Source organism: Fringilla coelebs (assembly GCF_963513975.1).
Source record: "Fringilla coelebs genome assembly, chromosome: 3".
NCBI classification, from domain to species: Eukaryota; Metazoa; Chordata; class Aves; order Passeriformes; family Fringillidae; genus Fringilla; species Fringilla coelebs.
This window is the reverse complement of record NC_140030.1, coordinates 101,243,646-101,387,824: the sequence shown is the minus strand read 5'-3', so window position 1 is coordinate 101,387,824 and position 144,179 is coordinate 101,243,646. Positions and strand designations below refer to the sequence as shown.

The following is a 144,179-nucleotide window of genomic DNA, read 5'->3' as shown; positions in this document are numbered from 1 at the left end:
GGAAGGAAGTACTGTGAGTAAACAAGGAAGAGGTTGCACAGAGAGGTGGTGAATGCCCCATCCCTGGAAACATTCAAGGCCAGGTTGGAGAAGGCTCTGAGCAGCCTGATCAGGTTGAAAATGTCCCTGCTCATTGCAGGAGGGTCGGAGTAGATGATCTCTAAAAGGTCCCTTCCAACCCACACTATTCTATGAATATGTGGTATGGATGACCACAGACTCAGGGCCTTGGAGAGAGGTACAGAGCTAAATCTGTCAGTGTAGACACACTTATTTACATTTTAAGCCAGAAGCGTATTGGTGGCATACAAACAAAAGGGAGAAAATTGGATTAGTCCTCTGGATTCAGTGGCTGCATTAGAAAAATTCAGAAAGAGGAAAGGAGGAGGAAGTGACTTATTCCTCCCGAAAAGGTAGTGTGGTAAAATGCAGCGTGAAGTTCAGCAGTGGTAAATATAGCTAAATCAATTGAGTTTAGTTCATATCCTGAGAGCCATAAATGTACACAGGTGAAATTTTATGAGCTTTTAAAAGGAACTTTATGAGCTTAGAGGGAGAAGCAGTATAATTTGAAACTAGCAATGGAAAAATAATGTAATATGGATTGTGGCATACCTAGAAAAACCTGTTAACTTACCCTACAGAAGGACCATAAAGGATAAGCAAGGAGAAGAGATCTAGGGATCTTTTTCATCCATCACCAGGAGCTTGATCTAACCTTCCTTCCAAACATTTAAATGACTCTCTGGGCAGTCCAGGAGTCTAAAGGACTCCCAGGGTAAAAGTCTCAAAGGGGAAAAAGTGAAGAGGAGCGGAGGGAAATGTGCAAGTCCTTGGTAGGCTCTGATAGTTCTCCATCACCCTGTGGTGCACCCTCTGGTTCTCCTCTGGGGGATTAGAGGTTGCCCTACTGCGCGCTTGATAAGAAGCCACTTTCTGAGACATGTAAAGATGCCTGGTCTTGTCTGCTTGGTATAAGATGGGTGGCCTGTAGCCTCACCTGAGGCATCTGAAAACCAAACTATGCTGTCTCCAGATGCTCTTCTTTTGTGAGTGGCCTTATGAGGACTGACAGCAGCAGCAGAAGGCTCAGAGTTGTGCAGGTGTTCTCATTGAAGAGACAGGACATGTGTCCCCCTCACGCCTCCTGGTTTCCTGCTGAGTTCTGCCAGTACCTGGAGCTCTCAGTGCTATCTCCTCCTCTGTGCTGTGCTTCAGCAGAAGGTATCAGTTCCTCAGGACTGCAAAGCAAATCCAAAGTTTTTGGGAGGGGAGGCCACTTGCAGCTTAGCTTAGTGACAGACGGGTCAGCAGTACCAATCAGCTTCTGTGCAGCCATGGTGAGATAGGGCTGAGAGCCAACCCGATAACTGCCAAGCCAGCTGATCAATTTTAAATATCAGCATTTCCCCAAGTTCATATAACATAATAATGTTATTTGATGCTATGTGAGTGGGTTATTTTGATTTGGTGAGGTCTTGCTTGCTCCTGACAGTGCTTCCCTAGACCTCTTAGTCTTTTGAGTGTGGTGAGACAGGCTGTGCCCTAGAGAGTTGCACATCAAAGCAGAAGCCTTTGTGACTAACCAACCCAGTCTGGCTCAAAATCAGATGTCTAGGAGAGAATTTTCAGCAGACAGCTAGATGTTGAGTAGTAATTAGGTCAAGAGCCTATTATTGACCTTTTCTCACAGGCAAGAATCTGTGCAAGAAGAGGGGTAGCCATCCAGCACTGCATTTGAGACATGGTCTTCTGAAACAAAGACTTTATTCCAAATAAAACATTTTCCCCACGTCAGTAATCAGATCTGGCTTTGATAGAAAAGTCATCAACAAGATCCTCGTATGGTGCTAATATCTTAGCTTTTCCTTCTGCAGTTGTGTTGGGTTATATATAAATATATATGTGTATATGTTGGTATTTAAAGCTCCTCTTGTTAATGCACCAAATATGTGTAGGCAATTAACAGAAGATTGTGTTTGATTATGGCTTACAAGAAAGTCTCCAGAGAAGTTACTGTTCATTAGTCAGTGAACAGCCCTTTCAGCCATGAATGGTGACCTTGGCAGAAGGTCCTGGAGACCACAGAATTAATTGAGAAAGTTTTAATAAAGGCTGGTGCATGGAAAAAAAAAATCCATATGACTAGTGCATTGTTGGCTTGTGAGGATACGTTTGGCAGATACCTATCCTGTTACAAAGTCAGATACTGAGTTCATTGCCTCACTGTGCTTTCAGGGTAGATTTGATGACAAGCTAGAGAAAGGCAGCTTTAAAAAATGTTCTTTGTTACATTCTGAAAGACGTCTTGCAGTTTGACAAAAGTGTAGGCTCAATTAATAGGAGTCTGTTGTATTTAGCCAGATGCTTTTTTGGAATAGCATTTTTCCATGGCATCATAGTTACAGAAGTGGTTGTGAACGCATTCACTAGCTCATGTGGCCTAAATGAGTTTTCTTAATGAAAAAAATAGCCTTGTGTGTTGATTCCACTTGCTGTTGTTCCCTCAGTCACAGTTTGTTGGTTGTGAAAGCTCTGAAACTCTCTGTGTCTTTGAATTCAGCGAGCCTACATACGGGGGCCAATAGCAGCGTGGATGTAACTTCTTAAGCAGGCATGGCTAAACTTCAGGAGGGGCTTCTGAGCTAACACTAGGGAAGCAAAAAGGTCTGGCATACACTAAGAGGGTAGTTGGGGTGTCTTTAGGCACCACAGATTCATGTCCCAGCAAACGAAGCGACGTTGTCAGGTGCTAATTTCCCCCAAAGTGACAGTGCACTCACTGGAAATAAAGACCAAAGGGAGGTTTTGTGCCATAGCTTTCTCTGAATCAGGGTATGTTGGAAGGACTGCACTATTCTCTCTCCTGGTGGAGCCACAATTAAGCAGTTACATCAATATTTGTTCTGAGATCGTGGCCTCTGAAATCACAGGACTGTGTCATCTTGAAACACGTGGACCATGACTGTGGGGAGCGCCGAGCAGTCCTAGAGGATGTGAGGTTTTAATCAAAGCACTCTGAAGTATTTGGGACTCTTTATACTGGCTTGGATGGGTTTTAGATTGAGCTTTTGAAATCCAGCAAGTTTAGGCAAATAGGCGTGAGTAACAAAATGTTTTTCCAAAGTTCATTTTGTCATCAACAGAAAAAACTGCAGATGCTCAAGATGCACAATTCAAGAAATAAAAGTAGTTGTTGGGTTTTTTTCTTTTAAACAGTGAACTTTTTCTCAGGAATACTGAAACTTTGAGGGTTTTATAAACTCCAAGGAAAGCTGTCCCCATTTCCCCATCCCTCTTCTGACTGAAAACTATTTTTTGGTTACTATTTAAGGTGAAATGAGATAGGCTGTTAGCACAGTTCATGAAGATTTACTCCAAAGGGGATAAAAACCTGAATGTTAGACTGGAAGCCAGCATGTAACTGGCAAGCAAGCAGCCTGCTCCTATAGTGTGGGCTCAAAGTTATCCTGTGTGGTTGGACTTATATGCCTTTATTTTTTTTTTTTTAACATTCTCCTCAAACAACACCGACGGGCTCGAGAGGAGCCAAAATATCCTGCCTGAACACCTGTGAACTTTGGATCTGGAAGCGAGCAGGGGGGTTGGTGCCAGCTCTCTGCTGGCGTGATGGATGGGTTTCCAGGGGCTCAGGGCTGGGCCTGGCGCTGAACTTTGCCTTTTAGGAAAGGTCAGCTCCTTCCTGCCGTCCCAACACGTGCCAAGTGCTGGGATGAGCCAGGCGACGGGGACAAAGCGTCACACAGCACAATGAAGAGTGTTAATATGAGTAATTATTGCAGTATGTCACTGCACTATTTTAAGGCTGCTCGCTGCATGCCAAAGAGTGCTCTGGGCAGGGTTTTCATTACAAAATCCTGCCAAAACACTTCCTGAGGGGATTGTGATAAATATAGATAGCAGAGAGCCAGTCTGAATCCACTGCAGCGAATAGCAAGAGTGCACATGCCTTAGGGTCCTCAAGGCTCATAAAGCAGAAGATACTTGAGTTGGCTGAGGTCCCTGAATAATTCAGCTGACTCCAGTGAGGGATTTTCAGGTAGCATTTTGATATGGTATATTAGACATGCTCAGGAATCGGCTCCCAGCTCCCCCTACCACTGCAGTGGGGGTCACTTTTATTTCTGGCCCTTGATTAATCGTGATGGATCCCAGTCAGATGTTTTAGGACAACCGCTTTTCTCTTTTGTTACACAGCTTCATTGCTGACCATCTGCAGAGCAATGCTCTTTGCCTCGTGTCATGGCAGAAACAAATAAAGAACAGAGGGAAAATGTCTGGCTGTTTTTAAACTCTCCCTTTATAGCACAACCATTCCCAATGGCACACGCATGTGAGCAGCACTACCGCTGGTTTTGCAGGCAGCTTCATGTTCTCCTCGCTGTCCCCAGGGCTGCCAGAGGTGCCTAACCCAGGTGTTGTATCTGTAGTGTTGTCTGAGCACGACCCTGATTTCTACGTCCCAAGGCTGCCAGACCTTGAATTTCTACTCAGGCAGTGCAGAGCAAGGACTTTATTAAAGCACCTCTATGGCAGGGGTGTGAGCAGGGTCACCTCACCTGCACCAGCTGGCCCAGGAGCCCCAGTGCTGCTGCAGTAGGGACCACTGCAAACCCCATGCACACAGCATAGATTGTGATGGCTTTGGCTCCTCTGAGAGTAGTGGTGGCATTCAGAAGCAAAACCTAATGGGATGGCCATGCATTTCCTAAAGGCTGATTTCCACTAGCCCTGCTGTACAACAGCCAAAGCTGCCAGGCCAGGAGGTGTTTTGTGTGTCAGTGGGTAGCAGAGTTGGGGCACAGAGTGTCCCCACAGTGGTGTGGGTTGAAGACATGATGGACTGACTGTACTGATTCTGCTTGGAAGCCTGTAATCCTTCCTGCACTTCCACTCTTGGGGGCTGGTGTAACTTGTTTCCCGTGTCCTTGTCAGCTGGGGGCTGTTGCCAGAGTGTGAGATTGATGTTCTGGGTGCTTGTCCTGGACTTCTGCTGTGTTTGGCAGCAGTGTAGCCTCTGCTGGCCCCTGTCCTGTTCTAGACTCACTGACCGAGGCTGTCATGGAGTTTAACTTCTGGAGGTCTTCTGTACTTTGTGTGTTGCATATTGATTTGCTTTGAAACTTTCTCATCTCTATGTCTGACAGACTCCTCCATGGAATGTCACTCCAAGAGACACCTATAAGCCTTTTCCCAGCCTGGCCTCATAAGTTCCTGCAGCTCTTCTCCTAGCAGAAACCAAGGAGCTTGCTTAACTGATGAAATCATGAGGAGCAGTGGAAAGCTAACAAAGGGGCCCAATTCCTCCCACAAGCCAAAAGCCCTGTTGATTCAGGAACAGCAAAAAGCCCTTTCTCTAACAATTCCCTGCTGTATTTTCCCTTCTCACTTAATTTCCTCCCATGTCCTGACTCCTGGAGCCACCAGAGAGACCCCCAGGGCAGGCCATGTGGGCTCCTTTCTGCCATTCACCTTCTCCTGTTCCCCTGTTTTGACCAGGCATGTGCACAGAACCCTTCTGGAGCACACACAGGGAACGGCAAGGTCACAGCAAGTTATTCCCACAGCTTCCAGTGAGTGTGGCCTGTTCCATATGTTTTTACTCTTTGTGCTTTGAAACTAATTCTGCCATGATGGCTCTAAATGCTTGAGGAGAATTCCAGGCAGCTCACTGAGAGGAGTGATGGTGCATAAGCAGCAAATGAACTTTGGTGTCTGTGTCTAACATGCCCCATAGCTCTGAGGGCTTCAGGAAGGCAGAAACCTTTTTTTTTTTTTTCTTTTAAGGTATAAGACTATCATAAATTCAGAATTGTCCATACTAGATAAAGGGTGTATGTGTGTTACGTGGTTATTGATGTTTATTTTTTGTTATTCATGACAAGCAACCTGGATCAAAGTCAAAGCCCATTCTCTTATCTCCTGTATAATTACATGGGTAAAACAAACCCCAGACTGTTTTTTAAAAGTATGAGAGATGCTGATTTGCTCCTCAGTTTGTTTGTTAGAGGGCAATGCAGACAAAGTATCTAGCAATAACTCTGAAGATGCAGGAAAGGGTGTTCTAGTGAGGTGATGTCTCTTTGCAGCATCTGCATTGCTTTGCTTGTAAAGCATAACAAGTGACTATGCAATAGGGAAAATGTCTACTCCAGCAGTTTTGTTCCTCACAAAGAACTCCCTGTACCTGCTGGGACGGCTGGATCAGTTGACTGCTACCTGCTCTATTTAATAGTCTGTTTTTGTGAGTGCCAACAGCTGAAAAACAGGAATAACAACATGTTTAGAGGTCTGATCCTTTCTCACGACCCACAAGGACTGTTTCCACCGCTCATTCCAGAGGGAGAGTTGCAGGTAGTGGAAGTGGAAAAAGTTATGAGGAAAGATAGCTGTGAAGGTTTGATTTGGACATGTTGATGTGAGCTAAAAACAATGATTATTTCCACTTCCCACCCTCCCTGTCCCACTCTCATTGTTCCCACCCTCAGCAGACTGACCTGTGGCTGCCTGTGAAGACACGCTTTTGACATACTTCTCTGTAATGTGCATAAGACAAGTCATGTGAGAAGGGAAGATTTGGGATTCCCACTTTTTCTCCACTCCAACCCTCTTCTCTGGGCTCTCTTCTCCTCTGCTCTGTGCTTCAAAGGAGCTGTTTACAAAATAGTGAGTTATTCCAACCCCCAGAAGGTACCACCTCTTAGCCACAACTATGGCACCAAATAAAGTGCTGTCAGAGCAGCTCTGAGCACCTGTCATTCCTATTCCATTTCCATTTTACCCCTTGGTTTCACACAACCAGATTAATGTAGAGGTGGACAAGGTCTCAGGCACAGAGAAATGATTTTAGTAAGAAATACTGACTGTTGCCACAGGAGGCTGGTGACCTTCAGACTTGCGTAGCTGCTCAGCCTGTGGCCATCTGAGACTGAGAAGAAATGTTTCTTGAATAGAAGATTCCAATCATTGACCTCATCAGTACAAAATTCATATTTTGTGGGGGGAAAAAAGCTCGACAGTAAAGAGCTGCAGTTGGAAAGCACAACCTTGAAATGTGACCAAATGGGAATTGGAAAAACCTGGAAGTTACAAATGAATGTCACATTTTTCCCTTATACGAAATTTAGTGCTGTCCCTAGAGACTAGTGATTTGTCTTTACTTCACAAAGCTTACAGCAGCAGACCTCAGCGCTGCATTCTTGAGAATTTTCATTTGTGGGGCCTACAGATTTGTGAGCAACACTGCTCTCATAGTTAATCCAGTCCTCCTGCCAGCACACCCAGTTTTCTGTGTCTTGTGCTGGACCCCAAGACCCTTGGGGACCTACAAATGACAGGCTGAATGGCTCTATCCTCCAGCTCTGAAGCAGCATCCCAGTTTGAGGGTTCTTTTGTAACCTGCACTGACTGAATGAAACTTAGGAATATATTAGAGAAGGTGGTGCTCTGCCTCTATCATCACCTGCCTAGGAGAGAAATATATTGCTTAAGAGCAGCAAGTAGGGAAGCAGCAACTGCTGTCATGGCTCAGCATCCTGAAAACTCCCCAGGGGCAGAGAGCTCCTCCCCAAGCAGAGTAAAAACTAGGCTTGAAATATTATTATTATTATTATTATTATTATTATTATTATTATTATTATTATTATTATTATTATTATTATTATTATTATTACTAATTTAAAATTGCTGTTCTGATCTGTCTTTGCCACAGCTCATGTTCCCCACAGGCTGAGCAGATTCTATCCAACTGAAACACATGTTCAACAACAAGAATATCCCCTGCCAGTTATTTAAGCAAAATACCTCGTGACTCTGTCTGTGTGGGAGCTGATTTGGAGCAGACAAGCCTGGTGCTTGTCTGAGAGCTCAGGGTCCATTTGTGGAGTCACTGTGACACTGCCTTGGTCACAGCCACTCATTTCTCTGCACCATCCTGACACAGAGTCAAGCACAGCACAGGAGAGTTTCCCCAAAGCCAGGTAGCTCCTGCCGCTGGGAGCAACTAGTTTGAAACCCCACACATGTCCAGTTTAACCAAGACCCTTCTTGTCTGGGAGTGCTGGTGACTGAGAATTAGGCTGAGCTCCCATGGAAATAAAGCCAGTGATCTGCTGCAGTTCTTGGCTGAGTGATGTAACTTCTCTGCAATTTGGTTTCCTCAACTGTAAAACTTAAACCAAAACTTTGAGGTGTTGTCTGACAAAGAGCTGTAAAAGTTGAGGGAACTTTGACTCCCTCTGCTCCAACACAGAATAACCCACTTCAGTTAACTATACTGCATTTTAAGGTTTAGTCAATATTTGTATACCTGCAGGAACATATTAAACACTGTGTGCATGCTATGAAGTTTTACCAGCATTTTTTTTTTGTACTCGTGATTCTTTAGATTTTTTTTCCTCATTCTTCTCTTTTCTCCTCTCCCCTTTTGTACAGTAGTAAGCACAGAGAAGGTATAAGAAGGGCAGAAGAGTAGCAGCAAAGCCTGTGAATAATTTTAGCTCTTCATGTACTGGGGTGATCTGTGTGAAATTCACATGCGAGCGTGAGTTCCTTAAACCTTGGAGAAATTGAGAGTGCAGAATCACCTAATAAGGAGACTGATTCTGGAATTGCTGGTCTCAGAAATATCCTCTTTGCAATTAACTTTCAGACCAAAGTCTGCTACTGGTGGGTAACTTTTATCCCTTCCTCATCTCACTTCAGTAAATTGTTGTCAACAGTCATTACCACCAACCAAACCCCAGATGAATCTACAGCTCCTGCCCTGTTCTGTTTGGAGGTTTCACTTCTTTTGATCTCTCTGGGGAAGCAGGCTGGCTACAGTCCATGTGTTTTTCTCTACAGCAACAGAAACTGGTGAGCACTTTGTTCAGCATAGTGATGGTAAAGGGCAAAGTCGAAGCAAATCTGGCTTTGCCTATTGTGGAAACGCCAGCCAAGGGTGAGGTTCTTCACAGGGGTGGGTGGAAAGGGCTGCACAAAACAGTGCCAGATCCTGGATAGCTCTGCAGTTCAGCCAGCACAGCGATCAGCACTGTGGGTACCACTGCTGCAGAAACTGCAAAGGCCATGCTTCCAGGCAGATGGGGGTCTGCCCAATCATTAAGTACCTAACCTTGTTGGTGTCCTTTAAAGACTGGGAGAGGGACATGGCCCCAAACACATACCCCAAGATACACAGCATTTGACAGGGCAGAGATGCTGCTAGGAATTTCCTCAGCAATACCAAGTTGCATGCCCAAAGCTAAGTGTCTGCACCTGTATTGAAGGACTCTGTTATCAACCAGCATCCTGTTCATCAGAAACACTGAGTGCCTATTATTTTCTCTTCATAAAATCTAAATTTTCCTAAAATGACGCAAAGGAAGTCAGCAAAAGGGAATGATGTAACACACACATGCATAGAATCACAGAAGATTTGGGGTTGGAAGAGATCTTTAAAGGTCACTTCCGACCTCCCTGCAATAAACAGGAATATCTTCAACTAGACCAGATTCCTCAGAGCTCCATGCAACCTGTGCTTGAATGTTCTCAGGGATGGGGCCCTTACCATCCCTCTGGACAACCTGTTACCATGGTTCACCACTCTAATTGTAAAATTCTTCTTCCTTATATCTAAACTGAATGACCCTCTTTTAGTTAAAAACCATTACCCTCCATTCTTTTGAAACAGGCCTTGCTAAAAAGCCTGTCCCCATCTTTCTTGTAAGCCCTCATTAGGTACTGGAAGTTGCTAGAAGGTCTCCCCAGAGCCTTCTCTTCTCCAGGCTGAACAACCCCATCTCTCTCAGCCTGTCTTCATAGGAGAGGTGCTCCAACCCTCTGATCACCTTTGTGGCATCCTCTGGACTGACTCCAGCACATCCGTGTCCTTGTTATGTTGGGCCCCAGGAGCTGGATGCAGCACTCCAGGTGGGGTTTCACCAGAGTGGAGAAAATGGGAAGGATCACCGCCCTTGAGCTGCTGGCCATGCTGCTTTGGATGCAGCCCAGGATGCAGTTGGTTTTCAGGGCTGGGACTGCACATTGCTGGTTGAAGTCCAATTTTTCATCCATCAGAACCCACAAGTGCTTCTTGACAGGGCTGCTTTCAACACCTTCAATCCCTTCATCCTCCAGCCTGTACTGATACCAGGCACAGCCCTGAGCCAGGTGCAGGAGCTTGCACTCACTTCAGTGGCCAGCATGCAGGGATGCCATTCCCCCTGCTCAGCCCTGAGTGCCCCCACAGCTGGTGCAGAGGCAGGCCAGAGCTCACTGCCTGTGGATGCACATGGTTGGGATCTTGGTCCAGCGTGCTGTCACTTCACCCTGGCAGCCTGCTCCAGCTGCAGACAGGTTGGGGTGGCCAAAGGGGTGGCCAAAGGCTCTGCCTTTCCTCAAGGGGTTTTGGTTGAAAAGTCTGTGATGTTTTTGTCCAGTCACAATGGGCTTTCCTGGTACACCAAACCTCTTCCACTGCCACCTTGCATAGTTACATTCATTAGTTTGAGCATGGCCTTGGGTGCATTTCAGATTTCTCTTCTATAGCTGTGCTTTCCCCTTCCATTGGTAGCTATCACAACCCTTCACCCTCTGCCATGAGCTCTGCCTTCTGCAGTCTGGCCCTTGCATAATCAAGGGAGACAGCCTTCCTGTTGTTACTGTTGAAGCTGCAATAAATAGCATATCCATTTCTCCATTTATCTGCTTTTTGAAATCCAGCCCGTAATGCCAGAAATAATTACTCTGTTTCTATATTTAGAGATCATCAGCACCTCATGAATATCAAATTGTACTGTTATTATCTCTGTACAATATGGGCCAGTCTCCTATCAGTGTAAACATTTATAACAGTGATTATCAGTAGGACTGCTAGAGATCCCAAAATAGACAAGGCTGAACAGGAGTCTGCCATTATTTGTTTACTGGGGGAGGCAGGGAGAGAGGCAGAAGAGCCAGCTGAAGGTCTGACAGCACAGAGCCCATCTAGCACCACTGTGGGAAGGCTGGGAAGGTGGGGAGATGCATCTGGTGGGACCATTAGGAGCCAGTGTGGAGAGTCTGCTAGCCCAAGCACCATCTTAAATCTTGGAATTAGGTTGCCATCTGCACAAACATCCTGCCCTACAGGAAAATTCCTCAGAACACATCCTTTGGGTATATTTTTAGTATCTTCATTTGTCCAAGAAGGTGTTTTTTAGAGCTGTAGTCTGACTGGATTGGTAAATCATAGAAACAATTTCCAAATTACGGATTCAACTAATTTTGCTGTCAGTATTTCATCAAGGGGAAATGGTGGGTGTCTCATCTTCTGTGGCACTGAACGGCTGCATCTGAAGGTGTCTGGCCTCCCCAGACAGTGCTCGCTGTTGGCTTGAAATAAAACTGTGCTCTGAGCTCAGGCAAATGGCAGGGTGCACAGAGAGGAGGGTGGTGAGAGGCTGCTGGTGAATGTTGAGGGCATGGGTGAATGCCAATGGGTTTTTGCATTTGCTAACTTGTTTGGTTTTTTTGTTTTGATGGACGTGCCGCTTTGCATTGAGAAGGGCTGATCTAAACCTCTGTCAAACAGCTGAAGCTCACTGGATCTGGCTGCCTCCTAAGAGACCTTTCCCCTGCTCTCCAGGAGGCTTCCAAGGAACAGTCACTCACCATCATCTTTCAGAGCTGTCAAGATGCTTCAGCAGCTCAGCTCTTGGCATGGTTTTCCAGCCCTTGCATGCTCTGCTGTGGCCCTGGCCATGTGTACAGTTTTCCATGCAGATCCATACCCCCCCACCTCAAAGGCTTTACTACCATCAATGACTGCAGTGCTTAATGGAATTGCCTTTTCCTTTCCCTCACTTTTCCCTTCCCTCTCTTTTCCCAGGAGTTATTGCTCCGGAGTGTTTACTTTGCAGCTCTATGGGCCACCTGGGCATGGCTAGGCAGAGCCACCTCCTGGCAGGACAGTAAGGAAAACTCCCGATTGCTAGCCCAACACTTGCCACTGCACAAATATTTGGCGACTATCAATGGCATGTTCCCAGCCTGTGGCCTCAGAGGGCAGGGTTGCAGCCCAGTACCCAGCTCTTCCCACCCATAAATGGTACATCTGTGCTTCATAGCACCTGTTTTGTATTTAAAGTGGGGGTGCTAAAGTGCAGGTGAGAGGAAATTACTGGCATTTGAAAGGAGTTGGGCAGCAAAGTGACTGTGTGACTCAAGTCGGGGCAGGTGTTGTCCTTGTAGATGTGGCTGGTGGCACTGAGGGACACCAGGAAAGTGGTAAAACCTTGTGAACACAGTGGATGCTGTGCAACTGCAGGTCCTGCTGTCCCATACTATTTTGCCCCATGACAGCAGTATATCCACACCTAAGCACATCCTTTAGATTCTAGCTGAAAACGTTTTAGTAACACTAAAACCGAGCCCTAGAATCATATTTTCTATTCTGAATAGAAAAAGTTAGTAAATAAAGCTGGCTTCTTATCAATTCCTCATCCCTGAAAGTTCTGTAATACACCACTCGACAGTTTCTGTCCTAGCTAATTTCTAGAATCAGCTCTCTTTTCAGAGAAACCGCTGCCAGAAGAGGACATGACTAAGCAAGAGAGGAAACTCAACTGTAGCAAAATGTGAGTGAAACAGAAAATAATCACTGAGTAAACTAGTACTTGTCAGTTCAGCAGGGGAAACAAATCTAGATCATTCTCTGCAGCTTTGGAGAGACCTCACTGGCTCTTGTACAGCTGGCTTGGAGAGGCAAACAGAATTCAAAACAGGAGTTAAGGGCTCCAGGGCTGTGCACGGCACCTCGCACTTTCATCTCTTGCACAAGGGGACGTGTCCTTCCGACAAGAGAGCTCTTGTGCACATGTTTGTGCTGTGAGAATGCTGTCTATGTTTGGTTTGGAAAAGCTATGCTTGCTTAACAAAACCTGAATTTATCCCTGTAATCCTTCCCTGCATCTCCATGGCCAGATTGGAGCAGCCTGTGGAAAAAATTCCTGTCTATTTTCAGAAATAGATAAAAGCATTCAGATTACAGAGTGCAAATCTCATCTCAAAACGGCTGGAAAAATCCATTCAGCGCCACTGTCACTGACCCTTGCGACCTCTCCAAGTAATGAATTTCAGTTGCCTGTGCCTCTCCCCCATGCTGCCTCCTTCTCCTCCTGCTGCCACTGCCAGAACTGCCCATGCTCCCAGCATCTGCAAAATGTCAGCCTTGAGTCCCACTGTTTATCCCATGGGGAGCAGGGAGGGAAGCATTATATAAAAGAGCCGAGTGTGGAAATTATTATTGATGCCACTGCTTGAAACCACTAGTGGGATCTTTTCAGTCCAGTGTCCACGCGCACAAATTTTGGCAGAGCACTTGTGTGCCAAGGAAGAACTGCTCTTTACCACAAAGGTAAAAGTACCAGGAATCTGCCTCATTGCCAGCATTTGTTCCAGGGCTGTGCTCTCTGCTGTGCCTGGAGCTAGGTACGGCGTCATCCCCTCCACTACCAGGAGATCCCAGAGCAAATGAGCTTTTAGCACCACTTATTAGTTCATGAGATGGAAGATTCCATGGAGGAGATTACTGCTCATTTAGAGGGATTGTGTGATTTAGGCAGTCCCTGAGGTTTGATGAATTCCTGCTCATGGTGGATTAGATGCCGTGTTAGCAAGCAAAATATTAAAGACAACGGCAGCGAGCTTACATCTCGCTCATATTTTGCTTATGGATTACAGTCTTCATAATTAATACCAAGGAAGAACGCACTCAGATGGACTGTGGCTTTTGAAAGATTAACCTTGATGGAATTTCTTTTTTTAATTTAAAACTTTATTAGTCTTTCTGTGATGTTCAGAGCAGACCTGGGATGCTGATAGCTTTGTGTCTGACTCATCAAGTGTCTAAGAGGAATCCTGTGGTCCTCCCTTGGGATTCACACAGCTGACAATCACCATGCTTGTGTTCCCTCTGACAAAATCAGGCTGAATCCTGGGAGGTTCTGAACAAACCATTTTCAGAGCTGAGGATACTTCAGATGTCTCTCCTTCTGTTTCAGGATGCTGAGCAGGATATGAAAATCTAAAAGAGATGTATGTGGCAAAAAAGAGATGTTAGAGAGATCACAGCTCTGATGGCAGCTCTGATGATGAGTACATGGTTTAGAGTTGTGAAAAACGCCAATCACTCATTTTTAAAATTTTAAAGGTTTAATAGTAATAAAATGGTTATAAAGAAAATGATACAATTAGAGTAATAATAATTTGTACAATTTGAATTAGGACAATATGAGGCAAAAACCAAAGAGTTACGGACGTTTTTCACAATGTGATAATGTGGGTGTTGCTCCTAGCACTGCTAACCTTCCAGGACCTGGGGCAATCAGCTCACTTCACCAGGAAATGTATAAATATATTCACTTTGCAATAGTGATGAGAAGCTTAGTTTTTACCTCTCTAGTGTGGACAGAGAGAAGCACAGAACTGAGTGAAATGTGTGAAGAAAGGACAAGGTATTTAAATGACTTCCAAATACTTTGAGATCTTGGATACAAGGCAGCAGCCACGATATAAGCACAAATTCTACATTTAATGTATGTACATGTTCAGAGCTGGATTTATCTCATGCAGGCACATGAATGTGTATTTGCATGCACATCCTTTGAAGGCCAAACATGGCTCAGCTGAACGTGCAAGTGAAGAAAACTGGGCAGCCTGTGTGTATCTATGGATACATGCATTGCACATGGAGTACATGTGCCAAAACACACTGGAAAGCACAGCACACCTATTGCAGTCTGTCTGAAAGTCTAATGCTAAGATCAGAATTTGTTTTATCCCACTGCTTTATGTTTTAAAGCCTAGAGAAATACGCACACTAGCCAAAACCATCTGATTCCTGAGCTTGCTTTGGTATTTTCCACAATTTTCAACCAGCTGTCAGGTGAAATTTTCAGCAACTGTAAATGGCTGTTGAAATTTTTAGAAATGAAATAAATGCACCATTTTAAAGAAATGCTAAATAGTTCTTTTAAGATATTATGAACATTTTTTATAATTTCTAACAAAGCCAATAGTCTTTTTGAAAATCATATATCTGAAACAATGGGTGTAACTTCATTATTTCAGTAATGGTGCAAAACAAGGATACCACAGGAAAGGTCATTATTGCCTATAAAGGTTAATGAATTTAATACCTCTTAAAGTAGTCATGAAAGGATACATATTGATTCAAGGTTACTGGATTTATACATAGGGAGTACATAAACCTGAACTATATTTATATATATATATATGAAGGTGTTCATTAGAATGTAGAGCCAAATTGCAGGTTATAAAAATTTTGTTTTCATTATCTTCAGTAGATCTGGAGGTGTTTCTGTTGTGATCATCAGCCTGACAACTATAACAATGCCTTCTCCAAGTGAAAATCTAACCTGTTAAGAGAAAATAAATGTGGAAATCCAATAAAAGATTCAACTCTGACCCATTTGGAAGACAAAATAAGCCTGTGATATCCTGTTCGTTCACCAGGGAGTCATACTTATCATTGAATTGTTACAGCTAGACAGAACACAGGTATTTATATATTCTGTATGATCCAAGTGCTTAAAATTGCTTTCAACTGTTGACTTCACTGGAGATGAATGAAAGACATTAATAGGACCGCTGCGATCCAGCCTCTTCCAGCACTGTGTAATGGCCCCAGGAATATCTCTTGTGTACATCATTCCCATCCGTTCCAGGAGTTCCCATGGCATTGTGTAAGCCCCAGCAGAGAGGTCACCACAGCTCCTGCTGCCAAGCTCCCCCACCAGCTGCTGCCAGCTGATGGCTGCTCTGTAGGAAAGCAGCTCTACAACACAGGCTGCTCATGGGGCCACTTGGATGGGTGCCTTCTGGAACAAAAAAGAGGAGGGGAGAGGAGGGGAGGGAATGGAAAAAAGAAGAGAGAAAAGCAGAGAACTAAAATGAAACACATGAATATGGGTGGGAAAATGAGTTCTGTTCCTTGCTGAAGCTGCCCAGGCAGATTCTCTTACCTGTGTCCATGTCACACAATGTGTTTGGCCAGCCAGGAGAACACGTTATCCAAACACCAAATAATGCTCTTTGCTGCTCCATTAGGACACTGACCAGTCAACGGGGCTTCCCCTGGGCACAATCCCTGTTTGATGGAGGCAGAAATGAGCAAATCTTCTTGGATAAATGCCCATGGACAATTCATGTTGCCCCTTTGTTTCTGCTTGGACTATATCTTTTCCATGTAAGTCTCCTCCTTTACTCCTGACTCCTGCTGTTTCTTGCTCTGCATTCAAAGCTGTGTATTCTTGCAATGAAGGATTTTATGAAAGGAGAAAACACCTTCCTTTTCTTCCAGGAAAGGTAGGTTTAAAGGGTCTCAGAAGAATTATTTTAGGTCTTCTGATTATGTTTCTAGGTTTAGAATGGATGTAATGTATAAATTAATCAGACAAAAGGTTGAAATATGCAAAACCCAGAAAATGTCCAAATCCCCCACACGCAGGACTTTCCACATACACCTTCCCAATAATTTCTAACTCCACAGCTCCAGCTCTGAAAGTAATGCTTAGCTTTGAACTCAGCTTTAGCTAAACATGGTGAACAATCCATCTTAGACCTCTCTGAATTGGTAGCCAGCCCATGGGTATTTCAGTAAACCCCAAACAGACTCAGTAAAACAAAGTGGAAGGCGAGAGTAATAGACTCTGTAATTAGAAAGCTGTCAGTCTCCTAACATAGACTAAACATGTTAAATCCTCCAGGACTTTCAGACTGAAGATCAGCATTTACAACTTCAACCTCACATCATTCATAAGCAGTTGTAAATGATGGCACCCACATAGAAATCCCTCTCGTGGTAAATACTTCCCTGGGCACAACATAGTTAGCATGAAGCAGCAGCCTCCAAACAGTCTGAAATTATAAGTTCTGGGCAAAGCAGGTTACAGCAACCCAATAGGCAGGAGAGATGAGGTTCCTACCTCCAAATTGGCATGATGCAACCTCCCAGTAAAGCACAACTGAGAAGATAAAACAGTTCTGGAGACCCCAGTGATTCCTTTCCAGCCATCTGAGGCCCAGAAGCGTTAAGGACCCTTGTGCTTAGGACGCGCTGAAAGGAAAACCTGACTTTTATGATAATGCCTTGGAGGAAGCAGCATCACTTGCATGGGAAAGTGGTCTATCCTTTGCATACCTGGATTGCTTTCATGACATGCCAAAAAAAGGGCTGGAATAGTGTTTCTTCTTCCACCTCTGCCTGTAGGCTCCACAAGGAGGTAGAAGTGTGGGTACACTGCACTCCATCAGCAGGTTGTTGACAACTGGAGGACATGAGTTGATGGCACTCTGCTGCCTGAACCCCTGCCTTGCAACACTGTGCCACTCTGTGGCCTGATTCACCTTGAGCTGTATCAGTGTGTGCTCTCACCAGGTCCTTGGGTGGTTGTGCAGGCAGCTGACAAATCTTCTGTCCATAGCACCGGCAGCTGCGGTCCTTCTTTGCTCCTTGGGTAGGCCTGCTCCCTGCTCCTGACCCTGGCTGAGTGCTGGAGCCATGGAGCTCTCTTTGGGGCACCTTTTCACTAGACAGGGGGAGGGGAGGTGGACCTCTGCCAAGAGATTTGAAAAAGTGGGTTCTTTTGCTCATTATCTGGATATATATTGCCATTGCTGGCTTTGCCTGGCTTTATGACTGTGCTCCCTCTTGCCTAATAAAGATCTGGGAATGCAAGTGAGTGGTGGAAATCCATCTCTTTAAGAGCTCCTGGGGAGGGTATGTTTAGTTTTCTCAGGTTTCTAAGTGGAGATTGGAATTTAGTCCTTTATCAAGAGGGGCCATGGGTATATTAAATCCAAACATTTTTCTCTGCTGTTAACCACCTGGCAGAAAGGTTACACTAATTACATCAGATGTATTTTCTCAAATTTTCCTGCTTCTATTATAAGTGTGAGGCTTATGACAGGGGAACCAGTCTGAGCACTGGGAAATGCAACCTGTCTGATTCACAACTCAGTCCCCAGATTAACCATGAGACAGTGACCCTCAAGGGAGGTAAGGTATGGGGACAGAAACAGGCAGGTCATGGGAGAAGGGCATGGCAGAAATGATCCAATTCTGTCACCACAGAGTGCCAGGTCCACAGTCTTGGGCCAGGAGTGGACAGGCACTGTGCCAGTAAAAAGTGCACAAGACTATGGTGCTTGGAACTTGGAGCAATGAAAGCAATTTCTGTGCTGTGCAAACGGCTCTTTACCTTTCTCCTAACAATCAGCAGGCATCTTTTTGGGGTTGCCATTGTGAGAGAGGTGGGAATGGCAATGCAGATGTTGGCTTGGTGCAGGGAGGGAGGAATAGAAAGGAACAAGAGGTGGGAGAGAGGCCATGCTTATGACACTAAAGATGAGCCTTCATACTCTCCAACAAATCTGTGTCCCTCTGGCAAATGCCACAGCATGGCCAGCCATCATCTCAAGCCCTGCAGTACCACTCACATAAACTGGAATGTTTGGCCTTTTATCACATTTCCCTGTGTAGTATTTTTGCTAAGGGTGTCTCAAAACTTGGATACAAGGGCCAGGTTTTGGTGGAAACTTAAGGTTCTAGGATTTTCCTGGAAAGCAACAGTGTTAATTTTTATCTCCATCCAAAACAAATTGCTCAGAAGTGACAGTGATGAAAAGAGCATTTAGTAGAAAAACACTGTCCTACTCAAAAGAGAGCATAAAGAAAAAAAAAAAGTCACAGTTAAAAAAGTAAAGGAGTAAAATATGATTTGACCATGTTCTTTTAAGTGAGACTCAGGCATTAAAGTGCACTGGGGGCTGAACTTCTTACATTTAGTGACAGATCTTCTGACATGCTCCCACCAGATGCTTCTGTAGATTAGAAATGAGCAACAGGGAAGAAATATGGTAGGTTTTTTTCAAGATGCAACAAGATGTTGTACTTCCTGGCCACATGTAAAATGAATTTACAGCGGAAACATGCCAGAAATGCCTGAGGGTAACACTAGCCATAGCAGAATGCTGAGTCTTTCTTTTTTCTTCTTTTCCTCCAGCATTGAATAATGGTCCTGAATGCCATTTTTCCTAAAAAAAACCCAGCATGGGTGACTGGTAAGTGAGATCAAGGTTCCATGTTTCATAGGGCACATCAGGAAAAAGTTATTGTGCAATCTGATCTCAACTGCACATACATCCTCTGTCACACACACTGAGATAACTCTCAAGGTTATTTATTGCAACAGGCCCCTAAAGTGATGACATTGTGAAATTAATATTATTACTATGAATAATTGCTTAATTTTCTCTGACTCTAGTTATTCTTGTTTTCTGCTAATACATGTATGTCAATGCTGCTCACTGCTGGAGTGACTGGAAACATTTAACATGGTTTGCAGAGAACAATTTTAACATTTTCCAAGCTAAGGGGAAAAATGCTCTTTGACTCTTTTTGGCCAGGTTTGCAAAATATTTAGGCACAGGGCTAGCAGGTCTCTGTCAAGGTCACTGTAACCTTAAAAACACTCCCCCTGATTAATTAGGTTTTCGATTATACTGAAGTGAGGGGAGCTGCCTCTTAATTCAAAGAGGAGAAAAGAGGGACAGCCAATTTCGTAATGCAGGTAGAACAGTAAATTACCCTGCACCAAGCCCTGTGTGCCTCGGAGGGCTGATGGCAGTGCTGAGCTCTGGGTGATGAAGAGCCAGGGCCCTGCAGCCAGAGGGGCAGATTCAGGTGCTGGTTACAGCACTGCAAATCTCCCTTTCAAGCACAAGCAGCGCTTTATGCTTTGCCCAGGGAATAGGAGAAAATACCAGTGGGCAGTAAACTGAGAGACCTGGAAGATTTTTATGTCTTAGTTAGGGCTCTTTGCGTTAGTGTCAGCTCTTCCACACTGATGCACATATGCTTTCCTAACCACAATGCTATCCAAAGCCTCCATCTTGGTTAACATTTCATCATTCACACTCCAGGAATTATCATTTCCTCTAGACATGCTGACAAAGCTCATTGTTTATTGCTCACAGCATGTCAGAACTGCTGGTTTTGCTTTGGACTGCAAGATGTTTGGAAAGCCACATGCTTTTTCTGAAGCCGGCTCAGTCCCCTCTGTGCCAGCTTCAGCTGCTGCGTTCGCTTTCGCCCAGAATGTCAGATCCTGTCCAGATGAGCCAGAGCAGAGAGAGCGTCAGCTTCAGACTGACCAAACAGCACTGGATTTCATGGATCCATGGCCAAAGTCTTCCTGGCAGCCACAGGTACAGACTCTCCAGCAGAGAGGGCTGGCACTTTGCTACCTTGCTCCCCTCCAGACCCACAGATAAACCTGCTGCATGAGTGAGCCAGTGAGTGTGACCGGGACACGTGCCTGTTGTGCCATTTCCCAACCCAGGGGAGATTACAGGCTCTTCCTGGCAGCAGAATTGCCCATGGAGAGACTATAGCAGGGAAGGAGGCCATGCACCACCCCTTCTGGAAAAGTAAATGATCTTCAGCCATCGTTCTGTGCTCCAGATCTCCCCAGCCAGAAATGGGGGCAACACCTGTCTGCTCACTGACCTGTTACAACACTGCAGTCATGAGCAGTTGCTAAATGGTGCAGAAATGCAGATCATTATTTATTAGTTACTGCATTTCATATGACAGGACACATATTTTTCCCTAAGTCCTGGAAGCTGAATGAACACAGAAAGCACAGGACTGTTCCTACAGATCTGTACAGCGTTACCTCTGGCTGCATGGCTGAGCCCTCCTCTCAGTCCAGGAGGGGTGAGAGCTGAGTATTTTGGTGAAAGCTTCATTTCTGTCTTGCAGGAAAAGTCCTGAGCCACATAATCTGACCTCCCCAGCTAAAATCTCTCCTAGAAGATCTGTCTTGCCCACAGCAGTACCACAGGCAGGAGAGGGGACACACAGCACAGGAGCTGCCTGTCCTGGGAGAAAGAGTGCAGCTGCACCCATGAGTAGAGGCAGAGCAGCAGGAATGGACTGAGAGCTGCAAGACCAACAAAGCAGCAGGCAGGGAATGTCCTCAGCACACAGCAATTAATAGCCAGGGATGAGCAGGGTGACCTCCCACTCCTTACTGCATGGGACAGACTTGCTTAAAGGCACAGAACACATTCTCTGCAGGATGGAGGTCCCTCTGCATCCAGTGATTGCTCCCCCACAGTTACCCCAAAGGGACTAGTCCAGCCCAGGGAGGTAGTAAGGAGGGATGGAGAGTATGTTGTCAGTGGGAAATCAGTAAGTGATTTGAGTAAGTTTTTGGGAAAGCAGGCAACTCCTAAGGGTCACTGATGACAAAGAGAAGCTTTACCACAAAGAGCCCAAGCAGATCGGTGTTCCTGGGAGCACTGCCCTTCCTCACCCTTCACCTCTACCTCACTCTGTCTCACTCTGCTGCTTTGGCCTGAGAAGCCCTGTAGCTGTGACCTGTCTCTTGGAGCCTGTTATTCCACATCTTATTTACATCATGCAGGATCAGTTCAGGCGGTTAAACAAAAGACATCTTTTCCTTATTGTTGTTGTTTTTACTGTGCCATTGCTATGTCCTTTATAAAAGCTTTGCTTTTCCTGTGAGGAATAATCTCTGGAAACTTGGATAGAATCCTTTGGCTCACACTAGAAAAGGTAATAAAATCCTGGGAAACCAAAATGTTTCTCTGCTTTTTTTTCACCAGACATCTTTTTCCAGCTTGAAAAATGCATTTCTTGTTTATGATTTGTTTCCTGATTTAGGGAAAATTTCTTCCTAACCTGCCAGTTTTCCTCCTGTCCAGCACACCTGGGCATTTGGAAGACTGTGCCCAAGTGCTCAGAGGGCTCCAGAGACCTTTCTCTTTCTCCCCACCACAACTCTGCCTCTCCCCACAGTAACAAGGAAGCCATTAATTTCCTCATTGCTCTGGTTTCTCCATCTGCCACCTTGTGATATAATATTTACTTATCTTTTCAAAGCATTTTAAATCTCTGTAGGAATGCATTATAGAAGTGCATTAGCGTTATTACTTTACTCCGTTGTGTAACTTGGAGAAATGGCTTACGTAAGGCTTGCTCCTCTATCCCCTCTCTGACCCCCATCCATTGTCCTGCTGCTCTTGCTGCCTCCTCCCATGACAGCAATAATTAAGCTCTGGTTTCCCAGTACCCTCCTTGGTTCCTGCCCAGAGTTTGGGGAGTTGGCAGCCAGTTCTCTCTACATCAGTCCAGAGGTTGGCAGCTTTGGATTCAAAGGTTCTGCTGCTTCCCTCTCCACACCTCTGTTGCCTGCATTAGGGTCACATTCTGGAGCTCAGAGGCTCCAGAATTAGTTGTATGAACTCAAAGCACCCTTTTCTGGCATCTAGAAGTACACTATCAACAATCTTTGACACTTCCTTATAACTGTAACATGAGTTTTATTTGGAGGGCATTTGTAACCTCTTAGCCCCATACTCTCTCAGGTTCAGCCTTCACAAACCAAGACAGCAGGACCAGAGGGGCCGTCCAGCAATAACCTAAAGCAGAATGTATTCAGATGGTGTGGTGAGAGGAATGGAACTCTTAATGAGAATGACATAGCTGACTCCTGATGTGCCACTGTGACCTGCTTTTTTTTCCCACAGCATTTTTCCTTTTAGTAGGTAAGTGAAATTTTTTTGTTCCTTGTATTTTCTGTCATGCCAAAACACCTATTTTCAGAGAGATAAAAGGTTGTCAAAAAAGCAGGTACTTGAATTAACAACACTGTGTAGAACAGCTTTCACTAAAGGGGCAGATGACAGGAATATGAAGGGTGCAAACTACTCAGACTCCTCCAAGATCTTCTTCCTCTTTCTCTTCCTCCTTTCCTGAAGGATACTGGTCCACATCCTGACCATTTTATGTGAAACAGCTGCCAGGTTTCATGCCAGAGGTGACTGCATTTCAGAGACAAGCAAATGTGCTGCTGTACTACTGCCAGATACTGACCTCATGTGCATTAGCCTTGGCTTCTCAAAGTGCTTCATTGGACTTTGGTGGTGCAGCTCCAGCCTGACCCCAGCATAAAAGAGATCTGAGCCCATTCCACTAATTTTTGGCATTCAAAAACATAAAGTGTGTGTCCTATAACAATGTGTTCATACACTCTGCTACCCTGCTAACGCCCATCTCACACAGGCTGTCTCTCTCTCATAGTCAATTATTTGGACAAGAACTGGTGACTAATAGAAGCAATTTGTAGGAAACACGCTGTTCCCAAGTGACCAGCAGCAAATTGCTAATGACTGACATTAGAATGACCATTCTCCAAAGAGGAATAGTTGAAAGCTCACTGTGCACAGCACTGATCACATTTAGCAGCAAAACAACCCCTCCTGATTCTGGCATCTGCCATTTATGCTGGCTACTGCTTGCTTCCTTTCCCTGGTACGTCCATAAGACTAATTACACTGAAATTAAGCAACCCTATACTATTTGTTGACATATACATGAAATGTAATGAAAGGTACACTTCACTAATGTGACCTTATAAACTTGATGGACAAAACATTAAAAATACAAATGCACTATAGGGAGAAACCCTGCATTTTTTAGGAGATGGATCATAGGGCTTAATAGATCATTTCCATCTCTAAAATTTCTGAGTTGTGATGAATGGAATTTCTTAGTATTTGAGGCAAGAGAGGGGCATGTTTAAACAGACTGGAGAGGGCTGCAGTGTAAAATCTTTGCACTATAAAAAAGGCAGCCTTGGTTTTTATTGCCCCTGTGGGGAGTCTCCTGTGAACCAAACAGCAACTAAATCAAATAAACATTTCTGAATCAACTCCATCTTCTCTTCAGCTTTGGAGAGTTTAAAAAATCCTGTAATTTATTGAATCGTCTTTTATGGTTGTACCTACAGATGTCTTTTGAATTTGATAGTAAAAACATTTAAAGTCATAATGTTTCCCAAATCAGCTAAATCCATTATATCACCTGTGCCAGTTACTATATTTGTAGGGCAGTAAACAGCGGCCTTTATTGTTTGCTGTTCATGGAGCTGTGCAGAAGAATGAGCTTAGTCTGTCTCCAGAGATATACACCTACCTTGCAGGCACCAGAAATATTATACCAGCCTAAATCAGTGCAAGCTTTCCATGCTGTCACTGCCTCCCCTGTTTTGATTTGGTGACAGTAATCTCTATTCACTGCTGTGCTGATACCCTTTGAGTCAAGGCCCCTTCTCTACTTCTGCTGTTTCTGGAAGAAAAATTAACAAGTGCAGCTTAGGCATGTTATGAACAGTTAGCAAATTTCCACACCTAGGAGGGTATGTGGGCTCAGATATCTGATTTTCTTTGCAAGCAGATGGAGAGATGAAAATCCTTATGCAGGCTTGTCATATCCTTATCTCAAACCCTCCAGGAAAGTAGGCAAATGGAGGTGAGATGGTGAATTATCCAGACATCAAGTAACTTACCTCTTCTCACAGGCAGTGAAATTTGCTTAGAAAACCCAGGAGAGAAGAAAAACCCAGGTGGATGTGGAGCATAGCAGTTTCAGAAAATGAGCTACACGAGGGCTGTTAGGGGAGAGCATGGGCATGAGGGCAGAGCCATCCCAAGGTGTCCTTGGAGCAAAGCCAGTATGGGCCCCGAGGGTCACATCTGCACTGCTCTCTGGGGCACAGGGCTTTGGGGAACGCACCTCATGAGCTCCCACCTCGGGCATTTAATGGCCCCTTCTCATCTTTCACTTTCTCTCATGCAATCCCTCTTCCTCTTCTTCCATTCCTTGAATTTATAATTTAATACCATCTCTGGGGCTAATTTTGCAACTGTTTACATGGTATAGGACCATTAAGAAAGCAATTAACACATTCTGATGAGATTTAGGAAGTGGAAATAGCCATGTAAACAGCAGATCCATAAGTAGCTTGTGAGTCTTAGTTTGAAAACCATTTGATGCAAGCACAGCCCAGGCCATTTCTCATCAAGAGCTCCTAGAAAGTCTCTTTATTCAAGTGACTGAGGCTTTTCCAAGGAACAGGAGAACATGAGTTATCTTTCTGCTGTTCTTTGGCAGTTATAGAGAGGCGTGACTGGCTGCCTAATGATATTTTCCATACTGTTTATCTTTTCTTCCCTTTGAGTGCCACATGGTCTATCATTCCCTCAGCTCAGATATAGGCCCCAAGGGGACTCAGTCCGCAAATAAAACACGGAGCTAAGCAATAGTGATTAAAACCCCAAATGTTTTAGGCATACTGCTCTTGTTAGTAACACTGGTTTCAAATGATTTCCCTCCTCTCTGTGTCCCCTCTTGGAGACTTGTTATGAGCTCCACGATGCCACTTGTCATCCAGCTGAGCTAACACAAGATGAATGGAGGGGTCCCGCTACAAATCATATAGCCAAAAAATGTTTTGTAAAGCTAACCCCAGCTATAATAATAAAGAAAATTCCTTTCTCTTGTGTTCCTATGAAGACCTTAAATTCTTCATTCCATATGTTTCCAGGTCCTGTCGGTGGATGGATAGTAGCTTGTATCATTTTCTGTTTTCCCTTTCTATTTCTCAGGTGCTAATACAACTTGAAGGACTCAATCATTTTCAATTGCACCTCCTTGCAGAAGGATTTTAATTGTTGTGAGTTTTTTTCCCCCCACTGTGGGCAACTTTCTAGTTTTTCAATGTTTTCTCACACAAACTTTCCTTATGCGGCCATGCTGCTTTTCAGTCTGGCTGCAAGCCCCTTTCCAAGAGCTTTTGAACCTTCTTGATGAATTTTGCTCAAATTTGATGGAAGGGCAGAAAGGCAGAATTCTCAGAAACAATCGTGCTCTTACAAGATCTGTTAATACAGACATTATGATAGAGGAGTGAGAACTAAACTCATGCCCTGACTGAACAAACATTATTGTTTCTCTTGGCAGCTGGTACTCGCTGGCCCACTTGCACCTACGGCTTCTTGCTTTGCAAGGATGCTGTACACGGAGTGGGAGGGAGACAAAATTAATGCAGTGGGGATGGAGATGGGCTGAGGGGCACAGGGAAGCATGTCTGTTGGGAATCAGGCCTTGCTGCTTCCAGCTCTCCCCACAGGAATTGTTTTGTGGCTAAATTAAATCTACATTGTTTTATTTCAAACACGTGGAAAGCTTGACTTCGGCATCAAATGGCATTATTTTTGTGGACGTAAAGCCAGTACCTTAATATTATTTTAACAAAGCCTTCTGAAATGCACATACATTTCCAGTCAGCCAGATTCTTCCTTTTTGCTGAATACTGAACATTCTTTTCTTCCCCTCACTGTTGTCTTTGGCCGTAGAAATTGTACTTTCCACTTTCACAAAAACTGTAGGGGCATTATGAATGCCTATATTTTTCTTGAGCAGACTTTTTGCTTTCTAACAAAATGCCTACACTAACTCACTTCACACAAGTTCAGCTTTCAGTGACTGTGTGTGAAGCACAAGGTGCTTATCTACTTTGCTTGTGTAGTTGGAACTGAAAATTAAATTTGCTTTTGTATTTTATGCTAGAGTGCTATGGTGAATGCTTGAAAAGATGTCATGTCCTTCTTCAGCTGCCTGCATGTCAATGTGATAGACAAAGAGATTTATCTCCAAATGGTACAAAATTGCTCTGGGGTTCTTAAGGAAAACAGGAACACCATTACTCATTATTGTTTGTCTTACCAATTTGTTTTCTCCACAGTTTTAAGTAAAAAACCTTAACCGAAAGTTTATATAGCGAGGTGTTGGCATTGAAAGGAGTTCTGTATAATATTTCACATTTTCTAATCAAATTACAAACTTTGATTATCATCTCCTGACAGCACTCTCAGCAAGAAGAAAATGTCATTATTCTCACTATGCTGATAGGAAAGTGAGATGATTTATCCAGGGTCACCCTGGAAGTGGCAGAGAGTGGGCTGCAGTAAGATTCTGGTCTACATTTTGGTGCATGGAGTGCCAAAGCTCCTTACTTAGCTACTTAGAAAATCTTTCTCAGTATTTTATTAACCCATTTTAGCATGTATTTTTTCCATGCAGAGACCTTCAACCCAAAAGGCAATTAGCCATATGCATTTTTGCCCAGTTTATCAAAAGAGCCATGACTGTCCTTTGGTACAAATACCAAAAGCCACATGTAGCTACGACTGCAGTTTCACCTCTCTCACCTTCCTAGACTACAGCAGTATAAAAATTTGGGGACAGCTTTCCATTTAGCATCACAGGGTTGCACCAGGAATTTTTGCAGATATTGCAGATGCCATCACTGCCCTGTTTCTGTTTGAAGTTTTGAAGCTGCACAGGAGCCTGGCCACAAGTCTGTGGCTGACAGCCCACGGCACATGTTACCCTTGGGGACATTCTGCTGATGCTATGTCTTTCATGCTAAGTTATTGCTATTTAAAATTCAGCAGTTTGCCTTGCTCTTGTCCTTATTTTCAGTAGGCACCAGCGAGGATTCATTTCACCTGGCTTTAAACGTGTCATCAGCCACAGAGACCTCAAAGTGAGCCATTTCAGCTCCCCATGTGCTGGGCTGTTTTAGACAGCTTGGGACAGAAGGGGTCACTTTTTGGAGCTGCCTAGAGGAGGGAATCTTGGTGACTAAGTCTGACTAAATGCCTGTTTCCTGGTTAGCACAAGTCAGCTGAGGTGAATCACACAACAAAGAGCCTCCCGCCCCGACACAAGAAGCAGAGTGCTCCAACAGAGAGTTGCCTTTATCTTTTCAGCTAAAGCATTTAGAAGGATTTGGGATGCTATTGTTAATTTTGCATAAAACCCGGTCCACTCTGGGTTTGAGATTGCACAAGGTCTTTGGGAAGCCTGTTCTAGTGCTTGGCTGCTCTAATTTTTAAGAATTCCTTCCTATTAACTAATTAGGATTTCTCCTGCTGCGTCGTGGGACCAGTGCCTCTCATCTGCTTGCTGCGCACCTCGGAGAAGAGTCTGGTGGTAATTTCTCAATTACCTTCCACCAGTTGTAGGCAACAGCTAAGTCCCCCCTTAGCTCCTACTTCTCCAGGCTGAATGAATAAATGAGAGCCCTCAAAAAGCGATGACAGCAGATTTTCCAACATTTTAATGACTTTTAGGAAGAGATTCCCCAAAGGCTCATTCCCTATTTTTTTTTTTAATTCCAAGTATTGATGACCGATTCTCAAGTCTACAAAGGTACTCTCTAAGGCAACAAATTCTCACTGGATCATTGTAGGCGCATTGGAAGAGACAATATTGTCCTCAAAGCTAGCTGCAGTGGGAAAGAAGGATCTCAGAAGGGGAAGGGGTATGGGAGGGATATATCCCGAAGTGGATATGGGATCAGGTTTTGCCCTGGCATTTGTACTTTGCAGGAGTTCTGCAGAGGAACGTGCTCATCTGTAGACATGGAATTGATGTGGAATCACAGACAGCCCAGGTTGCTTTGGTCCCCATCCAGCAGCTCTTGTCAGCCGGGCATGGACTCACTTAGGTTTCACACAAACATAGAAATTTATTTAAAACCTCCTGGAGTTTCCCTTCTTGGACTGGGGGTTTCACCAGGTTTGTTTACGTTATAAAAACACACATGTGGAAAGAGTGTAAAGAAGTTAACTCCATCAACAGCGAGCGGTGGCAAAGGCGGTGCAATAAAAACTGAAAATACGGCCCGTTTAGGGGAAAGTTAAGACAAACCATCTCCTCACAGCAGTGGAAAACAAGCCACGGTCGTTTTCCACTACTCTCCCACCGCACAGGCTATTTTATGACAAATTCAGCAGCTAAACAGGGGCACGGTTTCCCCCTTGCAGCAGGGCTGTGGGGCGGACGAGCCGCTGTCCCCTGTGGGCTCTCTGCCGAGCCGAGGCCCGCGCTGTCCCCCCGCGCTGCCCGCAGGCCCCGGCCCCGTCCCGCGCGGTCCCTTTAAGGGGCCCGGCCGCGAGCGCTGCCACGGCAACGGCGTGACCGCCGTGACCGGAAGTGAGCGGGGTCAGAGGCCGCGGGAACATGGCGGCGGCCCTGGCGCCCACGGGCGGTGGCGGCGGCGCGGCGGCTCCGTGAGCTCCTCCCGCCGCGGCGGCTCCGTGGGCTCCTCCCGCCGCGGCGCTGCCCTGTCCCAGGTGAGGGAGGGGCGGACGGAGGGGAGGCCGGGCCGCGGTGCTGGCGGTGGCAGCGGCGCTGGGGCTCCGCGGCTCCCCTGGCCTCGGCCGGTCGTTGTCGCCCGCCGGGCTCTCTCTCACCGCCTCCCGTTTGTCCTCAGGCATGGTCGCCGCGCTGTAGGACGGCCGGGAGCCGCGGCGATGGAGGAGAGCGTTTGAGCTTGTCTGCGGAGGCGTTCCGTGTGTGTGAGACGTGTACGGTACCCGAAACCTCGGTTTCAGTGCTGCTGTTTTTGTTGCACCTGGAGGAATAAATAACCGGAGGCCTGTTGTTGTAATCTCATCCTTAGTGTCTTTCCTTTTTGGGAACAAACTGAGTGTCTTGTTTTGGCTTGTACATACACAGAAGCCAGTCAGGTTTTTTCCAGCTTTAACTGGGTGGTTTTCCTTGGTTATTGTGTCTGTTGTCACTTTTCCCATTAGTATTGGCGTGTGTGCTGCCGTCTGGGCTGGATGTGCCCTCTGGCAAAGCTAAACTTTGACCTGAATGGTCTCTTGTGCAGTAAATGTAGAGCGAGTGCTGCAACAAGGCTCGTAGCTTTGCACAACCGGCCTGTTCAGCACATAGCTGTGGCTGCAAGAAGCTGCACACTAAAAATAAATGCTGGAGTTAAACTGGGCATCCAGCTTCACACTGGTGCTTCTGTGTATTCATTGAAATACAGTTCTTGGTCACTGGACTTCTTTAATCTCTATTTTTGTTAGTGAGTGGAGTGGACTACACTAGTGGGTAGTGTATTTTGCTTAGTGATTGAAAGCATCACCATATCTCACTTACTTCATAGCAGCTGTGTGTTCTGTCCAAGACACAACCCAGCCTCTGCCTTTGGACCATTGGACTTTTCAGTTGTAGACAGCATTGTAACCTTCTAATGTTTCTCAAGCATGAGCTTATTCCACTGTAAAACAGAGATTAATAGATGGTTCCCCCTCCATCCTGCTTCTTACTTAACAAATGGGGAAACTAGGATTTAAAGAAAAAGCCAAAATATGTCTTAAATTGAACACAGAAATCTAAAATGAGTTGGTTGACTTTGCAATCCTGTTTTACAGTATTAGCTCATAGTCTGAATGCAGAGCTGCAGTGGAAGCTGTACCTCAGCAAATCAAGGTACCCTTTAGCAGTGTGAGTTCATAGTTTGGTCAGTGTGTGGGCTGCAGCTGAAGAGTGTGGTCTCACTCCTTTCCGTGGCTGGCCATGGGTTCTTGTTACTCTCTTTGTAGTGGATTTAGTGGTTGAATGATTTCAGGGACAGTTGATCTAGCAGTTTTATGGGGATGGAAGTTATTCCAGTGAGTGCTTGCTCTGATATGAATGGAAGCTGTTTCTCCTTCTGCACTAATGTAACCCAGCTGTGGGTCAATGTGAAACTGTACCTCAAGAAACCAAATCTCAAAGTGGTCATTCAGAAATTCAGAACTACACCTCAAACTTCTGAAAAGTTTCAGTTTTAAAAAAAGAAAAGTCAGCCATGTGTAGGGAAAATGTGGTAAGACTGAAGAGAGTGTAAGCCTGTGAAGGAACTTTCTCATCTTCCAAGGGTTATTTCTCCATTCACTGCTTGCCAAAGTGTTTCTGTGCTGAAAGAGGGAAGTCAAACCTTTTTTTAGACCTCAGGGGCTGGTCCACCATGTGTACTCAGTGAGGCAGAATCTTGAAGGAAAGATAATTTTGTACCCTACTATGAAAGCTAGACTGAGATTCTGCAGGGAAACCTTGATTCTGGTATGGTCCAGCTCCTCAGTCTCAATGAGTTTTGCTTTCATGGTGTTGCCTGCCCTCCCCACAAAAGCAATCTGGAAGGAAGATTGGAAGTGGAATAAGTTGTCATCTTCACACCCACCTGGGGTTTTAGCAGTGTTAGGATTTGCTAGATCACATAACCCTTTCTCCAGCTGCTCATGTGGGAAACTCACGTGTTTCATCTGTTCCTGCAGAGTCTCTACTCCTTCAGCAGCTATTTTTAGTAAAGCCAGATTTTTAATTCTTATGTTCTTAATCTGAACTGCCATAGGTGCAAATCCTCTTGTCCTTCTGCTGTCTTTCTACCTGATTCTGTCCAAGAGTTTTCCCCATAGAGTTTCCTTCTCTTAATTTTTGTTTGGGCAGTCTCCTGTATGTTTTTTCTTCTTTTCTTTCCTGTCACTTGTCCCATCCTCCAGTGTGCTGCTGCCCCTTAGTCCTCCCAACTCTGCTTTGCCAAAGCACTTTTTTTTTCTTTCTGTTTTTTACTTTGCTGCCTTCTTCCAGCTTCTTGGGATGTGCAGAGTCTTTGTCTCAATTTACAAATAATTGTGTTTTCCTCTATCCTTCTTTCCTTATTTCATTCTCCTCTTCTCCACTTACAGTCTTGTTCAAAGCTGTCCCTTCCTTGTTCCCTTGTTTCTTCAGGTCGTGGTGCTGGGAACACACAGACATGAGGCACTGAGCTGCACAGTCTAGTTCAATGTTTTCTTGGCACTGGCCTAAGGAGAGCTGGCTTGTTTGTGTCGTGTGTGTGGTGCTTGGTCAGCACTTAGGGCTAAGAGAGGGGGAGATGGAACCTTTGGAGAGTTGAATTTTTGGAACAGGTCCCTGCTGACTGTGGGCAAAAGCTCACAGTTTGATTTTACTGTTTGTTGCCTTGGCCTAACAAGTAAATTGCTCCTGAAAGACAGTTCTGCATTGTGAATTGTCCAATTTTTTGCTATAGCAGGGCACAGTGAGATATGATAGAGCTATGATAGTAGAATTCTTCAAACATACCCAAAATGTCTCTCAATTTTCCTATTTTTTTCTCTTAGCAGAGCTAGTTTACTTGTGAACTTGATGTTATTTAGATACAATAAATTTAGTTTACTAATTACATTTGTTTGTATTAGAGTTCTTGTATGCTTAGGGGTTAAAAACTAGGAGAGTCTTTACTTGCCAGTGCAAAATTAGTAACTTCACTGAGTTCACACATATCCTTTCATGAGTTTGAGGAAATTAATTTGCCTTTAATCTGATAATAGGCTTAAGGTGGTTTCCCCTTGAGAACAGAACTGCTTTTTTCACCTTGCTTTTCCAAGATTTTGCATGTGTTTTTCCCTGATTCTTGAGGAGCTTGTTTCAGGCATCCGTTGGTGTAAAACCTGCTGTTGATGTTATTTTAGGTATCAAGGGAGCAGGTATTACTTTCATTCCAGTGTTCCTGAAAGATATTTCTTAATCTCAGATGCTTTTTCACTGAGCTTATGATGGTTTTATTGTTTTTAAGGCATCCAGCATCTCTTACTGTTGAGAGAAATTGATCTCTATTTGCTCTTCTCCTTTGATGGCAGCTCCAGAGGTGCCATGAAGGCTAAATGAAGACTGCCTCATGAGTCTGTATGAAGCAGTTATGTGGATCACCTCACATTGCTGGTAGAAAGAGAATTTTTGTTGAAAAGTTTCTCTGGTCCCTTATAAAAATTACTCTTTGAATGATGGTGGTCCTGTGAACTGCTCTGTCCCCAGACATGTTCCTCACAGTTCCTGTGTGTTTTCATATATAAATGACAGATTGTTTTGTACTCCTTTCACCAAGTCAGTGAAACAACAGACTGTAGTCAGAAGAGTCAAAAGATAACTGAACACTCAAGCTTTCAAAGGAGACCCAGAAACAGAACACAGCCAAGTCATTAATTTTTCTTCCTAAATCAAAGACAGACAATAAAAAGCAGTGCAGGTACTGACAAGTACATGCCATCATGATACTGAAACAAGAATGGAGTTACTTTGAATTTCTTGCAATCCTTCTAATTGCATCAAACTGTTAATGATTGTTCCAGGTCAAGATTTAACTTTTCAAAGTAACTGAAATTTACAATGGTTATACATGAAATGGACAAACAGATCCAGACTGAGTGTGTGGTTATGTTTAATTTTCGTTTCCTTTTAACTTTTGCATGGTCAAGTATGATAATGATCCCATGAAGATATGAATGTTAATTATGAAGTAACAGAACATATGTTCTATGACCCTTTGAATCTATTTGAAGACCCTGTCTGGTGTTAGAAGGTAAAAATGTTGCTGTCTTGCTACATGTGAGAGCTTGGGTGAAATGCCTCCTGATGCAGTTTTAAGGGGGATAAAAGGGCTGAAGACCCTCTGTTCAGCTTGAGCAGCTCTTGGAGAGACAGAAGCAACAAAGACAGATTCCAAGCCTTTTTTTTTCCTTCTCCTCAGAGAAAATTCTTGAAGTAATTAATTCCACATCACTTGGTAATTCTGCTCTTAGATTTCATTATGGTTACTCCTATCTAGTGTTGGTATTGATGTTTAACATTGATTTCCTCAGTCTTCACACAAACAGTCTGCATTTGTTCAGATCAAGTATTAGCATTGTGTTTGAATTCAGAAGATAATTGCATATCTTGCAAATTACCCAATGGCTGTTTCATCTTGAAACATTTAGAAATCCATTTCAGTTTCTCATAATTATAATGTTTTAGTCAGACAGCAATCTAAACTTAGGACTGCACTTTGGCAGTGATATGCTTGTTTTTCTAAAATGAGCACAGTTTTTGTGGTTAAATTTTCCTTTCATTTAAGTATAGATTTTAATCAGTGTAGGCCAAACTTTTCCAACCATCTTTAAAATTAGCTCAAGCCATATTTTAAAAAGTATGTTCTCCTAATGGGATTTAAGTTACATAGAAAAATGTATGCAGAAATTAATGTTTTTAAGCTGATTAATGTTTTTGAACTGTTTTTACAATTTGTTTATAGACAGCCTCAAATAGGATGCTAGTAGTCTCTCTGAAATAAATACAGCTTGAAGTGCTTTCAGTGGTATTTCTGAAATTTGAAAGGTAGCTGTTCAGAAAGAAACTGTAAATTCCATTCATCAAGCAGCTAAATTACAACATCAAAACACAGTAAAATGCCTCTGTTTCGCCAGACTTCTCTGCAAGCAGTGTGTGAAGTTTTGGAGATTACTGAAGTTTTCAGTGGTTGTCTTGTATGTCCTTGGGCCGGGTATAGTTCTCATTTTCAGGTGGTGAGTTAAAGCTGTAAACAGATGTATAGCAAGTGTAAAGCTCTGGCTAGGTGACATTCAGCATTTTATGTATTCCCACACAGAAGTGGGAAGGAATCTGAATTGCGTCTATCAGGTGACTATTACAACCTTCTGAGTTGCTGCTAAACATTTGCTTGTTTCAGTTTCTAGAAAAGTGCTAGAAAAACCCTCAAGTAAAAAGACCCCAAAAACTGTGACCAATCTTGTATCACTGTTTTATACCCAAATGCAGGAAAAAAGGTCTTGGCTATACTGAGTTTTCCAGTTGGCAGAGTGTTCAGAGATCAAGGGAGTCAATCTGTCAGCAGACTTCGCTTCATATAGACCATTTCTTCTGATCACAGGTAGAGTGAATTCCTTTCCCTAAGTGTGAGGAGAAATGTAAGAAAAAGATGAGTCCTCTGGATTTCCATTTTGTGTTTTTATATGGGATAGCTTTGATAAACTGTTTCTCTAGTGAAAATAATGTCAAAAAATTCTGTCCTAGTTTGGACATAAAATTGTGAGAAAGCTCATTCGGTTTTTTTAGATGCTTTATTTTATTATTCAGATGCTAGAAGGACTAGATCCTTCTGGTTTTTAATACCTGCAGTAGTCAGGCTTTTGTTCGGCTGATCAATTCTATTCATTTTCAAGATCATGTTTGTGATCAGCTTGAGTATAAAGAGCCTTGGTTTTGAAAAAGTAGAGAGTACTTTAGCAAGAATAAAAATTAATAAATTTAATAATGACTGGTAAAGCTTTCTTTTTTTCTTCTAATATTTGCAGCTTGTGCTATTACCTTTAAGAAACTTATATGATGAAGCACTTTTAATTTCAGTCAATGATTTTTTCTCATAAACTTGACTAACTTTTCCCCAGAATTCTTGTGGTACAGTGGGAATTTCTTAAGCATTCTGTTTACTGAAAAGCAGTTACACGTTTTGTCCTCATTGAGAAGCAACTTTTAACTCATCTGGTACGGTAAGCCAGGAGACAGTGATGACCACATGCTGATCCATGGAAGATAGAACTTTTCAAAGTGAGCCAAGCTGCAAATGGGCTTTCAGGCTATGGTCAGAACTTGGAGCTTGTTTCTGGTTCTGCTGGGTAAATTTTTGAGATTGTGTATCAGCTGCAGCTGGGGGACATGTGCTCCAGGGAAGTCATTGCTTGGTTCTTCAACAAAGCCAAGGAAAACTGCAAAAGATTTCTCAAAGAGCAAAACAAGTTAAAAAAAAATACTTACCTGCTGGGAACCAGTCCATTTTTTTTTTTTTTAACTTCACTCATGGAAATCCTCTTTTCTTCAAGAGTCCAACATTTTAGAAAGTGTGAGGTAGTACACTCATGCCAAGTTATCGAAACAGCCTGTAGTCTGGTAAGGTAAGGCTAATAATTTTCTTTCAGCTTCCTAAACAGACAGAAGCTTTCTTCTGGTCCTCCCTCTTCAGTGTGAAAATGCCACTAATCTGTCAAATTACCTAGTGAATTCCTTTGAAAATAAAACAGTTTTAGCAATTTCTTTTAGGCTCTCTTGCCCAGGTCAGTAGATTTGTCCTCAGGACAAGTAAAAAGGATGGGTTGCCAGTCAGCTATTTTTGTGTAATTCATCATCAGATAGTGGAATTCCCAGTTAATGTCCTGGGAATTGGCATGCATTTCACATTTGGAAAGGGGGTGTTTGGTTTGTTCGAATCTCTCTTAAATAATTACAGACTGTCTAGGAAGATGGAATGTAGTGTTCTGGTTATGTTTGATCTTTCTAAACTTTGGTGATAGATTGAGGAAAGGATTGGTTTTGCTGCATTTTGTGCTGCCTCCATGAGATGAATTTTGCATTAGAGTTTCCTTAAAAAAATACTCGTGTCTCAATATGATTTACAATAAATGTTTTGCAGACTCATCTATTTCTAACCATTGGAAGTGACATAGGGTGTGTCTCTCCCAAAATTATGGTTTTGCTCAGAGAAGGGTGTTCTTTTATTAGGAACATCAGGTTTAAATTTTCTCTTGAATACCAAGTTTGAAATGAAATCCTTACAGTTATCTGCTATTTTGAGCGCTTGCATGGGTCTACCATTCATTACAGAATGAATACTTCATTAATTTGTCATAAATTATTCTATCTTGAGATGCCAATTGCCACAATTTACTTACATTTTAGTAGAAAATTTTAGAAATTATTTTATCTCACAGAATATTTTTACTTATGTTGCAATAAAGGTAGGCATTGTATGTATTGTATCTCAGTCCTACTTTGAAGAAAAAATCTTGGTCTTTTTGGTAAATATTGAGAAGCATTTAGTTTTGCACCTCTCTTGGATGCAGTGTTAGATATTGAACAGTGTCAACTCCACTAAGCAATAAAAAACCCCACACTTTCAAACAATGCTTGAATTGAACAGCATACCTTATTTCGATTATGACCGTGGGTAAAAAAGCTGCCTGTTTATCTTGTCTACCACCTTAATAGTTTTTGAAAGACAATTGCCTGCAAAGTTGTCAAAGGTCAAACAGCTATTTTTTTGTGTGTGTTCTAATTACAGCAGGCCATCAAAGGACCTTGAGAGATGACTGACCTGCGAAATTAAGACAATGGCTCTGTAGTTATGGAAGTATGGAAATTAAGTTTAGCAGAAGCAAACGTGCCTGAAGTGGTCACAACAGGGATATTGCTAGAATGGTTATTGATAGCACAGGAATACATATTCTGTCTAAAGGGAAAAATAGGTGAAATGATGTGGGTTTTGTTGAAGTAATTGTGGTAGGCTGGTCTACTGAAGAACAAATACAATGTGTTACACAGCACTCCTGTGCAGTAGTTCTCTTTGAAAACATACTAATAGCAATTATTTTTAATTGGAAAGAACCTTATGAAAAGTTTAGAGGATTTAGTAAAGTTTTCTTCTTACAGTCACATGTTAGCTGGGTTTTCTGATGGTCTGCCTTATCTCTGTGCCTTTGCAGCTTGGCAGACTTTTCACCCTCCTGCAACAGCACCAGGCCCCTGAAATGGCTCTAGGAAATCCTTCTCCTTTTAAAGGGAGGCTGTAAATTATTCCCATGTTGTCTGTGACCCCAAGTTCCTTCAGGTCCTTGTTCATTTTACATGTCATCAGTGGCAAATAGAGGTGCTAAATACAGCTGTTCTTTCTTTTTTAACCTTATGGAAGGCATCCATAAAAATCTTTTAGGCAGACTGGCACTGCACATATTGCCCAAAGCTTTGTTATCATGGGCTCTGGGCATTCAGCTTGCCTTCAGAACTGAAGGTGGCATTGCTGTGAGCAGAAAGCTAAAATGAGTTTGCATACTAGAAAGAAAGATTATATTTCCAGTCTCCATCATCTCTCACTGTGTACTGAAGTAGGTGGAAAAAGCATGTTTAGGACAGGGTTTTGTGAAGTTTAGAAATACATAATTTCTTCATAAATATAAAGTAGGCAAACCTTCAAATTTAGGGAAACTGTCTGGTAGCTTTGGATTTCAGTGCAAGATAGTGTCTATGAACACAGTATTAACACAGATGATAATGTTTACTGGAAGTCTCACAAAATAGCTTATTGGCTAAGAGATGCCCAAAAATGGAAAGTAGTAACTGCAAAATGTTGTAAATATAGTTCCACAGGTGGCAGAATATTTTAGAATAAAAATTTTTGGCTGTATAGAAAATTATTTGATATTTTAATGAATGCTTATAGCATAACGAGAAGAAAAAGAAATTATCAACAGGTATTTCTTCATCACTTACAGACTGCTCTTACTGCTGTTGCTCTCCAGCCATTTAGCCAAAGGTTTACAACCTTTATAAGGAGTGTATATTGCAAACCCAGTACCTTTGGTCTGAATATCCTGCAAAGATTCCATTTCCCCAGGATTTTTACTTGAGGAACCTTAGTTCTTCTGCATCCAGCTGATACAAGTGTCCCTGTTAAGAAATTGTGTTTTGATGTTAATATGGCGCAGTGACCCACCCCTAGGAGCTGCATCTACTTCTGTGAGACCTCAGTGTCTGTCCTCCTCCTGAGAAGGATTATGGTGTGCTTTTCTGCTGATTTCAGTGTTTTGAGTGATTTTGGAGGGAAGTTGTAAGAACTTTCCTTTCTGGTTTGGGAGGTATTTGTTACAGAACTACCAGTCTGTTGTTCTTGAAAACAATCACCCAGTTAACATCTCTCTCCTAAGCTGAACCTTACTGAGATCTGTCAGATTTCACCAGACATGGGACTGAGGAGTAGAACATAAAAGAGAAGTTAATGTTGGAGTGGGATCTGGAGAGAAGCAGTATTGTGGGCAAGTATTTTTCCAAATGTTAAGCACCAACCACGTTAATACTATTTCTACAAAAATATTGCTCGGCTAATTTAAAGCAAAACTCTAGAACTCTTACATCCCACATGGCATGAAACATTCCTGTGTTTTTTTTTTTTCGTGGTGTATTAACTTCTTACACAGAAAGGAAATGAATTTTAGAAAGAATGTTATACATAAACCATTTGAGACATTCTCTGTTAAGGAAATACCATCTGTCAAGAAAGATGCAGCCAATGTTGAATTAAATTAAAAACATTGTAAAGGAAACATTTCTCAAGGAAAAGTGGTTTAATTAAAACATTTTAACTGTTTTTGTTCTGGAAAAAGCTTAGGAAATTTCTATATAAGCATTCTAAATGCAATCATAATAAAAGCTCAATTAATTTTTTCAGAAGGAAGTTAGCTTGGTTAAATTGTTCCTTAATATAGAATAGAGAAATTTTCTGACTACAATGTAACTAGTAGGAAAAAAAGAAGAAGAAAATACTTAGAATCATTGTTTTATTACCTTCAAATTCTATGGTTTGATTGATTTAATTGACTCTTCTTGATGGACAGATTTTATTTCAAAAGGAAAATAGGTTATATTTTTGGGTTTTCATATTAATGTTTTTATTTGAAAATCGTTCTTTTATGAGCACTTAATAGCACTAGAAGACATTATTTTGCTTCTGTGGAGGACAAGTGAAGTACTCATAAAAAAGTACCTAGATTAGGCATGAGAAACATTAAATATAATGGGATTTGCTCTTTCTTTAACTCAGTCGAGCCTGCTGGTTTAAGGCATTGTACACTGACTATAGAGATTTACTATAATGGCTTGAAATGAAAGCTTCTGCTTTAATTAATACTTTGGTCTTTCATCCATTAACCTGTTGGTGCTTTCAGACCTACCCTGAAATGTAGCAAATACAGAAACAGTTATGTCTGATTCCTTTCTAGCTCCAGTTGTTTGGGTTTTTTTTTGGTTTTTTGTTGTTGTTTTTTTTTTTTTTAATTTAGCTAAAGAATTTGAAGGGAATGCTTGGAAGTTATGGGTTTTGGCCAACTTAAATGCTGAGGTTTTGATTTCTAGGAAAGCATGCATATTGTACATGGGAATTTTGGGTCTTCCTCAGTTTAAGTTATCCTACCTTGTAATTGGAGCGTTTTCCTTTCCTTTGTTCCTTGAAAATAATAAAATGACATTTCTTAAGTTACAAGATTGCTATTAGAGATGAGCAGCTGTTACTCTCCCAGATTCTCTTCACAGTAGGCTCATGATCTTAGACTTCATTAAAATACCAACAGAAACATAAGTGACAAGTGATATATGGGCTAAGTGTTTTAATGTCACCCACATCTCCTTATTTGAATTGGCAGGATGTATTTCCATTAACACATTATCTTTATTTCCCCCGTTAAAAACTTGCTGTTTACCATGGCTTGTATTTTAGGAACGTCTTAGATTTAAAGAATGTGGTCTGTAGAACACATTTTACTTGTTGCATGTTCTTGATGTTGTATCCTGAAATGAAGAAAGGATTGGGGATGATCTGAAGGTTTCTGTAGTTAAATGAAGACCTGGATTTTACTTTTTGCTTTAGAGGCAAGATATGTAACATTTTTAACAGTAACCACTTGTGATCCTTGTATTTGAATAGTAAGGTTCCAAACTGGACATCTATAAAATAAAGAATGCAAAGCTTTCACAGCTGCCACTGAAGCTGATAACAACTGCGAGTTTTGCTTGTGATATACTGCACAGTAAGAAATATTCTGAAAAAAAATTAGTCTGGAAACATTCCAGATTAAGCAGACGCAATTCAAATGCTGTGTGCTGAATTACAATATAGGCCTTGAGTTATAAAAATATAAATAGGATTATTTGTGAAAATAAATTACTGAAATACAACACTTTCAGATAGCAGTATAATAAACTTAAGATGGAAGAAAAAGGGGAAAAAAGAGGGTTTTGGCCTACAATTTTAATATCTAAGCACTCTACTATGGAAAGGGGAAAAAGAAATAAAAAGTAATTTCTCCTTCTTCACCTGTCAAGGCCTGTGCATTAGATGAGGTGGGGTTCCTGTGTGAAAGAACAAACCAGCCAGGGATAAAGAGCCTTAATTCTGGTGCTTCATAATTTCTTTATGTTTTTTTGTACAGCTTCAGATGTTTTTTTTTTTTGAGTGGTGCTGCATCCCGATCTTCACTATGGATGTAGCAAACTGTACTTACACTGAGGATGACCCCTTGCTAAATTCATCTTCTCCCTCCTGTAAATTCCAATGTTGCTGTATCTGACCAAAACACTTTCTGGGCCAAAACTAATCATTATGTGTTATATTGCCACAGAATCACTTCATCTGTAGTCTGAGACTATGATTTCCTGGCAGTCTGTTTTCTTGTAGGCAAATAACAGATACCTGAGATCAATGCTGTCTCCACAGAGAGGTCACTGGATTGAGTTCCTGAATATAGGATCAAGAGCACCAGAAAAAGAAATCTGTCAGTATTCCAAGTTATTTCTGCAAAGCTATTTACAATTGCAAATGGTCCTGCAGTTTGACTGAATTCTGCTTCACGCCTCTCAAATTCTGCTCTATGCCTTAAATCTTGCTTTGGTCCAGAGTGAAACAGTTCCTTGTCTATTTACATATGCATGATTAAACACATAGGTTATTGTTCCAAGAAGTAGGAGGAAAATAGCCTGTTCTAATTTCTCAACTCACATTCTGAAATTTTCCTCACAGTAACTTTTGAAAATTGTATTGGCCATCCAGGACCACTGCTTCTACTTTCAGGATGATAACTCTGCAGTCAAGGTGAAGGATGTTGATTGAGATGCCTTTCTCCCAGGGAATTAATACTGAACTTCTGTGCTTTGACTTTTACTGTCTAATTGGTGATAGACAGCTTTCCCTAATTTTTGTTTGCTTTTACAGTGAATTTCAGCCTTCTAAAAATGTACTTGAAGTTACTTGATGTAATTGTACCTTAGTCTTTTATGATATTCAGAATGAGATAAAGCTGACTTGATGAACTGGCGGACATCTTTGCAATTGATAACTTGGAGAGATGCATTTTGAATGAGGTGTGAAGCTGGAGTTTTAGATTTATCATACTTTAATTTATTTGGTAATCAGTTCAGTCTTTTTCAGCTTTTGATGGAGGGCACAGTGGTTGTCTTTATTGGTACATCTGATAACAAATTACAATTAATGCCTTGAATTCCCTGCTAGTGGTAAAAAAATAATATTCCTCTATACACCAAGTAAACTTTGATGGCAAAAAGTGTTACCATTTCTGTTATGTGGTCTGCATAATAGAAAGGGACTAAATTATGCTATCAAAATATGTAACAGCTTTACAGAAATTGCAGGTTGTAGATGTTATTTTATAGGGTATCTTGCAGCTGACTTGAAGTCGTTCGTGATGTATAGAAAAATCTACTTTCAGCTTAAAAGAGTCAGTTATGATATCTCTTAATGTAGTTTTCCATTTATATGCTTGATATCTCTATCTGACAGTATGGAAGCTAGAGATATAAAGTTACAAAGAGAAATTATTTGACTAGATAAAGTGTTATGGGAGAGTTCATATTGAGTCTCATTAGCTATGTTGTGTTGAACTGCAGCCAGACATTTTGAAATACTTTAAATCCCTAACGTTCCTGAACAACTGGAGAAGAATCCTGTTCTAATATTCGTTTAAAAAGGATTATTATTTATTTTTGCTGTAGTTTGGTCTAAGAATTTCAGTGAAGTATCAGGAAATTATTATATTTTTCCTTACTGACTCATGCAGTCAAACCTGATTTGAAGCTTGGAATCTGTTATCAGTAAAAAAGACTTATAAATATGCTGTTAGAGGTTTTAGATCACTTTCAATTTTGTATTTTCCATAATATACGTAAAATCCTATTTCTTGCTTTCTCTGTTGCCATTAATCTCTTTCTTCTTTGCTACAGTGTTAGTTATTAAAAATTCTGACATCCTAAGAAATGCTCATCACATAATGTCTCATTTTCTTTGTCTGTTACATCCCTTTTTCATAGTGCAGATTACTGTAAATTGCTCTGGAAGCACTATGAAAGAATAATGGCTTAACATAAATAAGTGTAAAGGAACTTGCTGTTGTTGCTCATGTCTTCTAGTCTGTCTAGGTATTTGGTCCTCTTACCAAAATGTGGAGGGAGAAAAGTTGGAAGATTGGTAAACTTTTTTTTTTAATATATTTATGGTTTCCTAAAGTAATTTGAACTATTTTAATGGGTCATGCTGTGGCACAGAGTTGCTAGTTTTTTCTCTCAGCCTTGCAATATTTCACAACAACATTATCAGCTTTGTTATTTGCTTCATGAAGCTTAAACTGTTTGAAGGAAAGCTGAGGACTGGTGAATTTTAAGTGACTTTATAGTCTCCCTAATTTTGCAGCTAGCAGGGAGATATTTTCAGACAGAATTTAGTTTCCTGAAAGCTGGCCTTAAATTGTTTTGCTCTGAGTTAGGACCAGGACCAAAGCTATTATTGTAGTGGCTAAAGCAGAAACCCCCTCATGGTGAATTTGGAGGGTTCTTTGCCTTCTTGTAAAACCCTGTGCAAGCAGCTTAGGTGAAACTTTTAACCCTTCAGGCTTAACTTCACAGCTTATCAGGATACTCTTATTTTGTTCAGAAATGTTTAGGATTGAGTCCCCGCACAGACACCTACTGGATATACAGGAGAGAGTTCAGTGAAGGGCCACAAACATGGTGAGGGGTCAGGAGCATCTCTGCCATGTGAGGAGGGGGTGGGAGCTGGGGCTGTTCAGCCTGGAGAATAAAAGGTTTGGGGAGGGACATGTTATCAGTGTGTGCAAGTGCCTGAAGGGAGGGTGCAGAGAGGATGGAACAAAGCTCTTCTCTCTGGTGCCCAGTGACAGGACTAGAGGCAATGGGCGCAAAGACACTGTCATATTTATGAGGTGCCCTGTGGCAGGAAGGAATGATGAATCTGACTCCATGTTCTTAGAAGGCTAATTTATTATTTTATGATATTATATTATGTTAAAGAATACTAAACTAAACTATACTAAAGAATACAGAAAGGATACAGAGAGAAGGCTAAAAGATACTAATGAAAACTCATGACTCCTTCCAGAGTCTTGACACAGCCTGACCGTGATTGGTCATTGAGTCAAAACCAATTCACATGAAACCAATGAAACAACCACATGTTGGTAAACAATGTCCAAACACATTCCAAAGCAGCAAAACATAGGAGAAGCAAATCAGATAATCAATGTTTTCATTTTTCTCTGAGGCTTCTCAGGTTTCCAGGAGAATCCTGGGCAAAGAGATTTTTCAGAAAGTATGATGGTGACAAGACACATCAGAAAACACCTTTTTTTGACTGGGAGGATCAGTGAGCACCAGCGCAGGTTGCCCAAGGTGGTTATGGAGTCTCCCTCAGATATTCATAAGCTCACTGGCTGCAGTTGGTCCTGCTTGAGCAGGATAGGAGCAGAAGACCTCCAGAGATCCCTTCCAACCTCAGCCATTCTCTGTGGATCTGTTGTCTGTGGGGGTATTGTGTCTGTATGGGTTTGAGATGACTCACGGATGATTCTCTTTAAAAGAAAAAGATGTCTTATTAACTCCTGTAAAATTCTCACAGGAAATTACTACTTAGCTTTAAGTAAGCTGCAGAATAAGGGGTGTTATTTGGGAAATAAATTTCCTTTCCACTTTCAAGTCTTGGGAATCATGTGAATTGAAAACAGAAGCTGTAGTTTTTGCTGCTGTTAGAGCAACTTAAATGTACGTTTTCACTAAGCTACCCTACGAAAATAATACTTTCCTGAGGAGGGGAAGGACAGAAACCCTTGCTATGTCATCTTGCTATAGGCTGTTTCTCCTCTTGTGTTAATGGTCTTGCCCTATAAGAAAGGAAAGAAGCACTTTAAAACACAGGAAAATGTGGTTGTTGAGCCACACAAAAAGTAAGTTTCAAGAGTAGTTTTGATGCTATTCACAATCTCTCTCATTCTTGATTTTTGCTTTGATTTTGATAGTGACAGTTTAAAGAAAATTATTTGAAAACCATGGTTTTCCTTAAGGTAATGGAAATCTGCTGGTCATTTTTGTCATGCTTCCATTTTGAAAATGCTGGTTTATTTTCATAACTCTAAATTCAGTGACTTCAAAACGTGCCTGCACATTTTAATTGGCCTTCTTAACACATGCTTTGTTGTTAAATTAAACATTTTTATTGGCACAAAGATGTTTGCCCCACCTATTTTCATTTGCTAGTGGTGAGAATGGTAACATTAAAGGCTGTTTAAAATATATGAAGGGAGTTCTGGGGTCATTCCCCACCTGTTGTTTATTTTGGTTTATGCAAGAACAGTCAAAAGTAATCATGTTGGTGAAGCTCTGTCATTTAAGTAGTGCTTTTGGAGACTCATAATTTACACATCAACAGGTTTGGCTTCTTCAAGCAAAACTTGGTACTTTTATGTTAGTGAACAGTGAATGCTGGCAAGAAAGGTCACAGCTTTAAAGTAACCTAGAGTACATTGTGCTATGTTATGGAACAAAAGACAGTAAAGTAAATACAGAAAATCTTTGATTAACTTCTCCTTTTTAAAGTGTCTTGACCTTTATTGAGTTCCTCTTGCTGACATTTTTAGAAGACTTTTAGTATTCCTTTCATTATAAAGGGTTTATTTGTGTATTTGCTCCCACATATTTCATTGTCATCTTCTCTGCTATTTGACTTTCTTTCGTTACAATGGCATCTACATTTCATATCAGGATGGTTTCTGTAGTAGTGGAATGATGTAGTCCTTTTTTGTACAAAATTCTAGAAATGCATTTCTGTGACTAGATGGTATCTTGGTACACAAAAGAAATAGAAGGCAAAATTGAGTGAAAAACAAAAAAAATTACCAAAGCTGAAAGCATTTAGGAAAACATTTGAAAGACAGCATAATATATTCATGTTAGGAGTAAGTCATATAAGATGCACATCACATATCTTTCTATTTTTAGTTTTAAAATTATTAGTTGCCATTTCTATTTAAAGATAATGACATATTTAGTCAGACTTAATGCAAGTGAATCATAGTATTGCATTATTATTGTATTAAACAGTGATTGTTGGTTGTGTTTCTTATACTCCTTATATTTTGGAGGGCATAAATAACTTCTCAGTGCTCTGGAAGTTGTTCAGACATTTCAGTCTGGGATGGTGATGAATAAATTATACTCTAAATAAGGCAGGCAACAGGAATTCATATTTTTGTTGTCTTCGACCAGCCTTCTCCAGCTGGCCCCTTTCCTTCTCTTTACCCCCTGTGGTTTTAGCCATGTAGGCTGGATAGGATTACAGATACTTGTTTTACAAGGAGTCACTGCAGACTTGGTCTTTTTACATGACTGCTTGTGCTGGTTCTGCTGTCTGAGCTGGTGGCTCCCAGCTGTTCTTTGAAGGGTGTGCCAGGGGTGCCTTTTAGTATGGTCGTGTCCTTCCTTTGCCCAGTTCTGCTCCTGGGGTTGCTGCAGGAGAATGAGAACGTCCTCCAACAGGTTGATTAAATCTTAGTAGTTGCCACCTTGGAGAGCTGGCCAGCCCAACCAGACCTCCTGGCTTGGAGAGGCAGCTTCTCAAGAGCATCCCTTGCTCTGTAATAACTGAACAAATCCCAGATGTAAAACTTAATCTTCTCCTTACTACTTTCTTCCTCTGTAATACTGTGCTCCCTGAAGCCTTGAAGCTGTTTTACACACCACCATTCACAGCTAACAATGCCTGCTAGTAAGATATTCCATAAAATGGGAACTTTTCCTTAGAACAAGATACAGCTTTTAGACTTTATTTTAAAGTCACAGGATTTTAAGTATGGGACTTCTGACTGATTACCTGCTGCTGGTAGCTGAGGGAACCCCAGGGTGGGATTCGTACTTTTGTTGCTTGAGTGGGCAGGTTGTCTGGCTGCTGTCAGTCCTTTTCCTTCATGAATTTGGGTACTCAGCAAGAGTGAAGAAGACTAAAGATTGCTTGTAAAGCAAAAGGATTAGGTCTTTTTATATAGAAGACAAGAACAGTCTGCTAATGAATGAGTAGTAGTGAGAAGAATGTAAGCCTGAGTATTTTATGGCAGAAGATAAATGTTACCAGAGGCTAAGAATAAACCCACCATCTTTGTCTCTTGCAGGCTTTCTTCCTGCACGTTCTTATCGAGGTATCTGACAAGACACTGTCAGACAGAACAACTAGCCAGCGCTACTGCTGATTGTTTGGCAGTTCCTGTGGTTTTTCCACTGGTCATTTCTTTGAACATCATACAAGATAACAAAGTTTCCTAGGTCAAGACACTGGAAATATTAATTCTCCATAAATGTTGTTCTGTTCAGCACAAGTCAGATCTGAGTTCATAGAATACTTTCTTTCTTCAGCTTCGGCAACTTTCCAGTTTTCTGAGGGCAAGCAGCCCAGCAAACACTCCTTCAGACAATTCCTCATCTTTCTCCTTTTTCCAGAATGAAAATCCAAAAATCTTGGCAATGGGGGCCAAAATAACAAAAGAAAAGTGGGTGTTGCCACTTCTTGCCAAGTTTTTTGTTAATGTTTCTCTCCTTCCCTGTCCCAGCATTACAGCAAAACTTCCCAAAAAATCCACAAAATAAACCAGACTCTTTTTCAACCTCTGCTCTAATTCAGAATAGATGCCATCAGGAAAATGCTAGAGAACAAGTACTATAAAGGGTATATGGTTTATCTGACTGTTAAGGTTACAGAAAACTCAAGGGCAAATGGTAAGTCCTTGATAATGCTCAGGTATTTTTCTTGTTTCTAGGGTATCACTTGAGTTGGTGCCAGTTGCTTTTCTTTTACTTGTTTGCAAGGAATCTTAACTGGGGCATGAGTGGATAGATCTGTAGTTTAGGGCAGGCAGGAGTGAAATACTGTTTTAAAGAAGTGGAAGACAGGGGGGTACAAGCTCCAGGGAATGATTCTAGGCTGGGAGTTCTCTCCTGCTTGCTTGTTCCTCCTCCAGTGTCAGTGAAATGATTAGAAATAGTAGGGAAGGGAAGGGGAATGGTAGGCAGTGAGATCCAGGAATTAGTGTTAAGCAGACCAGAGGTGAGATTAGAAACCAAGGCTGTGCTGGCAGAATGAGTTCATACAACTGAGGGGGCAAAGAGCGCTGCTGGATCAGAACCTAAGAGCAAAGTGCAGCCAAGAGGGACCGGAAGCAGGTTCTTAGAGCAATCATTAAGATGTTATCTGTAGCTACAGAATAAACCCTGTTTGGATTTCTTCTGTACCAGGAGTGTGTGGCAACCTCCATTGATGGTGTTCACAAGGTCAGCTCCTTGGCTCCTGTTATGCTGGTGGCTGGCTGCAGCTTTTGTCTTGAGTCATGTGTGCTGCTTATTCTACAGGTTGTTCTTATTTTAATTGAAATTCTTGCAGCTACAATGAATTTATTAGTAGGAGAGTTTTAAGAGGTTTGTTCCCCCCAGAGGTGTTTTTTATCGACAAACCATTGAACTTAATCGTGTTCATACGTGTGATAAGAAAGAATAATTTTTTCACCAGTGGCTTTACTAGAAGAAATTCTGTTTGAATTTATGCATTGAAACTGTTGAGATTGCTGCTTTTTGATGTGTCAGGTCTGCAGAATTGATCTGTATAATGAAATGGCTGTGTGTGAACTGTGCCATGACACATTCAAACAGCTAATAATTGATTCCTTGGAATTATCTATGTGTGTGAGTCATGGTTGGACTTGTGACCTCCCTAAAATGTTGGGGTTTTTTTCAGGATCCTAATTGTGACCTTTCCCCAGGAGTTAAGTATCTATAAAGTATTTCCAGGTCAATGACTGTCAAAGTAAAATTCCAAATCAAAAGGACCAGCCATCCAAATGGAGATGTAGTCTGGAATCTGAGTACCATGTCTGTATAGGAAAAGAGCTTCTCAGTTCCTGTGCTTTTGCTTCTATTTTGATTGCTAATATAGTTTCTTCTATTTATTTTGGAAAGTGCTAAAGCTAGAAAATCTGATTCACTGAATCCAGGCAATGTCTCATTGGAAGACTCCTGGAAAACCACGCTTGTTCAAGACAAACATGATGTCATTTCAGTAGCAGAATCCTTTTGTGAGCCTCCTGGAAACAAATGTTTTGCATGAGGACTCAATTTTTCTTGTTCTGGATTAATTCGAACAAATTACCCTGCAGACTGTATTTGTGGTAAACTTTTTTTGAGAAACCCTTTTCTTGGGCCACGTTCAGAGACAAGACTGACTCTGAGCAATGTTTTGAAGCTGCAGAGGTTGTTAGCTTGTGAACAGGTAAATGTATCAAGCAGAGCAATGTGCTTCAGTCTTCTGAGCAGCTGGGAAGATCAGTGTTCTTTAGAGCTTCCAGCAGGTGTTTCCATCTGCTCTACAAACTATTGCGCTCTCCATAAGCAAAATATGTTGGCCTGAAACAGCAAAGCAGCTTGCTTTTCTTTCTTTAATTAGGTGATGACTTAAGGTATTTACAGAGGAAGGAAGATAATTTGCTTAAGTAAAGCCAATTTATAATAGGGATGTGGAGGATTCAGCTTTATCTCTTGGAATCTTTTTTCCCGTTCTATATCTGAACACTCCCAAGTTTCTGGTTTCTCTAGTGCAGGAGCAAAGACAGAAGGCTGCCTCTGAGTGTCAGGGAGGGACTTAAGATATAAATCCAAATGACCTTATTGGGACTTTGACACATTTGCTTTCCAGCTGATTGAGAACATAGCCATGAGAAGAACGTGCTTGGGAATTTTCCACCTGGCCATTTGACGTAGGAGAAGAAAGAAACCATTCATTTCCTGACAGCATGTCTGAAAACTGGAGATGGAATGGTTATTTAATGTGTTTGGGTTTTGGCAATCTGATTCATAGTTTTTGAATGCTTGTAGTTGCCAGTTCTTGATGCAACGCATTTTTTTATTCCATGAATAAAAAGATGCAGCAGACAAATCTTCAGAGTGTCAGAGCACACTGTGGCCTGTTCTCTGTTTTGTTCTCCCTCTAATAGCAGGATAAATAAAAGTATTTTGAGGCCTGTCCTCTTCCATCAAGCTTCTGGGAAAAAAAAAAAGAAAGGGTGGGGGGGAGAGGGGGAGGACAACAGCATGGAAAACTTGATGAAATTGCTTATGGGTTTCCTTTTCATGTGAAATTTCCCTGAAATTTTCCCCATGACTCATTTCCTCCTTATTCCTTTTTAAGTCTGTAGTTTGGGCTTTTAATTTTTTTTTTCCTTTTCAAAGACAAGTTGGTAGCTTTTTCCGGCCCAGTGTGATGTTGATTTTGCAATGGTATATATTTCACATATGGGCATTGCAGTCTATTCTCCATGTGGGCAGTTTTCCTCTTGTCTCTAATTTCTCTGCACAGAGCAAAGACAGGAAGCAAGGAATACACTTCCACAGAAAACAGATATAAATCATGTGTATTGTGTGAGAGAAGAGGTGGTGGGAAGCAGGTTTTTTATTTTAGCAGATGTGTATTGATGCTTGCAAAGGTCCTGTGCTGAAAGAAGGTCAGTGAGGGAGTTTGTAATGATTTCATAGCTTCTGGCTTGCAGTTTTCCATTCATGCTGATGTTCACTCCCTGCTGGGTATAGAATTTTCTAGAACTTATTCCCTGAAATGTGTCCCACCATCTTCTAAGTAATAAAGGCACTTTATTTCTGGATTGAAAACTTGTATAATTAACTTTTTTCCTTGTCCAGTGTGGGAGATGCGAAAGCTTGACAGAATGCCAGTCTTTAACCAAGACATAGTCATTGCTACTCAAAAATGGAACCCAAAAATACTTATATTTACTGTGAATCCATCTAGTCTGATCCAACTCTTGCATATGCTTAAAACACTACAATCTGACTTCTCTTGCAAGGGAAAAAAGATCAGTACTCTCAGAGTTCTTGTTGTACTGCTAAGATACTACTTACTTCTTTTGGAAATATACACAAAAATGTGCTCCTCTTGTGCAGCTAATGTTTAGTAAAGCAATTCAGTGCATCTGAAGAATTGTAAACTCTTCAGGACCTTGGTAGTGTTTCTTGGAAAATCTGATTCCATAGAAGCTTGTGTGATCAGATCACCAAACTATCTGAGTGCTCCTCACAGTGAATTAAGGCTACTCCTCTCCGTATTCTCATCCAGGGCTCAGATACATCAGTGTGAATGTTTAAAAAAATCATGTGATCCCTCTAGTAAGGCAAAATTATTTAAATTCCCAATCATTAATTTACTGGGAAATAAAGCATAAATACTAAAAGCAAAACTCTCCGCAGAGATAAATTAGATTTTGATCTCTACATTGGTAGAGGTCAAAACGATGACATAATGATTTACATGAACACATACTACTTCTATAACTAACTGTTCCCTTTTTAAAACATTAGCAACCAAATGGAGAACCTTGAAAGAAGAATGTCACACTTTAATTAGAAATACCTGTTCTCCTCTCAAGCAGTACAATCCTCCTAAATGTTGAAAATGTCATGGTTTAGCATCCTCATCCTTTATGAAAAAAGAGCTTTTCTTTTAGAGAAATTAAGTGACTTCTTATCTAGGCCCTTTCTACCTCATTAGTAGCATAATTCCTTCTAGTTGGACAAATTGCTACATCTAAAACAAGTTTGGGATACTCAAAAAGAGTATCCCAAAAAGAGGTCTCAAGAACAAACTGGAAACTGAAATCCAAAATAAGAATAAAGTAAGTTAATAAAAAATATTAAACTACCCACACATGCCTTCCTATCCCAATATAACTAGAAAAAGATCCCCTGCATTAACTTACAGCTGTTACCTGGTAGGATCTTGCAAATACTAAGAGAAAGTGGCATTTTCCTCAGCTGTGGCAATGCTGTCTTAGTTCCCCTTTCTAAAATGAAGCGAGTTTTCCATCCAGGAGTAAATAGCTGTGTTGCAGCTCACTTTCAGTTCTGTATTTCCACATGTAAAGGGTGAATTCTTAGCTCGCTTTGGGGTGTCAAAGCATCTAAACATTGATAGATGCTCTCTAACTGTTTGTTCAGCCAGATAGGAACCCTGAGCAAAAGCTTTGCAATCTAATTTTTATGTTCTTGTCTCTGAACATACAAATAAATGTAAGGAGTAGTTGTTGAAATGCCAAGTTCTTCAAAATTGCTCAGAAAATCCCCTGTTCAACTAGAAAAACTAAATTTCTGAACTTGGTCACTGTTTATATTGTTTTGGATTATGAATAATTTGACTGGAGACTGGCTGGTCATGGTATATTATTACTTTTGTCCAGTTTATCTAAGTGAAGACTGAAGTTTTGTGATCAGCTTGCAATGCTCTTTATAGATCAAAATTACCTTATGAAAATATGGGGAAACCTCTTTGCAGACCAACTGGTGTTGAATATTGTGGAATAGCATTCCATAAACATGTGATAAAGTGAACTAATGATATCTTCTGGTCTTCAACTTTGAGGAGGACAAGTCCATGATAATTAAAATACCACCTCAACCTAACACTGTTTTTCCAAACTGGTGGCCTTGATTGAGGGATCTTTTGTATGTTCAAATCAGCAGGGTCAAACTGAAAGAAAACTGAAGAGGGAGCTATTTTGCAGAAGCAATTAATTTTGCAAGCAGGTTTTTTTTTTTTTCATTACTGAAGTTTGTTATGATTCTGATTTAGTAATTTTTTATTTGTGAAGAGGAAAATGGCAATTTTATTGTCACTTTTTATACTTAACATTTCTCAATGAGTCTGATCTGGCTCTGGAACTGATCTCTGAAACGGCGTGAAAGGGCTAAATTTCATTACATTCTGAAATTCAGTTTAGAAATCCAAGATGTGTGGGTCTACAGAGATAAGCATGTTCTTGTAAAAAAACCTTTTATTCCTAACAGGAAGCTCTTCCATGGCATCTTGAACCTTTTTCCTTCACTCCCTTTTCTCACAGGAAAAACTTGAAAAATCTTTGCTTTCACAGTAATTTGCATTTGGAGGGTCCTAATGTCACAAAGATGTGAGGCATTCCTGAGGTTAAGTGTCTCTTTAGCTTTTCCTACTGTGATTGCAAATTTTACCTAGGAGTTCTAAAATATTAACCCCCTGTAGATCAAGCCTTCATGAAAATAAGCTGTATGTATATTTGCTGCTTCACAGGGAGAGAAAGTGCAGTTTTCTTTTGAAAGTGCAGTAAAATTAGATTATAGGATGAGCCTTCTGAATAGAGTGGGATGGGATGGGGAATGAGGGAGAGTAATTCCAGTGACCCAACCTAAGGTACTTATGTAAATGCCTGAAATGAAATGAAGGAAATCCTCCTTTGATGGATTGGTAGTGGGCTTGGCAAATTCAGAATTGCATAAGGTAGTTTTGATCCAGGATTTTAAAAAGTCTGTACTACTTTGCTGGTAGGAAGCAGAAGGCAGCTAATTTCTTTTCTCAAAGATTTTTAAAAAATAAAAACAACCAAACCCTTACTCCAAAAGCACAGTAATGTATTGTATTATACACACAAAAGAGGTGAAAGCTGAGTTTAGAACACCATTCTTTAAAGTATATTAATATCTATTTAAACTAAAACACTTGGAGAAATGTGCTCCTTTACATAAGCAGGTCTGGCTATGGAAGCTGCTTGTGGTTTAATGTTTCATTACAATACTGGCAGCTTATATGTGCTTGCCAAGAGACCATTACTGTTTCTTCTGCTGCTCAGGCTCTTCCAGTGAAATATCTTTAAGGTGAGAAAATACATATTTAACAGAACCTGTCATCAATGCCTGTGCAGTGAGAGAGCTTTGTGTGAACTTCTTACCCCATTCCACCAAGCATAATTGCTGATGTTTCTGTGGAGCAAAGTTTATTTAAAAAAAAAATAAAGGAAAAAAAGGATAAAATAAAACCAAATAATAGAATTAATTGTGATTTACAAGGAGAGGTTTTAAAAGTGACTTATGTAAACAATAAAATTATTTGATTGTAAATACTGTAGTATTCTACAAAAAGTGTTTTCCTTTCTGTAAGGAAATAATGGGGAATGTTCATCTGATGTTGTCAGAAAATGGACTGTTCTGTAGTGAAACCTTGGTACTTTGAGTTTTTTATTTTTATCCCTTAATGATATTCCTTTCAAAGAACCAGCTGTACCTTCACCTCGACATCCTTTGCCTGATGGAAACAAATCAAAGAGCAGCACACACGGGGACTAATGAGGGCTGCCCATGTGCTGTTTGACCAGTCAGCCTCTTCCAAACAGAGTTCATATGGCTGTGTTACTTCACTGGGTTTGTAGGCATTGGTTATGTATTTCTCTTTGAAAAGGGTGTTAAATTGTCATATCATTAAAGTAGTGAAGGTGGGGGAAGGATAAAAATGCTGGGTTTGATTGCTATCGCTAGTTTACTTGCTATAGCAGAAATCCTCAAAGGTGTCACTTTTTTGGTATGTTCCCATTTCTCTAAAGCAAAAACCCCCAAACAAAATAAAACTTTGATTGCTTAATAAGTATGTTAATAATATCATTATTTAAAACTGAATTTACTGTATGCCTTGATCATAAAACTTTTTAAAATTTTGATGAAGAGCATTGTTTGCATTTCTTAATATTCAGATCTGGGGCAGAGGGAAAGTAAAGACTCAAAGAATAATTCCATGAGCGTTTTTCTTCAGTTTATTTTCCTCAATACTCTATTCTGAAGTTCTCATCAATACACCAAAATTCATAATGGGATTTAATTGCCCAGCAGTCCTTGGCATCACTTAGTCTGATGATTGATTCCTCTTACAGGCATTGCTTTAATAATAGATCTGTTTGATCCCAAAAGAAGAGAGCTTCATAAAGTTGTTGTGAAAGCTTATTTTCTTACTGTAATGGTTCAATGAAATGTTCAGCTGTGGCTGAATTGGAAAGGAAACACATGGTGTTGTAGCTTGTATCTATGTTGGAAAAAAATTTCAATACAATAAATCTTAGCTGTTGTTGAAAACTCTATGCTCAGCAGGAATCCATGTTTCCTCAAGTTGTTTTCAAATTTTCTCCTTACTGCATTTTCAAAATTCTAAGTAGCTCTACCCCTCCTTCCACGAGTTAGACAAAGATTCTTGGGAAATATGGGCAGTGGAAAACTCAGGCTCATCCATGCCTGAGTCAGTACATTAATCTTCTGGGTTGTAATTGGTTTTAAATTGTCTTTGTTAGAAGGCATGTTGTATTGCCTTGCTTAACTGGAGTACAGGGCTTTCCAATAGCTTTAGGCTTCCCCTTTGACACAGTGTGTTCCTTCATTCCCAACGCTGCGTTGTTTTGCTGCTTTCTGTCCTCTCTCCCTGGTTGTTCATCTGCAACAACAGCAGGAGCAGGTGAAAATGATTTGTGTAAGAAGAAAGTTTTGAATGTTAAGCAGCTTCATGTAAAATTAATATTTGTATGTTTCAGCCTTGAGAAATTATGGGCTTCTTTCTTTTAAGTTGTTTGTGTTAGTCCAAGTGTATAACTGATACTTTAACTGCCAGGGATTTTTCTCAGTATTTGTAGATACCAGCAGAAGTTGCAAAGTGTATCTTCTATTTAAACTATGAAAAATGCATTATTTATCTTTAAGTAAAACAATACAATGCTGTGTGTATTTCTAAGGAGAGCTTTTAAGGCCATCTACATATTAAGAGCTACCCTCATGGGAGCCTATGCTCCTGTATAAATTCAGATAAAAGTGTATACGAGAACTCATATTTAGTGTTAGGAGTGGAAACACTTAGAAGTGTCCACATATGTTCTCCTGTGGAAACTGGAGAAATTAACAATCAAAGCTAACTTTTTCAGAGATGCCACTGCCTCAACCACTGTTCAAGGTGGGTCTGCTGGGGGGAGAAGTCAGAACTATGAAGAGCAAGGCCTTGCTTGTCACTGAGGCTCTTATTTCACTGCCATTGTGGAGAATTAGGTGTAAAACCCTACTTAGTAGGAGTTAAGACATAGGAATGAGTTATCTTCATTTGGTGCCTCCTAGAGCAGAAATTCCCATGCTATTCATTCTGCCCATGAGCTTGGAAAGTGGCATCCCTGCATGTTGTCTTGGGTTTATGCCTTTGGGAAAGACAGCAAGTTGACCCAGCTACCAGTTAATTAATTCATAACATTTTAGTAAAGGGTTGGAACAATTTTCCTGTGCCTTGTTTGATGAAGATTATGTAACTACAGTTTCTCTGAATAGTTGCCATGTATTTACTTATGTTAGCATAAATTAATGGCTTTAATAGAGTCCAAGTGATCCTGTGTAATTTCAGCTCTTTGATCTCTGTGTTGCAGCATTTGCTATCAGTACTCTTGCTCTTGTTTATCAAACTCTGATGGTCTTTCTGGCAACAAAAATATTTCAGAGGTGAACATCTCAGTGTAGGAGAATATAGTTGTCTCTTCGTTGCTCAGATGAAAAATGTCACTTAACTCAGGAGCATAAGAATATTTCATAGTCAACGCTCTTACTTTTAGTGCTGGTGTTTCTTGTGTTTAACTTTGTACCTGTGGTTGTGATGTTTTTTCTTAGCTTGAGCATGCCTTGCAGTCATACATAAGGTGTAGTAATTTTCTTGAGGCTGTTGTGTTTGAATGCTAAGTATCCCAGTAACTAAAAGCATACTGTCCTTTGATTATCTGAAACTACTCTGGGAGTTTCAGCATTGTGTTTACTTTCAGACAATGCAGGGAGAGAAGCCTCAACCTGATGAGGAAGAGAGGGAAGTGGAATGTCATAAGCAACTATTTTTGAGAAGTCCATAATTTATAATTTCCTCAATAAAAACGTTGCTTCTTCAATGCCCATTGCAATGAACTCATTAAAAGTATTTCAAGAGCTGTGGTTACATTTGAGAATCCTTCTGCAAATGCAATTAGAAAGATGTGCTTGCATTCTCATATATACCCTTAGTTAGTTGCCCAGTTACTTACTAATGAGCATGTTTTATACCTTGAAGGTAAGTTCTTGCTTCTATTTCTCTGATATTACTGTGCTAATTAGAAAGAGCAAATTCTTTCCAGGAATTCTGTGGTTTTGTGTAATCTTTTTCCTGCAAGGTCAGGGCCCTTGCTAGAAGGGAAAGTGCACACCAGGGTGTGTTCCCACTTGGAAATAACTGAGACAATACTAGGTCTTCTTGGAAGAGATTCTTGTAGCAAAACAAAAAAGGGAAAAAAATTCTTATAACAAATTGGTAGGTCATTAAATCTTTCTGGGCCTAAGGAAAAGTCTTGATATGGCTGATGTTAAGTGTGTTTCATGACTATAAGAGCTGCTGTGAGAAGATTCTTGATTTAGGTATTTCTGGTAGCATGACCTGAACAGCCAGTTTTGAACAGTATCTTCCTTTCTTGGATAAGATTTATCTAGTGCAAAGATTGATTCATTGCGTTTCCTCTTAGATTCCTTTTTTATTGTTATTTATTTTAAGGGGGAGAGGGTATACCAAAAAATAACCTTTTCTAGACTATTTCTGCCTTGTCACCTGTTTCCTTTATCTTCCACATGGTAGCTTTGGTGTAAGTCAGGGTATTATTTATTTTTTGGCCTCTCATTCTCTAGGTATATGCTGTGTAGTTTTCTGAGTGATCCAAATGAATGTGGTTTTTGTTTAAGTGGTCTTTTAAAGGTTATTTTTGTTTGTTTCTGCTATTGCTTATCAGCTTTTAAGGCACTTTTGTAGCAGCATCAGTGTTACTGAGTCAGAGACTGGAAGGGGTTTTACTTGGTCTGTAACAATGCCCCAGATGTCGTTGGGAGGATCTTTATCTGTAGCTCTTGCAGGCTTTCCTTCTTCCCCTTTTTTTCCGAATAGCCCTTGTTAAACCAAAGCATTGCTCACAAGTGTAAAATCTGGTAGTCCCTGAGTAGCTGTAATAGGTTATTTCCCTGACTGGGTCACTTGCTGTTCTGTAATTATTTCATGGATACTTTGTTCTTGGATTGACTAGCATCTATCTGTCGGCCCCAGCATGTCTGTCTAAAGCATCTGCAACTGCCAAATGTGTTTGCAGCTGACTTGAAGCTCCTTCTCACTGTAGATTGACTTGGTCTTTGTGATGGGACATGCAGCACCTATTAAACCACTTCTAATTATTTTTATAAGCTCCTTTCAGTTCTGGCAAACTTTATTAGAAACTGAGTTTCTGTTTCAAATAAGCTACTGTTTTATATAATAAAAGGCTAAAAAGCTAAAAATCATGGTCTTAGATGTTGGGTTTTTTTCCCCTGTTTGTCTTCTGGCAGTGTAGTAAAGTATTGCATAAGCACTGGCAGATAAACTTCCCTGGTTGTCTCAGCATTGAATTACTTTATTTAGCTTCTTATGCTGATAATTTGTTTTAGACTAAAATTACCTTGATACATTTTCATGGAGAACATTTTGTTACTCATTTGTCAATAGCCCTGGATCCTATGCATCTAAATGCCAAAAAATTTACAAGTAAGACTCAAATGGTCCCTCATCTTTGTAGGCGTTTGAGGGACCAAAGCCGTTGAGCTTTAACAAGGAACATGAGTTGCCTTATTGTACTGTACTGATGAGATATTTTCTGGCTTTGAGAACATTTAAGTCTGAAGAAAAATGTTTTATAGAATCAGATTCAGTAGCCCTGGAAGCAGAGGCAACATGTCTGCATCAGGCTGCAGCCATGAGAATCCCTGCTGAGCCATGGAGCTTTACTAGCAGAAGTACAGATAGACCAGCTTAGTTGGGCTTCTTCCCAGGCACAGCCTGCATCCATGCACAGCACAGTACACACGGTTTACACACTGAAATGCTCTGCTAGAAATGGCTTTGAAGACCTCAATCCACCTGAAGCCCTCGGGACATCCTTTTGGAGTCTTGTCAGAAGAGAAAAGCTTCCCGTTGTAGCTGATGGAAAGAGGAAATTACAGAGGTGAAGATGGGGTTAAAGCTACCCTGCTTAGCAGTGGTTTGGAATGTAATCTTAGAAATAGCCAAATATGCTGTTGACTGATCCTGCTGGTGAGCTGTACAAATGAGATGTGAGGGCTGTTGTCTGGAAGACTGAAAAGCACAGCAGGTCTCCATCTCTGACTGTAAGGTCCTGAAGCAGAAATATTGTTCGCTAATAGTGGGATGGTAATTTGGCAACGTGTGGGTTTTGACTATGCTTTGGATATTGATCTACACCAAAATATAGTAGATTGAAAACAGCATGTCATGTCCAGAAATGGAGCAAATGCAAATAAACTCTTTTCTGCTTCTTCTGGTGGGAATGAAACATTTATAAATTTTCTGCAGAACTGCTGCATTTTTCTTCTTTTGCTTTGGAGCCTGCCAGGTAACCCATCTATTGTTTGTTCTATGTTTACCTTGGAAAGCAGCCAGCTTGTAAGCACAGCTCACTAGAAAACTACAATTTATGTGACTTTTAAAGTTGTTATAAACTTGTGATACTTGCTGATGTGTAAGTATGCTTCAGAGTGCTGTGTACTCCTGACACAAAGGCAGCCCTGCAAAATTTCATGTTCTCAAATGGAATTTTCCAATTAGACGGCTAGGACATTTTTAATATTATTTGCAAATGTTTTTTTTCTTTGATATTTGTCTTGGAAATACATTTTTAAAAGCCCAAGGCGGTTGCAGAGACTCAGAGGCTTGGCAGAGTTATATTCCATTCATAATAGCAATTTATCTTTATTATTATTGAAAAAAAAATTGTGACATAAATTTGTCTGTAGGTGCTCTTCTCCATCTCTCATCTAAGTACTGTTGAGCCAGAATCACTTACATGGTGGGCAAATGAAGATAAGTGTCTGGTCTTTCTCTTCAGTCATTTAATAATTCTGAGAGTAGATAAAATCCATAATCTGATTTTAGGTGGAAACTCACTGGCTTTAGTAAGTTTGCTGTTGGATTTTTAGCATAGGGCCTGCTGAACTTTTGCAGTGTGTAATGTGCTACTGAGAAAAAGAATAAAGTAGTTTAGCAATTGTTGTTGCTGTACAGGTATGACTGTCACAGTGTAAAAGATGCTAAAAAACAACAAAGCTGCAGTGGATAAGAAAAGCAAACCAGACTGCAGTATTACCCATCCAGAATCAAATTCATTTGCAGCATACTTTATAGCTGGGAAAGGAGGAATTATTTTGGTCAGTATATTCTGTTATGAAACTGAGAGAGGTTTTTATAGAGGATGGTCACAAATACAGAGCTCTCAATGAAACTTTTTCCAAGCTGGGGACCTTGCTTAAGGCATCTGAAAGTCTGCTTTTACATCCCTCCTCTTTATTTTCATAATTGCATTCTCTGAATAATATGAGTTAGCATAAGCTGTCATACTGTTACTGTCCTGGTGATAGCCACTGGTTTTCCCAGGCTACATGAGTTTTCTTCATATGCCTTTCCTGTATTTCTTGAGTTGTTAACCTGATGAGAAAATTCTGTCTTGATGAGGGCAAAAAAAGCCATTTGAAGTTTCTTGGATATCTCCTTCTCTGAGAGTGATTTTTAGTTCAGTGCTGGTGGCAAAGATTTAAAGATACTCCTTTGAAAATTACTAGTTTTCTATTTGAGCAACTCTTCTTCCACATGAAGTCCTTTATTTCTGTTTCCCCACTGAGGATTTTATTGTGAAATAGATACTTCTGAAATTATAAATGTCACCCCTTCCCACCAAGAATAGCTCTGAACTAAAGTGTTGGGGTGCTCTTTTGCAGGGGAAAAGAAATTGATTTATTGGTTTGTTTGTAACATCTCCAATTACAAAGTGGAATATTTTATCTGTTTTTCATAATTTCCACTTGGATTTGTTATCCATCAATGTTGGTCAGTGTTTTGGTCTGTAGACTTTGAAAACCAAAGGACACAGATTTGCCAGCTGTTGACCACAAGTAACTTTTTGAAAAGTAGAGTGGGCCTCAAGCTGACTTGCAGGTTTTATATTAAAGTACTTAATAAACCCCTAAAATTGACACTGCTCCATGTTTATTGCAAGGTTATGTTGGTTTTTTGTTTGTTTCTTTTATTTAAAGAGGGGTTGGGAGGAATACAGCAGCTGTTTTTCATCTGCCAAACCTATTCTTGCTGACTTGTCAGCCAGCACACTCTGTTTATGTTGGTTGTTGTTTAATACAGGCTTGTGGGGCCCCAGCAGCTTGATGGATAGTGCAGAGCACAGTTCCATGCATGGAAAGCCATGAAGAAGGAATTCAGAATTACTAGTGTCTGTGCAATATGCATAACAAAAAAAATGAGGTAGCTTTTGGAAGTAAAAGCTCTTGTGCAGTTCTTCCTACAGCAAATTTGTCAATTCAGCTCGATTTTCTGATTATAGTAAGGAATAAAAGCAAGCTACTTTTCCATAAATCATTGTTTGTTTTTTTTTTTTCAGGAAGCAGCTGTAGCCATTTCATGATACCCTCTTACAAATTATTTCAAATACCTTAGCTCATGCTTTCATTCAAGCTTTATTGGTCTAATAGTTGTCTGGAGCAACAGTGGAAAGAGAACAGGTAAACGAGGGTGAAAAAGCATCAGACTAATTTGATGTCTGTTCCCTGACTGAATTACCTGCTTACAGTGTCTAAAGGCTGTACTGCAAATAATCTCAGCCAGCATTTTTGCATTTGGGAAGACACAATTACTTGGAAGAGCAAATTTAATATTCTATTAAAATTTTTATTGAATTATATAGTCAGATTAAGTCTTGGCAAATAAAAGAGATAATAAATTGTAATGCAGTAATAATGCAGTAATAATCATATTTTATTTGTAATATTTACGGAAATTGCTCATTAAGTTTTGTACTTCTTGTATTTTATGTGTAAGCTAATATATGCTATGCTAATATATGCTATACTGTCAGGGGTATGGCTTGTGATGATAATTACCTTTTATTACCCTCTCCTATATTGTTTTATGATAAAATGTATCCCTTTAAGTTTTTTAAATGCAAGAATTGTATAAAAAGGAAGTCGTTTCAGTGGTCAAGTGCCTGTTTCTTCGCATATTTTTTTGGTGATAGTGATCTGTGCCATATTTCTGTGTTCCTTAAAATACTGAAGTGCTTGAGAGACGGATCAGAAACAAAATATAGTTCGTAAAGAGTTCTGTGGAGACTGACAGAGCTTCCTGCCTGTGTTGCGTGGACTTCTGATTAGAGTGGCTATTTCTGCAATTAATAATTCAGCTTCCTCCTGCCATTGCTTCCCCTAGAACCTCTTCTCTTTCTGCAGTTCTTTTAACTGAGGCTCAAGTGAGAAGTTACGTGATCAAAGAGACGGGGTGAGTTGTAGATCTGGAAATACAACTGAGTCAGTGTGCACAAACTTGCTTTGAGCGAGTTTCTTTTTAAATACGGTACTACATAGAAAGTAGTTTCTTGCTCTGGGTGCAAGAATTGATAAAAATTTCCTTTGAAATGCTGTTATGGAAGAAAACCATAAAATGCTCAAATAGAAAAGCGTGGTGATTTTGTTGGACTTGAAACGTTCTGCTAGGATGTGTCATTTCCACTGAAACTTTGTTTGCTTGGCTGATGTTCAGCACCTGCTCAGACCTCTCATTTGCATCACTAAAACTGGGAAGGGTTGTCAATCCCTCTGCTCTCTTGTTTAGGTGATTTTGTTTAGTAACCTGAAAAAAAAATAAACAAGTGAAAGCGTGGGTCATTCATTTGCTTGTTCATTTAATGGACACCTAAGTAGTTGGCAAACTTTGTTGCTCTCTTGCCCACCTCCTGGAACTTCAATTCATGGCACCCAGATCAAAGGTTTTAAAAATTGGTGTGAAAATGGTATCTTCTGATTTGGAAATTATGTTTCCAAATGCAAAATTGAACATGGGAGCTGGAATTTACAGTTCACCTGTTTCACTTGCCCTGCTTGGAGGAAATCCAGAAGTTAAGTCAGTTTGGAGTTAAGTGCTGGCTTTCTTTGCAGAGCTGTTAGAGAAGAGGTATCACTGGCTGGCTGTGTACGTTTCTGCTTGATTTTAATTGAAGGTGTTTACCTTTTCTACTGGTGATTGACTGGAAGAAGCATTAAATCCAGTGCCTAGTATTTCCCACTCAGGTTTGAAGGCTAATGAGCAGTTTTATTGCCCATGCTGATTGAATGGAAACGTGCTGACCAGTAATCCACCGTTGTTTTATTGGCACTGAAGAGCTTTTCTTTATTTTTTCAATGGTGTAATAAAACCTGATTTGCTCACTTCATAGTACTAAGTGCTTGAATATTTCTCTCGTTATCAGGCAGCTGGCTCTCTTTGTTAGGTAGTACTGCTCAGTGCTATGCTGAGGCTAAAATCTTGTTTTACATTGAGCCTGGAAGATGAATTAACCTGTTTGTACAAGCACTTTTAATTAGCTGGGAGCCGTTAAGGAAATTTGTATCATGTGGTGAGTCTTGACTATGCTGAGACTTTCAGACCTTAAAGTTCAGAATTTTTTTGTTTCTTATCAGATAAACTTATTTTGCATCCTTTACCCACTTACAAGCCACAGAAGCAGTTGTGAAGAAAAGTTTTGTTGTAGAGAACAGTCTGTTTAAAACCTTTTGAAATCACCGTCACAACAAGCTGTGGTTTGTCTGTCATTTCAGCTGTACCTTCAATAAAAGCATTTAGATGTTAAATAAAACAAGTCAAAATCAAATCACAGGAAGATATCTTTGCTTTATGTTACTATGCAAATGTTTTGTTTGCATAGTTTATCAAAATAATTTCGTGTAAATATTCTAATAAAAATGAAGTTTACAAAAACTGTTTGGGAAAGTATTTTCTCCCCTTATAGCCAAGAATTTTTCAAATTAACTGAAATAGAAAGCAAAAATTGTATTTAAAGAATTATTGTTTCCAGTTACCTGGAGACAGAGCATGTTTCCCTTCTGCTATGGCAACAAGAACATGTGAAGTACAGTACCCCAATAACTTGGAGTTCTGCCACAAAATAGATGAAGAACTACAAGCCCAGTATGAGGGTGCTGTCTTTATCGCTGTTTGCAGCTTTCATTCTGAATTGTAAAATAATTTTGACTGTCTTCCCACAGCTCTGACCCACACAGCTAATGGAAAGGGGCTTTAAGATACATGAAGATCATTCTACACGTTAAATTCAGTGTTGAGGGAGATTGCTGCATTAGAAAGAGAGTTGTCAGCAGCAGTAAGAGAATATTTCTGTACTTTGAAAATACTTGTGTCCTGTTCAGGCTTCCTGTCAAATCCTGTAATTCATTCCTTGGGTGTCTAATCTCTGACATGAGTCAGCTCCAATTTTCTTTGTTATGAGATTTTTCACATTTGTTTTAGATCATTTTCCAAGTCCTCATTAAGTACTCCTTTCTTTGGCTGGTTTTTATCATGTTTTGAGGTTGCAGGCATGTATTTTGCATTGATTTGTAGCTGTTACTTGTTGAATGCAGGTGTTAGATTTGTGATGGCTGACATATCTTAGAGACAGTTTGTTTCTAAGGTAGGTATTTGAGGGCTGAGGAGTGCAAAAGGATGAAAATACTCAGTTCCCTCCTGTCCTTGGTGGTAGGTGTGCAGAATGGTAAACTGGGTACAACAGCCTGGTTTTGCAGAGCCTGGCCTGTTCCAGCTGTGTGCCAGCCCTACAGTCTCAACCCTTACAAACTTGTGCACTGCACTTCCAGTTGGATCTGCTGAAACTTTCTCCCTTTCTCTTTTTCATTGTGGTGGAGGTAATTCAGAGACAAAGTCCAAGTCTGTCTGTTACTCTAGATAAATGCATGTGTAAAGATATATAATGTGTTATATAGAAGCAATAAGCAAAATGGGGTATTTGTCACACTAAAAATGTGGCTTCAAGAGTGATAAATGGCATCAATAGAAAACACACGTGGTCTCTTTAGTGTCTAGAAATAAACAGCACAGTGTTTAACCCACTGGGATGAACTGTAACTTAGAGTGTATGCACTGGAATGTAGAAGAAAGTACTGCTTGGTGCTGGTTGAAGAAGGGGAAATTCAGAACTTCCTCAGGTCTTTTCCATAGCTCAGATACTTTCATCTAAAACAAACAAACAAAAAAGTGTTTATGAGGCAGTCTTTCACAGAAAATACAAGTTGGGTTTTTTTTCCCCTTAAATCTTTGGTTGTGTTTAACAATTTGAGGGAAGGACCAGTGTAAACTGTAAAAAAGACAGCCCCTAAAGAAGTGACCCACATTGCTTTTCTAAGAGTCTAGAAGGATGACAGAGCAGTGTCTCCTCTCATTAGCTCTGGGGGTACCTGTGTGCAGCAGTCAGGTGTTTGGAACTGGAGCATGTCCTCCGTCCCTGTTGTCTGGCCTGGCAGCCTTTTGGAGCCGCAGTATCTGCCTGGCAAATGTCACTGCGTCTGACTGATGGCTCTGAGAGCCTCACAGAGGACCAGAGCAGCTGGCTAAAGCCTAGCAAACTCCTGTTCTGTGTCTGGTAGTAGGTTTTACCTGCCTTAAAGCTGTTTCCAGTTGTTTAGATAGATTTGTTACTCAAAAAATGCCTGTTCAGATCAAGCACATAGAATTTTAATTCCGTCTGCTGCCTTTTGCAGTAGCTCTCAAATCTTGATGTCAAGAGAAGGCTTTTTCTTCTGGTCTTGCTGCAACTAATAATTCCCCCCCACCCCCCCTTTCTGTTGGTTCCTGCTTTTTTCTGGGTTTTTTGTTTTGGGTTTTTTTGGTCCTCTTCTGCCTTTATTGTGGACTTCCCCCACAAAGGTTTGCAATAACAAATAGAAAAAAGTCCTAACACAAAGAAAATTTCCTCCAGAGCCTTACTGCTCAAGGATCCCTTAATGTGTCAGAATTGATCCTACTTAGTGCATGCATATGTGCAGATGTGATTATTTAGGTCCTGGTTTTGGCAGAAAAGAGAGAGCTCTGTACTCCAGGATATAAATATTATGTATTTGTTTGAATTCAAATTCCATTTCCAATACAGTGATCAGCAAACATTTGTACTTAGTGTTGCTTGTTTTACTATGCTGCAGAAGCAGAGTTAAATACAGCTTCCTATATCCTTCTTGCATTAAAAATTTGCATGGCCTCTTGTCTCAGCCTTTCTCCAAATACCATACAGTGTAGGCAATTGTTTAAACCTAGAAGTATCTCAAGAGTAGAGCTACTTTCTTGTTATTTGTCAAGATGAAGTAGCAGAAGCAAATTTCATCTGCTAGCAACCCTAGTGTTGCCATTTCTTGACTGTCAAATACTTTGCTATGCAAACATCATTGCTATGGACATTGTACAAAACATGCTTGAGATAAATCATGTACGTTACCATACACAAGGCTTAATGGATTGCTTTTCCATTGCTCATTTTAAAATTAAACCCACCAGCTTCCTGTTTTTCTTGTCCTGAAGTCCTGTCTATCTGAGCTCTTAAAATTTCTAAAATAGCCTGTCAAAAAAAAGAATTCAGTAAAGTGACTAAAAAGTGACTTCTGCTTAACCTTTGGTTTTATAAACAATTGGCTGAGTCCTAAATAGATTAAAACAGTCTATTTTTAGGCCCTAATTTAGAGAATTGATATTTCCACATTTGCTTTGTCATTGCTGGTAGTAGTTGCTAAATTGTGAAAGCTTGTAGCTATTACAAATGCTTGGAGTGTTCTGCCATAATGCACTAAGAAGCTCAGTGTACTGTACATTTCAATTTATAATAAGACAGTGTAGCTGATAGCAGAGACACTGAAATATTTCAAGTCTAGACTATGCCTTAAAAAACACAGGCTATTGGCTTTTTGGTGCAGCAAGTTGGAAAATAACTGATAAGGGCAGTTGAAGTACAGCAGACTTCAAAAAGTGATGAGTTCTCTAAGCTAGGATGGTTGGGAGGGTTCAGCCACTGCTTGCCTGCCTTGTTGGGATGAAAAGGGAACTGATGTTTGAGAGGGCTGGTCAGCCTTGCCAGGTTTGAGTGGTTTGTGAGGGAGGTCACACAAAGATGGGGAAGATGAGTTTCTGCAATGCTGTGTTTAGTGAGAAGAAATGGGATGGAGAAATAGAAGAGCAAAATTTCCTGTCTTTAGAAAATGGTAACATTAGTATTTCACCACAGACAAAGATAATGGCCAAAAAGTTTAATGTCACTGGTGTTCTCTTAATAGCCCTTTTGTACCTTTGGATAATAAAAATAGCTTGCTGAAGGTTTTGAGTGGAGCTACATATTGTAGTAATGGGAGGAAATTATGATGTAGCTGATACTTTTATGGCCCCTTTAATATCCCAATTCACCTGACAAATCACTGTGTTTATAAAGTCCTTCTATTACTGCTGCTGGGGAAGAAGAACATTTTGGTGGTGTTTACTGTTGTCCTGTGTTGTTAGCTGTGGAAAAAAGGAGGAATATTACCTCAGACCCGGCTTGTGGACTTGAAGAATTACATATTTTCTTTCAGTTTGTCTCTGTCTAACGTAATGCCAACCCTGTTTTTCAGAGCCATGGTGTCATGGAAGGGGATGTACTTTGCACTTGCACTATTCTTGGGAAGTTTCTTTGGAAGTATATTCATGCTGGGCCCTTTTCTGCCTTTGATGTTTATCTCTCCTGCCTGGTACCGCTGGATCACCGACTGCATTGTGGCCACTTGGCTCACACTCCCTGTGGTAAGTGGCACATAATCCAGGTCTGGGCAATTGTCCATAATCCCACAATTTGCCATGCTCACTAACACTGTGGATTTTATTTTAGGGTTTTTTAAGCTGTTTATGCTTCTGTCTAAACAGGCCCTTACGCACCAACTATCTGTGGAGACTTTGGGTTTAGCTCAGTGTTGTAAACTGTGTGCCTGTTTACAGTCTCCCTCTTCTTTCGCAGTTTAATTTATATATCAGCTAAAGTTGTGCGTTCATTTTATGCTTGAAAAAGTCTTTTTTTGACATCTTCATCCAGTGTCAGTCAGATGCAGAGAAGAGTAGGTGAAACTTTAACAAACAGGAGAAAGATTTTTTTAAACTGTTAACATCCTTAATGAGTTGTCTTGTAAACTCTTTCTTTGAACTGTGCCCCAAGTGTTATATTAGGAAAATTATCCATTGCCTGGTACATTGTTGTCATCCTTCACCATTCTGTTACTTAATCCTTGTAGAATTTAGCCCTTGTAGTTGAATTAGAGATAAATGTTTTCAGGTGAAAAAGAAGAGCTCCCCCTAGAAAGGATGTATTCCTCACGTATCAGCAGCTTTACAGCTATATGAATCTGGAAATCAATAACAAAGCTCTTCCCTGAATTGTTCCAAAGGAAAGGCAATGTGAATAGGATCTGTCTCTTCTTCCGTTCTCTAAAACCCAGGGAATGTTGTTCCTCTAGGCCATTAGAGATTTGTTTAACTTTTTCTGAAGTGAAATGCCATATTGGTATGCAGAATATGTATCTTGTGCCATAAAGGAAGTTCTATCCTTATTGTAGATCAAATAGTTTCTGCTTTTGCTGTTTCTGCCTTGTGTGTTTTAAAGGGGCCTCAGCTGTTTCTTATTCTAAAACTTTTGTCGTTTTTATCATTATTAAATGCAGCGAAGTTAGGAGGGCTGATGTAATCAACAGTAAAGGAAATAGATTGTTATTTCTTGTCATGATGAAATTTAACTGGGTACTGATACTGTTACAAAATAACTCCTTCTCTGCTTGTCTTCAAATTTGTTTATAATTTCAAACTCTCCAAAATCTAATACCAATCTTTTCTTGGATTAGTTGCCTGGGCTTTATAATTCTGAGTTATTAAAACTAGTTTGTGATAACTTTTTCAGTCTAGAAGTTTGATTTTTAGCCCACACTAGAGCTAGACCAAAATAATTTTAATATCTTCATGAAAAGGATTCTGTCTTCTGAGAATCTTGGGGATTTAGGTTCAGGAAAGGAGTGTCAAGCAGATTTTGCATCCAACCATTTTGAGGCTCAGACCTTGTCTGCCTTAGGTTTCTGTCCTTGCACCCACTGCATTCTTAGTCAGGCGAAGCAGGTTCTTGGTTTGTGTCTCCAAACAATAAAGTGCTCTTGTGCCAGTTGGACTCCAGCAGGGAAACTCTGACCCTGACCTCTGTGATGTAAGAAATTTTCACCTTCCTCACTCTGCTATCACATTTTACTTCCTTTCTAGGAGTCAGCAGGATGGGACAGTGAGGTGGGTCTGAACTGTTTCAGTTTAGTTTGGCTTATATCAGGCACACACAGAGCTGGCAGAAACATGAACAGAAGTTGTTTTACTTTCTAGAGCTCTGTTTAAATCCCTTGTGTTTGTTCTTTTGTGGTTTTTGGTGGGTTTTTGGGTGGTTTTTTATTTTGGTTTGGTTTTTTTTGGAGAAAGAATGAGGAAAAGAGGGCAGGGAGGTAATTTGAAGGCCATTTTCTTATGGTGTTTTGCTGGTTTCTTTTTCTGTGCTGACTGGGTTGGACAGTGTGCTGCCAGTGACCCTGACCTTAAGGGCAATAGATGTTTGTGCAGCCAATCTCTCCTTAGATTATTTACCAAGTTCTAATCCATACTGAGTCACTTATGTTCCTACATGATAGTATTCCTGGAAAACCAGGGAAAGGTAAGTTTAATGCAGTGATGGGAATAGAGTGCTTTTTAAGAAGTGCTGCTTAATTGTTGCTTCCTCTTCCATTGAACAGCTATTAATGGAGAAAAGCGGGCTGCTTTATTAGCTGGCTGCATCATTGTTTACCAGTTGTAATGTGAGCGAATAAGTGAAATTATATAATTCAAATTAATTTTTCTGGCTAATGGGGTGATGCTTTTTTCTTCTGGGAGTAAAGCCATAATACTGAGATACTATTTCTAGGCCTTGCTGGAAATGGTGTGTGGTGCCAAGGTGGTTGTCACTGGAGATGGATTTGTTCCTGGAGAAAGGAGTGTCATTATCATGAACCATCGCACACGAATGGACTGGATGTTCCTGTGGAACTGCCTGCTGCGATACAGCTACCTCAGACTTGAGAAAATCTGTCTCAAATCCAGTCTCAAAAGCATTCCGGGATTTGGTATGTCACTAAACCCTTTCATTTGAAAGGAAAGTATGTTTCAATTATGTCCAGCACAGTTCATAACCTGCTAAATGACATAGGTTTAAATTCTGTTTCAGTATTTAAAAAAAGCCCTTGTGTAAAATATGTGGCATGTGGAGTGATTAAACCATAAATCTCCAGAGGACACCTGGACTAAATGCCTAAGCATTTCTTTTTAAAGATACTACGTGTGCTGCTGTTGCTTGTAGGTAAATATATTTCTGCTTTACATACCAAAAGCATTTCTCAGGATGATGAAAAATGATTTAAAGTTTTTTCAAAGTCTCTTTCAGCATTGTGGTTTGGGTGCTATTTCACCCCACATTGCAAATGCTCTAATCAAGCTTCTTTATTCATTATCCAATGTAAACTATTGTGAAGATTAAAAAAAATGCTCTGTAGGCAATTGCAAAGTTAATGGTTCATTTTAATAACTGATTTTAAACTGAACTTGGCTATGCAAAATATTCTGTGCAGGATATGAAATCATCAGGATTTATAGTGATGTAGGCTGGAAAGAGATCTGAGTTGCACGTATTCAGAGAAATTGTTTCAGATAGTCCAAAAATTGTTGCACAAATGGTTTCTGAATAAATAGGCAGACTTATCTGAAATAAAAGCATCTCTGCATTTTATTTATCTCTTAGATTTATTTGCTGTTTTATACAAAACTAGCTTGGGCAGGATATGCGTCAACTTTATGATGTCGAAAGAGTAACCTTATTTATGGCTGCCTTTTGTCAGGCCATTTATCTGAACAGATAATTTTGGCAAGATTCCATCCTGAGGAGCTCTCCTACTGTTGCATTGGATTGCATTCACTGTTGCATTGTGTTGCATTCAGTGCTCTTTAAGTAACAGCAGCAACAGGGTAATGTGCTTTTATTTCTCTAACAGCCACATATTAAAGTCAATTTTATTTGACAAGAGAAAAATCTCTTTTAACATGACAGGAAATGAGGAAATGCATATTAGATATCTTCATTATACAGCAGAAATGTTTTGAAATCTTAGAATCAGCTGTCTATGCAACTTTTTATAGCAGTGATGGAAGATGATGTCAGGAGTATCCTGGGGAAGATTGATAGATTTCTGTCTTCAAAAGTAACATATGTCTTGTTATTAAAAAGACCATTTGTATTTGTGCTTATTAATGCCATTAATAAAATTGGAAGGTCAGCTCCAGGAGCTTGGATGCTAAGCTATGCTTGGTAAAATGAAGTTCTTGAAAGGATGTTAGGAGTCATTTAGAGACTGTTTTGGTTTGGTTTTGGTTTTTTTTAATTTTAAAAAATTCAATTCTCAATTTTCTGCATAAACTGAGCACATCTAATAGATTTGATCAGTGGGCTCAGGTCAGTCTTAGCAGACCATGATACCATCTTTGTTCTGATATAGCAGCCTAAGCCACTAACAAAATTCTGGGCTCATCCTCCACTTTTTGATGTAGAGGTCATACATGCAAATATTTGCTCCTGTTGTTTCCATTGCAGGATAACAATCTCTGGTGGTAGAGCTGACACTTGGGTCTGTAGCGTTATAAACAACTATTTTTATGCCAGATCCCCAAGAATTCTCCACAATACACAGGCTTTGAGGACTTTGGTTGCAATTTTGTGAATTATAGCTTATTTTTCAGTAAACTGTTGATGTTGGGTTATTAAGCACGGAAGGGGAGTTCAGCTAAACTGCATCCTTCACTGAAGCCATGATTTGATGTCCTGAAATTCTGAAAGATAAGCTTCTGTTTTATCTTAGTGTATCTAAAAAAGAGGCCTTAAAAATGCATGTCTCTGTGTTCAGTCAGGCTGTGCTTTGGGCAGCATTTTCTTTCAAAAATAAAGTATTCTGCTATCTATGTAATTAGGGGATTGTTAGAAAGTGTGACTCTTGGATTAAATGAAGACTGATGGAAAAAGATGAATCTGTATGAAGTTTGTTGGGGCAGGATCACTGCAGAGAATGGTGTCTAAAGAGGAGAACAATAAATCTCATCAGTGACAGCAGAATTTCTCCCACTTACTGCTCTCAGCCATGCTGTGTTATATGATAGACCCTTAGTAAGTGTTTATTCAGGTTTTTGGCTTGTTTTTAAGTTGTGTCCTGTGGTTTTTAACTAAGTGTTTTATTTTATGAGCTTGTAAAAGTCAGAAGATCACTTGGAAATCTATCAGACAATTTCAATGCACTGCATCTGTAATTGATACTTTAGATGTTGATCATTTAAGATATGATATTTGTGATAATTCAATGAGCTATTTTCATCATGTTTTTCACATTTATCTTTTCATTTATTTATATGAGTTAGTTGTACACAGTCAGATGTATAGGGTTAGGGAAGTTTGATACACTGGCAAAACGCATCTTCTAATAAATCTTAACCTCGTGCTAATCATGCTCTGAGTTTCAGAAATATTTGAGTGACTATACCATATTTCTTTCTGTGCAATTTTTTGTGATTTTTCAAAGGCTTTTAATTTTTTTTAACAAGCATTAAATTTAAAATTATGTTTAAGATAAGGCTTGTAATGCAAACCTTCCATATCCATGTTTCTGAAAGCCTTGCTGTATTCAGCATAGCACTTCTGTTGTCATAAGTAATTTCCCATTTGGGTGTAAAAATAGGTCTGTGAGAGATTATGCTCTTTCCAGTGGCATATATGATAGGTGAAAGGCAAAGCTGGGAATGGAAATAGATCCAGAGTTCTTCTGGCCCCCTTTGTAGGTTAAAAGTGTAAAGGTATCAGATTTAATGAGTCTGTATTACAAGTAGGCTGTTATTTTCTAGTTAATTATAATTAAAATTAGAGGATTCACTATTTCAAGGAGACACATTGAGTCATTTATATAGTTCTTAAGTTATTAATTCTTTGCATTCCAGTGTATGAAAAAACTTTAAAATTGATTAAAGGTGAGGTTTAAAAAAAGAAGTCCAAAGAAAAACAGATGGTCCTTTCTTCCTGGAACTGTAGCTTTGGCTTGATGAATTGTGTGCAGTAAAGTTTTCAAAAAGAGATATTACGTTTCAGTAATCTCAATTTCAGAAACATTCTTGCAGCATTTCAGTACATCTTGCCAAAGCTGGTGTCTCCAGGGAGCACTACTCTGCTCTTGGCTGTTGCTGCAGTTTCTCATCTGACATCATCAGAAGCTACTGACACATTCTGCAGTATCAGTTTTCAAGGAGAATTTCTAATGGCATTGACAGTTTCCTGCATGGTCTGACATGACAGGACTTCTCAGTAATTGTAATAGATAGGAGCAATTAATATTCTCAGCTATTCTCATTTAATTAGGAGTAGTTTGGGAAGTGATACGGATTATGGTGCAGTCATGTTCAGAATGTGCTATGAAACAAGTACCGTTCCAGTAGGTACCAAGGAACATACAGGGTAGTGTGGGATGACCAGATAATGTCTAGGAGATGGTTTAAATTTTTTTCTGAACATTTGTGGAATTTCCACATTCATTTGTGGAAGTCTTCTTGTGATAACCAGTAAGACTTCACTGGAAATAGGTATGTGTTTTAATGATGGACAATTTGGTCGTATTGGATGAGTTTACAGTAATATTTGAATTTTAATGGTTAAATGTGCCTCAACATGTATGTGAAAAATAAATTGAAATTTGGGGTTAATTTGAGTGCTATCAGATAAATATATGGAAAAGTGAGAGAGGGTAACCAGAGAGGGACTAATGTCAGAGCATGGCTGCCACATGGGATAATGTTAATTCTAGTTTTGCTTCATGCAGATGGAAAAGATAAATATCATCATAATTCAGTGTACAAATGTAAAGTATGCAGGTGTTGCAGGCACCGTTAATGGACGTGTCTTGAAGACCTCCCTGTTTTGAAAAGACTCACTAAGGCTGCTAAAGGAGGGAATTAAAGTTGAAGCAGACTGGACAGGAACAGGTAAGGAAAGGGCAAGATGACAAAGAAAAAAGAGGAGAATAAGCAAAGCTGACAAGCCTGGAGTATTTAGGAGCAGAGATAACTGAGTAAATGTGTCCAGATCTTCATCTCTGGATTCAAGTTATTCTGTGGCTAACATTGCTCTCAGAGAAGACTGCAAGATGTTGGAGCCTTTTAGCTGTTGTTTTTCACTCATCTGTTCACTCACATGTTGGAGCTCACAAAGGCTCAAGTTAAATGCCAGGGGGGAAAAAAAAGGACGTTTGCTCTATTTCAGCACTGGGCTCAGCCCCACCAATCTTCTACTACACGTCAGTTGATCCATTATAGCTGTCCAAGTGTGCGAGCCTCGCCTGAAGCAAGCTCAAAGTAATTTGAGTCATCTTGTTTTTCAATGAAGCAGGGCAAAACAACTCAAATTATCCTGCCTTTGCCACAGGCTAAGAGCATACACACCGACAGCTATGATGGATCAGCTACCAAGAAGTAAAATATTGTTGTCACTAAGCCTAGAAAATTTTAACACTTAACTCAATTGGAGTATTGCTAAAGCAGTGCACTGTAGAGGATCTGTACACATTTGTATTGGCATGGAAATGCTTGTGCTGCCACAGCTACTTCCATAGGTAGGGATGGAAATGCTTCAGCATAAAGCTTCTTTGCTTAGGCAAAAGCAAATCTATAGCTGGATTTACATCAAAATTCTTACCAATAGAGCATATAATTTAAAAAAATTTAAACTGTAACCTGCTGAACTTTCTAGTATAGTTCCTGGGTCAAGTATCTTACATTAAACTAGGCTGAGAGTTTTGAGGAGCTGCAGCTTCTAGCAATTAAGTTATGAGCTGCCAGACTTAATTACCATAGAGTTGTTAACCTACGTGATTTTGAAAGTAGAAAAGCATGCTCTCTAATGGCAAGCAGAATTGTTATTCTACCAGCTATTCCTGGTGAAGACTCTCTTGAAGAAGTTTTAAGTGTGAATGAAGGATTATTTGCAGCAGAAATGCAGCTTAAGTTGGCTGTAACCTTATATGTTTTTTTTTCCTTTTGTAGGGAAGAAAAGCTTAGGGGCCTGTTTCCCAGCTTGTCTCATCCAGGAAAAGCATAATAGGTTTCTCCCACCGCTGTCAGGGAAAAAAAAATCCCACAACCAAAGCCAACTGGCCTGTGTTCCATTAAACTTTCCTTATCCTTTCTATATAATAAGGACTCAATTTGTTCTCTACCCCTTTTCCTCTCCAAAAGGCACATCAAAAGTGTGAGATCAGATGCGAACTTCTTTCATTCTCCCCATTTTGCAAACAATAAGTGGTGGAGGGAGGGGTTATTTTGTCCAAGCTCGCAGAACAAAACAGAGCAGTATTAGGTTGGCATGTTTTCCTGACTTGCATTCCTTTGCTGTTACCAGTGGGTTATGCAGCATCTGTACAGCTCAGCTCTTCAGGCTGGGCTCCTCTCATGGTCCCCCATGGAGGAGATGAAGCATCTGAAGAAGAGGATGCAGGACTTTGGAAGATGTTTTTTGTTGTAGAATCTCTCCCAATTCCTGACTGGCAGTTCAGATGACACATCCGTGGGAGAGTCTCACACTGTTTGGTAGAGCCTGCTTGTTCTTCCTCACAGTCTCACAACTGGAGGTTGTTTTCTGCATGTCTTTGGAGACTTTGGAGTGACGTAGAGCTTTTCTTCAGATACGTATTGGGCACGACTCATCTTTTTTAACACTTAGGTTTTCATGTGCTGTTTCACTGTATTGATGTATTTTTAAAATGCATCAGAAAAAGCTACTTTCCAGCCATCCCAGAGCCTTTGCTTTAGTTTCCTTTGCTTTTGAGTGATGTTCTGTTATGTTATTCTGATTTTACACAGTGCATCAAATGAAATAAAATTCAAAATAAAATTTAAGATGCGTACTGTAACCAGAGAGGTTTAATAGTCCGTAATGCCATTTATAGCATTTTGTAAGTAGCACTAATATAATGGTAGAGTTAATCATCTAATTGACCATATTCTATAAAAATGGCATAATTTAGGAAATGAAACGAATTTTTGAATATGAAGCATTCAAATAATATCCTTCTGAACCACGATTAAGGCACTGAATATTGAAAGAATACTTTCCAAGAAGGTGGTATAGCTCTGGGTGCTTTATATGCAAACATATCTTGCTGCTCCTGTAATGAGTCTTTCCACATGCTTTCACATGCTCTGTGTTTGTTCCTTGGCTGAGAGATACCAATTCTTCAATGGAATATTCTTTATAGAAGATTCCACAGTTATATTTTCACAGGTGAGACATAGGCCACTATATCTGACTAGCTTGTTTGCAGCATTGTTCTTGCCCTGACAAGGAAATCTTGTGCTGCAAACCTTGTTTGAAAAAGTTTCTAATTGTCTTCTCAGTAAATAGTAAGCTAAAGCAGGAGTTTGTACTGGCACATCCTATATTCTTCTTCAAGAGAATGAAGTAGAGCAAAGGAAATAAAGACAGCATTAAGACTTGAAGGTGACTTAAATGAACATAAAATTTGGAATAATTTGGTACTGAAATAAAAGCATGAGAACTATGGGGAAGTCAAAGATAAAACTAACTAATCAGAGCAAGACCAGAATATTTTTGTTTTTTCCAGTTAGCTGGAAAATCTGTGGTTTTAACATTGTTGTTTGTTAATTGTTTTAGTAGGTAAAAAAGAATTTCGTTAGGCTTCACATAAATTGAAGGACATGATATTCTGTAGAATGGATGGTAGACTACATAGGGATATGTATGTATGTATGTATGTATGTATGTATGTATGTATGTATGTATGTATGTATGTATATATAATCTGAACATAAGATGGACATGACCATAAAAATAAGTTTTAAACAAATGTTCAGAATCTGTTAGTGCAAGGCAATAGAAAAAGCATGGTGGTTTTTAAATGAACACCTCACAGATTGGATCAAATTAACAAATAGACTGAATCAGATGATTCACTATAAAACCAAGAGCACTACTGTGAATTTGTATTTGTGAATTTTATCTCTTAGTTAATCTTGTAATCTGCTTAAAGAATTCACCCAATCAGATAGTAATCATTCAATTCATTATACTCATATTAACTAAATTATTGGAAATGAGCATGGTTAAAAAAAAACTTGCCAGGAGCAGAGATTGTACTTTACAAGATTGTTTCAAGAAACATTTTTTTCTTTATTTTTCTAGTTTCTGCTCTCAAACCATTACGTAAAATATATATAAAAAAATAAATTATTTGCTTTGGGCTTTTAGACATAAAACTACGTAGGAAATAAGAACAACAGCAAAATGCCCAATTCTAATTGAATTTGCAGAAATGTGCTTATGAGTCTATACTGATTAAAACTCAATGCTGTATATGCACAGTGACTTTACACCCTGGCTTCCTCTGTGATTTTCTGTGAGCCAGCATCTTTTCAGTACCCACAGATCTCTGAAACAGGGGACATTCACAACTGCATACTTGTTGCCTTGTGGTAATTTTATGCAGCAAAACACTTGGAGTAACAAACTGTTAATGAGCCTGGTTATTTGTGTACAGTGGGATCATGAGCTTCTGAGTGATTTCCCTTATTAAGCCTGGATGTCTGCTTCCCTGATGCCTCAAAAGCCCTGATCAGGACCAGACCCCTGTTGAATACAGACACACTGAATAAGGCTTTTATTTTTGACCAAGATAGTGCCATGAAGAAACAGTGAGTAATCCAGTTGTAGAAAAGAGAGAGGATGAATGAATATAATAGCAAACCCCATACTTGGGCCTTTTACCTTCCTACTTGTTTCTGTAATTTTGAATCATTTATTGAATTTCTTTGCAGGGGATTTAGTATTATTAGTTGTTCTGTTACATTGCTATAGGTAACATACTGTAGATATAATTTTCTTGAGGTAGGTGTATGTTTGCTTTCAATATCAACCATAATATCCCTCTTTGAGATGTGGCATTTTGGGGAATATCTAATTTCTGAGGTTGTGTAGATAAAATTGTGATACAAAACCAAACAAAGACTTTTTTTTGGCACAGCTCAGCTCTTTCTTGCTTTTGTTCATTGTCACATCCATGTTTGGTATATGCTTACTTCCAAATTACCTTTGCAATGAAAACACATAAAGGAAATTTCAGCTTTGAGTGTTGTTTTCTTCTAAAGGATTTTGGGGTGAGGAAAATAAAAGTGCAGGGTCTTAGAATTTAAAAAGCTTTAGACTTGGAGCTAGCATTTTTAATACAATGCTGCAAATTCTCGACCTGGATAAGCTGTAGTTTGCTTTATCCCCAAGGCAGTAAGGAAATTCTGATGTACAGCACATCTCTCTATTTCAATAGCAGGCTTTTCTTTTTGTGCAAGCACTTTTTTTTGGTTTTTTTTTTCTGCTCAGAATTACATCCTAATAGGATACATATCATTACTGTGTCTGTGTTCCTAGAGATTTTAAGCTGCTTGTTTATTTTTTCAGCTCTGAAATGTTGATTTAAAGGTCAATGTGGCTAGCTATTCTCTCTGGTAGGTTTTTGCACTGCTGTTTGGCAATTTGGAGCAAGAGCTGTGCAGTGTGATGCTTTTTGTGTGCCTTTCCAAGCGATGTTAGTCATCCAAAATGTCGGCTCCGATAAGAAGATTATTTTAGTAAAGAAATAGATCTGCATTGTTATGGTTTCATTAGCTTTGCTGTTTCTCTGCTGGTTTTTTTGTCATCAATCATTTCTTAAGAATCTGCAAATCCAAAGGCAACCATTTTTCCCCAGTCAAGTAAATGCTGCTTTGCTAGGAAAATTCCTGTTGTCCAGGAGCTTTTAGACAACCAGAAATGCTGTGCAAAGAAAGCAAAATCTATTTAATTTTGTTGAACAATATGCTGACCTGAACTGAATAGCAAGTCTTACTGTAGGCTGCACATGAGAAGGGACTGCCTTCTGCTGCTTTTTCATAAATCTTACTGATTAGCAAAACCTTTCATTCTGCCCATTGACTTACTGAATTCCTCCTGTTTCCCCACACATTCCCATTTGGCTCTCACATCATGTCATGGACTTGTAACATGTTGTTTCTGCAGCAGCACGATGCAGACACACTGGAATGGAAATCAAAGCAAAAGTTGCTTTTGCTGTGCTCAAAGGCAAGCAAAAGTGGGGTTTCCTTACCTGCTTGACACTGGTGGGGTGGTGAGACACAAGAACAGCAGGCCCTGTCCCCACTCGTGCATGAACTAGGGCTTTATAGAAATCAGGAATTCACAGTTTTGTTGCCTGGAGGCCTTGAAGCATGAGCAAATGTGGAAATTTCTCCACAGTCATAGATGGTAAAATAGCTTGGCCCAATGTGCTCCTGACTTACCCAATGGGGTAAGTCAGGAGGAAACTTGGGTCCTTTACTCTTAGTCATCTATCTGTTAGATAATCTCTTCTTTTTTGAACAGTCAGGACTATTTTATCTAATTAGATATACATTTAAAAGACAGACACATTTTTCCAGAACACTGGATGTTATTTATTGGAAAGGTTAGAAAATCAAACCTGTTGTTTATCTTAAAAACTGGATGCCTCCCAACTCCTTTCCCCCTCCTTCTCCCTGACATTGTAGTGTCACTACATTACTGCTTCTGTTTAATTATTCATAGCCCATATATAACACCACCACTTAGAGCAGGAATGGGAAACTACTGCACTCTATCCTCTGTTTTATGCAGTTTAGTCAGCTAAAGTACAAGTCACCCAAGCAGCATCTCTTATTGGTATTTAAAGGTGTTTATAATTGGATGTTCACAGTGCTGTTGAAGAATGGTAGCTAGAGTGAGTTTATGTGCAAGTTTTGATATAATTTAAAGCCCAGTGCTGCATGAATAAGGGTAGGAGGGATGATGGGTTCTGGCAGCTTTTTCCATGTTCCTTTTGTTATAGACCCAAATCACCCCTAAGGAGCTGCTGACCTGGGAAAGTATCAGCAGGCTCCCTTAAGTGAGCATTTATTTTGCTTTTTGCTTCCATTCTTTCAGCCTACAGACTATGCTGCAATGAGAGCACAAGGACTGAATAATTTAGGCCTGATGTGTGATACCACACAATAAAATGGCTTTGCACAGTACAGGTTTCCATATACTAACTTTGGTGTAGTATCCTATGTACATAAAACATACAAAAGGTCTGGGCTGAGGGCTAAGAACGTTTGGAAGACACTGAAACCACAGCAGAACTTTCCTAATCTCTGTGTATTTTTCTGCTCTGTCCTATGGAGCATCTGCTTGTTACAGTTGTAAATGGTTTGGTTCAAGGCATCTCTGTTTTTGCTCAGAGGGATTTTGTCCTTTGCATTGTCCATTTTTATGAATTTTATATCAGATGAAGTATTACGGAATATCCCAAGTTGGAAGGGGCCCATAAGGGCCGTCAAATCCGACTCCCTGCTCCTCAGGGGACTGCCTAAAGCCAAACCATGCTCAGGAGCATCAGTCAGGTGCTCTTTGAACTCTGCCAGGTGAGATGCTGTGATGACTTCCCTGGTGATGGACCACCCTTTAAGTGAAGAACCTTTTCCTAACATCCAATCTGAACTTCCCCTGATGCAGCTTTGTGCAGTCTCCACCTGTCTTCTAGAGGAAGCAAGTGCTTGGGCACCATTTGGTGTGAAAAGATGTCCTCTTTATATAACACCAGTGTGGAAATGAAGCCCTGATTAGTTCAATTTCAAATATTTGTGTGGCACCATTTTTGTGCCATGTATTGTAACAGTGGGAGATGAATACATGCCAAAAGATAGCATAGTTAAATTGCATCAGTTAATTTGAAGTTACTGTAAAATGTACCTTTATTTTTTTCATGCAAGCAATTTGTTAAACATGGATAGCCTCTGTTAGTAAAGCTGTAATGCCACTTCTTGATACTGCAGATGTGGGAATGTGATAGGTGCATAAATGCACATAAAATGTTATGGTCAAAGTTGAGCTTCCTTTACAAAGGGTTTTTCACAAATATAGTATGCAAATACGAAAAGATTTACTAAGACTGCATTCTGGGCATTTCTTTCCTTAAGTCATATAACCATTTCTAGTATTCAGTTATCTAAATATTGATTATCTGGATATCTGAGATGCATTAGGTACAGGTTGCAGACAGCTTGTTAGTTATTCATGTTCTATCTGTTTATCTGATTTAAAAATTAGAAGTATTTAGCCCATGTTGTAGATCACAAATCTTTAACAATACAATTAATGTTTCTAACCAATACAGAAGAGATAATGCAGCAGGTTAATGTATTGTCCAGGCTGACTGACTTACAAAGTTGATGGAAAAATGAGTGACTTTAATAAGTAGTTTTCTAGCATGAGATACTGCTATGAACAGAATATAAAGGAATCCTGTGAAGAGGAGCTGAAATGAAGGGCAAGAATAACATGGTGTAAGTCACCAGCAAAGGAAAAACAGGCTTTGAGAGTGGTGGTGAGCAAAGAGGAGAATGGGCAGCTGTGATGCTTTCTCTTTGATGTTCAGGATCTCTCTCTGCAGGTTTTCTGATGAGGTACAAGCTCACCAAGTACGGTGGCAAGGCAGTGTCATGTTCTTCTGAGCCCTGTTTAGGAAGGGAGCATCTCAGGCATGTGGTGGAGCTGAAGCCCTGATTTTTATCCTGCTCTCTGAGCTAACAAAGTTGTAATATTATGTGATATGCTGTACACTATATACTTGTGCCAAAAAGAGCCAAGAAGATACTGAAGATAATGGGGTGGGATCCCTGAGCTGCAGGCTGAGCAGCAGTTGCACTTACTTCACTGCCTTATATTGTCAGTTTGATGGCAGGCTGCAAATCTTTATGTGTATTAATACAAACAAATAGATATATATATAATTTTTTATTCTATAATCAAATGCAAGGAAAAGCTGAAAGTATTTTCTTCTGTGAGTAATGAAAATCATAAGGAGGTATATGTAATAAAGCCCTCAAAGGAACAGATACTTTCTGGTTTTAAATACTTTACCTCAGAGAATCATGGCATCTACATCTACACAGCTTTTAAATACTCCCAGGGATGGTGACTCAAACACTTCTCTGGTAGCTTGCTCCTAGGGCTAGGTTGACAGAACTTTTGGTGAAGAATTTTTTCCTAGTATCCAGTCTAAACCTCATGCAACTTAAAACCATTTCCCGTTGTCCTGGTGCATGTTGCTACAACCTTGTTTCAGGACAGCATTTACCCAATTCTTGGTCTGATACAAGTTTTGAGTTTTGAATGCATTTATGCATTCTTTTTTTTACCAATCCAAAACTCTTTCTATAAGGTAACCAAGTGCTCTTAATCAGAGTTGATGACAGGTGGGCAGCAGATTGGGTCTAACATAATTTGTGAAATTCTTTAGAATAACAGACACTGTGGAAGTTTCAGAGTGAAATTTTGCTGAAGGTGTATTTTTTTTAAACTTCAGGCTGGGCGATGCAGGTTGCAGCCTTTGTTTTCATTCAGAGAAAGTGGGAGGATGACAAGAGTCACTTCGAAAAAATGCTGGATTATTTCTGTGACATTCGTGAGCCACTGCAACTCCTCATCTTTCCAGAGGGAACTGATCTCACAGGTAGGCTGTCATCTTCTCAGGGGATGTTCAACTTGGAAATTCTTTGTTGTTTATGGAAAGAGTTTAAGAAAGACCAAGGCAGGAACAAGACTTGGTTCTCATGGGTAGTAGAAATGATAGTAAATGATCAAACAGTGTGCTGATTCATGTGAGAGGCGCAAACATAGTTCCACTGGGAGACTTTGCCAGTCTTCCTGAAATAACTTTCATTGCATCTACTGATTGACAGTGCTTTTTATTGGTCAGTACTGTAGATACACTGCATTAGCAAAAGCAGGTTTCAAGACCTGGAATATATCACTTGAATGCTCCTATTTCCTGAACTACTGTGACAAAATCATTTCATACCAATGAAAGAGGGATTGAAAAGGACTAATGATTCTATTTGATTTCTTGCCTAATGTTTTAAGAGGGGAACATGGAGATACTTGTTCCTTAGGCCATGTAAGCACTGGAAGCAGTCTGTATCTGCCTCTGTAAGGGAAATATCTCTGTAGAAGAAATGTTGAGGTTATCATAGGAGTAAATGTAATAAGTTTGACCCTGTACTATTAATTTTTAATCAAATATCTACCTTGGTACAGGTATCATATGGCATCATTAGGAAGCTGTTAATCAATGTTGAAGACAACTCAAGTGCCTATAGAAGAAAATATTGCATGAATGTTCTGTGGTGGTTTGTGCCTCCAGCATGATGCCTGATTTGATAAGCACTGTCTTTAAATAGTAAACAAATTGCAATTAAGCTTTTAACTTTTAGCTTATTTTAAAGATTTTTACTATACTTCTCATTGCAGATATTCTCAAATCATATTTTATTGCAAAGCCATGTCAGTAAGTAGCACACATGGTATAAAAATAACTAGCATATGGTGCTATTTTTCCTTCTATATTCCAAATATCCTTAAAATGGGTATGTGTATAATATTCAGATGCTATCACACTGTAGGGAATTATCATCGCTTGATCAGCCTTCCTTAACGAGGATAAATTCATTGAACATTCTTGGACTTCTTCACATGACATCTCTTGTTGAATTGGTTATCTTGTATCTAAATTTAGGAAGAAGGATGGAATTTTCTTCACTAAAAAAATTGTGAGGCACTTGGATGGGGTGCCCAGAGAGGCTGTGGCTGCCCCATCCCTGGGAGTGCTCAAGGCCAGGCTGGATGGGGCTCTGAGCAACCTGGGATAGTGGGAGGTGTCCCACCGTGCCCATGGCCAGGGGTTGGAATGAGATGATCTTTAAGGTCCCTTCCAACCCAAACCATTTCAAGATTCTATGAAATTATCTCACTTCAACTTTTTTTCTTTGAATTCGTGAGGAACTGTTTCCTCCTAGCTCTAAATTATGAGGTACAATCTGTATCTTACTCATGGAGTCAAGAGACACCTCCTTGGAGCACTCACACTCTCTAAACAGGTGTTTCCATCTCAAGATGTCTGAAAGAATTGGATTGTTTAGAATTTATCCATAAATTTTGTATGCCTTCTAATCCCTAGAGGAATCTAATATTCCTGAGAGACGGCAGACTTTTAAAGAATTGAGGAAGCTTTGTACTGCGGCTTTAAAAAAGATTTGGCTGAGGACTGAGACAGCCACAGTGTGTTAACATTTGTGCTGCAGAGTCCAAAAGACAGTGGTGAGGATGCTCCCACCTGAATGTAAAGCTGCTTAAGAAAACACAGGGTTGTCTCTGTGCTGCAGTTACTGATATAAATTACTTAGGCTAAACTTGGGTAAAAGCTGTTGATACCCTCCACTGAGAAACTCATGGGAACAAGTTTTTTTAATTAATTTAAAAAAAAATGTAATTGCATTTCTGAACACAGGTTGTTGACAGAATTTTTTTTCCTTTGGTAAGATAATTCTGTTGTTGTGATTTCCCTTCTTTATACCTGTGTAACATGTTCTCTTTAACTTCACAAAGCCCAGTGGAGATGCACTAACTGTATTGTTCTACTGAGGCCACCACAGGTGGGTGTGAGCAGTCCAGGAGGAAGCAGAATGATGGGAAGGATGGAGTGATGGGTAGGGAAGACAATTGGGCACTGCTGTGCTGGCTCCTGACATATTAAACTGTCCTGTGATTACCACTCTTAAATTGCCATCAAGTATTGAATGCCACTTGGATACTACATTTGTGCAAAAAAGGATGAATAGAGATGGACAAAACCCTGGGGTTTTCCCACTGGAAGTAAATAGCTCTTCCTCTCTGATTGTCTTCACAGGAAATATTGCTTAATATATATTTTAAAATACTATGGGAGACAGGAAAAAATCTCTTGAGAAGCTAATCCTGACCAAGCAGTAAATGTATGCCATATGAGAATGGTAATATATGTCCCATTTTGAAGAAATTATTTTCAGAAAACTGTTGCATTATTCACATATTAGGTCCTGTTGCAACCTCATGTTCCATCCTTTAGAGTAAGAAATAAACTGTTTTTTTTCTGAATAGTTGCTCAGAATTGTAGGGAACATTTTGCAAAAATAGAGGCAGTGACACTTGTTTTCTGGCCAAATGGTAAAACTGCTAATTATTTCTGAAAACAAAATTCCTCTGGTGCTGAAAATGAAGCGTAACATTCTACATCACTGAATAGCAGAATTGCTGTGCAGCTCTGTGCTACTGTCATTTCTTTATCCTCTCAATGGCCGTGTGACAATGATAGATTTACTCCTCTTTATTATATTTTCAGGTATTCGAGAGTGAGATTTCCCAGAAATGTAAAATAAGACTGTATTTATATTTTGCCTGACATAAGTGTGGTGAAGTACTTTGCTGTGGAAGATGCTACAGAAATAAATTTTAGAAATAGTAATGTCATGAACCCTGAACATTGTATTTGCAGACTGGATTGTATAGGGGCTGAGGTAATAATTACATAATTGTATACTTATTTCTGATAGGTTGGCCATCTTTTCACTCTGGAGTACTTGAAGGTTAAAGCTCAAAGGTATTTTATTGTAATTGCTTAAAAAGAAGCCCTCAGCAGGTAAACATGTAGCCAGACTTTCTGAAGCCCTGAAGAAAACAAGCAACCATGAGTCTCATGCTTCCAGAAAGCTGGAATACGACCCACCGTATTGCCTGTTCTTTTGTTTTTACTGGTGTTCCTTACAAGATCGTTTGTAGTAATTCTTCAGAAAGCAATAACAGAATAAAAAAACCAGTTGCTGTGTTGCTCTGTGCCTGGTGCTGCCTCATTTCCTCTGGATTTGTGTGTGCATCCCTGTACGTGGTCCTTTCTTCACGCCAGTGCTCCTTTTCCCGTGCGTTCCCTTCCGTGTGACCTTTCCTGCCCAAAGCTCCTCCCAAAGCTCCTGCCCGGCCCGTCTCTCACCCGAGGGACTCCGCATGCTGTGCTGAGAGCCCTGGCACACCAACAGCCATGGAGCCTGCCCTGCATTCTCCCTGACTCACAGCTCTACTCTCAGAAGCTTGCCTTTACCCAGGTTTTTCTAAAGCTTCTGCTGGGCTGGGTTATCTTTGAATCTCTTGTCCCTGATAAACTGTGTTTGCAGGGGGCAATAGCTTCAAAAGTTAAGGGGAACAAACAGGTGGACAGAGTGTGATTGCACAGAGCTTTTTTCCTTGAGGAACAACTAAAAATCAAATAGGAAAGCTTGCTGAAGTTCAGATTTTAGCAGGAGTGATATGATGTGGTGTGGATGATAGAAGGTAACAATGAACTGCAGTTGGATTTTTAGCTTTGCTAGTAAATGTGATGTGCTTTGGTAGTGTGAAGAAAATATTGATCAGAAGCACTGAAAGGGGTTCCTCAAACGTGGAATAGGTTGAAAGTAGCACAAGTAAGAAAAATTGCTTCATTTTTTCTCAAAGTGTTAACTGTGAGCCAATAAAGCTTTATCATTTCTATGCAAACCTCTAATAGGTAAATGAGAATTTTATTTTTTATCCAATTTGAGAGACTTTTGGAGTACTCATTTACTCTTTCATTGTCTGGCACTAATACAATTCGAGAGTACTTGAAGTCATAGAAGAACATGCATGTTTTTATCAGTGCATTTTTATCACAAGTGAAATTAAAGGAAAAGGTAGTACTTAATATCAAATTTCAGCTCACAAGCTAAAAATACCATTCTACTACTAAAAAAAAAAAAAGGATTTTTTTTGTTTTATGCACAGCTTTTCAGGAGCAAAGGCGATTTAAGTTCTTTAAAATCTGTAACTCAAAAATCAAGAAAATGTGTTAGCACCATTTCTTCCTTCAGTTACTTTAAATTAAATTTTGAAGTGTGATCCTTCTAGAAAATGCTGACTTTTGAGCTTTTCCAGTAATTATAGAGTGTGGCAAATGGGATTTGGAGAAAAATTGGCAAAAATATAATCAAATTATTTACCAAAGATGGCACGGGAGCACAAAAAAACCTAAGATGTTTTGGCAAGAACCCTTAAATTCTTGTATTTTTGTGTAGTTAGATAGTTGCTCTGCAGAAGAGTCTAAAGACTCAGATAAACTGGATGGTTACACCTGTCACCACCCCAAAGAACATGCTCTGAGAGCCTGCATGCTGAAGGAGATGGGGGAGGAGAGGCAAGTTGGTGTGAAACCTGAGGAGACAAGGCATGAAGCAGGCCTGGAAATGTCCCACACCACCCTCAGTTGATAAACTGGTGCTTTCCATAAAAATAAGTTATTCTCCTTATTCTTTTTTTGACAGCAAATTGAACCAATGGGTTAAAATACTCCTAATAGGAATGATGAGCAAAAACTTGGGGACTAAATTTGCTTTTACTTAAATACAGTGTAGGAAAGAAAATACTTGTTCCTAGAAAGCAACACATGCTCAACTCTTCAGAGGGTTTGGTGATAGGGGACATTACCTTTAGCCTTTAGCCAACCAAATGCTGTGAGTGGCCTTTTGAGACTGAGGTAAGCTGAGTGCATTTCTAAGCCCTGTTTCAAGAGCTGCTTGATGCTATTTGTGTTGGTAGTTTGGAAGAAAAAAACATATGTTTCCTCTTTTTAAGGGAGTTTTTAGGCATCTTTCACTTTGTTTTAATTTTTCCACCTAAGACTGTTATAAACTTGGCTATGGAACAATAAGACATTTGCATAAGTTTTGCTGCACTGACAGTGTAGCCTGGTCTGTTGATGATGGGATTTTGAAGAGGCATTGGTTGTGTGAATTCCCTCAAGCTGCTGAGGATATAAAAATGGGTTTCTAATTTCCTGGATTGGTTTTCTAACCTCTAGATTTCATAGAACAGGGAGCATTGCATGTTCTGCCTTTTGTTGGCTCTGGTTCTGAGCAGTACAATTTGCTCTGAATCTCCCCTCAAAAGTTTGAGCACTGGTGTTTGGCACAAGGATTCCAAACAGCAGTGGGCACCAAGGTCCTTGCATTGGATGAGATGGCAGTTGTAAGTAATAAAAGAGGAAGAAACTGGGGTTTTTTCCAATGCCAAGATTACAGAAGGGGGAGGAAGGGCATCATTCCTACTTTTTTTGTAGTGTGGAGGCTTATGCTACCCTTGCTTTCAGTTTATCATTAAAGCACATTGACCTTCCTGACTTGCTGTAATAAATAATGTTTAATGCACAAAGACCTGTGGCTTTATAGTTGTTAGGAAGGGGAGAGTGAGATGATTTTTCCAGATGACAATGATGGTTGTATTAGCTGGGAGCATTATTCTAGTTGTAAAATCCCATTACACTAGGGTCATGCAAAAAGGGAGGGGAGCAGTCTCTGTTATATAAAACTTACAGTCCAGAGGCAAGACAGGCATACAAATGTCAGGAAATAGCTGAATAGTGTTGGCCAGTGTGCTGATGTCCAGCTGTTCACACATTTCAGAAAGGCAGTGTAGTAAAGGGAAATTTGGAAGATGTTTTGCAGATGTTTACAGTGAGTTCTTTCCAAGTACAGGGAGGTGCACTTAGAAGAAGTTTGAAGATAATTACTTCAAGGTGATGGGCACTGGAGGTCCCAGATTTTTCTGGCAGCATCAATTAGGTTTTACTCAGAGAACATAAGTGCCCTTTCACTCCTTGCTTATCTTTGGTGCAAGTAGGAGTGTTTTGCAAACACCAAGGAGCATTTTCATGCTCCCTCTGAAGCAAAGTGCTAGTGAGCAGATACACAGAGATAGTTCTGAGTGCTCATTAACTGTGTGCACTTTGAGGTGCTTAAAACTTAGATTTTTTTTTTTTTTTAGACTGCTTAACTGTATGTAGATGTATATGGGACTTGTGTCTCAAAGCTTTGATTGACTTGATTTGCAGATTGCAAATTTTCTGAAGTGAAACCCAAACTTGGATATGCTGAAATGAAGGATATGATACTTCTGTCCTTTGGAAACAACAGTACATTACCTTAAGAACTTTTGTGATAAATAAATTTAAAACATTTTACTTGAACCATTCCAGAACCTGGAAGGGAACTCTTGATTTTGGTCATCACTGTCATTTCTTAGAAAATAGTTTTATTCTTGAGCTAATACTGGTGCACCTAAGAGGTAGAACCTGTTTTTTTTGGAGGAGCATATAATAATTACCAGATTACTGTTGCCTCTTCAGCCATTCCAAGTGTGGCTCATGGCTCCCTTTGCAAGTTTTGCTATTGCAGTCTGCAAGGCAAGTCCCCTTTGCTGATTCAGAATAGTCATTTGCAGTATTGAATGGAGTAGTTGTTGAGCAGACAAAAATTGATATTCTGACCATGTGGTTAAAGACATAATGTATATGTCCAAGGGAAGATAAATTAAAGTTACCTAGCCAAGTGTAATTTTAGTATTTCACACATTCCATAATTTTAGCAATGCTTTTTGAAGTAGTAATATTTTTCAAGTATTTGTATGTTTTGGCAATTTGGCAAGAATTAAATCTTTAGATCCTCTTTGCTGAATCACTTGCTTGGCTACTGTGCAACAGCTTTCCTTTCCTCCAAATCACATGGTCAGGAGATCTGTGCAGTGAATCTTAAGGCTCGCACGTATGAAAAGCAGCACTCTCAGCCATGGAAACAGTAGGTCACAGGGAAAAGATATTTAGTATGATGAAATCTTATAGCATTTATTAATTGATTGACAAACCTTTAGGAAGGGCACCAGCATTTCTGAGAAATAAAGAGATCATATAATTTAGGGACAAAAGAAAGATGGGGGAATGTTGCATTTCAGCAAAAAGGAAATCTCTCACTGCTGTTGACTTGTTCACTTGTGCTATTGTACTTTTACAAGAAAAAATAGGAGGATTGTAAAAGAAAGGGTTTATCTCTAACTATCACTTCTGTTAAATGATTAAACAGCAATATGTTTTCCATTACTTTATCTCCCATCTCTGTTAAGCTTAACTGTGGACCCTTAAATTTTTTTTTTTTGCTTTAAAAATAAAATAGATTGCTTAAGCAGTGATTTTGTTCTATACATCTGTTGCTGGGATTTTGTCTTTTAAGCATTTCATAGCTTCATAAATATGAGTTATTTAATAAGTTATTTGCTCAAATTGCTTTTTGCTCTGTTGCCAAGGGAACACTGCATATGTCCATTACCTTTTGGCCCCAGGGGAGGCACAGCAGGACCCACAGTAAAGAACTCAGTGTAGTCAGCAAAGTCCATTTGGCTGTTGACTGAGGCTGCTTGGAAGAGCCTCCTGCGCATCACAGGAGAACAAATTGCCTCCTCTCCACCTGTCTCCAGAAATTTTTGCTTTGGTGTCCTTGTCTTCCTTGCTTAGTGGGCTCTCTTAGCAACCAGTTCTGGAAGGCCTTTGGTTTTCTCATGAGAGATTTTTGATTAGCACAGGTTTGAAACACATTTGTCATGGGGTTTAGCCATGGTACTTTCCAGCTGCCTTGCATGTACTCTGTGTACAGTGGCAGGCACGTGTTGGGGCACTGAGGTGCTTGGTCAAAAAGTTAAAATGGGGAGCTATGTGCAGCACAGGTTGATGAATAAAACATGGCGAGTTCAGAATGAAGATGTAAAATACCATTTTAAGCTATTAGATTAACTGCTTGCCTCTTTTTAATATTTTCTTTCTGAAAGAAGTGTAATGTGGTTAAACACCAACTTCAAGGTATTCTGTTCGTAATATCAAACCTACATTACTATATGTTGTGCCTCTCGAGCTGAAAAAAACCCCAAAACACAATTGAGCCAATTAATACATTTTACTGTAGAATGGGTATTGAAGTGTACAGAGAACTATTAGCAGACTATGAATTTATGAATTTCAGATAGCATTTGATAAAGTATGAAATATTTGCTGATGATTTGCTAAAATGAAATGAGAGGGTAAAAAGGCTTTTTTTGCAATCCACATGGCTCTTCCTCATACCATGGTATGGCCAGCTGAAAGCACACTTGTGTCTGCCTCCACATCCGCACTGTGTGAGCTGCTGTTGTACCGTTCCTGTCGTGTAATCATTCCATTTAGTCCATGGTCTGTGTGCACAGTAACACAAAGTGCTGCTTCTCCTTCTCTCCTCAGACAATACCAAAGCCCGCAGTAATGATTTTGCTGAGAAGAACGGACTGAAAAAATACGAGTATGTCTTACACCCGCGAACGACCGGATTCACCTTTGTGGTTGAGCGTCTAAGGGAAGGTAATCCTGCCCTGTCCTTGTTTTTCCTTTAAAATTATTGTAACATAAAGAGGTTTGAGACTTGATAACAGAAACTGATATCATCAGGAGGTATGCAGGGAATGAAAACAACTTTTGTGTTGTTTAGTTTTAAATATTTTAGCTTGTTTAGCAGTCTTACATCAGAAAACCAGTGGAAACAATCACAAGGAAGTTCAGTGTGTACCGTCCTCAACCCCAAGTGGGTGGTTGACACTGAACACACAGGCATGTATGTCACTGCCCTCTCTGAAGAGGCTTCTGGGTTCAATTCTGAGAGCTGAGTAAATGAATTGTTATGTTAAATGGACAAGGGGAATGCACAGCAGCATGGAAATGCAGCAAGTCAGCTGCCCAATGCTACCAATGCCCAGTCACCAGATGATGGTGACTCAAGAGAAGCTGAAATACAAGTTGTGCTGCTTGGCAGGGTGGTGGGCAAGAGAATGTGTGATACTTCCTTTTTACCCAGAAGTGGTTTTCCATCCCAATATTAATCTACGGGTTAGGGTTGAGTCACTTTTATCAAGAGAGCAGAGTACGAAGATGTGATTGTTACACTGAGATGTCTAGGAGTTGTTTTGGGAATGGGCACTTTGAGGAGGTTTGAGGCCATCAGGATGTAACCTTTAAATGGTACAGATGTGGCAGGGATTCAGGTACAGATGAGTGAATATTTGCAGGATATATGGTTGAAGAAAATAAACATGTACAGTAGATATGAAGTGACTTTTTTATAGGCTGGCTCTTCAGGGAAAAGCAATGGTAGATCTTTAACACATGCTGGTTAGTTTGATTGCCAGAAGAAGAAGTTTGAGATTATTAAAAAGAATAGGGGCCTTCCGGTAGGTTTTTTTACTAGCTGGAATCTTTGCTTGGATTTTCGAAGCAGACCTGGCTTGCATTTTACCTGCTTCCTTCTAAGCAGATATCCTAAAATCACTGCAAGCACTTTGGAATTTTGTCCAGCTGGACAATCCCATTTATCTCTTTGGCCCTATTGGTATTGCACATTCAGAGCTGGACACCTTAGATTTTCATCTCTCTTGAATGTTTATTACTCAATTTGCTGTAGTAAAAAAATTTGCCACATACACAATTTCAAAAGCTTGCTTTACTTACAACTTCACAGCATTAAGTTAACCTAGTGCATAACAGTATTTCAAACTGGAATAAGTTTTCAGTTGAAGAAATGTTTTCCACTTGAAATATTAATAACTTTAAAAAAAAATCCTGTATTTGCTGCAGGAGCAAGCTTTGTGGTATACAGTAATTTTCTTATTTTATAAAAATGGTTTTTTCTTCCATTGCTCTATGAGCGATCTTTGCAAATTAGGTGGTTGGGTTATAAAAAGGAAAATATTTGAGGCTGATTAACTGATTTTATGCAGTAGAAAGCTGGGGAGAAAACAATAACGGTCCAGCCTTTGAAGTGGTTTTATGTCTCCTTTTTATTTAATGCAGGCAAATATTGTGTGAAATATTAATGTCCCTTTTGTGTTGAATTTACTAGATATTGGATACTTTGATAGGCATCTTAAGCTATATATAACTGTATGCTATTATGTAGTAAAGTGTGTGTGAGAAGGTAGTTGAAGTAGCATTTTAAAGTACTTGGTTATTACTTGTTAATTTAAGAATTGGTTTTCAACTGCTTCCACGTGTGCAAAATGGGGACCATTTGTGTTGAAAAGTCTTGGGGTTTATTATCTTTGTGTGTGTGTGTGTATATATATATATATATATATATATATATATATATATATATATGTATGTATATATACAACCCATCTGTAGTTGCTGCATTTTAAAATACTGCATTAGATTATATTGATGTGCAAATCAATGTCTATCTTTCTCTTTTCATCTGTACAATATAGATATTAAGATTGATATCCAGATGCAGATGGCCCAGTTGGTTCTTGGTGTTATTGTGCAGCTCTGGTTTGAGTTATAACTTAAACTGATAGAATACTTTCTTGCAATCCTAATTTCTGATACTAGCAGTAGTGAAACCAGGACTGTCAAGGGATATAGTGTTAACCTGAGTCTCCATTTCTGAATTGTCCTAATGCTACAGTCATAGTAATAATCATAAAACCAGTTTTATTTTCTTTTTTTACTCCTCATACCTGCAGGCACAAAGCAGTGAGTGTGACTTCAACATGCAGGAGGGAGTGGTGGAGATTTTAATATCATGTTTACATCTTTGAAAGTATTTTTGTGCATAGATGACAACCTTACTGCCCTATAGCTCTCCTGTGAATACATTTTGGCTCGTGGCTGTTTTCCATTCCTGAGGCTCAAGTGTCTTTTCTTCAGGCCTGAGTACATTATTTTGCTCCAAAAATAGGTTGATGAAAAGAGGGGAAAAATGTAATTAGAAGTTTAACTGCTTTTCAGATGTTGAGGAAACTAATTTAATTTGGCAAGAAGCCTGATTAATATGTATCACAAGCTGTAGCATGAAAGAATTACCTGTTATTATATAAAAATGATTATTAGTGACCCTTCTGAATAGGAAATGAAGAATCAGGTGAAAATAACCTTCAATAAAATTTTGCCTGTAGCTGTGCAAAGGAGTTTGTTCCTGGAGGAAGCACTGTCTGCACCCTGCCAGCATAAACCAAGCTCTCACCTGTTCTTTGCTTTCCATAGGTAGCAAAAAGCACTCAAACTCCTCTGGCTGGCTTCTCTTTCTTACAGGGTCATTATTTCACCTATTTGGTTTCTTTGGCCCATAGATGTTGTGGTGATGGTTTTTAAGTCACTACTGAGATTATGGGAGCTAAGAAAAAAAGATCTATATGTTGTCCACCAAAAACCAATAAAAGTTCTTTAGGTAGTATATCTCCTTGGCTTTTGAGTCATACCTTTTTTTCCCCATTCTGGTTCAGCTAAGTGGTAGCTCTTCCCCCCTAAGCTGTCTCTTCTAAACAGAAACCCACATAGAAGCTGACTGTTTTTTCCTTTCATTATGCTCAAGTGCCAAAACAGTGAAAATATTGTTTTATTATTAAATTATCACAAGGTTCTCTTCTTATTCATAGAAACCATAGAATCACCCACGAGTAAACACAGACTATGAACATGTTTTAGATGTGTAATTAATAATATATATACTCAAGAGAATAAGGACTTCAGCTGTTGCTAGTTTTCAAGCAAGAGATACCTGGTTGGTTGACTATTGATGGAAAGCTAAGAGAAATAAAATAGGTGATTTGATTCTTTCTAATTCTGTTCACTTGATCAAGTGAATAATTTGTCTTCTCTGAGCTGTAAGGAATCCTGATTTCAATCAGCACCTGGTAAAAAACTACTAGAGATTTTTGCTGTATTTCTTTGGGGAACAAAGATGAGCATTTTTTGAAAGACAGAGGAAGAACATGTGAATGGCAACAGAAAGTGAACTCCAGGCTCCAAAATGAGGGTTGATCATACTTTCTTAGTTAATCCCTCTCTTTAGCCATCTCCTAAAATCGTATTTAATCCTTTTTTTTAAGCCTGAAATTTTGAGTAGATATTATGTGTGGAGTAATTTTTGGCAGAACTTGGGTTAAGGTAACTCATCTCCTTTTACAAAATGTGGGACTTTGAAAATGGCTGACATATGAACGAATTTAAATAAGGCACTTATAAAATCATGCCATTAACAATGTTAATTGAAAACATTTGTGGTTTATATAATGTTCTTGAAGATCCACTTTGTGAGATCCTTCTGTAAGAGGTTAGGAGGTTACTCTGAAATGATGTATAGGTTTTCAGACCTGTTTGTATTTTGTAAATTTTTTTCTGAAGTGCCAAATGACATTGAAAGTTCAGCTGGCTTGAATGCTCAGTTTCAAAGAGATGGAAAATAATATTGGTTTGATTTACTTCAATATTGTCTGGATTCATTGAATTACATATATTATCTTGGCATAATATCTGTAATTGTAGCCAAATAGTCTGTCAAGAGAAAATAGCTGTTTACGAATGTTTTCTTAAAATTGCTTCATGGCTTTTAAGCATTTTCTCAGGACTAAATAAACAGTAAGTGTTAAGACAGAGCTAACACTTTAAAGCATCATTAGAAGATTATTCATGCTTTTGTAGACAATCATTTCTGCCAACATTAAATTTAAACTGACCTCTTTTTGACACTTCCTCTACAGCCATCAACAATCTTTAATAGCTGGATACATTGGACTGGATGTTCCCATTGTGAGGTTTATATTTTACTGGTTGTACAGTATAATGACTAGTCAGAATTAGTTGTCTTATTATAGTATTTCAGCTTTGAATTTATTTCTGGTTCATAATTAGTCAACTGAAAAAAATATTGCAGATAACATCTGCCAACTGCAGGATCCCAAAATAAACAAAGATACAAATTTAACATGCTTGCCTTCGTTGCACATTCTTATTGATGGAAAGAAACTGTGATTCTCATCCTTTTTCCATGATTGGTTCAGAATTGATAGTTTTGACCTAAAATTAATGTTTATATACAGACAGTTGAAGCTACTCTGTATCTTCTAATGTTCATACCTGGGTTTTACAGTTGCTTCAGTAATTACATGCAGGTATTCAACCGGATTCATTGCTAGGGCAGGAAAGTTTTCTTTAGGTGTTCAGTCTAGGTTATCTCTGTATAAAACTGTAAATGCTTTAATCCTGGGATGCTTAGTGACTATTATGTAGATTCAGTAGTAGTGTAGATTCAGATTTTCTGGGAGTTAAAGTATCCAGATATGCATATTTATATACCAAACTCTTCATGGCATTTATTTGGGTTCTGTGCAATTTGCTTACATGGCACTTTTGAGCTAATAATGTAGGGAGAGAGTTTGTGATTTGCAGATCAGTGTAGAAGGCAATCAATAGGAGATGATGATTAACAGTTCCTGAAAGCTGACACACGGTTTGGCTCCCCTTTGCTGGGTGTGAGGTAGCCAGGGTTAGGCAGCAGGTCTTTGTGAGCAGTACCTGGACATCCTTGCTGTGCACCAAGAATATTTATTAATAAAACCCTTCAGCTTGAAGTAGCCAGAGTTTATGAGCTCTCAGAGCTTTTTTCTTACTCCGACTTTGAAAGAGAGATAGGAGGTTGCTTGTATGAGTTGATGAAAATTCGGTGAAAAATGCTACCAGGAGACTGCCACGGGCTTGCCTTCTGGTGTTGATGACGCTTATGTCCAAAGCACCTTCAGCTTACAAGACAGGTACCATTTGTTCTTTCAAACATAAATCAAAGTAATACCAGTTTCTAAGTGTGTTGGGCTTTTTAAAGAGAAAATTGATGTGAGTGTGAAAATCAGGTCTACTGATTGACTGAAATGTTCAGGCTGTGGTAAGAAGGGTGTATTAATGAGTAAATGTACATATTAAATGAACTGCTTTTTATTTGGATTACATAGTTTCTGCTGAATTACCTGCAGAGGTTTCATGTGCTCAAACAGAGCTATGTAGCAGGACTGCAGCAGTTTCCAAGTTTGTGCATAATTTGTCTTGTGTGTAACAAAAGTATAGGACATAGAAAGGCTCCACATCAAATGACAGAAAAGGTTAGATTTGTTGTTTCAACAAAATTTAGCCTCCCTCTTTGTGACTGAACATATTTCTGACTCCTAGAATTATACATTGGACCACTGCCAAAATTTCTGTGGGTTTTGGCAAGGCCAGAGCTTGCACACTGACCAGCACTGCTGTCTCTCAGAGCAGCTCTTGCCTGTTTGTGCTGGTTGCTTAGTTGTGTAAACTAAAACCAGTCTGTTTTTGAAATAGGAAAATAAAAGTGTCCACATCAGCCTTAGCTTTGGGTCCTCAATCAAATAATTTCACCCGTATGTCCATCAAATTTGCAGAGATTAAACAGCAGCTCCAAACCATCATTCCTTAATGCAAGGAAATTCTTTCTTCACAATTTCTTTTTCCTCTGTGCATGTGTTCCTCCCAGAGTCATGTTACTAAGTAGACTGATACTCTGAAATTACTGAGCTATTGTGAAAGAGCTTTGAGCAAGTTTTTAGCTGAAAATGCAGTATTAGAGCTTCACTGACTGCTGTAATTGATCTTGTGCTTTTGTGAGAATTGTATCCTGTGCATTAAATAGCATAGCCTTTGATACAGAAATATCAGTATGTAAATTGAAGCTTGCATACTTTTATGCCTTTTGTGTGTCAGTAAAAAATTCATAACATTAGTTATATATTAAAAAAAAAGCAGAGACCTGGTTCAAAAGCACGCTTTTATCACTGGGCATGTCTGTGAAATTCAGCAAAGCAGAAAATCGGATGCAGGCTGTTGTGCTTTATTGCAAATGCTGACAGTTGTCTCTGTACTCTGGAACATGGGAAAGGGCAGCTCGACTTTTTCCAGAATCATGTTAACCGCTGATGATTACCATGTCTTGCAAACATCTGCGTGTGTTGGCTGTGATGTACTTCTCAGAATGAGCACCAGCTTTCTGTTAGATATTTTCTGGCCTTTGGTACATGTTGAAGTTTCTGTTTCTCTTCTTTCATGTCTTGCTGGAGCAACATTCTACACTGCTTGCTCCACCTCTGTGGAAAACAGTCCATTGTTTCATTCCTCCTGGGAAGGATTTGCTTTTTCCGAACCACTCTTTTCTGTCAGCCCCCATCCTTTCCTCTTTCCACCCACCGCTGCTATTGAGAAGGGAGCAGAGCCTTTCACTGGAGGGTATACGGTGTAAGAATCGCTGCCCCTTTAGTGTTTGCAGGGTGACATGTTTGAGTCACCACACATCTGTGGTATTCATCGGAAATATTTCAGGTTTTACGTTCTGGAGCCTCTCAACGTCCACCTACTGCAGTAATTCCCTTGCAGTCTCTCACGTGTGAGTCATGGCTTGTGACAAGCAGATACACCATGCAGTGGATCATTTTCCATTTACCTCCTCACAGGTTATTAATAGTTGCAGTGGTAACCATACTAAAAACTTATCATTTGCCAGCAGTTACCCCACAGTGGTATTAGAGGTTTCCACTGTTTTCCCTTGACTCAGAATACACAGTATCTGTGGTAACAATGTGGTAATGTTTGGCGAGTGTGGACTTTTTTAATTGCTTCAACTGGAGGCCTGGAACGATGCTAGCTCATCAGATTGCATATGTAAAAACTAAGCTTGGCCACCAATGAGTTCAGGAAAAATGATTTTTCAGGAAAAACTAGAATTATTTTCTTCAGAATTAGGAAAATGTTCCTGCTCTTTGGTTTTGATTTAATGTTTATTTCCTCTTGAAGATATTTTTAAGAAAGTTTTTTTCTAATAGTTAATGTGCTTTGACTAGGTGGTGGACCAGGAATGTGAGTAACAAGGTGTATCTGCTGGTCTAGACTGGGTCAGCATCATCTCTCTGGTGTGTGTTTTGAAAGGTCGTTCATTGATTTGAGTGTTTTGAGTACTGAGCTTTATGGTGGTTTTTAAAGACTTAGGACAGACAATATGTGAGCCTGAGGTAAAGTACAATCATTAATTACTGCTCATTCTTGTCAGCCAATGATCCAAGAATTTTCAGGTGATGTTGGTTGGATTGGTAGCATATTTAATTATTGCTGAAGTTGAAATTAATTCCTATAAGCAGAGGAATAGTATTGGCATCTATTTGTTTCACATGCTATTACCACATGCTTTACACAGCTTACCCATTTCTCAGCTCGGTTTATTAATAAGGCAGATAATTGCTTCAAGCAGTCTTGAGTAGAGAGGAACCTAAACATACTTTTTCCATAGTCTCTTTTTCTTTTTTGTTTTTTAACTGCTTTAGTTTCCGTTAGGAGATGATGTTTCCTGATGTGTTTTATTAGAAAAATAGCAGCATCTACAGGCTGAATAGACTAATCCCAAATCAAGAGTCCTATTGTACAGGAGATTCTCAGTCATTTTTTGGATTCTCCAGTCTTCCACTTTTTGCAGATGCTAGCTGTTTTTATTTCCAGCTGCATTAAGGTTGCTGCAAATGTGTTTTGTGTATTCTTGATAACCACTTTTCTGGATGAGTAATTACTGGCAGGGGAGAAGGTCCATGGAGTATCCTTTCAGTTACTGGAAATGTTGGAATCCTCAAACTGTTCAGATATAGCCTCCAAATCTGTAAGATAGCAATAAAGCTCTCAGTCTCATCTACTTGCAAAATATGCTGCTTATGTATCATTAAACCTTAAGTAGTTTGTTTCTTTCATTCCTTTCTGCTGTTGCAGCTTCAGCTCTCCTTCCCTTTGCCCTCCTCCTAGTCCCCTGCCACTATTTTCAGGATATAAAAAATGAGCCCAGCATCAGAGTTTTCCGAGCTGACTCAGATCCCTGAGTTTAGCAATCGTTTGCAAAGGCTCTGCTCCAGAGATGTTTGAGCAGTGCCACAGCCATGAATCCTGGATGTTGCTATGGGACTGATACTGAAAAACGAAAAACATCAGGGGGCAGAGGAGCTTGGGAAAAATTGTAGTAAAGCATAAATGCTTTTTAAAATAGATTTTTATCAAAACATAAACTTCAGCATAAATTCAACTCTACACCTCATTCATCATTTTGTATGTAATCTGAAATATTCCTGTCTTTAGGACTTACTTTGTCGACCTTTTTCTGAACTGCAGGATTTTGGAGGGCAGGAAGTAAGGTCTTGGCTCTCTGTGTTCTCACTAAACGTTGGTGGGATATAGGAAGGATTTCCCTTTACTGCTTGGGTGCCATGCCAGTAATTTGAAGTGCAACATGCAGTATATTACAGCTATAGGGTTTGAATATATTTTCCCATAAATTCATTTATTTGTAGAATGATTACCAATTAAGAATTGGAGAACTGTTTTAATACGCATTTGAGTCAGTAGTGTCTCTCCCTAATTCTATTTCATACCATTAAAAACAAATAATATCTTAAAATAAGCATCTCTGAAATGCCTATCTGCTATATTTAGACTTCTGCAAAACTGTCATTTTGTTTGTATAGATAGTCATTGTTGCCCTTGCAGTCCAGCAATAAAAATAAATGCTCTTGATGATTATTAAATAATTCCAGAAGCAGGGACCTGAGCAGGGCTTCTCCTGATCACTGGTCCTTCAATGCTCTGCTCTGAAAAGAGCCAGCCTGACCTGATGGATTCTGGCATGGCAGACAGTAAGGACATCTATTAGGAGAAAAGAAGAGCATGCACAATAAGTAAAAAGAAGAGAGGCATTTTCAAAATGCTTCAGAGACTTTGGAATTTGTGAGCAATGGCACGTTTGCATTGCCTTGAAGTTGCTATGGGTACTGGCGTTTAAAAGCCAAACAGAGTGCAGGCCTTAGGGACATAAGTCCCATTTAAGATCCTATAAGAATGAGTGTTCTTTTAAATTTGCTTGGATGCTTTTGAAAAATCATCCCTCAAAAGCATTCTTTGTCTAAGTGCTCTGCAGGTTCATCCTGTCAGCAGCACCATTGTGATTCAACCAGTTGACTTCTGCCTTCACTTATCCAAAAAGCATTCCTTCCAACGGACCTGAAAGCTCCCTGCCATCCTTTATCAGCCCTTTGCTTGCCTGCTTTTGTAGCTTGTATCAGAGAATTAAATGAAAGATATGCTCAGCAGCTCTGTGGCTCTTTCTTTCCCCCCCCTTGCTCACACCCCATCTGTGAGGCCTGTGCCTTTTTGAGGCAGGGATTTTGTTTTGGTGTGTCTGAAACACTCATCTCACTGGTGTAGAACCTTTGTTGGAACAGGTAGCAGTTAAGCCACAGCTGTCTCAAGCAGTGCAGTCTGCATGCCCACAGCATTGCAAATATTTAATAAACTTCTTAATAATACATTCCAGACCATAGAGGCTGTGGAGATTCATCAGGATTTATGCTACCTGTTGTTCTGACAGACTCAGTTGACATTACACACTGAGACACACATGTAAGCATGCACTCAATATTCAAATACATACATAATTTCTGATTTAGAATAGCAGTGTTGTACATTTGGATAGAACATTTTCAAAGGATTATTCTCCTCCTTGAAGGGATAAATTCTCTTGACTTTCAGTCTTGTGCCTTTCTATTTTCTGGCACATGTAATCAACCAGCAGCATATTCTTTTTCATGTCTTCATGTTTGAACAGTAGTGGACAGCACAGAATTCATTAAAACTGAACAGCCAAAATGCTGATAGAATATAATGTGCCTGTGACTTAAATGGTGGGGCTTTTTCTTGTAAGATGTGGTACACTGTGTACATACAGAACTGTGTGTATGTATATAGAGGCGTTTTGGTGGCAGACTTCCATCTTTCTTGGAAAACTGTCTAGGACAAGGATCATATTGTAAAAACCCCATTAACACAATTACAGAAAACAAATCTTACGTAGCCTTTGTGAATTTATGCATAAGGATGTATGCCCCATGATTTTTTACAAGCAAAATGGTTTTACTTTGCCCCTCCCTCAGCTGGCTGAAAGCACTGTGGGCAGACCTGGGCTGCTTTACACCCAAACAGGAGAGATTGTTGTTCAGAATGAGTTTCACTGGCCTCTTGCTGAAGGCCCACTGCTGGCTCTGAGCTGGGTGAGGGGAGAAACTTGATTAAGTAGGTACACATTGCTTGGAAACTGTTCAAGCATCTGCTGTCCAGGATGCCTTGCCCTGATTGAAACAGCTTCACAGGGCACTGCTTCTTTTCAAAGTAACACTGGAGGAAAGTGTCAAGCATTCAGATTGTGTAACTAAATACTGAGAAGTGGGAATTTCAGGAAGGGAGATTGAATGCAGCCCTCTTGTGGTGTTCGCTTTGGAACAAGAGAACAAATGTATTTTGCCAGTTTGCTATTTTCTTTGCTTAGAATGACAAGCTTCTAATAATGTATTTCATGCTTTTTAATTTCAAACTATAGTAAAAAAAGTCAGAATGGAGAGCTTTTGCTGGCAGGACTTTGAAGCTGATCTGCTGTCTGAGAAGCTATGAAAGGATAAAGAAAATTCCATAATCTGTAACACGCTCTGAAAGAGCCCAAAAGCTGTGAACCTGAGGAAATGCAGTTTCTTCCTAGGACAGAGGTGGAATTTAGGAGTATCTGGTCATAACTCCTGAAATGTTGCCTTAATTTGCAAATATTCTGTAGTAAGTCTTTTACGGCTGTTATTTCAGCATTGTTTTCTCAAAATATTTTGCTATCCAGAAACACATTCCTAAGATATTTTCATTATTTTGGTAGAAGAGTTGTGGCAAATACAAAAGGATGGAAGTTGGGGAGATAGTTGAAAGAAATGAGAGGCTTGAAGATTCATACTTTCACAGCAGTACATGCATCCACAACTTGTAAATACAAAAATGGGGTTTATGCCCATGAGTAATCCAGACTAACCTTGGGAAACAGTGGTCTGTCAAAGAGATACTTGCACATGGTTACATAATAGGCATCTAGCTCTCAGATTTTGTTCTCTTAAAAAAAAAGGACAAAACCCCCCAAAACAAAGAAATAAAAGATCACACAAAAGCTTTTCTAATTTTCAAGTGATATATATCTTTGTTAACTTTCATTACAAAATTTTACTTCTGCTTTATGGAGCAGAAATGTCACGTTGCTTTTTCTTCCCTGGAATTTGCTATGCATACCTGATGTGGAAAACAATTCAAGAGCTGTCTTGAAAAGGAGCACCAGCATAGTTTTAGTCCCAGAAGTATGACACTTCACAATAACCATTCTCTGAAAAATACTAAACACACTAAGAAACCAATTATAAACGAATAGGAACATGAACAGTATGCTGGTCAGGCTTTTGTCACAAAATAAACAAAGACTGTTGAGACCTGCATGTAAAATATATTTTGTCTGCTACTTTGCACACACTGTAGCTAAAATGGAAAATTCTGTAGAGCCGAATGATAGCACTAAGTGAATTGGCATTTGCAATTAGTTTTCCAGTGGTTTGGCAGTATTAATAATGCAGCAGAAGGACAGGATATCCTTCAACTAAGTCAGTATGAAAAAAGGTTTTCATTAGCATTACAATGAACTCTGAGAACCAGGTATTCTTACTCATGGGAAATAAGGTTTGGGGAAACAAATTTTGTGTTTGAAAATGTTGGGTGAATTTTGAAGCATATCTAAATCTGACTATTATAACAAAATAATTTTAGAATAGTTTAAGGATAAAGTGTCTTTCTCAGGCTGTTATTGTAATTCATAAGATATTATTTTCAGCAGTGTTTATTATACAAAAGAATGTTCAGAACCAGATAAATACACTAGGGAGCCTGGTTAAATAGGAATAAACCAAAGGAGTTACTTAAAGTTACAAGAGAAACAAAATGCTGACATAGATGAGATAAATTATTCTTTCTGTTGTTTTTCCATAATACTCTACTTTGGTCAAAACCGAAGAGCAGTAACTAATATATTTGCATATTTGTGGTTCAAATTTACATGAAGATCTCAAACATTCTGATTTATCAACCAAGGTAAAATGAGATTGAAGCAATCCAGTCCAGAGGAGCAGATTCTTATCAGCACAACCTCGGCACTGAAATAGATTAATTGGAAGCCATCTGATGCAAGTTGCTGACAAGGAAGGGGTAGAAGAGGAAGCAGAGTGCCTTTATGTAACTGATGTCACCAGAGGCCACTTGTGTTTGTCACAATCGTCAAATTAGTCAAACCTTAATACCATAGTGTGCAATTCTGGTAAAATGGTGCTGCCTTCTAGCAGCCTACAGCTGCTTTGGAATTTGGTGCCTTTGCCAGTATACCCCATCCTGAAATGGCAGCGTGCTTAGATTTTAGCCTGATGGCCAGCTACCTCTTTATCAGCCAGTAAGATCTTTTAGGTGAATTACAATGTGTGCTATTATGCAATAGCTCAGGGTCTTCCAAATTCTTAATCTTTTCCACATACTTGGTTAGAACACTAGCAGGGTTTTTAGGAAGGCTCTCTTCCTACACTTCCCTGCTATAAACACTCCAAATACACTTCCATGTAATACTTTTAAGTCATTGTGGGTCTGTCCTTTGCATGTCCTGATGCCCCTCCCTCAGATAGGCCTGCAAGAGTGTCCTAAGTGGCACCACAGTTCTGCAGAAGACCATTCATTCTTCAGTTTTCCTTCTTTCTTACACCACCTGTTTTTTGGGGTTTTTTTTGTCTTCCTCTGAGAACAAAGGGAGGAAACTCAAGTTCAAGAGAATTAAGAAATCTTAAGCATTCCTGATTTTTGTTATTGGACATTTCTTCTTTCTGCTTTTCTGCTCTGTGCACCCACCACTGTATTCTTGCTCTGGAACTGACTACAGTGCAATACATTGCTGGTAATTTTTTGTGTATTATGCTCAGCTTGTTGTCATGAAAGAAGCCACAATTTGGATAGGACTCTCTCTGAAACATGAAAAACATGATGCTTTGCTAATTTTCCTTAGGAAAGTCACTCCAGATCAGGCATTTGTCAGAAGGACCTTCCTGTAGCCTGTGTGAGTCTTCTGCTCTGCGTACCTCCATCCAAGGCAGCCCTGGTTGTGCTGGTGCCTTGAAATTGCCCATTACGATAATGTTTTAAATCCAGCATACAATGGATAGAATTTCTTGCCACACAACAGACACTTATGGTAGTAAACTTTCCAACTCAACACTGATGAGATGTAGTTGGCTTCTTTTTTTTGTTCAGTGTAAATAATGCACCTATAGATAACATTCTGAGTGAAATTCAATGAGCTGTCTTTGTGAACAGTCATGATCAGTAGAGTCCCCCAAACTCGTGTTTTAGATGACAGCTAGCCAGCTGGTCATTCTCAAAGGAATTTGCTTCCAGGGGGTGATGTGCTTGAGTGATCTTATCTATCAGATTGGAAGGCAGATCCATGTTGAAAAAAGCTCCCAGAGGATGTGTGAGTAAAGCTCAGTGAGGGACAGGAACGTCTGTACCAGAACTTCAGTGATGCTCTGGGCAGGAGGCAGAGACTTGGGGGGGAGGTGTCCAGCTGTAGCTTTGCCATCAGTTTTTGACTGGCCTTAAAAATAAATGCCTGGAACACCACATCTGGAAAGGAAAAGAGATTAAGCCTGTGCTAGCAAACAAACAGCATGTTGTCACCTTGGTAAGTGTAGCTGAAATTTGGGCCAAAGTGTCTAGCCCAGGAATAGCAGATTGGAACTTAATCCCAGAACTGAGAACTCTTTGAGGTATCTTAAGAGGAAAGGAAATGGCAAAGTTGTTTTTGTCCAACCTGTGCCCCAGCTATTCCAATACCTTGGTATTGCCCAGTCTTAGTGTACTGTCAAAATACAAGCATTTTTAAGGTTTTGTTTGGTTTTTTTTTTTTTTTAATTTAGCAGTTCTGTCTTATCTAGTCATTATCTAGAAATTCCTTTCCAGAAATTTCAGTGGCTTTTAGCACATGATTGCATTAAGATAATTTTAGGTGTCTGTTTTGGCCACCAGATCTTTGTAGAATCCCTTCCTTGGTGAAGTTAGTAGAAAATTTCATATTGACTATACTAGAAATGTGGTTGCATGTGTTCTTGCATGTGTTAAAAAATAATGCATAATGTCTATATACAGCAATTTTTAAAATCCCAGTGTGTCAAACAGGTATTGATGTATTTCTTCTAAATTTCAGTGAGGCTTTCTCTGCATATCTTGTATGTCAGCATGTTGGGATAGGTGGAATGACTTTGAGAAGGGGCAGTACAAAGGAGGGGAGAGCTTTAGATGTGTGTTTGAACTCAGTTGAGTGGAACTGAAATGCTAATCTCCTTTAAATGTAAAACATCAGAAAAAAGAATCAAAACACAGAAGAGGTGAAGATGAGGGGAAATTGCTACTCATCTATTGAATGGAAACTTGATGTTAAATAAGATCTTCTTATGTTTCACCGTTTGAAACACAGTAAGAGTTCCAGGAACTAATTACCTAGCAATGGATGATGACATGGAAATATATTAAATATACATAGATAGCTAACCATGAATACTTGATGCATGCAAAAGAAGAGTCTAGTTAATTTTTATGTAAATTAAGCAACTTTGAAAGTGGCAATATAATAAGCAACAACACTGTTTTGCATTTGAATACAGCAAAGTAGCAAATTCACACTTGAAATAGAGCCTTTCTTCTTAAACTGTCTTTTCCTGGGTAGATATCTTAATGTCTGCTCTATCCACAGTAAAAAGCCCTGTGGTCCTCATAGGTAAAATCTTGTCCAGAAACAATCAGACTATTTAGACTTTTAAAAGCTAATTTAATTCTTTGGTGGGTTTTGTGTCTGTGTTCTCTCTTGTAATGATGGAAGGGGTTCGTGTTGAATCAGTGTGATAAGAAAGCATAATTAATGCCAAGCTTGTGTAAGGATTAGCTTATTTCCAAAACTTTGTGGAAGTCATGAAAAGGGGTGCTCCCTCTGAGGAAGTGTCTTGTGAGACTGGTCTGGCAGAGGTGGAGATGCTCTGAGGGTGGGCTCAGGTGGGTTCAGGTGCACCACACTGCTTCCTTGGGGAACAGCTCCAGCACAAATTCAGCTCAAGCCTGTTACCTGAAAGAAAGAAAACTCACCTGTGGTGACCGAGTGGAGAATAAAAACTGAGGAGCATTGAGGAGGAGGAGGAAAAAGTTCAAAAGGAGGGTGCATTTGTCTTCAGCCTTCTACTGCAGGTTGCTTGATAGATGGCAATGTTTTTAATGACTTTATGCATGGTTTATTTATGGTCCTCATATTACTTCAGTTCAGAGTTGTCACAAAAAGTTCAGGATACACAAAAATTCAGATGTATATACCGTCTAAAACTCTCTTGGAGCTGTTAGTCTTTGAGAGTCAGGGAGGAAGGTATTGAAGCCATTATTAAATGTACTTTTATTAATATGTACTGGTAAACAAACTTCAAGCCCTGTGAAAGAACAGCTGCCTTTGGCATGTTTCAGTGGTAAGCATATGGCTATTCAAGTTTGCAGTACAAATCCCAAGGCATTTAGATCAGTGACTGTCAAATAGTTTGTCATGACAGAGAGTTCAGCTTGAAGCTGCAAATTTGGTGCTGTTCCTTCTTTCTAATCTACTGTAGAATTTGATTAGTTGAGCCACCACTCAGCTTCCTCTAAGACAGGAGTCCTTCACCAGCAAATAAACTGCTAGTGGCATGCAGGGCTCAGTGTTTTACCTCTGTGTTATACAGGGCTGTGTATTACAAAGGTTTGAATATCTTTGGAAGGCTGAGGAAAAGTGTTTGTATTAGGGATAATTAACAAAAATTAAAACCATCATCTGAGTTCATATTATAATGGCCAAAATAAAAATAGGCTCTTATTGCAAACAGCTTACATGTGCAAAGTTTAAGGGTGAGGCTTTAATAACGGGGCTGAAAATCAAAATGACAAAATTCTAATATTTTTCCTTAGCTTGTTTCCATATCTACAACTTTCACATGGATTTGAAGTCTAAAATAAATGAATAATTTTATTTATATATGTCTGAGAAACAGAATCAGAAAAATCCTAGTGAATTAGCTTTATAGGTGCTAGTGAACACTGGTTTTCTGCATGAAAAGTGCTAAGAATTGATCATTGACATTATAAAATTTGAGTCTTCCTGCACAGATAGGTTTGGACTTTGAATTTAAAAGCTGGTGCAAAACTGAATATTTGAAGGTCTAAAGTATTCTTTAGGACTGAGGCCTAAATTTCTTTAACGTGTTCCTGTATACAGTATCATTAAATCTTCCAAGATTATTTTATTTCATTAGTTGCAGAACTGGTAATTTTAATTGGATGAAACCAACAATGAAAGCAAAATTAAAAAGAGAGAGAAAGAGAAAAAAAACTACAGCATTTGGAAAATTTGACACTCAGAAGTTGACAAACATCATAAAGCTATTTGTGGAATCTTAATTTGGCTTTCTTACATGTATGTATGAGATGATTTGGTCTTTAGCTAAATGATTGCATGCCATTCTCTCCACATACACATCCTCTGCCTCATTGAGCACTCACTGAAGGAGCAACTTTTAAATATTTTGTTTTCCTCTCCTCTTCAGTGTGTGGCCTTGGGGCTTATGTGCTGCATTATTCAAACTCTTCTCTGAAAACAGATTTTCTATGTAAGCCCCACTGCTGCTTGCTGCTCTAGTGCTAGAGTGCTTCCTGATTTTGAAAGAATTTATTTTCTCAATGCCTGTATTTCTCATGTGTGTGGGAAATGGATGTGTGCAGCATGACTAAGGTCAGGTCTGCTGCGTGGTTTCACCTGTGGGTTTGTTTTCCAGCCAAGGTGCTTTCCATGCACCGTGCAGCTCAGCCTGCTCAGCAGCGCTGCAAAACTGACCCCAGAAACATCCACTCAGCCCAGCCAGATGAGAAATTCGAGTCTGTTTATGAAAAAGGCAGAAATAGCATGCAGTTCTCTTGGGTCTTATTTAGCATGAAGAGTGGTTTGAGACTCAGCTGCCTGAAGTTGAACTTGTCCTGTTTGCTCCCCTGTCCCTCTGTTTTGTTTGTTGCAGACCTTTATGCAGCAGATGAAGCAAAGCTCCTACATTCAGCTGTTAGACAGCCCTGATTCACAGGAGGTTCAGGTCCTGAGGCAGAGTAGTATATCATCACAGAACTAAAGATAATATTCATTATATAGGCAGAGGCAACCTTAGATCTGGCATTTCCCCAGATCTGAGAAATGAACTTTACAACCTAATGTTCTTCACTACTGATGTTTTCAAACACTAAATCAGCTGCCGATCACACAACAGATAGTGCCACCATCCCTCCACAGGCTGGGTCTCTGCTTTGGCTGCCAAATTCCCTTCAAGAGTTGTTAAATAGTTGTCCCCTTTGTCTTTGAATCAGATTGGTTCCTTCCCCGTGCTGCATGGGTGGTCACATGCAGGAGCCACAAGGGGATGGGGATATAGCGTGGTCCTTTACTCAGAGGGAATGGTGCATGAATTAAGGACCAGGAGCTGAGAATACTCAGTAAGGACAGATTCTTTTTAAATTTCAGCTGTAAACTCCACAAAATGTTTGCTGAGCATGTGCAAAATTAAGATTCTTCAAAGGCTCGTAGTTGTTGGCCAAATTTGGGATGTTTTCTTGAAAGTTGGCAAAAGGCATATTACTGACACAAATACCATCTCCTGCCAAACTTCAAGTCCCGGCTCCAAGGCTTGGGGATGTTATTCCCTTCCAAAGAACAAACCATCCAAAATTCTTTGTGACTTTTTAAGTAACAAAAACATTTTTTCCATAGCCTCAGTCTTTGATATAGCTGAATTGCTTTAACTGAGATTGTGGTGCTCCTTCTTCCCTTCAAAAAAAATAAAAGAAGGAATCTGAGTCTGAAAGAGCCTGGAAACTTAAACCACTTCAGTCCGAGAGGTTTAAACTTGTCGTTACACATAGCAATTACAGTAGGTTCTTGTAATGAAAGAGTTGGGAAATTGTAATGTGGAGGTACTAAGCCTGCTTTATAGTAAAAGAAATTCCCTGTTGTCATCTGAGTTGTTTCATACTAACATAAAATTTGTGTTCAGGAACTCTTCTTTTTAGATGAAATAGCCCAATCTGGACTGGACAATCTGTTCTACTTCGATTTTTGCTTGGCTGGGAGAATGTGTGCTCAGTTGGCATTGCCACTGTGCAAACCTGGCCCAGCCATCTAAGTCTGGTTTGTTAGGGTCTCATCTTGCAATACGACACATCTCTTTGTGACAAGAATGTGAAGAATTTTGTTACTAATAGCTTCTTGCCCTTTATGGGTAAAGTTATTTTGCTGCCTTCCAAGCCGAATCCAGCTCTCACTGCTTTTCTGCCTTACTGTTGCAAGTCTGGGGTGAATTAGTTCAGCTCTATTGAAATACAGATGAATTTGTCACTGTACATCCAGTCAAGTATTTGCACTTTTAGCTAGAATGTGTGGATTTGCACTTGGAAGCTCAGGTTTTTATTTCCCAGCTAAACTTTAGTAAAGATAAACCAGGAAGCCATTCATAAGTTGCTTTGGTTCTCAACAAGTTACCAAACTGGGGTGGAGGGGATGGGGGGATTATTAATCCACCCAAAAGCTTTGTAACCAACTGTGTAGTTTTATGTGCATGTAAACCAGCAACTACCACTGGGGAAAAAGACAGGAAAAGGATTGTTTTACAACAGGAGAATTTTTCTTATATGATTCACCATCTGGCCTGCAAATCCTGATGTCATAGCAGTGGTTGTAGGGGGAAGGAACAAACCTACAATGCCACAGCCAGAAACCAAGGGAGTTTGAAGCTGTTTCATTTTGATGGCAGTGGAGAATGCCACCTCAAGTGCTGCAGCTTCATCTAAAACAGCAGGGCAATCAGACCAGCTGGCAAAAGAAATCATTGATTCTTTCACGCATGAATAGGCACATGACTCAGTTTGATACATCTGAAAAGACCATGGGGTATTGAACTGTTTTACTTTCGTGGGAGTGAGCACATGACGAGTCCAGATCTCTGCAAAATCTCCTCTTCACACTCATGTGTTTGCTGGACTACAGAATAAATTGGTAAATCTGATGCATTTGCCATTTTCTGGAATACTGTTCTTCTCCAGTTGACTGTCATCTCATGAAATTTAGTATTTGCTGTCTCGTCTTGTATATGAGCTGAGAATTCAATGCTTTATTTCTATGGATCAAGGAAAAAACACAAATTCATTTGAAATCAGCTTTTGACATTGCTGGTTTTAAATTTCTTGTGTCTTGTTGATACAGATGAGTCAAAAATGTAACCCACAGCTATTAACAAGTGTAAATGCCTTCTAATACTCTGGTCAATCTGTTATTATCTCAAGCTCTTTGAGCCCCTTGATGAGTTCCAAAAAACAGCCTCAGACACACAGAAAGGTTTGGGTTGGAAGCGACCTTAAAAATCATCTTGTTCCATCCGCTGCTATGGGCAGGGCCACTTTCCACTACACCAACTTGATCAAAGTCCCATCCAATTTGGCAAAGCAATTCATTACAAATATTTAACAAGGAACAGTTAAACATTTTTTTTTTCCAGAATATCTTTTAGGTTGTGGGATTCTTTTGATATTTTAATTTTTTTTAAGCTTAAAAAAAACAGTGTTCTTGGTATAAAATAATTCACTAAAATACTGGTAGTCTCTATATTCAGATTAGTCTCTCTTTGAAAATAAATGTGTTGGAAATACCAAAAGATAAAAGATATTTACTGGAATAAATAGCTTCATTACTTGTTTTTCTTTAATGTATGCTCTTTCTTATACAAATACTATAGGTATTGTTTGATTTAATTCCTGTTTTGCTTTTTAAACAACGGGAGTCAACAAAAGAAGCTAAATATTCCACTAAATGTGGCTATTATCCTGTATTTAAACCTAATTAACTTGAAATTATAAGCCAGCAGTGGCTTGTGTGTTGTAATGATCCTAATAAAGAAATGGTTTTGATAAAATCATGACATGGCCTGCTCTACTTCATATGAGATAGGATCATTCTAAAATCAGCAAATATCCTCCTCACTCCAGACAAACAAACAAAAACCCTTAGACAGAACCAAAAAACTTTTTGTACTTCATGAGCTTGTTTGGTAGCCTTACCAGCAGTTGCAATTTTAGTGGTTTTGCAAGAGATTGCATAATTTAAGTTTAACACGTGAGTACTTCAAAAGGAGCTGTAAAAGCTGAACCTCTGGTGCAGCCAAATTTAGGGTAACAATGGAAACAACCTATCTGCAGGCACAGCCTTAGGAGCAAATGCCTTTTTTCCTGACCATCCTAAGAGTTTCAACTAAGCAGGAGTATTTTCAGAAGATTGTTTTAGAGATTTGAAGAGTAATTACATGTATCTAATGCAGAATCTGTCACCTGTGGTGACAGTTGTTCTGGCAATTTAAGAAATCGTTCATTTTGTGCTGACTGCTGTAGCTTCTTTGGGAACATCTGATGAATTTAAACTCCTAAGGAAAGATGCAGTCAGTTGTAATAAGTGAATATAAAAACAAATGTGTTTTTTGAAGGACACCAAAATATAGGCTAAGTCATGCTTGTAAAACAGTGATAACCTCTTTTCTCCTCTGTATTTCCAAGAATAAGTGACGCTTTCTTGTTTTTCCTTCTTGGCAGAGGTTGAAATTCAAAGCCTCAGCCACAGAAGGGTTTCCTTAAAACATTGTCTTTAAATGTCCATTAATCTATCAATGGTTTTGATATAGTTTCTTACATGAAGATTTGTTTGGGAACCTGACTTTTTGCCAGTTTCAGTTCTGTTTAGCCTCCTGACTGCTTTTCTCTCTCTTGTTTTCCTGAAAAGGGAACATGTAAGTGTTGGTTGAGTTAAAGCTTCCATTTGGTGGTTTCTTGAATTAGGCCTTGCTTCCCCTGCCCTCCCACTCCACCCAGTATTTTCTTCATGACTCACACTAATTTGTAGGTATTAAAAGTATTGGGAGCTACAGATTGTCCCTTTGCCACTACTGATTTTCTTCCAGGAATTATTTTAAAATGTAATAGAGTATATCTGTGAGGCCCTCTGCAAATTGTGCCTGAGTCTTCACCTCTTAGTAACTCACATGAAGTCTGGCTTATTTGGGGCACATTGCTCTGTTTTGTTGGTTGTTTTTTTTTAAATATATAGTTCTTTCTTCATTCCACTATAGTTTAAAATGCTGAACCAAGGAATTCACAGTTGAAATAAAAAGAATATCAGGCAGAACACTGTGAAGGGGTGGTATAGCAGCAAGTCTCCCATGGTCCCTTTGAAGACTTCAGGAAACAGAGCCATGTCCACTGAAATTGTGGTTGAGAGGATGGGGTTTGAGAAGGCATTGTAGTGCAGTGGCAAAGGTCTTTTAAAAGAAAGAAAGATGAAGAAACTAGTGTCCAAACTCCTTCAGCAGCTGCTTCAGGAAGAGCTACAAGAAACAAAGAAATTGTGTAATAACCATCCTCTCTAGGAATCACCTAGAGATTTAAATGCTCTGGGTCTACCACCTAGATCATTGCTGGTTTATTACAGAGAGAAACATGGGTTTGTGCATGCTATAAATCTGTGTCTAGCAAAATTTACTTTGTGAGCTGTGGCAGTGGGCAGACCGACTGAAGGGACACATTCTGCAGCTCTGTAGTGTCATGTGCCAGGTGTGTGAGGACATGGCTGAGCTTAAAAATTGAGGTTTTCAGTAAAAGAGGTGCAAAATATCAGATGCTAGCAAAACTCTTAATGAGATTCTGCTCCTTCAAGTATGGGAGCCTTGTGAAATGTTGGTTCTTCCATCACTAATTACAACCCTGTAGAAAAAATGGCATATCTGGTTTTTTGTGTGTGTGTCTGTAGTTATTATCCTATTGTTTTGTAACCTTAAATGGGACTTAAGTTTTCATGTATTGTCTGGTTTTATTCAGTCTTAATTCCTTTGAGTTTAGTTTTTGGAGGGCTCCAGTTATTGATGCATTGAAGACTATCATGGACAGAGGTTACCAAAAAAGGGTGTGACTTGGGAGTGGAGTAAATTTAGCACATCCACATTTTATTAAATTTATGACTCATAAAATGCTCAATATTTCACAGAATAGCCAACTGACCCTCATTTTGCTTGTGCTGATGGATGTCCTGAAGTTTTGCCAAATAGTTTTGGAATTGTATCCTCCAGAAAATGTTATTGCCTATTAAAAACTTGAATGTGACCTTTTCTCCTTTCTCTTTTCTCTGACCTCTTTCTCTGGACAGATCCCATATTGAAATTCTTTTTTTTCCTCTGTCCATTTGGCAGAAGGATTCCACCTCCTGCACACCCTCTGTTGTGTTTTAGTAGATGTGAAAATGGACATTTTTGCATGCAGCATCATCTTCAGAGTGACATCTGTCTTCGTATATTATTTTGTTTCTGCATCTGGACAATCTGATACTTTTAGACAGGATATTTGTAATAAGCTTCAGCTCTTCAATGACAAACTGCTTAATTGTTAAGAGGGGGTTTTTTTGTTGTTTGTTTAATCTTGTTATGAAATGTTCCTTTTTGTTTTCTGGGTGGTTTTTTCCATACAGCTGTTGATACTGTAAACTGCACATTTGCAGGGACACATGTGTCTGCAGCCTATGAAGCTGTCGGCTTCTTAGTAGTTTTTCCTGTTTATGGACTGGAGAACATTTCAGATGGAGAGGAGCAGCTGGAGGGAGAACAATGTCAGCATATCCTACTGGGATTTTGATCACACTAAATTCTGTTAATAAAATTCAGGGTCTATATATCAACATAGAATAACTTGGAAATGTTATATAAACATTTTCCAGTGAGGACTAAGGGTCTGTGAGAAGCAACTTAAAAGGTATTATCTTTCTTTAAATCTTTTCAATTCAGAACTGTAAAAAAGCCAAGGTTTTCCTAGCTTCACTGACAGATTTTAAAAAACAAAGATTTAGGAGTCCTTTTTGGTAAATGTTAGAGGTAATACTTTTAATCATGAGCTAAGTCAAATCTATGAAAATAACCTTTAGTGCTGGTTTTAAAAATTACAGTACTAAAGATAGGTGGGCTTACAGCAAACTCTGTAGGTCGGGATATGCAGATGTACTTTCCAGAAGGACAGTGTGCACTCACCTGATCTTTGTCCTGTTACAGCAACTGCAAACAGAGAGTGACCTGGGGTCTGTGTTCCTCCTTTTAAACTGTGTGTCCGAGAAAAATCAAATAATGTATGTGAGGAGTGAATAACACGTTATATAATGTTCTGCTTCTCTTACTCACTGCCCAGGCAGGCTCACTTCATGGCTTTCCCTGCCTGCACAAATGTGGTTTGTGGATTGCAGGAAATAAGGAGAAATGAAAGAGCTGGCACAGGGAAAATTAATCAGCGTACGCAGAGGGGTTGTAAGCTGTTCAAGGCAATGGTGGCCGTGCATATGAATAAACAGGTACAAGAGGTGAAAGGGGCTTCTTTAAATTTTAGATCCTAATCTAGCAATTTCATTTGTGGTCAAGGGACTGCACAAATATACAGGGCAAGTTATGCACATCTGATTTCAGGACAGTCAGTGCATTAGGTTTCTGAAAATAAAAATAAAGCAATTTATATGAAACTCAAACAGCATTCCTTATGTAATTCATCTTCTGCAGCCATCTTCTTTCTTTCAAACATGTTGAAATACAATATATTTTTATTAGTTACCCTGTCAACTAAAAAAACCAGGCCTGATTTCTATTTTATTGTGTTTTTCTTCCAAATGTATTTTGCACATTTTGTTAAATGCTTTCAGTAGTCACTTTCTGTCCAATTTGAATATTTTTTTACTCTAAAACCACAGGAATAAAAACCTTCAGCTTGCTTTTTCAAGACATGTAGATAAACAGATACAGCTGCATATATATTTGTTTTCTATATGTAGTTTTCCAGATGAGCAGTTGATATTTTTAATAGTAAATTTAAAAAACTCTAGTTGCGTTCCTTTTTTAGGCTAATTTAGTACAGTTTGGTATATGAAAATATATTTACAGAATGCTAAAGTTGGTTACAATTGTCTTTGCATTTCTCTCAAAACCAAAATTGGCCATCTTTTTGTGTAGTACCTGGCTTGGAGTCTTTTTCACACACAGGATATCAGTGCTATAATGCGGTTGAGGAATGCAGATTTTTACCTCAACAAATGCAATGCAATCATCCTCAATTCAGAATGGCTGCATAATTTTTTTCCAAATAGCCCGTCTCCTTTCTGTTTTGGAGTGGAATATAAAAATATCTTTTCTGAAACCTTGGTTATCTCCTGTATGAGGCTAACATTTAATTGCAATTCTGTGCGTGAAGCCAGAAGTGAACATAGCATTTAGTTGTGTGATCTTGTTTCCACTTGAGAAAGGGAAAAGTACAAACTCAAGTTCTGTTTGAATGGGGCATCCTTAAACTGTCAAGTACTTCAGTTAAGCAACAGGAGAAAGTGAATCTACTGCACTTAGGAGCTAATTTTCAGAAACAGGCAGTGAAACATCATAGAAACCATTTAAAAACCTGAACCAAGCTTTTCAGCAACCAGTCTGGGTAATTTTAAATATAAATTATGTGTTCTGTCCTAGTAAGAGCCTCCCTGGAACCCACAGGATGGTTTTGAAATTCATCCATAAAGCTGAAAGTTGTTGTAATGAATTGCATTTTAATAATGTTCTGCAGGTTCCAACCAGGACCCAAAGGTTTGATACATATCTGCCAAGCACAGAGAACACATGATAAACAGACAAAAAGATACTGATTCTCCCTGGAAGAAAATTGTTTCCATGCAGACCTTTGGTCATTTTGCACATGGTGGGAGCATTCCCAAAAAGCAGCATGAAGCATCTTTGAACTTCAACACTTTGGAGATCACTTTTTGGTGGGTGGGAGAGCAAGGACTGAGGTAATCCATGTGCAGGGGTGCCAGTAATGTGCCTGCCATGCAGTTTTTGGCAGATTACCTATACAGGGGTGAGTCACATCATTTACAATAAAGAATCCTAGGTGTAATTGAGGATGGAAATTCTAGATGCGTTTCATAAAGGCAGAAAATAAAATTAGGCAGGTTTAAGCATGCAGGTTTCTTGTACACATTGTGTGCGGAAAAAATATTCCTGTCTCCTAAAGCATTGTAAATTCCGAGTGTTAGGTGCACAGACTACAATCTGGTTTTGAGAAAATGCATTAACCATCATTTTATAGCTACTTTTTCATACCTGTAACAAAAGTCACAGTGGAGAACGCCTGTGTCTTGTTCAGGCTTGTCTTTTCCGTGCCAGTTTCATGGCAAATTTCTTCTTCTTTGTCTGAACCAGGATTTTTGCAGCCATTTACTCAGAGTTTTATTGCTGTATAGGTGCGTTTAGGCCTCACGTGGTTTCTTATAAACAACCCTAGGTGGGATTTGGTTACTGTTTCTGTCTCTGCAGTTAATTTTTTGGTCAAGCACTTTGGCATTTGGAAAGCAGTATAAACTCAAGGAAGCAAGACTGAAGGACTAGGCAAAGCCCGTGTTTGTTTTCTTTCTTTTTTTTCTTTTTTTTTTTTTAAACATGGTTACTCATTTTCAAGAGTGCTTTCTGTAGCAGAAGTAATTATGTTGCATCAAGCGTTAGCACTGTTTGATCTGTCAGTTTACAAGTGTATGTATTAAGCCTTCAGTAGGAATTCTTATGTTGAAACTGAAAAGCACTGAAAGGCAGAAATGCACTGTTTACTAAGACAATATCAGCTCAATATGTCATAGAGGGAGCTTTAAGCATCGTGCAGTGTAATAAGGAATATATGTGTCTTGTCAGTTCCCCATCAGTTAAGATCAAGAGCTGGGTGACTGATGGGGGGCAGGAAGCGTCTTGTAAACATTGCTGTATTGAAACACGGGACCTCAGTTTGGAAAAGAAAGGAAACAACCCCCAACCCTAAAATTATAAATTGAATTCAGTCCTGCCTTTTTTTTCTACTGGTGGAGGAGAATAAAAAAAAAACAAACCAAGAAACTATTCCACTTGTTTTTCTGTTTGCACTTTTATTTTGCTTTTAAGATGGAATCTGTTACATTCCAATATCCAGGGGTTCAGGGCAATGCATCTGGAGGCAGTGGCATAGCCCAGTCTTCATTCCCCTCTTCCTGTGAGGCACTGATGTTTTGAGTATCTCCTATTGACATCAGGAACCTTTTTATTAGTGTGAAGGTGTCAGAGCTGATCACTGACTGATGTCACAGGGTAATATTTTAATATGGATCTCTTCCTCCCTGAAAGTTTCTACTTCAGGACTACACAGTAATTTTTGCTCTTCTAGATAAATGAATGCATAAGGATACTGTGGGAGGGATTAAAAAGTGCCAAACCCCACAGTTTCTTGACAACTTGAGTCCATCATTGCTGTTTTCTTCTCATCTAGTTTGGGGATGTTTGTGATAAAGCACACGAGGCAGGTACTCATTCTGTAATGCAGTCTCTCTTTTGTTTTGTCAGTGGTGAAGGGATTGGGTTCTGAGCAGCCGTGAGGAACGAGCGTGTTTGTCTGCAGGGATGGAGTGAGTGCCTACACCTCTGGAGGGAGGAGGGAGGGTGTGCCCCTCACTTCTGGTGGAGTTTGTAGCTTGGAGGTCCTCTTGGGCCCTTCAGCATTTCAGAAGAGGAACAGCTGTGGTTCCATGCCTTTGTTTTTCCATCTGTTGCTAGCCAGGAATTTGTGAACATCTCCTTCTCGGATGTGGATCTTGCTGAGGTTATTCATGTCTTTGTCACCTCCCAGGCTGAAATGCTGCAATCCATACTTGGAGTAAATGTTCCTAAGTCTCCCGAGCATTTAGTGTGGTGTGTACAAAGCGGTGGCATACTTCCCAATAGGTTTAATCAGCATGGGCTTGATTTTTCAGATAGCTTTAAGCCCTTTAGCTCTGTGATGAATTTGCTGAAAGCTGCAGGTGTGTTGTATCTCTGAAAATCAGGTCTTGGGAACACACTGAGCTCATGTCTGTTACTCTCCTCTGGCTACCTAACTTGTTCCAGATGCTCCTTCTAGGCAATAGCAACTAATAGAGGAAAATGCTACTCTAGGCAATGGGAGAATAATGAAGAAAAAATGTCCCAACCCTTGGCCCAGAATTCGTATGAGTTGCAGGAGGACTCTGTGTTCTCTGTAATCTTGTTTTTGCATCTTACCAACACAACAGATGTCAGCTGCAGGTTGGATCTTCTGCCCTGAGAAGACAAGCCTGGACCCACGTCTTAGATGGGTGGGGGAAACAGCGCTTACCCTCTTTGGTGGATGAAGGAAGGGATTTCTGAAAAGAAAACTCTTCCTATAGCATCCAGCCTGATGAACTTCCCTGGCTCCACAGGCTAGCAGCAGGAATATCTGTAGCCCACTTCTATCCATAGTCAGGGGCTCAGATTGCTCAGCAGCTCCAGTACAGCTCTTCAGCAGGTCTGGCTTCTGCTGACTCCACATGCTGAAAGGACTCAGTGCAGGATCTGGTGAAGCAAAGGGAGCATCCAGTGTGGGGCAGGAGACAGCAAGATCGTTCCTTTCCGAGATGGGATATTACTGACTGGTTATCACCTGCATCCCAAGAATAAAAGTGGCTTAAAGCCTCCTTTTGGAGGGAAAGGTGTTTGCTCTCAGACTGAACAGGCTACACTTCTGGTTTGGTAGCATACTGAGTATTCATGTTCTTCTCCAGCCCTCGGTCCAGGACAGTTGTCTCAACAATTAAAGGAACGCAAGCAGCGGATCAGAAGATCCATTTTCAAGGCGTTCCCGGGGGGCAGAGAGCAATCCTGGGCTCAGATGTGTTTATTTGCCTGTGAGAACATGGGTCATTGTGCTGATGATGCATGAGCATCCCCCATACATGTCTGCCAGCTATACATGCAGCAGACCCTGTCCCTTTCCTGTGGCAGGGCATGGAGCACGCTCCATGAAGTCCTTCCAAACAGTCTCTCTGTGCCTCACACCCCGGAAAATCCCAGAATTACAGAATGGTTCGGGTTGGAAGGGACTTTAAAGATCATCTTGTTCTAGCCCCCTGCCAGGGACAGGGACACCTCCCACTACACCAGGTTGTCCAGAGCCCCATCCATCCTGGCCTTGAACACTTCCAGGGATGGGGCACCCACCAGTCCTCTGGGGAACCTGTGCCAGCGCCTCACCAGCCTCACAGGGAAGAATTTCTTCCTAGTACCTAACTTAAACCTACCCTCTTTCAATTTAAAGCATTCTTCCTTGTGTCACTATATGACCTTATAAAAAGGCCCTCACCAGCTTTCTTGGAGATCTCAAGATCTCAAACCGAAAGAAATTTCTGGAAATCTCCACCTTCACAGGCTGGAAGATTGTTTGGCCATGCTGTGTAGGAGTTAGGGGTAGCTTAGCCATGGTATGACTCTTACATTACCAGTGGGGCCATGTTTTAAACCTAGTTACAGAGTCCTTAAATGTAATCCATGTGCAACATGGGGATTGTTCCCATGGGGAAGAGAGGAAAAAAAAAGACAAAAAATAAAAAGGAAAAAAAAATTTGGAATGTAAATATACATATTGTATCCAGAGATGCCTCTTGCCTGGAAAGTTGATGTCTATAAAAGGCTTACAGGCAGTCTGCGAAAAGTGGTAAATATTAGTGGTCTCATCTTACAGAGAAACAAGGGGCTTTCCTGTGAGGTTTTTAGATTTTAAAAAGAGCAAGGAGCTGTTGATGGGCTACCTCTATTCTTGCTATGACCCTAAAACTATGTATGTTATAATGGGCAAAATAGAGCATATCTAAAATAAATCACCTCATAGCTCTTCTTCAGCTCTAGATTACAGAGGAGAGCTGAGTTGCAAGGCAAGTCAATTTATTGTCTGTGTTTCTCTAGCCCTGCTCCAGTCTCTACTGCTGATCAATTATAACAGCAGTAGCAGATTGCATGTCAGGACATCTTTGGAAGTGAGAAATTAGAACTGTTGAAGATTACTTCACAGTTGTGTCAACCCAGGAATTAAGTGAGAATTAGACCTAAGTAATATGTGTGGTCCTAAGAGCTGGCTTTGAGTTAGATTTTTTTATTTATTTTTTGATACGGTGTCAAAGGGTTAAGAGTGAAACAGCACTAAACTATTATTCACAGGATTTCACAGAAATTGTGAGGGTTTGTCCCCAGGAAAAATGATTGTCTTATTCTCTAGGTAGAAATACAGTATTTAAAGCAAAACCAGTGTCATTTCATTCCTCTAATAAAAAATAATGAAAAATATTTATACACATCTATTCACTCTGGATAGTGAAGACAGAAAATGAAACGCAGTGCTCTCAGTGGCATTTAGGAACATGGAATTTATGATGTGCTACAGTTCCTTGTATATTCTGTTTATTGTGTTTCACAATATATGGTGGTCTCACATTTCCATCAGTGTGCCTTAATGCCTGGCATGCCTCTGGTGCCAAAACATCTCACTGTGGGTTACCCACAGGCTATGCTGGATTTACAATTTCCCATTTCACCTTCGTAAGCAGAATGTTTTCTGTGCCTGGATAGATAAACGAGCACATCTTGCAGTAAAAATTTTATATGGGAATTCCTGGAGCAGCCAGCACAAAAGCTGTGGCATGCTATACAATTAATGATAAGACTTGGGCTTTCCATTTGTGTTGAATTGTGAAAGGAAGACTGAAATCCTTTTTCTTAACATAAAATATTTAAAATCAAGCATTTATTATGCCTAGATTTGATAAGGCTACTTACCAGCCTAGACATGTTTGCACACAGCAGTATCTTCTCATTTGAATTCAATCACAGTCACAAAACAAGGCTGGCTTAGACTAGCTGAAGATATAAACTTCATTTTCATCTCATTAGGCCACCTGGAAGCAACAATCAGTGAGTAGTCCTGACGTCAATGGTCTCTCTACTTCATTAAAATGTTAATTTCATGGCTTTAATTCCCTTTGTAAAACGTGCTGCTGCAGGACACTATATGCAGATTTATTCTGAAGCAGACAAATCTGCATGCCATATTCCTTTTTAGTGCCTTAGGTTCCTTTGGATTTTTATTTTTAGCCATCCTTATTTTTTTATAAACTGCTATGAAAAGAGGATCACCATAACAACCAAAAAGTAAATATTTTCTTAAAGCAGCCCTTTGAGAATGTATACTTAAGAGTCAGGAATTCAGGGCATCATGCATTTACTGGTATTTTGCTCTGCTATTCCCTTTTTCAGTCTTTAAAAATGAGAGAGGTATTGTTACTGGCTAACATTTTCAGACCGTGGATCATGAAGGGAAAGCAATGTGTGGTAAATCAGAAGCAGCTACACAGATCAGCTATATCAGGAACATTTTTAGTTGAGGTTCTGTTTAATGACAGAACAAAATTATGGTCTTCTCAATTTTGGAATCCTTCCTTGATAACAATTACTTCCTCAGCATTTAGTCATCTTCATCTTGCTTTAGGGGATACATTTCTGGTTGTGTACTTCAAGTTTGTACGTCACAGTTTGAGTTCAACTGTTGGCAGTAAAAGTGTGTCTTCAGTGCAGGAAAACAAGAGAAGGTAATTGTTCTTCTGGTCTTTTCCCCTCTTATTGCATGCAGTTCTTTTTAAGAGTACAAGCACTCTTGGGTATTTTTCTAAGTGCTGTGTAAATGATTATTGTGTGTTAGTGTGCCTGTGGCATCTCTAGATGGATGAGCTGTGTGCTCCTGCTGCAGATGGTCAATCCAAACCTCAGGGCCTGGGCTTCTCAGGACCCATGGCTGGTGGAGCTGGCTCAGGAGTGCCCTGCTCAGCCAGAGTGCTCTGATGGCACACTTGGGGCTGGGCTGGTGACAGCACAGCAGCACAGTCCTCCTGCTCTCCCCTGGCTCATCCTGTCACTTTAGGCACTGTACAAATCCCACTGAGGTCCTGCTGGGATGTGGTGCCAGGACCCTGCTATGCAGGACCTTGGGCAATGTATAGGGTCTGCCTGGAGTTAACCTGCCTGGAGGGGACAAAGACCACCAGGTCCCAATACAGCAAATTAGAGGGGGCATCCTTGCTGAGCACTGGACACATCTGAAGTTTTCCCTCTGAGAGTCTCTATGGGATTTCCTGCTGCTTGCCCCAGGAGGGTGTTCCTGATAAGAAACTAGAAACAGGTAGTTAATTTGGCCTCCTGCCTGACCTGAGACTGCCAGGAGAGCAGTGGAGATGTAGTTTTATCAGTCTACTACTATGTACATCTCTGCTACATCTCTGAAGATGTGTAGCACAGGAAGCAATATAAAAATGCACCCTGCAATTGTAACTGAGAAGTAGCCAAAATAGCTTCAAAGGTGTCAATAAAGTTAGCGTTCCAGACTTCATGAGTTTCCTATTTCAGATTAAGTAAGATAATTTACCAGTGAGTCTAAAAACATGTTGGTACCTAATTTTTCACTCTTAGTGTCGAGGGAGAAGTTTTTTGAAAGTCAGTGAAGACAGATGGACAGTAGCCAATTCATTTCCATCTTGGGTCTCTTGCCTAGAATGTTATTTCATCACAGGCAGTGCCATAACTCAATGTACTAGTCAATTTAAAATGCCAAAATGTGCCAGGGTTTTGCTCTATGGATAGAATTATTCATTCATGTCTGCAGTTGGTGAGTGGAGTGATACTATGACGACTTCCTGGATCACAGACTGATCTGGAAAAATATTCCTTTTGTAACCCGAGACATTAGCTGTTACTGCAGCAGTTTACTCACTCTTCTACACTGTGTTTTGATTTGTCCTACAAAATCTCTTACAAGCTAATCAAAAAATTCATCACTTTGGTGTGCAGGCCACTTAAACATGAGTTACCACAGGTGCCTGGACAGTTGTCATCAGATGGTCAAATGAATTTTGTTGTAGCCTGGATATTTGAAAGGCTGTTTCTATGATAGAGCAACACAGCTAATGTTCTGTCATCACTTTAAGAACTCATGACCGTGGATTGACGTGGCATTGAGAGAATAAAAATAAGAGGTCTTACTGTTTGGTTTGCATTTCTTTTGTCTCAGACACTAATTGTGTGTAGTTCCAGAGATATTCATGCAGTAATTGCTTATTGTTTGGTGTGTTTATCTGTTTTACTGCTCCTGGAAGCAGGGCAGATGGAAGAGTTAGTGGGAGGTAGTTTGTGTTGCCATTGCTTAGGCAGCAAATATACTGAGTGGTGGACTGTAGGTTTCAGCATTCCATGTTTCAAAAAGTATATCAAAGCTACTTAAGTTCTCCTTGGCTTGTGTTTGCCCAAAGAGAAAGGTTTTGACCAAAATTACCTCTTAGAGCTAAACTGTCGTTGCTCGGCCAAGCTACACTAGATTTTTCATCACCCACCCCACTGTTTATTTTTGGAAGACTAACTGGCAGTTTGTCATTCAGCAGCTCTTGAAAAGCCTGACTCTTCCTCAGAAGAGAGATTATGCTCTTCAGATAAACTTCAACTCTCTCATCACCTTTGTTGACCTGCCCTGTGACCCAATGGCAACTTCTTTGTTCTGTTTGTAAGGACAGCCTTTTCCCTTCCCACTGGGATGGAACATCCATCTGCACCTGGCTGGTGAAGACATCGTGCTGTACCACAGCAGAACCTTCCTGCAGGCACTTGGGAGTTTTACATCAGCCCGGGGCTGGGTCTCTTTCTTGGCTCTCATTCCTCCAGAGCAAAGATGTTGGTGTGTTCAGGAGGTCTCTTGTCCTTCCCCTCGTGCCTGAAGCCCTCCACAGCTGTTTGTGTCTGTAGGCCAAATATGAGTGGGAATAGCAGTCTTCTCCTGAAGGCTGTGCAGATGGTGTGTCGCTTGTCCATGGGCACTGAGGCAGAATTTAGCAAGGCTAAATGTCGTTTGCGGTGAACAGGGTTATGTTCAGGAGCACTTGAGGGAAAATAGCAACATTCTGCTGAGGAACATGGAGTTTTCTGGGATGTCCTCCCAGTGGGAGTGTTTCCCATCTGTTTGCTGTTCCTGTACACCTTGGCATCTCCCAGTGGAGGAAGCTGTGGAATGAAGAGTTTTGTGATGCCTTTTGTGTGCTTTCAGTGGTAAACCTTAGGGGAGCAACATGCAGACAGAATGATTGTTCAGGTAGTTTTGAGGGAAACCGTTTCTGAACTCAAATGTGTTAGGTGTAGCAAAGGGTATTAGTGGAAAACTTTGCTCAGAAGGATTTTCTGTTGTGACACATAGTTTCTCCCTTTAATTAAGCATTGTCCTCTCCATGCACTGTGTGAAATTTAGGGGGCTACATTTTTCCTTGAGTTAAAATATTTAAGGAAAACAATTGTGTACTGACAACAATGGGCTTTTTAAATTGCAGGCCATTTGTTTCTGTAATTCCTATGAAATAAATTCAACTGCCTAAGTTGATTCTATTCATTGTGGTTTAGTTATGTACATACTTTTATTTGTGTTAAAAAGCAATGTTAAAAACATTAGTGATGGGTGCTTTCAGAGCTTTCTAGCATGCAGTGCCAATGGAGTTAAATGTTCCACTTGAGTTCAGAAATGGAAGTTTATAGCAGATGTTTTTAGGAAACCAATTTTAGACTTCTATTCAAAGATGCCTCTACAAGAAGGATTTACATTTCTCATCTGTGACTTCAGCTGCCAGCATGGGTTTGCCTTCTGATCAGTATAAAAATCAGACCACTGCTGTACACATCTTTAATATGAAGGTAGAAAGCACAGAGGATGACCCTACACCTGGTTGTCTTTGCCTTGAGCAGAGAAGCACATTGGCTCAGTGCTGGGCCATTGCATACTGGGATAAATGGCCTCTCTCAGTCTTGTTCTTGTGACACTGAGACCAGATCTGAAAATGAACCACTGGCCTGTGTCTGACTCTTTCGCTGTCCTTGCAAAAGGAATTCAGTTTTTACTTCTCTGGCTGGCAGACTGACAGCACCACCCATGTGGAAGTATAAGATGGGTACCCAAAATTCACCCTCTGTCTCAGCACAGGAATGACTATCCAGGCACTCCCAGCAGTCTTCTTTCATTTTCATTCAAGGAACTGACTTTAGTGTAATTCTTCTAAGCATCTCTATGAATAGCAGTAGTTGGGAAAAAACATTAGCAAATCGTTTTATCACTGGAGACAGATCTTTTTGTTGCTGTGCATTTAAAATTGCTGCAGTTCCTCATGCATCTGTTAGGCCATGGTGTACTGTGTTTCCACACATCCCATGGTATGGAGTATCTCTTTCTCTTTTCTGTGGCATTGGCTGTACCAACAGAAGCTGTCATGACGTTCTCACATCACCATAACTGAGCTGGAGCTGAGAGAATTGTTCAGTGCTTCCAGCAGTCACTGTCAGAGAAAGCTCATTTGCTCCTGGACTTCCCTGTGTCTATTTTCTGCAGGGCACTGCTGGGTAGAGGAGCACTTCCTTCAGTTTTCCTACCATTTTACCATGAAGGGAAGAAAGACTCTTTGCTCTGACACTCTAGAAATGTGCTGCAGGGTAAACAGCTCATGTCCTTCACCTTGGCTTGAGTGAAGGGAGGAGTAGCAACTAGCCCAGTGTTCTGGGACCACCATGCCAGTGCCACCAGGATGCCATCAGGAGGATGTTTGGTTTTGCAAGAAGAGTGGATTGGGCAGCTTTTTATTTTTTATTTAGGAAAAAAAAATAGGAGACATTCAGTTATGTGCCATGGGTACCTGTAGGGCCATCCCTTCTTAAAGAAGTGCTTCCTGATCAGGAACAGTCAGTCCTGCAGTCACTTCCTACAGGTAGGAAGGGCTGGAGCGGTCTGCACTGGTTTTATTTTCTCCTTCCATAGTGGCTGGGAGGGTGCTTGTGTTATGTGAGGTTTCTCTGCATAAGGAGGATCCAAAGGCCATTAGACCCTTCAATGTTATGGCTCATTTCCATCAGAGGAGCTCCACCAAGTAGCTGCAATGGGGTTTGGGTCTGATCCTGTGTCATTAGGGAGGAAAGAAGCTATATAATCATTATCCTTTTTAGAAAGTTTAATCACAGCCTGCGGAGGGATGGCAGTGTTTTATCTGACAAATATGTCACTGTCTTTCATCAGTTGATTATAATCATCTTGGAAGTTCCAGTGTGTCTGTTTTTCCCCCTTCTTTTTTGCTATCGTGTTTTGTTTAACTTTCCCTAATGAGCCCAGTGAAAAGCAATTGTTCTAAATAAATCATGTGCACTACAAAGCAGTATATCACAATTAGGTTTCCATTATACTTTAATTAGGCATTCCATTATTAAATTGATGTCTTTGGCTTCTTGAAGGTCTCAGACTAATCCTGAAACAAATTCCTCTTTGTGGATAAATATTAGTCAGTTGTAATTAAAGAGTATTCATTGGCGTTGCGGCTTTTCATTAAATCCCTTTCTGATTACGATGGCTCCCCCAAGTACTGGGCTGATTAAATTTAACAAGATTTGTTCACTTGTGTGTATCATGAGCTGGTGGGAACTGTTGTAGCACCAGGGGATTGGGAACTATAAGTTCATATCTTGGTGCAGGCAGCCATGGGTCTAAATGCCTGTTTTGCGCTGTGCTGCAGACTCTTGTTTCAGGGGGCTCTATGGTTTGTGTGGCCAGCCAGCAGTGGAAAAAAACATGGAAATTGAATTAGCAGTGTTAGAGTTGAATTTCAAAGGGCTAAGTTACATCTAGAGGGTTACAATAAAGAAGGGAAGATTAAAGTATGTTAGAGGCTCTGTTTTCTTGACTCTTTCATGACTAGGGTTTTGCTCTTGAGTTGAAACCTGAGTGCTTTTCTACCCCAAACCGTTTTCTCTCCCTGAGATGTATAGATGAGCTCATTTCTATGTAAATGTGCCTCAACTGAAAATTCAGATAATAAAACAGATGCTCCTGACAGAAGTTCTTCTAACAGCAGAGAATGAAATGTTTTCAGAGCAAAATCCTTGTCCTGGGTTTCAAAATCAAGGTTAAACTGAAGCGTTGATATGGCTTTAGTGTATATATCCATTGGAGAGAGCTTATAAGCATTACTATTTTCTGTGTGCCGAAATTATGCCTTCTCGTGGGGCTGCTGGTGCTGTTCTGCATTCCTCCTGCTTTGTACACAGAAATGAAAACAAACCACTGTGACCAAGAATGGCAATAGCACAAATCGGTGAGGCGTGCAAGAGATCGGCTCAGGACATCTGCAGAAACACTGCATCCAAATATTTGAGGTGGCAGCTAGCAGGTGTTTTTTTCAATATCCAGTTCATACTCTATTTTTGGTTCAGGGTACATTTTCATTTAGTGTTTTGGCTTAGTATGGGCCATATTTGTAATATCAAATATCTCAAAATGCATTTTCAGTTTCGTGTATCCCAAATGTAATGTTAGTGGGTACGTCATCTAGCCAATCTGTCATATTGCATGGAATCAGAGTTGTCCCCTGATTCCTGATTGCTCTTCCTGGGGCTGCTGAAGGCTGAGAGTGATGCCTGGGACTGTCTGAAGGGGCAGGGTTGGAGGTGGTGTCGGGTCAGTGCACAGCTGAAGAGTTCTCTCTAGCGGTTGGTTGAGGGTAGTGAGGACAGACAGCAAAGTGCCCTGAATTAAGGAAAAGGTACTCATCTGTAGCCACTGGAAAAAGGGAGAAACACAGAGTAAGGTGAGGAAAGGAAGCTGACCTTTATATCTGCATTATAAAAAAGAGTAGTTGTAATGTGCTAGAAGCCAAGAATAAAATGTCTTTTCTCTAAGTCATAATTTATTTTCTTATTGCTGCTGTTGCAGTACAGCAGTGGATGGTGTTATGCTATTCATAGCACCATCCTTCCACTGGTCTGAAGTGAGGGCTCATGGACAGCAAGAATCCATGGCCTTTCTGAGGAGATGGGGTATACTTTGATCTGTTGATTGCCAAGCAAGAGCTGCCACAGCTTTCTTGTGGATAGAGCCACTGCTTCCTTCTGAATATCTGTGGTGAATTAGTTTTCTCTATTCACAGTGACTCACACTGATTTTGTAGTGACTTTTCCAAAGACAAGGCTCAAAATAAGTTGCATGCTCAGTCTGCAGGTTTGGCAAAATGTTTATTTAAGGCAATGATTAAAAATGATGAGAAAATCATGAGAAAATTCCTACTTTACATGCTGACAAATCCTAGAAGTATAGAAGAGAGAAGCATTTGAAAAGAGTATGAGCAAGGGTTTTGGAAGAATTGAGGGAATTAAATAATATCTAATAAGAAGACTAGGGAGATTGGGAAGTAGAACCTCTTTAACCCTTGTTTTTTAATTGGGATCCCAAAAGCCTTCATATGCTGTTGTACTACAGCATGGCAGTTTATACATACTGCTACTGCTTGCATCTTTAAAAATGTACCACTTTTCTTCTCCAAAAATTCCAGGGTTTAAGCCAGCTCCATTGTTTACCTAGCAGTAACATCCTGCAATGCTGAGCATCATTGGTATGACAGTTGTGTATGTAAACTGTTCCAGAGTGTTTTGCTTTACTGTTAACTCAGTGAGACCAGTCAGAAATGGCAGTGCAAATTGCAGATACAACAGCTGGATTCTGGTAAAAACTGGATTACCTCAAATAGGAATGTGTTTTCTGTTGTAAAGATTGATGCTTAATGTTGTCTGCGTTGGAGAGAGATTGTTCATTCAAGTAGACAGCAAAGAAATGTACATTCATACAGGGGTGGATTATTTCTTTCCCAGATTCCCAGGGATTTGAAATGCCCAACAAGTAACAGAAAAATTAAGTGAATAGTCTGTTATTTTATAGATAAGAATAAGCTCTGTATGTTTGTGTATGATTTATTTTAAGCATCTCTGGTGTCTTATTTTTGCTTAATTGTAATGATACTTAGCTTTCCAGAAATACCTAGACGACTAGTTTAGCATTTTTTTAAAATAAAAATAACTCAGTCATTTCCTAATTTAGGTATATTTGCCTGCCTAGCAAGACATCTTATTGTAACACGGTAGAGTACACATGATGTTTTTTGAAAAGATTTCACTGAAGTGTAGCAAATTATCTTCATTTCAAACAGAATTGTGATTCTTGTCTGAGCTGGTTGGCTGTTTGCCAAGAAATGCATGTTTGAGCTCAGAGGAGCTGGAAAGTTGCATACCAGTGTGTCAGTGTCTCTCTGTTACATAAAACATAATTTTTCTGTTTGAAAAACCAGTGGTGTCCTATAAGTCTAGAAACAGCAATGTCTTTTTCTACCTAACTTTGTGAAAACCAAATCCCCCATGTGTGTGTCAAGAAGACTTGTAGCACGGAAGGTTGGGAGAGAGCAGATATGCAGGCAAGGGAATAAACATGGCATTTTTGTTATCTGGATTTGATAAATATAGTTTGGGAATGATAGAGTAAAGAGTGGTGAGTCAGTTTTGCCTGGTCATCTCCAGTGACTTAAAATAACTTGTTATTCCAACCCTTTTATCCCTTCATTCCTTTCTCGCCACATATTTTTGTGTTTTATTTATAGCTCGACCAGTTTTCCTTTGCAATTTGTAAAATAACCCTTCAAAGTCAGGGAGGGAAGACTGAGGAGCAGCAGCTCCTGGGCAGTCTTGTGGATAGAGCCACTGGCTCATTCCCTGTTGCTGTGGCTGGATCCCCCCTTTCCTGTGCACATCCTTCCTTCACCTGCACAGAGATTCATTCCTCTTTTAACAGGCAGCCTCGGTTCCTGAAGTCATTCATGGGTTTGTGTTGACAGGAGCCACGTGAGGTGTTTCAAACAAGCTGGCTGTGACTTTGACAGCAGCAGGGTCAGAGGCCTCAAGTCTGGAGAGGTGGGAAGGCTGAGTTTTATCAGTGAAACCTTAGTGGAGGCTGTAAGCTGTCCTGTAACACATGAAATCCACCAGCACAACCCCTACTTGCATGATTCCTGTAAAGCACAGCTGTGTAAACAATGCTTGCAATAATTCTGAGCTAAATCTTCTGTGTTTTGCTTCAATTCCCGTGCCCAGCGTTTTTTGTCCAGTTTAATCCACAAACTAAGGGTCAGTTTAGCACTTGATACATCTTAACTTGCAGATCAGGATAAGATACTTCTTGACCTGCTCTTAGGTCTTCCACAGTACTGACTTCTTATAGCATAACTGGACTACTCCATATTAAACCATCTGGTTTGGTCTGGAGAGGAGGAAGGGAGCTGGCAGGCTTAACTGCAGAGCTCCTTACTAATTTATCTGTGGAGAGGACAAGGGGAGGGACGTGTTCAAGCAATAAATGTGAACCATAAAATCATAGAATGGTTTGGGTTGGAAGGGACCTTAAAGATCATTGGGTTCTAAGCCTTCTGCCATGGGCAGGGACACCTTCCACTAGATCAGGTTTCTCCAATCCCCATGCAGCCTGGCCCTTGATCACTTCAAGCGATAGGGCATCCATAGCCAGTGCCTCACCACCCTCACAGTAAGGAATTTCTTCTTAGTATCTAATCTAACCCTATCCTCCTTCACTTTAAAGCTTTAAAGCCATTCCTGTTTGTCCTGTCACCCCATGCCTTGTAAAAAGTGCCTCTCCAGCTCTCTTGTAGACCCCCTCAGCTAATGGAAGGTGCTCTAAGAACTCCACAGGGTTCTTCTCCCAGCTGAATGAATAACCCCAACTCTTTCAGCCTATCTGTAGCAGAGATGCTCCAGCACTCTGAGCACCTTCATGGCCTCTGCTGGCCTTATTCCAACAGGCCCGTGTCTTTCCAATGCTGGGGATTCCAGAGCTGGTTGCAGCACTCCAGGTGGGGTCTCACTAGAGCAGAGCAGAGGGAGAGAATCCCCTCCCTGGACCTTCTGGCCACACTGCTTGGGATGCAGCCCAGGATGCAGTTGCTGGAGCCAATTAGCAGATACCAGCCAGGGGTGTGAGAATCTCAGGCTCTGTCACAGGTAGGAGTGGAAAAACAAGAAGCAAATAGGAGTGTTATTACTAGATGCCTGTGTATGGACTTAATGAGGCCATTTTGGAAAATTCTACTGGTTTCAGCCCCCATGCTTTGAAGAGTATATTGAAATATTAGAAAAGATTCAGAGAGCTACTAAAGGGGTTTGAGCTTTAAAAGCCATGCTTCATGTTGAGATCTCAGCAATTAAGTAGGTTTAGTTTGTTCAGGAGCAACTTCCGAGGTTGACAGATCATACCACCACTTACCTCTGTGAGCAGACAGGTTTCTAATTTAGCCAAGTTACGTGGTCAGGAAGTAGAAGTACAAAAATAATGCACACAGACACATGCACGCCCCCCTGATTAATTAGGGGAGCTGTTTGTCTCATGGTGAGAGCTTTAGGGCAGTGCGGGCTGTCTGTCTCACCACATCCCATGGCAGAACCAAAGCATTCTGCATAAGCTCCTGTGTCATTCAGGAGATCAGATTAGATGATGATAACATTCCAGTCTGGTCTTAGAATAATTAAATGAGGTATTTACAGAGATTTCAAAGTCAAATCGGATCTCCTTCCCTACCATCACCTTCTCAGCAGCTTCAGTTAGTGGTATTGTTTACATATTAATGAGATGTAGCATCAGGCTGCAAAACTGTGTGATTCAAATGTATTTAGGAACAGAATAAAGCGCATGTAATGGTTGCTGATAGCCGTGAGGATGTCCTTACACGTCTTGATCTTTGTACTATCTTGGCTGGAGGTACCTGGTATGGGATCCCAGTAGTCCTCTATTCCTGTATGCAGCACCCAGAGCACATTTCCTTCCTGCTGGGCAGCAGAAAGCAGACACAGCTGGCTCCCAGCCTCAGGGACCAGAGGTGCAGTGTCCTTAACTCCTTAGTGTCAGCAGGGGGAAGGGCTCCCACTCTCCTTGTATCACAATGCCAGTGGAAAATCAGATAGGTATAGAAAGAATTGGTATGCAGGATCACTCTTGTCTGTTAATCAAAGCAGCATTATCATTCTGTCTTTTTTTGTTTGCTTATTTGATTGCTACACTTACCTAAAAAAGATTTCCAATAACTACTGAGTTGAAAGTGATTTAGATTAACCCCAGCTGACACCTCTGCTTTAAAGAGGGCTGCCTGAAGTTTTAAATCCTCACAAGCATGATACTTCCCAGGAGGAGGTGTAAATCCTTGAAGCTGCTCCCTCCTGATGCTGTGTTCTCAAGGAAAAATCACTCAAATCTTGTGAGCCAAGACAGTAATATTTCCCAGTAAGCAGTTTTAGATGGTTTTTGTTTTAATGTCCAAAAGTGTATCTGTGTTTAAGGCTAACATAAAATACTCAGATATGGTATAACCTGACAAGCTTTCTTCTATTCATTTCCATTTTTTCTTTCATTATCTTGCTGATCAGTTTATTTACAGAAGTGCCAAGCCTCCTGCTATTTGGTTTCCTAAGGAAATGTGAATAGGGTGGAGGATATTAAGGCATAGGTGGGTGAGCAACAGCCAGTGTTTAATGGAAACCTGGAAATGTATGAAATATCTGGAGCTGTGCAATGAAGGGACAGATGTGTCACTTTGCAGCAGAAAGCAGTTATGTTGAGCTGGGAGGTAGGATGGACAAGGGCCTCACATATAGATCCCACTTTCAACAGAGCAGCTTAAATTAAGAATGGATATTCTGTTGTGAGAGCATCTCTGTGTGCCTCTCCCCATGGTGGCTCAGCAGCTCATCAGCTGCTGTTCTGTGGTGTACCCTGGTTAAGAATAGCATCCTCTCTGCTGGATCAGAGCGGGGAAAGAGCCAGTATAATCCTCGTGAGGTGTAAAGGAATGTCAATGATAGCCAAAGTAGGACAAATTAGGGCTGCTGAGATCCTTGGTAGGGATGGAAATGGGTAATAGCCACCCCGTAAATGCCAAGGAGACTTGAATTCACCTTTGAGGCTGCTGAGAGTCTGAGCAGTTCATTGCATGGGCTTGCTTTGGGCCCATCCTCTTTTTTAGCTCACTGGTGGTCATTTTGGCTTTCAGAGCTCCTGTTCTGAGTCATTATTTTGGCCCTGGTTTGTACAGATCCCTTTGTCTCACAGTGAGCTTGCTCAGCATCACTGGGTAGGAGCAAGCAAGTGTCCTTGTGGTTGGTGTGAGTCAGAACTGAGGAACAGACTGTGCTTGAGCTCCCAAGCAAAGCTTTAGCACAGGGAATGGGTCCGTCCATCCATCCATCCATCCATCCATCCATCCATCCATCCATCCATCCAGGACCAGGGGCTGGGTCCATCCTACTTACTTGGGATTGTGCTGTAGGGCTGAGCTTCACCTCTGGTAGTTGCCTCCAGTTGCAGCTGCACTGCAATATGCTCTTTGTGAATGTGTTTGAAGGAAGCTGCATATCATTTAATCCTGCCTTTTACATTCAGGCTGGGTTTCGTCCCCTGCAATTAAAATACTGTGCTGGCATGGTATTATTGAACACAGAATTAAAAGTAATTTTCAGTTTACCTGTAACATCTTTTTGTTGAACCTAGTAATAGGCTCTTGGTTGTAAAGTTTTATGATAAGTGATGAGATAAAAGATGCTGGCTGGCTGTGCCAGGGTACAGTGCACCTGTATTGTGCATGAGCATATTGGGAAATTGTGCTCAGGTTTGCTGGGACAGGGGGTTGCAGAAACAGATGCTGCAGGATAAAAATTCTCATTGAACAACTGGCGTAGTGAAAGAAAACATCCTCATTTTTCCTTGGAAGTGCTTTTTTAAAAAACATGTCTTTCTCTGATGCTGGTATTTTGGTCCTGAGCCTGGTCAAGTTCTCCCCGTGCCACCTCTGAGTCCAGTGCCCAAAACAACCGCTGTACATTGTAATTGCCTGAAGTAATGTCGTGTATCAACGGAGCTGAACTATAAATAACTTTGATTGGGCACAGAAAGTTCAGTAAGTTAAAGAATAGTGCTTTTGAGGCATTTTGTCATCCCAGAATGGAGACTGCCACATGGATTAATCATCATCTGCATGTTGAGCAGTTTCCAGCCGCTTAACAATAGATAGAAATAAACTCTATATTCACTCCTGAGCACTTTCCTTTTCTGAGGTGCTCTTATAAAGCATAGGACAAAATATTATTCTTGGGTACGAAGGAGACACAGTTCTGCTACTGCAGGAAGAAAGTCATGGAACTGTAAAGCTACTGAAATTGGTGTTTCTATTTGTCCTGAGGAGCTGGGCTACCTGCCTGATGTTTTAGCCTAAATAGCAGATTCTTAGCTTAATTAGATTTCAGATGCAGATCTCTGAACATTATTTGATTTCCTTTGTCCTTCATTTCTTCCTCAAGGAGTCATGGATTCTTACAGGATAAAGATGATCCCTCAGATGTCACTGAAAATATAGCAAGAAGTGTTTTGTTCTCCTCAGCTTCTCTGAGCTGTGAACAGATATGTTTGCTTACTTCTTTTTTGACCCACCAGAGACATAGAATGATGTGGTTTCCCATGGGAAAATTTTTCTTCAAAACTAGCAGAAACAGGTTGTCAAAGCAAGTCTTTAAATTCAGGTGGAAAAAACATCCTTAAGTCAGTGCCTGCCCCGTGTCTTCACTTCTGATCACTTGATTTTCTGGTTGACTGGCACTTTGCTATGGATCTGAAATACATGTTGTTAGATATCTCTGGATTGCAGAGACAACAGCCTAACTTCACAGGGAAAGAGACAGTACAGATGCTCAAAGGATGTAGGTTCAGAGCTGCCTGATTAAACCTAGCCTAAGGGAATTCCCTTTCTCATGAATGGTCTACCTTTGTCTACTGTGGTGACTTTTCTTCCTTTTAGCAGATTGTCTTGTAGTTTGCCTTGCCAGGGAATTAAAGCTTCAGGCTGCCATTTGTGTGGAGCTATTAAATATGGATGACCCAAGCAAGGGGCCTCTTGCATATGAAACGTGGTATTCTGGTCTTCTCTCTTTCTGATATTTCTGTTCTTTCAGATATGCTAAATATACCTTTGAAGTTTCTTTTCTTCTTGTGTAAAATACACTTTCATAGGTGAACCTTGCAGCCTGGAATTAGGAGATACTGGTTCCAGCTGGACACACAGAGCAGGCCATGTAATTGTTGTATGCCTCAATTTCCCCATGGGTAATGTCAAAACAGTAACATCCTTCCTCCTCTGTGCAGCTCTTTGAGCTTTCTTCTGGGTGACTAACTAAGGAGCCATAATGTAGTCTAGACCTTCTGCAGTCTGGTGGGAAGCCCTGCTGGAAGGTGTCTTGTCTGGGGAGGCTGTGGATCCATAGGCAAGGAGTAGAGTCTTTCCTGTTTCTGATCAGGAATTCATGGGGAGTAATATACCTGCATGCTAAAGACATCAGACCAGCTATGTGAGTGCAGGGAGTGCTGCCAGTCCTGCTTGCACAGTCAGAAAATGTGTGTCTTAAGCAGATCTAATGATTTATTACCTGTGGTCTGTATGCCAGTGGCCCTGAAGTGTAAAGCCTTGATTTTTCAAGTAGTTCATGTAGTTGGCAGACTGATAGTTTAGCTGCCCAGACATGAATGACTGCAAGATGTGCAAGAAACTCATCTGGCCAAAAAGTTATTTCATAAAAGTCTTTTTTGATGGAAGGATATCAGGAAGGCTGGACTTCTCTAGCCTCCCTTTTGGGGTAAAATGTGTAGGTTTTATGTTCCTAGACCTGGGGAGCTATGGAGAATCAGGAGGAAGAAGATTATGAGAGATGGAAATCTCTTGGAGGTTTATGTAGCAGGCCTTCCCCTGGTTGGGCCAGGAAGTAAGGGATGGATGTCTGTGCTGAAGGATGACTGTAAATCTGATGGTAGAAATATTTGGAATAGGGGAGTTAAACTGCAAGCTCTTCTCAAAACTAAAATGTTTTGTGCCAAGGTGCAACAGGCTGGCAGTTATTTTCCTTTGTAAGGGCTGAGTTTCTATAAAACGTGATCAATTTTGGTATCTCTTGGAAAGAGATCTGATAGGTTTTACCTGTGCAGAACACAGGGATTATCTGCTCAGTTCAGAGGTGATCCCAGAGCTAGACAAAAGATGGAATATTGAGTTTTGTTCTGATAGACCTCCAAGGAGATGTATAAATCTTTTTAAAACCCCAAGTAACCTACCACAAAACTGTCCGAGATTGTTTCCAGACAGCACAGTTATAAAATACTCTGAAAGGCTGAATAGGGTTTTTCCCCCTCTTGTGATATTTGGAGTTGAACTTTAGATACATCATTTTGAACATGGCCTTTTAAAGTAACTTTCTATTCTGGCCCTGTCATTTTTAGGGCTGTAAAGGAAAACCAAAATGCCAGGGAAGGAAAAGAAATGAAAATGAAGAGTAGGGCTAAAGAGTAGGTTTTGATCATCTTTGCAAGAAGTGGCTTCATCTGTGAGAACAAAAGTCTTCAATTGCTGCAACTGGAGACAGCTTTTAGTCTCCAATTCTATTTTGCCCTGAGCCAGCCAGCCAAATAAAAACAGCAACATAAATCACTGCTGGCAGAACTTAGCAGTTATGCAACGTCCAGTGCACCACATGCCTATTTTTAGATCAGTTTTACACTAGCAGAATTTACTTTATGAAATCTAAAAAGAATGTCTGTTCAGAGGCTGGGGGATAAAGATGGTATTTAGAAAGTGCAAAATGTAAAAACACTTAGTACAAGGATGCTCTAGCAGCCCTGCTTTGGCAAAACTGATATCCTTTCAAAAATGTTGGCTCAATCAGACATTCTGATGAAGACTAGGGGTTTTTTTCATCAATAGCCCCTTGAATTTCAAATGTGCAATTGCTGTTTGAATGGTTAGCTGTGCTCTCTTTACCCAAACAGCGGAACATCAGATTCACATACAGTGCTGGTTATCCAAGACCAGATGTGCCTCTTCTCTCCTTTACATTTGACTTAATTCTCTTACTATTGTAACTCTGCATTACTTTGTACTGTGTGTAGTCTTGTTCCCAAAGCTTTTTGTTCAGATTCAGAACAGGCAATGATTGGGAAAAGTTTGACCTTTCAGCCTGTAGATATTCCAGCAGATGAAACACAGTCTGCATAGTTAATGGATCTCTGGTATTTCTGGGATTCCTGCCCTAATTTTGACATTTTTCAATCATGTCTTGAAGCAGATTAGTATTCTGACTGTTGCATGATCCATATTATCTTTTTTCCCCCAAACCTTTCTTCTAGGTGACAACCTCGATGCCATCCACGACATAACTGTGGCGTACCCCCAAAACATTCCTCAGACAGAGAAGCACCTTTTGAAAGGAAACTTCCCAAAGGAGATTCACTTCCACGTCCAGAGATACCCCATAGAGACAGTGCCCACTTCCAAGGAGGGGCTGCAGCTTTGGTGCCGGCAGCGCTGGGAAGAGAAGGAGGAGAGACTGCGACGCTTCTACGAGGGTGGAAGATGCTTCAGTGCAGCCGGGCAAAGCATTGTCCCCCCCTGCAAATCCGAGCTCAGGGTCCTGGCCGTGAAGTGCGCCTCGCTCCTCTACTGGACGGTGTTCCCGCTGGCAATGCTGGCGCTGCTCTACCTGTACAGCTTTGCACAGTGGTACTTTGCAGCCATGATCATCTTTTTCGTTGTGCAGCAGAAGGTATTTGGTGGGCTGGAGCTCATTGAACTCGCTTGCCATCAGTACTTTAAAAAGCAACAGAAATTTCACGACACGAAAGTAAAAATCAATTAGTTCTGGGGTAGAGGAAGGGTGGTTTTGAGATGCCCTGCAAATTTTATGCACAGGGAACAATTTTTGCATGAGAAGTGTCTTTTACTATCGCCATCGTTAGACATTTGCACATGATTCTGTGAAGAGAAAGAAAAATGTTAGTTATTGCTACACGTGAAAATGATAGTTTTTAATCTCTGAATGTAATTTCGACATTGCTCTCACAAGCAGCTAGCAACTGCATTCTGCTGTCATTAAGAAACAAATTGCTGGATTACTGAACAATCATAAGGACATTAATAAATGTGACGTGCACTGAAGTTTCATGTAGAAACCCAAACAGTTCAGCAAAGAGAGGCAGATGTATGATTTCTTTCACGTTGGTGTGAAGTAAGCACCGAATTTGGAAAACTGGTAAGTTTTGATGGTAGATGAAAGTTGAAGGAGAAGTTGTTCTGTTTCTTTTTTCTATTTCAAACACTCAAACTTATTTTGTAGTAATATTTTTGCATAGCTTTTCCAAACACTACTGAACCTACCAACTATTCAGCTCTTCTGGCTTGGTCACTCAGGAGGATTTTCAAGCCTTGCAGTCTCATGTCATGCCACAGAAATCAGTACAGTGCTCACTCTGCCTCCATTTAAGTGTTTGCTGATTATTTAATAGACCTGTGCAGCTCAGTTTTTATCTCTCACTGTTTCATACTGTTCTAATCTCTCTGATAGCTGTGGGAGACTTGTTCCTACTCTAGGATGCGGAGCTGCAGGATAGGGGAGCTGGTTTTTTATTGGTTTATTGGTATTTTTTTCCTTACAGAGGCAAAAACAGCTGTTTGTCTCTGAGTAACTGGAAAATGTTTTTTAAAAAGGCTTCCTTGTATCCTTGTAGACATTCTTTGGTTGAAAACATTTTATTTAGTTTTCAGAGTAGGCAAGATACCTTTTTTCTTATTTTAAATTTTTGTAGTATTAATTTTGGTTTTCACATTGCTTCCTTTGCCATTTCACGTGTCCACATACATAAGCAGGAAGACTGCTTGTTCCTTGCATGTCAGACAGACCTGTGGAAATGCAACAGTTCTCTCCTTGGTGGTACAAGAGATGGGTCTGAGTTTTAGAGTTAGCACAGGGAAGAGCTGCATCTTCCCTTTGCATACTGGCTTTGTTTTCTGATGACATCATTACTTTTTCAACCTCCTTCACAACTTTTGGTACTTTCCCTTATTTTCATGACATTCATAAAACCTGAAGGCTTGCACTCAGACAGGGCACTTTGAAGTGCATCCCTTGTCATATATAACAAAAGCAATGTTCATGCTAACCTAGAAAAAGACAAAAACATTGCCAGCACTTTGGAGATACTTCCGGTCTTCAGTTTAAATTGTTTTGCAACCTCCAAAATTTGAGACAACTTGAACAATTGTATTGCTGCAAAACCTTCCTGACTTACTAAATATTTGTTTTTTATTGCTTGAGGGCTTGTTTGAGCTGGACCCAGATGGGCTGGCTCCATTTGTTGAGTGGCGTTGCCTTGGAATGTGAAAGTCCAGAGTGCAAAACGTACCTCGTACTGTGCTGCGCATCTCAAGTGTTGGGCCAGCATGGTGGACACACCTCTTTGCTTCTAAATTACAACACCAAGCATGTTGTCTAATGTGTTTGTTTTAGAGACCATTTTTGGATGAATCACCAGCCTCTATTCAACTGTCCCTTGCAAGGTGACAAGTCTTTTTTAATCTGTGCTAATAACTAATTGTTATTATGCGGAAAGTACTTGAAGCCATCTGGTTTACTCCAAATTTTTTAATCCCTTTTTTCTTAAAAATAAATAAAAGTAGGTTTATATTTAGGGTTATATTGCTTAATGATTTTTTCATGTTTGTATTTGTGTACCTGACAACTGGTGTTGCATTGTCATGAGTGGAAGGAGGTCTTTTTTTAAAGCAGTTCGGTGATACCACAGGCATGGTTGCAGCTTAAACTTCCATAGCCTGTCTTCTCTTCAGCCAATACCCTGCACATTCAGGTAACCCACTGCAAGGGAAAACCTAAAAACCTCATTTGTGGTTAATGCAGAGGAGACCTAAAAGGCTTCTTCCAGTCTGTCCTGAGCCACGGCTGTGCTTTCATACCAGGAGTTACCATAGCCAGCCTACTCCAATAGCCTTAACATCATCTTCAGGAATGACTTCAGAGGACAGGTTCCATGTGTTGGTGACATAAAATACCAGCTACGCTTTTCTCAGTCATTCAGAGGACTTTGTGGTGTCATCAGATGTACCAGGAACACCAGTGTGAGTCTTGGTCACGGCACGGTTCAGGATTTATGTCTCTGTGTAATTAAAGTTGGGCTCTGAAAATGAAGTCAATGCAATCCATCGTTGACCCTTACAAGGGATTTCCTCCCAGCTGGAGCCAAACATGTAACCTACTGTAATGGGGTAAAAACATCCTGCAAAATCTGTAATTCATCTTCCTCCCTCATGTGTTTGGATCAAAGAGAAAGAATAATCTGCTTTTCAGCTGGTAATGTCACGTTTGCAATGCCCAACTCCATGGTGCAGAGTGAGTGGTAAGTGAAGAATCCTCCTCCATGTGTTTGATGTAGATGTTTAGATTATGTGCATCATTTTTCAGGCCAATTAGAAATGCAAGATGGGAAAAATGTTGAATAAAAATTAAAAGTTTTGTAGATGGAGAAGCTTCTTTGTTTAAAAAGTGATTAAGGAACTGGGGGAAGATTTTTCTGTGAATTCTTTTTTTCCCTCTGGTGAAAATGAAGTTTTTAATGAAAAGGTTCTGATATACAGATTTCTTGGAGACTACTTTGTTCCTACCCTGTCTCCCTTTTCAAAGATCACAAAGTTGGCATTTAAGGATGTGGTTTAGTGGTGAACTTGGCAGTGCTGGGTTTACAGTTAGGCTCAGTGATCTTTTCTCACCTAAATCATTCTGTGATTCTGTGCTAGGTGAATCACTTGGAAATTTTTTCAGTGCTGTTGGGATAAAGGTGCTAGTACTCCAGGAGTCCCACAGCTTTCTCCCATGGGACATGGACTGGTGCTGGGTCTCACCTCACTCAGTAGCAGTTTGTCCCAGTTCATCTTCTCTTTTAGTCGCAGCAGCTGCCCCTCTGAGCTCTGTCTGCAGGGCCTGCAGGTCTTCCTGGGTCTTGCACACATTGTTTGGGATCAGTGCTGTGCTTTAAGGATGCTGCTCCCTTTTGCTCAATCAAATGTTTCCTCATCAGCATCAGGGGGTTTCTTTCTCTCTGCTCAGAACAGAAGGTTGAAATCCTGCCATCTCTGTGTGTCATCAGGCTCATCTGGGTAGTAGGATGTCAGACCAAGACACTTTTCTCTTGACTTCAAAGCTGCAAGGCCCAAAGCTGGTCTGTAAGGTGTTGTCTTGATCATAGGAAATGTAGTTCCTTGTTTTGTGCGTTGCATCAATCGGTGTTGTTTTAAAAAGATCTGTGTTTTGATAACCTGATTTTATATGTGCACTGTGTGAAAGGAAACACCAGGACACTACAAACCTACAGAAAGCCTTAGTTTTCAGATTTCACTGATGATATTATTAGAATGTTTTAACCATGTACCAGTTACTCTACAGCAACAATAAAGACCTGAAGCATTGCATGTGTTTAATTTTGCTGTTTTCTTTTTACTGCACCTGTAAGGAACAAACCTTGTCTTCAATCATATGAGTGGCTGGCTCGGGCACACTGGTGTCTGTTTCCATGCTTGACCCATGGATTGTGGCTGTTGAGGGAGGAGACCCCCCCATCTCTCCATGGGAGACTGGAAAGGGATGTCTGGCTCTACCCTCCCTACCAGTTTCTTCATGTAAAGAAGGCACAGAAACCTTTGAGTGTGTAAGAACTACAGCTCAGCTTTAGCCTCGCTGTGTTCTTAACCAGGATTGCTGAAGAATAACCTGTCTCAGCTAGTGGTGGGTGGGTAAGTGCTCCATTTCAGCTGTATTCTGTTACCTCCCATGTAATTACTGACACAAGAAACCATCTATGGCAAGGTTCACATACTTAGAGGGCCTTTCTTTAATGTAACTTCAGGTCACAGGCCCCTTGATTTCTCTCTCCATTGCTTGAGTGCTAATCTGGTGTGGAGGCACAAGGGCTGTGTTTCTCAGCTCTTCATTACCCAGTGAGAATAGCCTGGCTGTGCTGGCTCTAGGGAAATACCCACATCTCCAGCAGGTGTCTTGTGGCAGAAAGAAGAAACAGAGATCCTGGTACCAGTTTCTGCAGCTGGAAATGGTAATTGGCCATGTCTGTATATGCTCAGAGCATTCAAAGCCTTTCCCCAAAGTCAAAATGAGTGGCTTGTCACTCTGGAAAGGTGGTTGTCTCTTCCTCTTGGTTTCCTCACAAATATGCAATGAAAAAAGGTATTTCTCTGTCTTACCTGTCCTAGCAGAAAACATTAGTAATGGAGGCCAAAGATTATTTCACCCTCCAGCTGCCCCAAACCCCTCCTATGCAGCTCCATATAATGGGGGAAAGTGGTCTTATTTCCTGAGGAAATAAGGACTCAACCAGACAGTGCTCCTGGGAGCAGGGAGCATGGGCTGTGCTTACAACATGACTGGGTTACTGTCAGCCTGGAGGGTTTGGGCTGAGGCATGTGAGGGAGAGAGAGTTTGCCTCTGTCCTTGCTGGAAAAGCAGTTTTACCAGGAGCTGATATCAGGCCCCTAGTTTTTAAGTAGATGTCTTTGTTCTGTTACAGTAGGGCCTCCAGGTGGTTTGTCATCCCCCTTTCTGGAGGTCTTTTTCTGGGAGGACTGTTTCTCAAGTGGGCATTGCTGCTCTCAGTAGAAGATGGGAGAGTGTTTGCTGCATCTGAGATGCTTCATGCATGAGAGAGGCAGGTGTGCAGGTGCAGGTCAGTGTAATGGTTTTGGTGGCCAGCAGCCTCTTCCCTGCATTTCTCTTCTCCATCTTGCTTGTCTGAGGGAGGAGGTGAGGCCCCCTTCACCCACAGCCTCAGGGTTCTATGCCCACAGCTTCAGGGAGCAGAGAAGCACCTCCAGCTTTACCAGAGAGAAGAGCTAAAGGGGCTCAGGCCTCAGCATGGCTTCTGCAGCCCCAGGACAGGTGGGAGAGGAGGATGAGCTGCTGCACGGTGTGGGAGGAGCAGCAGGCACGGCTTTCTGAGAGCCGTAACCCGGCACTCATCGCTGCTGGGTCTTGCCCTCCGCCCCCCTGCGCTATTTCTTCCCCTCCCTTCAAGGCTTGCTCTGCTCTTTGAACAGGTGTGTGTCCAGTCAGCCAGGGGAAGGGATGTAGATTAACACTGAACCCAAAGAGGAGGGAAATGTTAGGGATAACAGGATAGAGGTGCTAAGGCAGGTGCTGGCTCCTGCCAGTGCTGGGTGCAGCTGTTGGGAGCATGTCATCCTGTTTTAGAGGCTGAAAGGAAAGGTCTGTGTTAAAATATTTCTTTACTTAGATGTCTTTTGAGAAAGTGAGAAGAGAAAGAACATCCACCACAGGGTGGTTCCCAGCAGGACCACTGGACTGCCCCAGGGGTCTCTCTGTTCTTACCTGCCAGGCTGCCCACCAATGCTGGCATCGCCTGTGTGTCCCTGTAGCTGCTCAGGGTGCTGTCTCCTCTCTGTGCTCACATTTCTCACTTGATGTCCTGTGCCTAAAGATATGCAAAGGGCTCCTCCTGCTTCTTTTCCTGGCAATTGTGCAAGACCCTGAGTTCTTTAAGGATAGAATGATCCCTCACTGTCAGTAAGATTCCCACTGGCAGGCTGGGAAGCTACCCACCTCTCCAGGGAAGCTTGAAAATCACTTGTAACAGTGCTGCCTTATGCAATCCATGTTTTGCCTGGCAGCCAGGTGCTTCCTCACCTTCCTGGCAAGGACCTGCCTCATCCTCCCCCTCCCCACTGGCACAGTTAGTTTCCCTTCCCGATTATCCACTGGAATTATTCAAGTGGAGTTGTTGTGCCTGCTGGTAGGTCCTGAGGTTTGCTTCCTACAGCTTTGCACCCCCTGCCAGCGCTGCTCAAAGAGCTCTCTGAAACTCAGCTCTGAACTCACTTCATTCAAGTGCCCTTTTTATAGCTTAGACCTAGGCAAAGGTCCCCACTTTCCCAGGGCTTTTCTTGGTGTTTTGTGATGGGCACAAATGATCAGTCAGTGGGCTGGTCTCAAGGTCACAGCATGGAAACCTTCTGGTACTTGAGGGCCAGAAAAACATGCACAGTCCTAGACATGGGCAGGTCAAGATCTGAAATTGTGCTGCTTCTCACACACCTTAACACCAATTCCTGCAGGAGCAAAACCAGCATTTAAAGGAAATGCTCTAAACCTGTCTTGGCAGCAAACAAAACTTCTGTGATTCCTTTCTTGCTCTATGCCTTCCTTCTCCTCTCTCCCTCCCAGGAGTAAGAGATGAGAGGGTTTTAGGACACCCTCTGTTGCTTGAAGTAGAAAAAAAATTATCCTGGAGCCACTGTCCTGCATGGATCAGGCTGTGCTGGCCAAGTTCACAAAGCAGGACTTGAGGACGGCGTGACACTGCAGGCTCCTTGCACGTGTCTGTCCCTGGAGAGCCACACGAGGAGAGAGAGCACGGCCCAGTTCCTCACTGGGCTCTGGTGTGGGCACTGCCAGCTCATTCATCTGCAGGAAGAATGTGAGATCCTTATGGCCAACACAAGGACAAA

General features: G+C 40.3%; 1 protein-coding gene across 1 annotated transcript; it reads left to right on the top strand.

Moving 5' to 3' along the window:
- Positions 1–28,955: 28,955 nt before the first annotated feature.
- Positions 28,956–141,098, top strand: LCLAT1 (lysocardiolipin acyltransferase 1). The gene is made up of 7 exons (XM_084202151.1): positions 28,956–29,079; positions 29,220–29,313; positions 66,863–67,031; positions 69,208–69,406; positions 81,785–81,931; positions 90,395–90,511; positions 136,988–141,098. Exons 3-7 carry the CDS (start codon positions 66,867–66,869, stop codon positions 137,494–137,496), a joined length of 1,137 nt encoding a protein of 378 aa, XP_084058277.1. The 5' UTR covers positions 28,956–29,079; positions 29,220–29,313; positions 66,863–66,866; the 3' UTR covers positions 137,497–141,098.
- Positions 141,099–144,179: the final 3,081 nt, after the last annotated feature.

Excerpts from the sequence above, each read along its gene's own strand:
- LCLAT1 (XM_084202151.1), top strand. The coding sequence starts at position 66,867 with ATGGTGTCATGGAAGGGGATGTACTTTGCACTTGCACTATTCTTGGGA. Across the intron at positions 69,407-81,784 it reads CAAAAGCATTCCGGGATTTG|GCTGGGCGATGCAGGTTGCA; the intron begins GTATGTCACTAA and ends TTTAAACTTCAG. Across the intron at positions 81,932-90,394 it reads AGAGGGAACTGATCTCACAG|ACAATACCAAAGCCCGCAGT; the intron begins GTAGGCTGTCAT and ends TTCTCTCCTCAG.